The sequence below is a fragment of the Selaginella moellendorffii genome, unplaced genomic scaffold (assembly GCF_000143415.4).
Source record: "Selaginella moellendorffii unplaced genomic scaffold, v1.0 SELMOscaffold_115, whole genome shotgun sequence".
Lineage (NCBI taxonomy): Eukaryota > Viridiplantae > Streptophyta > Lycopodiopsida > Selaginellales > Selaginellaceae > Selaginella > Selaginella moellendorffii.
Genome location: NW_003314376.1, coordinates 418,288 through 531,270, shown reverse-complemented (window position 1 = coordinate 531,270; position 112,983 = coordinate 418,288). Strand labels below are relative to the sequence as shown.

At 43.1% G+C, this 112,983-nt stretch overlaps 20 protein-coding genes across 28 annotated transcripts; 10 read left to right on the top strand and 10 right to left on the bottom strand.

Annotated features, from left to right (window-relative positions):
• Positions 1 to 644: 644 nt before the first annotated feature.
• On the bottom strand, positions 645 to 1,851 carry LOC9635102 (proteasome subunit beta type-1). Its single transcript, XM_002991095.2, has 7 exons — positions 1,700 to 1,851; positions 1,533 to 1,640; positions 1,390 to 1,471; positions 1,192 to 1,321; positions 999 to 1,141; positions 856 to 942; positions 645 to 792 (listed from the first exon to the last, which is right to left on the bottom strand). Exons 1-7 carry the CDS (start codon positions 1,795 to 1,797, stop codon positions 718 to 720), a joined length of 723 nt encoding a protein of 240 aa, XP_002991141.2. The 5' UTR covers positions 1,798 to 1,851; the 3' UTR covers positions 645 to 717.
• Positions 1,852 to 1,939: 88 nt separating this feature from the next.
• LOC9635076 lies at positions 1,940 to 2,797 on the top strand. The gene is made up of 3 exons (XM_002991121.2): positions 1,940 to 2,205; positions 2,287 to 2,389; positions 2,449 to 2,797. Exons 1-3 carry the CDS (start codon positions 2,009 to 2,011, stop codon positions 2,650 to 2,652), a joined length of 504 nt encoding a protein of 167 aa, XP_002991167.1. The 5' UTR covers positions 1,940 to 2,008; the 3' UTR covers positions 2,653 to 2,797.
• On the bottom strand, positions 2,633 to 5,293 carry LOC9635101 (zinc finger CCCH domain-containing protein 32). The gene is made up of 3 exons (XM_002991094.2): positions 4,988 to 5,293; positions 4,746 to 4,856; positions 2,633 to 4,681 (listed from the first exon to the last, which is right to left on the bottom strand). Exons 1-3 carry the CDS (start codon positions 5,138 to 5,140, stop codon positions 2,795 to 2,797), a joined length of 2,151 nt encoding a protein of 716 aa, XP_002991140.1. The 5' UTR covers positions 5,141 to 5,293; the 3' UTR covers positions 2,633 to 2,794.
• Positions 5,294 to 5,643: 350 nt separating this feature from the next.
• On the top strand, positions 5,644 to 6,941 carry LOC9635100 (fasciclin-like arabinogalactan protein 3). Its single transcript, XM_024664893.1, has 2 exons — positions 5,644 to 5,758; positions 5,923 to 6,941. Exon 2 carries the CDS (start codon positions 5,934 to 5,936, stop codon positions 6,657 to 6,659), a length of 726 nt encoding a protein of 241 aa, XP_024520661.1. The 5' UTR covers positions 5,644 to 5,758; positions 5,923 to 5,933; the 3' UTR covers positions 6,660 to 6,941.
• Positions 6,942 to 22,245: 15,304 nt separating this feature from the next.
• On the top strand, positions 22,246 to 22,950 carry LOC9635075. 2 transcript variants are annotated; one of them, XM_002991118.2, is made up of 3 exons: positions 22,246 to 22,426; positions 22,482 to 22,600; positions 22,666 to 22,950. In XM_002991118.2, exons 1-3 carry the CDS (start codon positions 22,348 to 22,350, stop codon positions 22,939 to 22,941), a joined length of 474 nt encoding a protein of 157 aa, XP_002991164.1. In that variant the 5' UTR covers positions 22,246 to 22,347; the 3' UTR covers positions 22,942 to 22,950. The 2 variants fall into 2 exon arrangements, with proteins under 2 accessions (XP_002991164.1, XP_024520631.1); XM_024664863.1 differs by having other exon boundaries at positions 22,642 to 22,950.
• A 1,281-nt stretch (positions 22,951 to 24,231) lies between these two features.
• On the top strand, positions 24,232 to 24,985 carry LOC112342690. The gene is made up of 2 exons (XM_024664864.1): positions 24,232 to 24,580; positions 24,679 to 24,985. The coding sequence occupies exons 1-2, from the start codon at positions 24,493 to 24,495 to the stop codon at positions 24,930 to 24,932; spliced, it is 342 nt and encodes a 113-aa protein (XP_024520632.1). The 5' UTR covers positions 24,232 to 24,492; the 3' UTR covers positions 24,933 to 24,985.
• Positions 24,932 to 27,952, bottom strand: LOC9635074 (putative multidrug resistance protein). The gene is made up of 4 exons (XM_024664891.1): positions 27,454 to 27,952; positions 26,549 to 27,403; positions 25,506 to 26,488; positions 24,932 to 25,456 (listed from the first exon to the last, which is right to left on the bottom strand). Exons 1-4 carry the CDS (start codon positions 27,778 to 27,780, stop codon positions 25,093 to 25,095), a joined length of 2,529 nt encoding a protein of 842 aa, XP_024520659.1. The 5' UTR covers positions 27,781 to 27,952; the 3' UTR covers positions 24,932 to 25,092.
• A 3,677-nt stretch (positions 27,953 to 31,629) lies between these two features.
• Positions 31,630 to 34,012, top strand: LOC112342695 (pentatricopeptide repeat-containing protein At4g02750-like). Its single transcript, XM_024664890.1, has 3 exons — positions 31,630 to 31,757; positions 32,002 to 32,041; positions 32,312 to 34,012. Exons 1-3 carry the CDS (start codon positions 31,630 to 31,632, stop codon positions 34,010 to 34,012), a joined length of 1,869 nt encoding a protein of 622 aa, XP_024520658.1.
• Positions 34,013 to 49,416: 15,404 nt separating this feature from the next.
• On the bottom strand, positions 49,417 to 53,198 carry LOC9635072 (pentatricopeptide repeat-containing protein At2g13600). Its single transcript, XM_024664898.1, has 2 exons — positions 53,095 to 53,198; positions 49,417 to 53,046 (listed from the first exon to the last, which is right to left on the bottom strand). Exon 2 carries the CDS (start codon positions 52,689 to 52,691, stop codon positions 49,923 to 49,925), a length of 2,769 nt encoding a protein of 922 aa, XP_024520666.1. The 5' UTR covers positions 52,692 to 53,046; positions 53,095 to 53,198; the 3' UTR covers positions 49,417 to 49,922.
• A 14,802-nt stretch (positions 53,199 to 68,000) lies between these two features.
• On the bottom strand, positions 68,001 to 69,505 carry LOC9635069. Of its 2 annotated transcripts, none has more exons than XM_024664867.1 (8): positions 69,462 to 69,505; positions 69,115 to 69,388; positions 68,822 to 69,024; positions 68,649 to 68,757; positions 68,519 to 68,564; positions 68,373 to 68,449; positions 68,264 to 68,322; positions 68,001 to 68,199 (listed from the first exon to the last, which is right to left on the bottom strand). In XM_024664867.1, exons 2-8 carry the CDS (start codon positions 69,178 to 69,180, stop codon positions 68,088 to 68,090), a joined length of 672 nt encoding a protein of 223 aa, XP_024520635.1. In that variant the 5' UTR covers positions 69,181 to 69,388; positions 69,462 to 69,505; the 3' UTR covers positions 68,001 to 68,087. The 2 variants fall into 2 exon arrangements, with proteins under 2 accessions (XP_024520635.1, XP_024520636.1); XM_024664868.1 differs by having other exon boundaries at positions 68,822 to 69,018.
• A 1,107-nt stretch (positions 69,506 to 70,612) lies between these two features.
• Positions 70,613 to 72,874, bottom strand: LOC112342691 (pentatricopeptide repeat-containing protein At2g13600-like). The gene is made up of 3 exons (XM_024664866.1): positions 71,035 to 72,874; positions 70,878 to 70,962; positions 70,613 to 70,821 (listed from the first exon to the last, which is right to left on the bottom strand). The coding sequence occupies exon 1, from the start codon at positions 72,868 to 72,870 to the stop codon at positions 71,089 to 71,091; it is 1,782 nt and encodes a 593-aa protein (XP_024520634.1). The 5' UTR covers positions 72,871 to 72,874; the 3' UTR covers positions 70,613 to 70,821; positions 70,878 to 70,962; positions 71,035 to 71,088.
• Positions 72,875 to 72,950: 76 nt separating this feature from the next.
• On the top strand, positions 72,951 to 74,832 carry LOC112342687 (pentatricopeptide repeat-containing protein At4g02750-like). Of its 3 annotated transcripts, none has more exons than XM_024664853.1 (2): positions 72,951 to 73,063; positions 73,128 to 74,832. In XM_024664853.1, the coding sequence occupies exon 2, from the start codon at positions 73,128 to 73,130 to the stop codon at positions 74,808 to 74,810; it is 1,683 nt and encodes a 560-aa protein (XP_024520621.1). In that variant the 5' UTR covers positions 72,951 to 73,063; the 3' UTR covers positions 74,811 to 74,832. The 3 variants fall into 3 exon arrangements, with proteins under 3 accessions (XP_024520621.1, XP_024520619.1, XP_024520620.1); XM_024664851.1 differs by having other exon boundaries at positions 72,966 to 73,046; XM_024664852.1 differs by having other exon boundaries at positions 72,975 to 73,063; positions 73,148 to 74,832.
• Positions 74,833 to 79,816: 4,984 nt separating this feature from the next.
• Positions 79,817 to 81,910, top strand: LOC9635097 (kinetochore protein NDC80 homolog). 2 transcript variants are annotated; one of them, XM_024664895.1, is made up of 5 exons: positions 79,817 to 80,982; positions 81,043 to 81,313; positions 81,364 to 81,510; positions 81,585 to 81,768; positions 81,828 to 81,910. In XM_024664895.1, the coding sequence occupies exons 1-4, from the start codon at positions 79,823 to 79,825 to the stop codon at positions 81,762 to 81,764; spliced, it is 1,758 nt and encodes a 585-aa protein (XP_024520663.1). In that variant the 5' UTR covers positions 79,817 to 79,822; the 3' UTR covers positions 81,765 to 81,768; positions 81,828 to 81,910. The 2 variants fall into 2 exon arrangements, with proteins under 2 accessions (XP_024520663.1, XP_024520662.1); XM_024664894.1 differs by having other exon boundaries at positions 81,822 to 81,904.
• On the top strand, positions 81,840 to 83,111 carry LOC9635068 (GDSL esterase/lipase At4g16230). The gene is made up of 2 exons (XM_002991116.2): positions 81,840 to 81,949; positions 82,013 to 83,111. The coding sequence occupies exon 2, from the start codon at positions 82,046 to 82,048 to the stop codon at positions 83,000 to 83,002; it is 957 nt and encodes a 318-aa protein (XP_002991162.2). The 5' UTR covers positions 81,840 to 81,949; positions 82,013 to 82,045; the 3' UTR covers positions 83,003 to 83,111.
• A 14,888-nt stretch (positions 83,112 to 97,999) lies between these two features.
• Positions 98,000 to 100,245, bottom strand: LOC9635067 (proline--tRNA ligase, chloroplastic/mitochondrial). Its single transcript, XM_002991086.2, has 11 exons — positions 99,868 to 100,245; positions 99,738 to 99,794; positions 99,578 to 99,688; positions 99,434 to 99,520; positions 99,252 to 99,365; positions 98,985 to 99,191; positions 98,790 to 98,927; positions 98,576 to 98,737; positions 98,330 to 98,529; positions 98,195 to 98,278; positions 98,000 to 98,138 (listed from the first exon to the last, which is right to left on the bottom strand). Exons 1-11 carry the CDS (start codon positions 100,222 to 100,224, stop codon positions 98,000 to 98,002), a joined length of 1,656 nt encoding a protein of 551 aa, XP_002991132.2. The 5' UTR covers positions 100,225 to 100,245.
• Positions 100,242 to 102,945, bottom strand: LOC112342689 (pentatricopeptide repeat-containing protein At4g18520, chloroplastic-like). The gene is made up of 2 exons (XM_024664859.1): positions 102,842 to 102,945; positions 100,242 to 102,784 (listed from the first exon to the last, which is right to left on the bottom strand). The coding sequence occupies exons 1-2, from the start codon at positions 102,918 to 102,920 to the stop codon at positions 100,284 to 100,286; spliced, it is 2,580 nt and encodes an 859-aa protein (XP_024520627.1). The 5' UTR covers positions 102,921 to 102,945; the 3' UTR covers positions 100,242 to 100,283.
• Positions 102,946 to 102,991: 46 nt separating this feature from the next.
• Positions 102,992 to 105,482, bottom strand: LOC9635096 (pentatricopeptide repeat-containing protein At3g24000, mitochondrial). 2 transcript variants are annotated; one of them, XM_024664861.1, is made up of 3 exons: positions 105,412 to 105,482; positions 103,106 to 105,328; positions 102,992 to 103,056 (listed from the first exon to the last, which is right to left on the bottom strand). In XM_024664861.1, exons 1-2 carry the CDS (start codon positions 105,443 to 105,445, stop codon positions 103,116 to 103,118), a joined length of 2,247 nt encoding a protein of 748 aa, XP_024520629.1. In that variant the 5' UTR covers positions 105,446 to 105,482; the 3' UTR covers positions 102,992 to 103,056; positions 103,106 to 103,115. The 2 variants fall into 2 exon arrangements, with proteins under 2 accessions (XP_024520629.1, XP_024520628.1); XM_024664860.1 differs by having other exon boundaries at positions 102,993 to 105,328.
• Positions 105,483 to 107,031: 1,549 nt separating this feature from the next.
• Positions 107,032 to 109,118, top strand: LOC9635095 (protein HOTHEAD). 3 transcript variants are annotated; one of them, XM_024664871.1, is made up of 4 exons: positions 107,032 to 107,288; positions 107,350 to 108,006; positions 108,060 to 108,876; positions 108,938 to 109,047. In XM_024664871.1, the coding sequence occupies exons 1-4, from the start codon at positions 107,063 to 107,065 to the stop codon at positions 108,978 to 108,980; spliced, it is 1,743 nt and encodes a 580-aa protein (XP_024520639.1). In that variant the 5' UTR covers positions 107,032 to 107,062; the 3' UTR covers positions 108,981 to 109,047. The 3 variants fall into 3 exon arrangements, with proteins under 3 accessions (XP_024520639.1, XP_024520638.1, XP_024520637.1); XM_024664870.1 differs by having other exon boundaries at positions 107,353 to 108,006; positions 108,060 to 109,118; XM_024664869.1 differs by having other exon boundaries at positions 108,060 to 109,118.
• On the bottom strand, positions 109,045 to 110,283 carry LOC112342694 (pentatricopeptide repeat-containing protein At1g09410, mitochondrial-like). The gene has a single exon (XM_024664888.1). The coding sequence runs from the start codon at positions 110,281 to 110,283 to the stop codon at positions 109,045 to 109,047; it is 1,239 nt and encodes a 412-aa protein (XP_024520656.1).
• A 572-nt stretch (positions 110,284 to 110,855) lies between these two features.
• LOC9635094 (molybdenum cofactor sulfurase) lies at positions 110,856 to 112,977 on the top strand (the record flags this gene model as incomplete). The annotated part of the gene is made up of 1 exon (XM_024664887.1): positions 110,856 to 112,977. A coding segment is annotated over exon 1 (1,257 nt), but the record flags the coding sequence as incomplete, so codon positions are not given.
• Between the last annotated feature and the right edge of the window lie 6 nt (positions 112,978 to 112,983).

The following is a 112,983-nucleotide window of genomic DNA, read 5'->3' as shown; positions in this document are numbered from 1 at the left end:
ATAGACTGTACACGGATCCGGTCAAGCGTTTAGTATACTTTCTCATAACGAAGATGAAAATGGCTGATAAATTAATTTCCAGCTTAGCAAAAACTAATTTCAAAATAAACGCACTTTTATTGATTACCTTAAAGAATGCTCTAATTAACTGTGAAAGATTTTGTATATTTGATCTTTAGAATCGTAAAATGATATCGGATTTGCACAAGCGTTTCAAACTATGTTTCAAGGTTTCTTGACATTCAAGATGGGCAGCAAAATTCTATGCACTATATTTTATTGCTCTCAAAGGGAAGGTGGTCCACATTCATTCACAAAGTCGATAGAAAGATATCAAAGGTACTGAGAATTGGAACCGAGAAATGAAGTTCTCCAAAAGAAACCATGAGAAGTTCACACTCAGGAATTACGGTGGATTGACCAGTGCATGTGTCAACACTCCCGAGTGATCTTGTCGCATTCATAAAATAGTCTTGAAGAAGGCATTTATAAGATGAACAATGGACTTACTAAAATGATACGAAGTCTTAAGAGGCACGGGACACTTTAGGCACTAGTATAAACCACTACCAATTTTCTCAGCTGCCCAACATGGAGCTGCGATCATAAGATTTTACTTTTCTTTCAGTGTGATCAATCTGATGAGAGAGAACGAGAGGAAATGAAACAATTGTCCATAAGAATCGAAGTTATACATAGCTCCTGCAAAGAGAGTGCCTAGTCTTTCTTGAGGTCTAAATACTCCTTGTGTATTCCATCCTTGTTGATGACCACAATCTCGAGTCCATCTCCCTGCAACACCACACACGTTTGCGTTGAGTTTCAAGCTCGATACACAGAAAAAGCAATACGAACGGTGTAGATCTGGCGCTCGGTAGCCGAAGCGAAAGTGTCCTTGACAATTTCCAGAGCCTCTTGTTCCGTAAGGGGCGTTGCCGTTTCCTGTAAGCTCCCGGCAGTCAGCAACAGAGAAGAATGAATCGCAAAGGATTTGTCACCCTTGGAGGATAAAGGAGAGGACTGGCAGACTTGAGCTGGTTATCCAGAATCGGCATTATCAACTCTGCACCGCTTCCCTGGGTACTATATCCTGTCCGCTCGTAAGAACCAACAGCGTCATAAGTGTAGACGCATCCCTTGCCTACAAGCCTCCACAAAGATTTAGACTTTGATGCTCTCTTCCACACGTACCTTCGGTGTCTAGACCACCAAGAACGTTGAAACTGTAGTATGGAAAGAAGCGTTTGTAATAGAGGGTGTTCGACAGGAGCTGCGCCATCGCTGGGCAAGACATTGGTTTCCCGTGCTGATGGTAGTAACCCTGTTTCAAGAGAAGCAAATAAAAAACAGCGGTCTAAGGCGAAAATCCGGAAACAAAGAGGATCGAACCTTTTGCCGGGCTTCTAGATTCTTTTGCAGAGTTCTCACATCCGCCTGGAAGCCAGAGGAAGCCATGACCGCAGTGTCTGAGCTGCGAAAGACAGGAAAGAAAAATCACATTTTGTTTCCAAAGTCACTAAAGAAAAACTTACAGCTTAAACAGCTTAGAATGGCCTCTGGTCAGTATGCTGTAGCCAAGCGACAATCTCGTGTCAGCTGCGACGATGCAATAATCCGATCCAGCAATCGCGACGCAAGTCCTGCGAAAATCCGTGATAATCTCGCCACAGGAAGCAAAGCGCGATCCAAGATCACTCACCCGCCATTGTTCTCGTAGGGGCTCCATGTCGCATGCTCCTTGAAGCCGTGCGCCATCTCCACATCCGCGCTCGTCCTCTTCGCTACCAGCACCGCCATTTCTTCCCTTCTTCCCGCAAACCCTAATCCCTAGGACAACAAGGTCGCCGGTTCAAACCCCGGCAGCAGCAAGGAGATCACAATCTAGCAATGAGTCGGTAAGTGGACACGTGTCAGACACGTGGATCTCCGCCGCCACTTGTTATATCAACGTTGGGTTTCTCTCTGCCCGGAAGCGTACGCTCTTTTTGTTTCCCTTCATTCGTTTCCTATGATCCAAAACGCGAGCAGCGCCCATGGCGGCGGCGGCGCGGAATCGCTCCAGAATCCACAGCCGCTGCCGCTCTCCTCCGTGAATCATCTCTCGCGCAACTGCCGCGACATCCAAGAATCGCTCAAGTTCTACGTCGATGTATTAGGGTTCGTGCCCGTCAAGCGCCCGAACGCTCTCGAGGTCCGCGGCGCCTGGTAAGAGCATCCCTCCTCCCTCTTTTCCCACTCTGTATCGATTGCGCTATCGATTTTTTTCGCTACGGATTGATCGTCCAGGTTGTACAACTATGGTATTGGAATCCATTTGCTCCAGCAAGAAAATGCGGGGCCTCCGCAAGAACACTCAATCAATCCTCGCGACGATCACATCTCCTTCCAGGTACGCGAAAGAAAAAAAGAAAATCTCTTCTCTTGTAACAATCCATCCACATTGTCCAGTGCGAGGATCTAGCTCTCGTCCAGAAGAGGCTGGGAGACGCTGGGATCAAATACGAGAAACGCATCGTCCAGGAGCGAGGGATCGAAGTGGAGCAGATCTTCTTCCACGACCCCGATGGATTCATGATCGAGATATGCACTTGCGAGCGATTGCCAGTGGAGCCACTGTCATCAAGCACTGGTAAAACTCGGGAAGATTTCTAGCCGCCTGTTCATCGTCAAGGACGGGGTCCTGTCTAAACAGGAACTTGAGAAAACAGTGGCTAGCTTAGAGCCATTAGAGGAAGAGGATCGCATCGAAGTGTCAATCCAGACCTTTTTGTTCGATCGATCAGAGAAATCAGAGTTACGAGAAGTATCCGCCTAGCTTCTTCGCGAAATCGTCGTCGTCATCGTCTTCGTCATCGTCACTCTCCTCTCGAGCAGTCACGGTGGTAGTAGTGATCTTGTCAGCGTGTACATGATGGTTGGCCACTCCATTGGCGCGGCTGTCTCGCTCTTCTCGCTCATCGCTCGCCACGATCACGCTCTCGTCATGGCGCCGGAGCTGCGAGAATTCCTCCCTGCGCTTGTCCTTGAGAATCTCGTGGAGCGGCTTGGGACCTTCAAAGTGTTGATCACCATCGTCCCCGCCACCGTTGAGCTCGCCGCCATGGAACTTCGACTCCCTGGAGATGTAGCTGCGCTTGGAGGAGCTCACCATCGCCACCTCCTCCCCGTCGAGCTTCCTCTTCTCGGCCCGGATCTGAGCCAGGCTCTTCGGTGCCGCGAAGTCCGATGGCTCCTCCCCGCCTGTTCTTCGGCTGAAGCCCAGGCCAAAGTTCCTCGCCTCGTAGCCCGGAGGAGATGCATCCTTCACAGGCCTACGATCGATCTGACCACCACCCCTGTACATGAAAGCGTCGGGAGGAGGATGCCGGTGGTGGAAGCGCTCGTTACTTCTCTCCCTCGATGATCTCCTGCCGCTGCTGCTGTTAAGTCTAGCCTGGTGGAAGTAGTTCTGAGCCCTGTCGCGCTCCCGACCCCTGGAAAAGTCGTCGCGATGCCTCTCCCGGTCTGTAAACTCCCTGGGAAACCTGTCATCGCCTTCTCGACCCGGGTAAACATCCAGCCTCCGCCGCCGCTCGAGAACGTTTCGCAGATCACCATTGTCGAGAAACGGCCGTGGGTCTTGATGGTTGAACCGTAGCCTCTCCTTGATGGACTGTGTCCGAACTTGTCTTGTTTGTCGGAAATAATCACGCTCCGGGTTGTCCAGCAGCGGCGGACGATCGAAGTCCATCCGGTCGTAGGGAGCGTCGTAGTCAGTGTACTCCCCCTGCTCGAACCTCCCGTTCTCATGCCGGATGCGATCATAGCTTTCACGCTCGTATAGTGGAGGTCCCGACTCGAATCCGCCAGTCTGGTTGTACATCTCGGAGTACTGAAACTCGTAGTCGTCGTCGAAACGATCGCCTGTTTCGTCATTGTTCCCGTGGAGGAACTCCGACTCCTCTGGCCCGTCGTCTACGAGCACATCAAACCCAGGCGAAGACTCTTCCCAACGTTCTTCCGGGTCTCGAGTGCCATTCTCTGCTCTTGAAGTCGTCATGAGAAGATCATCGTCCTCGTGCGTACTCGACACAGGCTCCGCGCTCTCTTCCGGCTCAGCTGCAACGCTTCTCGATCTGCCTGCTACACCGTTGCCATTCTCTGCCGGAGTGTAACCAGTAGGCTCTCTCGTGTATCGATCAACATTCTCTGCCGGGGTATAGCCAGTGGACCGATCAACATGAGATGGTGCTGGCTTCGCAACTTGAGCTGGCGGTGATGGCTTCACAACCGGCTTCGCTATTTGCGGTGGTGGTGCTGGCTTCGCAACCTGAGAAGCTGCCGGCTTTGCAACCTGAGTAGCTGCTGCCGCTGGCTTTGCAAGCTGAAAAACTGCCGCTGGCTTTGCAACTTGAGAAGGTGGCGCTGGCCTCGCTTCCGGCACTGCTGCTATTGCCTGCAGTTGTATGTCCACCGATGGCTTTTGTGCTGTCAAAGACGGCTTAGATGGAATGGCAGCTTCCGACCTTGGAGGAACTTCGAGCTCTGGAGGAGCAGTCGTGGTCAGCTTAGGAACACCGTGCAAGAAGGGACATCGATCGCCTTTCGCACAGTATCCTTGGATGAAAAAGTAGCACGGCGTTCGTCCTTTGTTGCTCGCGGGCTGCTGCTGTCCAGGAGTCGGATTTCCAGCTTCCAAAGGCTGGAGAGAACAACAAGGACAAAATCACTTAAAGCTATGATGCCAAGAGCTCTACAGTTCTTACCGGATGCCTAAATGGACAATCCCGATTCAAGCAGCTCCCCGATACCCAGTACCAGCAGTCGCGGGGGTTGATCCTCGCAGTCTCACTGTGTCTAAACTCGCATTCTTCCCCCTGCAAAAACAAATCACGCGCTGCCTGTCAGCTCGAGCTCGGCAGATCTGGCTGCTGCCAGCCAGCAGCCAGAAAAACACTAAACCCTAACTGCAGAAAGCCTCTACTCTCGCCCCGATCGATCGCAATACCTTCTTGCAAGTGAGCGGCGATGCCAGGAAGTAGACGCAATCCGTGTTCTTCTTGAGCGCCACATCCTCGGCGCTGGCCGGGGCGATGGCGCCCGGGGCCGCCGCCGCCGCCGCCGCCGCTAGCGTCGACGCATCGCCATTCGCCGTCGCCATTCCCGAATAAATCAAACCCTAGAACCTCTCGTGTGCTCCGCCATAGTCTCTCCTCTACCTAGGCCTCCTCCCTCTCCCGCAGCTTGTCTCCACTCAGCATTGAGCAGTACGCGCGTGACCTGGCACACCACATCGCCGTCCGATTCCACCACCACATCCGCCCGTCGATTCTCGATCCGGTCACGGGCTCGATCCCCCGGCCAGGCAAAGAGGTCCGCGGTTCGATACCTTTCACCCCGGCGGCCGGTGGATGGAATGGACACTCCAAAGAATGTGAGGGCGCCATATAAGGGCCCCAGTCGAAATGGCGTGCGGATGTGTCACGACCAGCTAACATATGCCAGCCTGGCCCAGTGAGAAAAAATTCTCACCAGCGTTAGGTGGTTACAAAGTGGACGTCCCACCACACATTCGCGAATATTCGCTGACGTGCCAGGGCAAACGGCCTCCACGTCGGCAGCGTAATTGACACGTCGGCTTTACTTTATTATTTCTAGGGCGTGTGTTCTTGAGCTTGGGGGTTTTAATAGCCAGGAGCAGGGGTTGCACTATCGCTTCACTTGGATCTCTTCGGCTCCGCGGCGCGCATCGATCGATATTCCGGTCTCCTTGTATCTGGTAATCTCTCGCTGTTGGGAAATCCCTCCAAATCTCCTGCATTGCAAGCAATGCAGGTTAGATCTGGAGCCCTTCCAGCGTTCTAGCCAGAATGTAGCTTAGATTTCGTGATTCCCCGGCCAGATTTCGAGGATTTCTCACCCCCGCGCTCTTCTTTTTCCCAGATTTCGGCAAGATGAAGATCCCGCTAGCTATGGCGCTTCTCCTCGCCGTCGCGGCCACCGCCGCGGCATTCAACGTCACCGAGGAGCTCCAGAAAGAACCCGACTACTCCGAGTTCAACGATTTGCTCACGAAATCCGGCCTCGCCAGCGACGTCAACACCAGAAACTCCATCACCGTCGCTGTTATTCCCAACTCCAAGATCGATCAGCTCCGCGGCAGCCTGGGCCAGACCGCCACTGAGAAGCAGCTCATCGACATCATCCGCGTCCACATCTTCCTCACATACATCAATCCCGCCGTGAAGAACGAGGATCAGCAGATCACGTCGCTCTACCAGACCACCGGCAAGGCCCCCGGGCAGGACGGCACGGCCAATCTCACCAACACCAAGGCCGGCCTCGACATCGTCATGTCCGGATCCAACACCACCATCGTCAAGAGCGTCAAGCAGATCGGCTACAACCTCAGCATTGTGGAGGTGGACAAGCCACTCACTCCCAATGGAGTTCTTCCGCAAGCTCCCACCCCAGCTCCTCCGCCAGGCACGGTCCCAGCTCCAGCGCCAGTTCCAGTGGCTCCAGCACCGATCCTTGCCCCGGCTCCCGGTCTCGCGGCTGCCACTCCCGCATCCACCAGGTCGCCTGGATCTGCCTCGGACCAATCCAGCGCTCCTCGAATTCTTGCCTCGACACTGCTGCTAGGGAGCTCGATTGTGGGCTTTGCTCTTCTTTGGTAGTGTCCGATTCTTTTGGAGATTTTGGGGATGGATCACAGGGAGGAGATGGATGGAAATGGAAATTCTCTTTGGTGGTGATGGTGGTGGTACCACCTCTCAGGTATATCATTCAATTTTTGCTCTCTCCTCACGCACACTAGACACACATACACACTTGCACTTTTCTATGTTCTTGGTACATACTTAGCTGCATTGTGATTTGAGTGGACTTTGGGTAGCTCCATGATTGATTTGTACTCGGGAGAGAACTTTGATTTCATAATTCTATTGTATCCTTCTTTATATGGATCGTGTTCTGGTTGAGATATAACTTAGGATCCATTGGAAGTACATTTGTAAAGCGGTAGCATGCACGTTGATATCGCTGGAGCATTATCCACATGTCAGAACGCGCAATTGGACTGGACAACCCAGGCAGCATTCAGAACGCGCATTCAAGTCTGAACTCAAGAATTCTTTGTCAACTTTATGCTGATTTCTTAGGGCAAGATCCAAACCCCGAAGCAAACGGAGAGTATTTAATGTCGTGAATCCCTACAGTAATAGCAATTTGGACAACATTGCTCTAAGGATATGGCGACGGAGCTTCTGGCTGGAGCCTCATGAGGGAGAAATAGCATGTTGTTCATCAGATCTTGAGCTCTCCCAAACTATCCTGAGCGACTGAGATCAATCCATGGTCGAAGATAATCGACGTGAAGCACACACAAGTGGCTTTTCTCCAAGCAGCCATGCTAAACACCGCTTGCTAGAGAGATTTTTTTTCCTTCTCATTCTCTTTCTGATGATCATGGCCGGAGAAAGATGTTCACGATTGTCAGTATCGTCTCAATGCTGCTTCTGGGCGCTTCTATTGCGACCGCTTCCACTGCGACTGCATCGCTCGATCGCTCTCTTCTTGGTCCCAAGGCAAGGCTTTCAATGATAAATCTCTCTTTTCTGTCTTCTAACCAGGGAATGGCTCTGTGTTAAACGATTTTGCCTCCATCAGGAGCGAGGAGTGCCCAGAAAGTTGTTTCAAACCGGCGCTGAGCTTGTGAAGCATGAGCCAAGAGAAGTTCCAAGCGGCACCGTATCCGACCCAAAGCAGTACCAGGGCAGCATTGCGAAGGACGACGCGGGGCAAATCGGTGCGTCTCCGGCTCCACAAAGCATCGGTCCCATGTTTGATGATTACTGTGATCCCCATTACAATGGCTTCGCTGGTCCCACTCCTCCACCGCCTCAAGAGCTCTCCTCGTCTTTGGCCTGCCAGAAAGCGATGATCAGGAACGGGCATCCAGCTCCATCTTTGTTCCCGGATTCCCTCTCTGCTGGTGAGGGATCGGTATTTCCGCACACGCTCGCGATCAATCGTGGTGACAAGAACGAGATGATAAATGTTGAGCCGGAGAGAAACGCTCCGACTGGTCGCAAACCCATCCATCACAGGATTGACACAAGCTTTCCATGACAAGATCTTTGTATCTTTGTTACAAATTTTGTCACGATGAATAAATTTACGTGAAAGTTGGCACGAGATTAATATTAAACAAGAAGTTGAGATGGCCGAGTTGGTCTAAGGTCAATGTTGCCACATACAGATGTGATAAGCACCACCTATGTTGAGATGGGCTTTGAGTTTATCTTCACCTTTGCCAAGTTTGCAACTTTTCCCAAGTTGAGGATGTTTTCCATGTCCTTTGCAACTGTAGATAATATGACCACCTCTGATAACAACTTCCTACCATTCCTTGGGGAGATAGGGATTTGGTGCAATATGTTCATATGGCATGGACTACTGAGTTGGTAGTTGATGTCATAACATGGAGTTGTGCTCCTTGAAGATGTGGTGTGTGTGGCAATTGATGGTGATATTGCTGGTCAACTATAGTCAACAGAGTCAAAATTCATTGATTCATCACAATTGTGATGAATCATCATCAATTGCATCCTCAGATGCAGACTCTGTTGACTATAGTTGACCAGAAATATCAACTCTTAGAAACATGTTACTCATTGAAAATAATATTTAGCTTAAGAAATAATTTTTAATATCAAAACTATATCTCATTAAAATAGACTTTTGTATTTTTGAATCAAACTTGAGCCAAAGTTTACTAGCATAGGCAATACAACGAAATTGACAGAGAGGGTTGATCCTTTTACGGCAGTAGTAAGAACATAGTGTTGTAGAGTTTAGAAACTTTTAGGCAATCTAGCAACATAAGGCATAGTACATCTAGTCTCAATAAGTTCAATTCATATGCTCACCTACTTCATTGTACTGTGGAGTATAAACTATAGTGAATTAGTGTTTGATCTAATAATTCAGAAAAGCTTGTAACATATACTCTTCACAACCATCTGAGTGAAAATACTTGAAAGCTTTGGCACAATAAAGTTTAAACTCATACAAAGCCTCAGTTTTCCCTGTTAAAAATTTGACAACAGTTGTCTATGAAGGTGATAATATATGACTTCTAATGTCAACTTTATCTCAGCCTCACAAAGGCCAAAATGACCAAGACTTTCACCTTGATATGTTGCCACCTTTAGAAATGGAAGATATTGTTGCTTACTTTCAATAGTAGATGGCTTAAATATAAGGGGTGATGGAGTAGTATTTAAACCATCAACTAGCTGTTGAGTTGCCAACTTTTGAATAATTTTATAATTAAAATATGTGCCATATATCAATAAAATAGTTGACTTCCTAAATAATAGTTATTGAAAAAAAATGCTTTACCCTAAATTTATATTGTTGCCTAACAGCTATTAAAGTTTAGAGATTTTTATGCTTGACTATAAGTTGAAGTTTCCATCATCTTTTCTTTAACTTAAGGGGCTCACAATTGAGTGGTGGTGTGGTGGAGCTTTTGAGGTAACTTGGGGTGGTTGAGTGGTGAGGAACCTTAAAAAAAGGTATAACATAGTCTAGTTGACCTCTTTGCCTTTGTTATTTAGCACAAGATTATAACATTAGTATTAAAGGAGTTGGTTGCAATGGTTAACCAAGATGAATGTTGGAATTTTATTGTTGATAGTAGTGTTAATGGTGATGTTGATAGAGTTACAAAGGTTTAGACTATCTATGATGTTATTCATAAACTAGGAACCTTCAATAAAAATCAACAAAACATGCAAAAGGCAATGTATGGCATAATGGCTAACAAGTGTGTTGAGGGACTTGAAGCTAGTAGTGATGGTGATCCAAGTAAAACTTTCTTGGTGGATTAACTCAAGATTTCAACTTTTTCCAGTGATAATGGTGTGAACAAATGTTTAGCTTGGTTAGCTAATATGAAGAAGTTCTTGGTTGGTAGAGGAACTCCAGATGTTAATGGCTATTTTAAAGGTTTGTGTGATGCAAGTCTTTGATGGTGGAATTAACTTGAGGAGTTTCATATTGCAAACAAGAAATCAGTAGTGTCTACTATAGATGAGTTTAAGGTTGCTTATTATTTATGTTTTACCCCTCACTATAACATAAAGAATGCTCACAGGGAACTTTGACATTTTCAGCAAGGGAAAATAACACTATTAAGAACCTTACTTGCTTGATTAGATTTGCATTACTCCCAACCTATAAAAACTTTACAGGCGCTCTTTAATAGACTTGACAATGATAAGCATAGGTCTCACAAGCATTTGAGGAGTCCTTTAGTCAAGAATCATTATGATGATTGTTGTGAATACAAAGATAAGAACAAATATCATAAGTTGAAATTTGTGATGGCTACTTTGGATGTGAAGGGGTCAAAAAAACTAAAGTTCTTTGTAAAGAATTATACACTATTGTGGTGAGATTGAACACTACAAAGCTTATTATCCATAACTGAAGAACAAATAGTAGAGTAAGAAAAATTATTAATCTTCTAGTGATGGTAAGTTGGAGAGTTGCAAAACTTTGCAACATGAGGATGATAAAGAAGATTGTTCTAGTTGAATGAAGAGATTTTTAATCCTTACTTGTCTATATGGAATAAAATAGAGGTTAAACACACTTTTGCATTAACTTTAATGCTGAAGAGTGTGTTTTGTGGTGGTCTAGTGAAAGTTTATTAGATAGTAAGAGTGTTGACAACTTTGTTTTAGCAAAGTTTATTGAAGAGTATGCCTTAATGATAAAAGGTGCAACAACCTCTATTTAGCATTTCAATTACTTGAGTTTAGATTTATTTAGTTAAGTATATCTTTTTTTGGCACATTGGTTTTGCTTGTAAAGAAGGATGGCTCAATATATACTTTGAATAAAAAAATAGTGAAGGATAACATACTAATACCACATATGGATGATACTTTAGACAAGTTTGATGAAGCCCAAATGTTTATCAAGACTAATATAAAGAGTGGATATCATCAAATTGCAATAAATGACATATATATTTCCAAGATGGTATTCAATATGAGCTTTAAACATTTTAAATTCATAATTATGCCATTTGATTTGAGGAATGCACCAGCCATATTTACTTTGTTGATGATGGAGGTGTTTAGGTATTATCTTCACGAGTTTGTGGAGATTTTTTTGAATGATATTCTTATTTTAAGCAATTATATGGAGCATAAGTTATATTGTCACAAACCTTATATGAAGAAATGCAAATATAAATTTGCAAAGTTAAAGGTGGATGTAACCTCTTAAATTTGGACTTCTCAGAAAGTCACCCAGCTCAATACTATTCAAACCCAAGCACGCTTAACCCCAACTACCCCAAGACCCTTAACTAATTGTAAAAAAGGGTGCACTTTTATTTATGGACCCTTTCCCTCTATATTTGAACTTCATGGATCGCTTTTCAAGTTGTTCTCTTTGGTTGCTTATAGTGGAGTAGTATAACATTTAAGGGTGTTAAGACAAATTTAAGGAAGGTGGTTGTGATAGAAAGTTAGCATACACTAACTTTAGTGATCGAGTTACATAATATTTTTAGTATGGCTAGTTATTATTGACATTTCTAATGCAAGTTTGTAGCATAAAAATGTGTTATTTAAGTGGAAGAAGCCATAAAAGGATAGTTTTGTAGAATTGAAATAGTTATGGAGTAAGGCTCTAATGCATTGCTAATCCATCAAAACTTTATAAAATGACATGTGATGCAAATCATTATGCACTGTCAGGAATCCCCCAATTTTTGCCACATTCCTGACTCTCGCCGGATTCCTGACTTACAGACCACATTCCTGACTCTTGAGATACTTCTCTATTCCTGACTCTCGAGACACTTCCTTATTCCTGACTCTCGAGACACTTCCCTATTCCTCACTCTCTGATTTCCCGTACGATTCCTAAGTCTCGAGCCACATTCCTGATGATGATGTGGTGCCTCCTCGACCTTAGCTATATTTAGGCCGTCCTCGATCCAAAAGTGGTGGAGCTTCATCAACCTATAATATATATAGGTTAGCCTTGTACCATTTTTCCACAATCTGAATCAACGCCAGTCTAAGGCTTTTTCTTCGTTTCCACTAACTTTTCTCTTTGTCTTCTGCATTTTTCAGTTTTGATCTTGTTGAGGGTTTTGACAGTTTGATTCAGATTGTGTTTTTTTCATTTTTTACTTTAACTCGTTTTGATTGTTTGACTGCCTTTGTCTTTTTTCCCCCTTTTTCTTTCTTCTTTGCTGATGGAGTCTCCAAGCCATCCTGATTTCTTTGCCAAAGTCCTTGCAAAAATCCAGTCTGAGAATACTGAGCTGAAGGTGACCCTTCTTCGCATGCAGTAGGAGCTTGCTTCACTTTCGGCTCAAGGATCCAGCAAGGTTCTTGAACTGAAAGTGAGTTTCCCGGCAAAATTTTTAAGCAAGCATTCGGAGCTTCGCGGATTCCTGAACTAGATAGAGCTGATCTTCGCACTTCAACATCAGCGGTACCCCACTCTTGAGTCTCAAATCGGCGCAATTAGGACGTTGCTCAAAGGTGTAGCTTTGTCATAGTTTTCTCCTCTCTTGGAAAAGAGCATGAAAGGGGTCGTGGTTCCGGAGCTGATGGATCTTCAATTGTTCAAAGAGAAGCTTGAAGTATGTTTTGGCGACACAGATCGGGTTTGAGTTGCCACCACAAAGATGAGACGTCTCTCTTAAGGGTCTCATCCTGCATTGATCTATGCTGCAAAGTTCCAACTCCTTGCTTTGGACACTCAGTGGGATGAGTGGGCCTTGATTGATCAATTTCATTTTAGCCTCAATAATAGTGTCAAGGATTTGTTGCTCACCATAGAGGATCCCACGGATCTATCAGACGCCATCAACAAAGTTGTTCGATGTGACAATCGTCTCTTTGAATGTCATCAGGAAAGTCGCCGCGCTGCCATTTTCCCGTCCCAGACTCAAGAATCCTAGCTTGAGTCTTCGGGGCATACTCCTGAACCTACTGCTCCGGTCCTGATGGATATTTCTGGTACTCCCCGACTCATTAGAGGGAAATTGAGTCCTGCTGAGAAGCAACGTCGAATATCTCATAATCTTTGCCTCTACTGTGCTGATCCTAATCACAAAGCAACTGTGTGTCCCAAGAAGCTTCCCCGACTACTTGAGTTCACTCTGCCTCAAAGTCCACCTCTGTTACAATCGGGAAATGACACTGTCCAAATAGAGTAGGAGTTGTCTGTTTGGACTCCCCGAATAAAAATCACTTTTCTTCTTTATCAAGCTCCTCACCACCTTTTATCAAAGCCACCACCAATTCCTGCAACTTCCGCATCCTATGTCTCCTTTCTTTCATTGGACAATTAGGACTCAAGGCTCTGGCACTACTGGACTCGGGTGCAACTTCCTGCTTCATGGACACGGACTTTGCTACCCGACTTCACGTTCCTCTTTCTCCTACCATATGGGATCTGAGGGTTGAAGGCATTAGCGGGCATTTTGTGTCTCTATCTTCTGGAATTAGGGAAACGTTACCCGTTCGAGTACACATCGGGTCCACCATCATCGATATTGCCTTCAACGTCATCAACAGCAAGTCCTCCTTTGTGATGCTTGGCTTTCCTTGGTTCCAACTACATCAACTTCAGATCTATTGGAAGAAATTATGGCTCGTCTCAACCACATCACCATCTCCCACGGCTTCTTCTGCTGTTCATCGAGTCCGAATCAAGAAAAGTTCCCTAAACTCAAATCGGGGTTTTGTTCCTAACTCTATGAAGTTTTCACCCTCTTCTTTTTCCTCTCTTCCATCTTACACTGGATAGTATCCTCGTATCATCATTCCATTTAGTTGTACACCTCCTTCTATCTCCAGAATCACTATGAAAAAACTCCTTCATGAAGAATCTATTTTCCTTTTTGCTTTGCATGTTTCTCTTGTTAGTCTTCTTAAGAAGTATCATGATTTTGGGGATGTGTTTGACAAGAAAAAAGCTAGTGTACTACCTGTTCATCGGCCTTATGACTGTCCCATTGAGTTACAAGAAGGAACGTCACCTTTGTGGGGGCCTATCTACGGGTTATCCCCGTCCGAGCTTAAGGCCCTCAAAGAGTACATGGATGAGAACCTTGCCTCGGGGTATATTCAACATTTGGAGTCCCTGGCTGGAGCACTTGTCTTCTTTGTCAAGAAGAAGGATGGGAGTTTGTGGCTAATCATCAACTACCGAGATTTGAACAAGGTAACTGTTCAGAACCATTATCCACTACCCCTGATCTCGGACCTATTGGAACGCCTTGGCAATGCTCGCTTCTTCACCAAAATCGACCTCCGTGGAGCATACAATCTAATCTGGATCCAGCTTGGTGATGAATGGAAGACTGCGTTCCGAACCCACTATGGCCATTTTGAGTACACTGTCATGCCATTTGGCTTGACAAATGCTCTAGCAGTTTTCCAACACATGGCAAATGATGTCTTTCGGGAGTTTCTTGATCAGATAGTGATTGTCTACCTTGATGACATCCTCATCTACTCAAAAACTTAGGAGGAGCATGACGAGCATGTGTGCAAGGTGCTAGCGAAGCTGCGGGAACATAGCCTATATGCGAAGCTTGAGAAATGTTCCTTTGATCAGGAGTCTGTGGAGTTCCTTGGGTACATTGTCACTCCTGAGGGTATCACGATGGATCCTACCAAAGTCAAGACTATTCTTGAATGGGAGCCTCCACAATCAATGTCAGACGTTTAGGTTTTCCTTGGCTTTGCCAACTTCTACCGCAAATTCATTGATCACTACTTTGACATTGTCCTTCCTCTCGCACATCTCACTCGCAAAGATGTTCCCTTCTCTTGGTTTGCTATTGCCCAGCAAGCCTTCAACACACTCAAGGCGGCCTTCAGTTCTACTCTTGTTTTGATTCACGCTGATCCCTCACAACCTTTCTTCATCGAGGCTGACACCTCCGACTTTGCCATCGATGCTATGCTGTCTCAACTCGGAGCGGATCAAAAATTTCACCCAGTCACTTTCCATTCTCGGAAATTCCAACCTACGGAGATCAAATACGAAATCCACGACAAGGAGCTCCTTGCCATCGTGGATTCTGTTGGAGAGTGGCGTCGTTTCTTGGAGGGGGCGGGCCATCAAACAACGGTCTGGACAGATCACAAAAATCTCAAGTATTTTGCCATTATGAAGTGGCCTTTAGTCACTATAATGTCTTTAGGCCACTTCAGGCCACATGGAAGGAGGACATTATAGTGACTAAACCTAATGTGATACCTAAAGAATGGTTAGTTGTTAATAGGGCCACACTCATCTCAGATGATATTGAAAACTTTGAGAAATCTAATTTCAATCTTGAGAGGAAAGTTGAAGACATAAGTAACAAAACCAAGACTATTCCCACAAAGATACATAGAAAGTCAAGAAAAAAAAAGGTAAGGTAGTTAAATTTATTAATACTGTCTCCAAATAAAAGCATGGTAAAATAAACTTGGCTCAAATGCTTAAGTGTGAGATTCTCTCCATACAGTACATCATTACGCTTGCAAAGGAGTACATAATCAAAATAAAAGGTGAAGAGTATACAATCATCATTTAAGACTTTCTTTTTTGCACATGTTTAGATTTCATGAAGTGTGAGGAACATGAAAAAGCATATGCTCTTTGCAAGTATATGTATTACATCTTCATCAACATATTACACTAAGATCCTAAAGTGGATATTTATATATATTAAGCAAGCCTTACTTTCGCTAAGTTGCAGAAGACTTTTGGAGTTAACTAGATCTTCCAAGATTATTAATTTTTATTCTATTATACTCTATATAATTAATAAAAAACATTTTTTCATTTCACTTTTCATTTTATATACTTGCAAGTGTTCTTTTCACAATATTGCCCATAGTACTTATGTATCTCAATTTCTGTCTTTAGCATCTCAAAAAATATTTCATGGTAGTCTTTTGGGTGTGTTGTGAGAGCATATATACCATCATATTGATCATTGCCATTGTTTCCACTGAAAGCCAAAAAACATATAAGGCATTTCTTGAAAGTCACAAAATTGCAATTTCCTAAAATAAATATAAGAGCATTCTTTTTTACTCAATTTGATGCACCCTTTGTCATTATATTTATTTCCAACTCTTAATCACTATCTTCACTATCCTTTTTTTTTTTTCTTGTATGGTTTGATTGTGTTGTGCAATGGGACGACTATTGCAACTTTTAGCCCTTGAATTACCACTCTGGGAAGAAAGATTGCAAAAGTTAAAATTACCAATAGAACCTACTGATGTTTATATATATTTCCCTCTCTTAGAATAAAAGTGCAAGTGAAGATTTATAAATTCTAAATACTATACTATAGCAAACCCCTTAAAAATGTATTCAAGAGAAAAACTAAGTCTCTATTTTATATACAACAAGATTACATCAACAGTTGGTTTTTTCCTTTCAAATGGTTATATGGTCTTATATAATTTTTTTTTAAAATTTAATAATTTTTAAATTTTGACAAACTTGATATTTACTAGCCAGAAAGTATAGAGTATAGATTTAAGGAAGTGACAAGAATACTTTTTCTGCAAATATCTTATTTTATGTTCTAACAAACATCCCTATTATGGCATATAATTAATATTTAAATTGTTAGAACAAGAATATTTCTTTAGAACATTTTTATCTATATAATTTGTAGAGAGTTGTGAAATTATTAGGTTTGCCACAACCTTAATATTTAAGTTTATAATTTGTATTAAATTACAATTAAAATTTGAACTCAACTCGTGAGCTCAACTTCTTAGCTCATGAGCTCAAGAGTGGCCTGCACTCAAAGACTGTTGTGAATGAGACTGCGGGTATCAATATTACTTATTGGTGAGTCTTTTTTTATATTCTTTTATTGCTATGATGGCAAAATTGATATTGCTAGACTCTTTATCAAACCCTCTTATGTTAGTGGAGTTAATAAATATTTCAAGTGTACTTAGACTGTAGATTTGCAATCTAACATCATTCTATATTTAGTAAGTTTTTATAATTGTTCCAAAAACTAACTCCTAGTATGAAAGCCCAAAGCATGCTACATATAAGGGGTGGGTTCCAAATTTATAATAAGGTTGGATATGGCTGATCAACCTAAAGTATAGTCTACTTCCTACTTATGTGTTTACCTTTGTTTTATGTCTAACTTGAGTTTAAACCCAAGTTCCATACCATATAGTTGGTGATGTACTTATGTCCTCGCATTAAACTACTAGTATGCTGAAATGGTGTCAAACTCCATTTAACTCTATTTTACATGTTGGTTCTAACAATAGGATGTTAGATACTCTAGAACTATTCCAAAGTTACTTCATACTTTTATCTTTTTTCTCTTTAGGTTATATGCTCAAGAGTCGTTCCATGCTTCGATTAGCTACCCTTGGCCCACATGTCCAAACTTCCACTCTATGGTTATTCTATGGTAAAACATCATAAAGTAAAGGGTGAAAATTATATGTTAAAACACCATATTTCAATTGAGGAAGAAATATCTTATAGCATTCCCAAACACACTAGTAAAACTATTAAGTTAAGCAGTTAAAAATAATAATGGCATACTCATTGTTAATAGTCAACTATTGAAAAGATCAAACCCCACCATCTCAAATAAATGGAAAACTACAATTGACTTCAATTATTCTTCCGCAATACAAAGGAAAGTTTTACAAACTTAGCACTGAATGCAACTATGCACATATTAAATGATATTATATCATATTTCTAGCCTATAGAAAGACTTGCATAACTTTTCAGTCATATGACAATATCCTATATACCTACCTAAAATAGGAGTTATAGTAAATATGGAGGAAGTGTGGAATAAAGATTAAAAATATTACTAATTGTAAATGGTCATTAGAATTAATCTCCATAAAGTAAAAAAAAAAGTTGTTCTTAAGGAGATATTAAGAATGTAAATGCCAAAATGACAAGTTATTAAAAAGTGATGCAAAATTGTTAAACTCATTAAGAAGTTTTTGATCTATAGCTCATTCATTTAAAGAAGGTAAATCCAACTTTACATCTTATTGTTATTAGCATCAAATATGGTAACCATTAATGGTACAAAATTCTCATCCAAAAAATCTACTGATGGTGAAACAATAGGCCCTTTAGAAACAAGAGAAAAGAGAGAAGAAAAAAAAAGATCTTAAGAAAGAATATCAACATTATGTAAGTGATTAAATTTTTATTTTACCTTAGTCACTTAACTACATTTTCATCCATTTAGAGGAGTTTCACTTATAACCTTCATAAGTTCTCATTCTATCTTAAGGTACTTGCTAAGTCCCAAAGGCCACATTACATTTGCACTTGGTCGAAGTGTTTTATATGTCCAAATCTAGTTGCAAACACCCAAAGGTATTACTAATATCCCAACCTTTTATGCTAAAGCTTTATTTATTCTCATTATCTCATTAGTAATATAAAACCACCCATATAACAAACTTGTCTCTCCAGAACCAAACCATCCATTTTAGGTGTGGTCATTTTATAACCACTCTTATGATGTCCTAAGATATAGGTGAACACCATTCTTTAATACTTCTTTTTTGATCCCCACCAAGTCTTTCTTTATTCACAATAGTGTTTATATTGAGTTAGGGCTTAAAGGCCCATCCACTAAATTCCATTAATCACCAATACTTATTACCAAGTAAAAGGACCATCCTTCTTCTTTCCACTATCACTATACCCATTACCAAGTAAAAGGACCATTTTTTTTCTTTCCACTATTAAGGATTTTAAAATAACATTTCAAAACACAGCAACCAACACAAGTCTCATGACCTTCCATCACTAAAGTACCCTAGCCACATGATTAGAGTAAAGTTTCAATAAGTGATACAAAATATCTAAGTAGATAATGCCACTCATATTTGGATTTGAAGCATTAACCATTCCATCTCCTTTTGGATTAAAACAAACCCAAAAAAAATAATAGTATATATTCTTATATAAAAATAATTATAAAACATATTATAAAAAAAATTCAAAGGAGCCCATGTACAGCTTTGCACTCTAGAACTTCTATGGGTAGCAAGAAGAATAACCTTTTAGCATTTTTTTTATCTGCTACAGCGTTCTGGTGTCTGTGGAGTGAGCACTGACCACAGCAGCAACCCCAGCAGTGGCTCATGGCTTGACAGCAAAAGCATCGGTCCTCAAGATACTCAAGAAGAAAACTGCAGTTTTAGACATAGAAATGTCTGGAAACGAAGACATGTGAGGCGAGGTGGAGTTTTGCAACGTCAGCTTTGCGTATCTCTCGAGCATGGAAATGCGCTCAGGAAACAAATGGCACTGGTAAACCAGGAACCAGCTTTGTTTGCAATGAGCATGAGAGATCGTATGGAAGACAAGGCAAACGCACATTTATCAGGTAACAAAGAAAGAAGGATGCATGGCAGTGCTTTACCAGAGGGATACGAAACAAATGCTGGCGAAGGGGGCCATCCTTCTCTCGAGAGGATAAAAGCAAGCTCTTGAGCAGTGATAAAAAAAGCCACGATTCTTCTCAACAAGCTCTCGATGGTGAGTCCGAGTCCGCCGTCTCGCAAGCCCTGGACGACAATCGTTGTTGACGATCCGGCCGGAGATCTCATCGCAGTCACAAGAGCTACTGCCCAATGGCTGATACTTCGCTCCGATCCACTCTCAGCTCTAGCAATCGAGGAGGAAAACGTAACTAGGGTTGCTAGCGCCTTGCCGCAGTGCCGCCATAAATCCTAAATAACATTGTGATGGAGTCTAGGCCTAGAGATTGATATATATCGTTCTTCCTTGACGAATATGGCAGCCGATTCCATTTTCTAGAATATTCAGATGCAGATACCGACTCTGTGGGATATTTGGATTCTGATTCCATAGATGAAAGTTATCCATGCTCCACCGCGTGATTCAGTGTAGGCTGTGATCATCACGTCCTCACAAGAGGAAGAGAATTTTTCACGGTCAGAAAAAGTTTGCAAAAGGGAGTTCTGCCACATTTGAAAGTCTCCTGGAGTTCGCAGAAGCTGTATTCCTCTCAATATTGAGCTCGCCTTAGTACATACAGCTATATAGAAAGGTCAAAGATTGATGCTGTAAACAAAGGAAAGGCAGACTATATAGATGTTACAACCATATAAATACACACTTATATATACACGTCGTGTCGTGGAGGACGCTTCAGTGCGTGCTCAAAGAACACAAAATCGAGGGATTCGTCTATGTGATCGAGAACGCGTTTGCAAGCAGGGAATATGGTGAACTCCCCGGGGCGATCGCAAAGGAAGAAACACGAGCTTCGCCGGATCACTTCCACCCGGAACGAAAGCATTCTTGGTACCTCCAACGTAGGCCCATACTGCTGGTTCGTGGGGATAAATCCGTAATCCAGAGTCATGCCACCCTCTACATTCCTGGCGTGGCTGCAAGCATTCAGCACGGAAGCAAAGCTCGACTCAACAGGCTGCTGCATTATCTCCTAGAGTTTATGGTAGCCGTTACGAGCAAGCATCGAACATCTCGCTGCGGCATCGTACCCATATAGGGCATATGCTGCAACCAAGAAAGGTGTGTACGAGCAAACCCACAAAAAATAATTCCTCGGCCTCGCCAACACGTTCGTTATTTGAGTACGCTTCCAGCATTGCATTGCGTCCCTTCTCATGCAAAACATCAAAAATGATCTTTGCCACTTGAAGATGCCCAAACCGGGCATATGCTGTAAGCATTGGAGGCCACGCCATAGAATCTCGCATAGAATCTTTAAAAAAATTCATGGCTTTCAATCATCGCCCCCCAGGAAACAATGCTTCTGGCATGGAATCGACCCGTTCAAGTGGCGAAGATTAGGCAGACAGCATCGCATTCCCCGGCAAGAGCACGCCATGAGAGCATTGCAGTCCACGACACAAGATCATATGCCGGCATCAAGTGATAGAGCTCCATGGCCGATCTGAGATCGCGTTCCGTGCATCCAACCCAAAAGCGCCTACGATCTAGACTTGGCTTTCCGTAAGCCGATATCATGGAGTTCCATGACTGACCCGGCATTGAATTGAAGATCTCGCGAGTTTTGTCAATATGGCATACGCTGCGAGCATCGTCGTCCAGGAGATCACATTCCTTTCCGGGAAGCGATCAAAGAGAGTAGACGCCAAACAAGGTTTCCTAACCAGTATCGTGTTCCAGAAACTGTAAGTATTGATACTAATCCATCCTTAGCTGTTGAGCACACAGAAAGCTTAAACATTTGGAATATCTCTCTCTCTCTCTCTCTCTCACTCACATCTGTGATGATTTATATCCCTTCTTTATGGAAAGATTCGTGCTTTAGAGTTGATCATGCTTACGTCAAAGGGCAACTCACCGGACAATAGAGTGAAGTACTTTTGTTCAAGAACGCTACTCAATAAAGAACAACAATCAGATAAGTTTTCACCGTTCCAAAGAATCGACAGGTACGTATTTGTGCGCGCGAGAGAGACTCGAGAGCTTTTCTCTGAGAGAACTGATTGATTGGATTCTTTTATGCCTTGGCAGCTTTGTATCAGAGCAAGACTAACGAGAAATTCTCCGATTCTTCTTCCCGTGATCAAGGGTGATTATTCCAGGGACGGAAATGATGAGGCGTAATAGGATTGATATTTTCGGATATGGAAATTATTCCTTTACGGCCGGACACATATTCGCGGCCATCATATTAGCACCCAAGCTATTAAAGCCTGGAATGTGTGAACCTTGGACATAGTAAAAATACTCCATGTACCATGGAGTGTACAAATGATGCACCCGGGGGTTGCCACATTTGGAAATCAACTCTGGTGGCACGCACACCCCAAATGAGGGAATGTCTCGTCACCGCCACCATGCATGCACCGATTTAGGGCTCTTAAGTTGCCGCCACCCTGCAATTGGAAATACTAAAAACCCTTGGAATGATGGATTGGAGCGTGTGGTTGATAGGACTCGAACTAATCTAGACCAACTATATCGGTCGGTAATCAGTTCCTTCCTAATCTTACATTCAGTTTAAAGGAAAAAAAAAGGCTTTTAAAGTGAATTAGTTGGGGTATTTATTTTAATTATTTCCTTGTATTCGTCACGAGTTCCCAAATTCCAGTGTTTTACTATAAAGCCTGTTAGATTGCTCCATAGATTTGGTCATGCTTGTTAAGTCGAAGAAGAAGAAGGGAGAGTGGACTGGCCAAGACTGACTCAAAAGTACTGGAGCTTCTCTGTTTTTCTTGATCGATCATTCCTTTTCCTCTTCTGGTTTTTCTGGATCGATCGTCCATGTCGCGCGCTGCGATGATCCACAGCGCTCTGTTCTGGATGGCTTTCGTGTGTTGTTTCTACCTCTTGGTCACTACAGGTGTGCTCTTTTGGGTCATCTCGTGCTTGATTGATTGGTTTTTGGTGGTTTCTAGATTTCGATTCTCGGGGGATCTCGGCTCGGAAGCTGCTGGCGGTGACACGCCCCTGTCCCGGCTGCGTTTCTTTCCCAAGAAATGTGCCAAATTTCCGGACGCGATTCCGCCACCAGCAGGTTTGTGAAAGCATTTGAAAGTTTTCTTCCTTCTCTTGGAGACTCTAACGAGTTCTTCTTGCCAGAGGATCCCACCGCGACCACGCAGGGATCACCCGGAGAGCAATCAGCTTGTGGGAAGAAAGATGCTCGAGTACCAAGCAGCAGCAGCAGCAGCAGCAGCGGTAGCAATTGAGAATCACCACGGGGGTGATGATCGCAAACTTGTGAATGTGAATCGATCCAGTGAAGTTCGCGAAGTTCATCAAATCGACCACCCGGATCGATATGTTCCTGGGGGCCCTGATCCTTTACATCACAGGTCGACGCCTCCATCCATGCTCATTCCCGATTTGAACTGAAAAAAAAAACGAGCTTCATTCTCCGTTTTTTTCTCGTCCTTTACATTTTGGGAATATGCCAGGCAAAAGAAGATTCGAAAGAAAAAAAAGAAAAGAAAAAATCAATTTTGGAACTTCTGAAATATGTATATAATGACTTTTGAAAAATTACAATATAGCACCAGCTTATGTCACGACATTGTTGGTAGTTCTACAGTACCAAAAATCGACAAGAAAGATGCAAGAGAACTTTGGAATATGGAAGAAACTTTGGCTGTTGAACAGTCCAAGTGATAAAGACGGGTGGAACGTGAGCTCAATCATAGGGAATCCTTGGATTGTGCTTTCAAATTCCCCATTGTTTACTAGTGTTTCCACGAAAATCATAGAAACACCCATCAACAAGTCCGGGAGCAAAGGTTTGTTCTTCGCAAGAATTCACAGCGAGCAACGCCATGGATCTCGAGCATAATGCAAGCAACTCGACACAGAGAGACAGGCAGACAGACAGCACGCATCGATCTCCTCGCCCCAGAGATTCCATGCCATTGCCTCACAGAAAAACATTGCGGGGATTAAACAAGGAGTTTCCGCAGTAGAATCTACGAGAGACATTGATTCTCCAAAAGAAGCCACACGACACAACATTAGAAAAAAACAAGTTGGTTGTCTTGCTTTTGTAGGCTTTCCACAAGCCATGAAATGTTCTTCTTTGATCGTTACTGGTTTTTTTTTTGTTATAGTGGGATGCGAGTGGGATTTTTTGTATCCAAGCCAAGCAGGCTCGCAAGCTCCGGGCAGGAATCATTTGGAATCTGTGGAGGCTTGTCTCCTCTGCAGGAGCGAGCTTTTCTTTCCTGTAAGTTTTGTCTGCCTGGAAAGCTGCTACGTTGCTCGCCACCACCAAAACTTCGCCACCGCCACCGCCACCGCCGCCACCGCCACCACCGCCACCATTTTGTCTGTGACTCCTTCTATTCTTCCAACGATTCTGTGCTTTGATTGCCCAATTCGTTCCGTTAAATCCATCCCTCATGCGTTAAACGAGAGAGCTCTCAAATCAGGAATGAATGCAAAAGCTGTGTTCCATCTTTCTGTGTGTGTCTGTCTGGCCGTGTTGGAATTGGAAACAAAAGGCTTTGTGCGCTGTGTGTGTGTGTGTAAGTGTGTGTTAAAAAGATGGACAAGACAAGACACGAAAGAGGAAGAAACGAAGAAACCAAGCACGGATTAGTACCTCGAGCAAAGGTCTCATCGTCGCTCGGGTATTTATACGGCGTGTTCTTGCGGGATCTTTGTGGAGTGGGAGTGGCAAAGGGCCGTTTTGTTGAGGTCTGCTTGTGTTCTAGAGAGATCTTTGTCGATCGTTGGACGAGAGTTGAGTGGTTTTTAAGTGTAGAGTTGTATGATTCTGCTCCTCCATTTTCTGTGATTCTTTTTAACTTTTTTTTTTCTCTGTGACGCTGTGCTTGGAGGTGTGAATGATGCGTTGCTCTGTGTAACTTGTGCTGTGCTTCGAATCATTAAGCTAGCTCCTGTGCTGTTTCTTTGGCCATCATCACTGCCAAAGCCATGACTCCATCCGCCAAAAGCAGCCACCGTGTTGTGGCTATCATCCTCCTCCTGCTTTTTCCACTCATGACTCGCTGCCTTGGAGGAGGTTCGTTCGTTCCAGAGCAAAAAAAGAAGAAAAAAATTCGATTTTTTCTCGAGATGATCCGAGATACTAACGGGTGTGGCTGTTCTCTCTTGGTGCAGGACCAGTCCAGTCGAGGAAGATGGTTTCCAATCCCGAAAGAGAGACTCCATCCGGCCCTGACGATCCGGAGCAGTACCGGATGAAGCACAGGACGAGCGGCTGCGGCGGGAGAGACTTCCAGACCGCTCCATCATCGAATGATCCTCCGGCGGTGGTCGCCAAGCCAGATCGAGACGTTCCAAATGGTCCCGAGGATCCCTACTCGTCGCATGTCAAAGAGATGTCTTCGTGCTGGAAGCCTCACGCTCGATAGAATGGAAGAAGTATATAGCTCCCTAACGAGTAACGATGATATGTATCAATCTCTATCACAATGTAGCTACTTAGGGTTTATGGCGGCAAGGCGGCAAGGCGGCAAGGCGGCAAGGCGCTAGCATGTCTAGGTACGTCTGGATCGATCGTCTCCTCGATTGCTAGAGCTGAGAGTGGATCAGAGCGAAATATCGGCCATTCTTGGCCAGGAGCTCTTGATGCTTGCCCTGTTCCGAAACCCCGCCATTCTCCATCACTGCGATGAGATCTGCGTGTTGGATCGTCGAGAGCCTGTGAGCGACGACGATGATCGTCGTCTTTGCCGTGCTGCCGTGCACGATCTTGTCCAGGGCTTGCTGGACGGTGCGCTCGGACTCACCGTCGAGAGCGCTTGTTGCTTCGTCCAGGAGAAGAATCGCTGGCTTTTTTATCACGGCTCGAGCGATTGCTATGCGTTGCTTTTGTCCTCCGGAGAGAAGGACGCCTCCTTCGCCGGCATTTGTTTCGTATCCCTCCGGGAGAGCACTGCCATGCATCCATCTTTAGAGAGTTTTCTTGGAGAGTTCTTTGGTACCTGATGAATGTGTGTGCGTTTGCTACGCTTGCTGCTTCGATGATCTCCGCGTCCGTCGCGTTGTCTAGGCCATACGCTATGTTGTCTCTGATGCTCATCGCGAACAAAGCTGGCTCCTGGTTTACCAGTGCCATTTGTTTCCTGAGCGTGTGAACGTGGATGCTCCTGATGTCTTTGCCGTCTAGGAGAATTGTGCCTGCTATTGGTTCGTAGAATCTCTCCAGCAGAGCTATGACTGTCGATTTTCCCGTCCCGCTCCTTCCAACCAATGCTGCAGTCTGGCCTGCGTCCACTTTAATGCTGAAGTTCTTTAACACCAGTATTTCCATGCTCGAGGGATACGTAAAGCTGACGTCGCGAAACTCCACCTCGCCTCGCATGTTGTCTTCGTTTCCAGACATTTCTACGTCGGAAACTGTTGTTTTCTTGTTGAGTATCTCGAGGACCGATGCTTTTGCTGTCAAGCCATGAGCCACTGCTGGAGTTGCTGCTGCGGTCTCTGCTAGTGCTCGCCCGGCGGACACCAGAGCGCTGTAGCAGATCACAAAATTCTGGAAGGTTATTCTTCTTGCTACCAGTAGTGTTCCTCCATACCAGATGCAGAGGGCATAGAAGTTGTAGAGTGCAAAGAAGCAGAAGCCGTAGAGAAACCCTGCAACTTGAGATGCAGCCAGAGTTCTCGCTGAGGTGGCCTTGATTTCTTTTAAAACCGTGTCTTGCAAGCAGTAGGCCGTGATTGTTTTCTGTTGTGAGGCTGCATCATTGGCTAGATCACTAACTCTCTTGTGCTCTGCAGCAATGTGACGCATCAGTCCGATGAGGCTCCTGCTTCTGGCGTAGAAAGCACCGGCGATCAGAAGTTGAGGGACGGAGGCGACAACTGCTAGCTTCCACGACAGGCAAAAGCTGAAGCTCATGCAAAAGACAACTGTTGTGATCACCTGTACCAGCGACTGGCCACGGTCCCAAAAGAGTTCTCCGACCTGTCAACCAGGACAACAGTGAGAAAAGTTGCAAAGCAAGCAGGTCAGTCAGCCACTCACGATTTTCGCATCATTTCCTAGGCGGTTGTAGATTTGTCCGCTTGAGTTTCCATCCTTCTCAAACCATCCCACCTCCTGCTGAAATATCTTAGCTAGCATTGCACGTCGTATTCTCATCGTTAGTGCTGCTCCAGTGACTCCAGCTCGGTAATGCAGGTTGAAGTTTGCGATGAAAAGTGCCACAGAGGCCAAGATATATAATCCGCATGCGAATCTCACTGTGTGCTTCAGCTCCTGGGAGGTTTGGCTGTAGAAGGCTGCAACTGTGACTCCATTTAGTACGCCATTCGCTGGAGTAATGAATCCGGTCAGTGTCGCACTGACTACTATCATGCATCCATGTTTCCACTCTGGGCTATTCAAACTGAGTATCTGCAGGAAAGTCGAGCACCCTTGTTTTTGTGCTGGAGGAGTGCCTTTGACGCTTGAAGGTGCGGCTTTTTTTTCTTGCTCCGTACCTTCTGAAATGTTTTTTCCGTATGTCAGATGCTCGAACCCGTTATACAGCACGCCAAGGTCTGTATCGCTCCTGTTCACGTTTTTTACTATGCCTGCGTAGATCCCATCCCTTCTGGAAAGCAATTCCTGCTGTCTTCCTGCCTCGAGCACCTTCCCACCATCCATGACAGCGACGTAGTGTGCATTTTGGATTGACTTGAGCCTGTGCGAGATTGTTACTGTTGTGACGTCCTTGCATGCGTTGTCTAGAGCTTCCTGGACAACTCTCTCGGACTCGTTGTCGAGTGCGCTCGTAGCTTCGTCTAGCAGCATGATGCGTGGTTTCCTCACGATGGCTCGTGCGATTGCAATACGCTGTTTCTGACCCCCTGAGATTTGCATTCCCAGTTCACCAACCTGCAAGACGTCTTGCCTTGCATGTGAGGTGGATGTCGATCACAACATACCTGCGTGTCGTATCCATTAGGTAGTCTTTGGATGAAGTCGTGTGCATCGGCTAGCTTCGCAGCAGCAATAATGTCTGCCATACTGGCTCTCTCGTTTCCATATAGAATGTTTTGCCTGATGGAAGAGGATAACAGTGTAGGCTCCTGGCTTACCAGTCCAATCCGACACCTCCACCAGTTTAAGTCAAGACTTCTGATGCACACACCATCCAGAGTGATTTCACCTGCGGTTGGATGATAAAATCGCTCTAGGAGCGCAATGACTGTAGACTTTCCCGATCCGCTTCTTCCCACAAGAGCGGTAACCTTACCTGCAATGTTTTTCATGCAGATTGAAGATGAGGGAATTCCAGCCGCTTACCAGCTGGAATATCTAGCGTGAGGACTTCAAGCGCGAGCTGCGTGGGCCTGGATGGATATGAGAAGCTGACACTTTTGAAGGCTATGTGACCTTCAACAGTTCTAAGCTCCAGTCCCGCCCGTCCTTGGCATTGCTTGAAAGGTGAGCGTTCTATGGCTTGAAGAATGTCTTTCATCGCGTTTTGGCCCTCAATAAGTCCTTTGCTGTCGCTTATTGCAGTTTGAAGCTGCCTGCATCACGCTCAACGCGAACGTCATGGGAGAGAATAGACGTCAAAACTTACGCGGAGGAGATTATAAAACCAACCCCGACAACAAGAATTTGAGCTCCAGTACCATGGTTTTCAGCAACCAGCTTGCTCCCGTACCACATCAAAAGAGCCCAGATCATCAACGAGATACCGTTGAGGCCTACAGTCACTCCTTTTGCCAGGCTTTCTACTCTCTCGATCTCGGCCACTTTCTCCAGAGAGCTGGAATACATCTGCAGTGTTCTCTTCTCGCTGGTAAAAGCGTACGCCACTCTTATGTTGGAGATTGCCTGCTTGACTATTGTTCCACCTTCTTTCTGGGAAGATAATCTCTTCTGGGAGCACTTTCGCACAATCCTTGCATAGAGAACACTCGGTAATATGAGCAGCGGCGTGCAAGGCAGCAGAAGTAGAGAAATCCTCCATATCAACACTACTGCTACCAGGTAGCCTCCAAGAAAAAATGCAACGCTGTAGATAATGTTCCCGATCTGCAACAATTCCGTGAAGAAGAGAAAAGCGTAGAGATGTTACCTTCTCTCCGATTGCTTTCTGGACCAACACCAGATTGCTGGTAACGTTGTCTATCACGTTCGCAGTAGAGTTGTCAACATCGCCAACGCTTTGGCTAAGTAGCGAGCTCATATACATCAGTCGAAGCTTTCGAACTTGCCGGTCGGCAGTGCAACTCCAGCAGCTCACATCTGCCAAAAACTCAGGTAGATTGATCGTCTTTGAAGTATACGATACTGAGAAACTCACTGAGATACGCAGCAAGCATTGCGGCAGTGGCGATGGAGAGATACCTCTGAGCCTGTTGCCAAAGATCCAGCTCTAGCCTGGTCAGTATTCGAGCTTTGTCTTAAGGAAAGATTAAACTTACGAATTCCTTGGGATGCGTTTTCATAGGTGATGATTCTGATCGCCCGTATTGGTCGTAAACAAGGCTTGCGACAATGAGAATGGCCGGCAACGCGAGGCCATTAGCGGTAGCAGCAATGGTTCCAAGAATCATCAAGGTGGCGTCGAGAGTAGTTGCTGCGCGAAACAAGCTCGTGCCAGCCATGACTTCCGAGGTAAGACCAAATATCTCTTTTAAACCACTGAAAACTCATCACGATTCGATTCCCACTCACAGATACAATTTCTTTCGAGCAACAGAGAGCGAATTATCGTGCGGAACAAAATCCGTTTTGGAAATATCCGCTTGGAAATAGGCTGTGGACTGAGCTCATCCGGTCGTGCCAGGTTCGTGGAGAGGATTCCTCAAAGTTTGCTCGAGCAGCAGCAGCAGCAGCAGCGAGAAAAGTTAACTCCGGCAAAGGACGAGACCTTTGTTGTGAATCTCTTCGTCCAAATGTATGAGAAGCACAGCAAGCATTGCAGCAGTGGCGATGGAGAAACAAGTTGCAAAAGTTGCAGCTCTAGTCGAGCTTTTCTTTTCCAAAGATTAATGCGTTTTCATAGGCGAAGGTATTGGTCGTTGACAATGAAGCTACTGGAGCTTTTAAAGTTTCTTGGTTGTCACCAACAACCAACTCATTTGAATTTTACTCAACAGCAAACAAGGACGCTCATGCCACACTTTGTTTACCAATTTGCAAGAATATTCTTAGAAAAACCTTGAGGCTAGATGGTCATCGCTGCCCATGAGGATCCAGTGTTTTAAGAATGAGTCGCAGAGCTTGCTTCTCCAGCGCTTGCACACCCCTCTAGCTGCGCTGATTGAGTGGACTCAACACGCTAGATGCGATTCTACTGCCCGAAAAATGCCAATTATACATGTATATAGAGTCTTTGCTTCTAACGTCTACGTTTGCAATCCAACAGCAAAGCAATTGATATTGGCAACTTTGCTAATCAAAATCACTATTGCAGATTCTGACTCTGCCACATGTGGGATGTGGACTTTGCAGCACTTGAAAATGTTACTGGAGTTCCAGCTCATACATGGGCTCTTAGGCTCCACCTTTTATGCACTATGTTGGATTTAGGGTTGGGCTTTATTTCGAACTTGGGTTCAAGTTCTGACGTGGATACGTGGTGAAAGTCCAAAGCACTTGTTTACTTAAATGTGGTAAGCTATAAACTCAAGGATAATGGGGGATGAAGTGTTGGCAGCTAAAGTCAAACCTCAAGTGCACTCCTTGTTGGAATTTTGGCTCAGCTGGTCAAACTTGAGCTTGAAGTTGGGCTTGAACAGAAACTTTTGGGCTTTTACTCAGGCTTGTGCTCGGATTTGGGCTCTTACTCACAATTGAGGTCAAAATCAGACTTGGACAAATAGCTAAAAGGGACTTGGGCTCTTACTCACACTCAAGATCAGACTCGGACTTGTGTTATCTCAAAAACATGAGGGACTTTTTTACTTGATGATGGGTGGAAATGGAGGTTCTCAAGCAGTGCCTAACTCTGCTTCTCATGCAAACAAAAGTTGGCTCACTTACCAAGGTCCCATCATTAGTGCTTCAATGGCTTCTTTTGTGTGCCTCACCCTGTGGGCTTCTTGTGCCCACTACTTTAGTAGCAAGCACGTGTAGCATCTATCAAAGTGTTACTTGATCAGTGATTCAATTGTGAAACTCTTTGAGCAGTGTCCCATGTGTGAGTGCTTGTGGCCTTTGGGGGGTGGGGTTGTGTAAAGGTTCTTGGCCAATGAGGTGCCTTCAGTGTGGCTTCCCTGGCACCCGCTCCAGCATTCTACTGGGTGTTGCTCAATCCATGGGTAAGGAATTCAAAATGTTTCAGGCTTTTGATCCAGGCTACCTTTGTCTATGACTCATGAACTCAGAAATGGGAGAGTCGGAGTCAAATTGGTGACTATGGGCACCAGTGGGACAGATAGACTATGGATGTAGAGAAAGAGGAGTGGATTGTTCGTAATGAAGAACTGGGAAGATGGCTACCATCCTGGACGCATGAGGATGATCCATGCGTAGACAACGACACCTATTGAGCACTTAGTAAGTGGCAAAGATAATTAGTTACAGTGTCAGGTTGTGGTAGAATCTCCACTGGGAATCTTGTCAGAAGAGGATGGCCGCTGTTTTTTCGATAGATGGGTTGCTTTCGCACCAAGGCAGAATCAAGATTACTTATGATTCTAGCTTTAATAAGCTTGTCTCGTTATATTATTTTGTTTTTCTCCTTGGGGATAGCAGCCTCTTTCTTAAGCCCATTGCCTTTCTCGGCTTCCGGAGCAGGAACAGCGCCTGGCTCTTCTCCGCATCCAGGACATTTCGAGGAGGAGAAGGACTTGCTGTGCGCCGTGTCTCAACAAACACCTCTTTCTCGCACACAGGTGAGGAGGCTCTTCGTCTACCTGAGCTCTGGTGACATGCCAGGGTCCGCCTCATCGCCACTGGTTCTTCGTCCCCTCCCTGGGATTACAATCTTGTGGTGTGGTGCTCGGACGGCGTCGTTTGGAGCTTCATTCGCGACCAAGCGCAGTGTCACATTGTGACGCGGGCATTGCTTGATGGATCGCTGCTGCTGGCGACGTTCTCTGTCGAACGGGCCTGGAGGTGGGATTTTTATAGCATGGCGGCACTCGAGGATAGACAAAATGCCTGGCGACGAGGGTGCTCTAGTCCTCGAAGTCCCTGGCCACGGTCAGGGTGCCGCTCTGGGTGTCATAGGATGCTCCGCACAGGGATTTGAGACGGGCGATCGGAAACAACCGGGAATCCTGGGGTGAGGGATTTGGTCCTCGCACCAGATGCCCAAGTTGATTGTAGTGACACCCCAAGTGAAGCACGTCACTTGGATGAATGCATAACTCGTTGTGCCTAAGGGGCTGCATTTGCTGGCAACGTCAAGCATGGGAGGGACGGTGTCTGACTAGCTTTGCTAATTTGTGAAACATACTTGAAAATATCATTAAAATTTTTTAAAAAGAGAATATTCATGGCACGCTAATGGAGCAGTTAAATTTCAGTCAAACTAGGTCTATATCAGCTGAAAATGTAGAAGAAGTGGTACTTCCAACAATCCTCCCAAGCATTGTGTAGAAGAAATTTAAATGCTGTGACTGAAATACTCATCTTAACGAGCAGCTAGTTATTCAGTGCTTCCTTCTTGCACACTAGACTTGGTGGGTTTAAACTTCCTTGAGCCAAACAAAATTAAAGTTGTTAATCCGTTCCTTCACCTTTTGGCGAGCATGGTGTTTATAACACAAAACTTCATTGCATGTAGAATAGCCGCTTGGAATTATGCAATGGAGTGAGCTCATTCGATCGTGCCAGGCTCTCTGCGAAGTGGAGAAGATTCACCAAAGTTTCCTTGAGCAGCAGCTACAAAAGAGAATTCCTGCAAAGGACGAGACCTTTGTTGTGAATCTCTTCGTCCACATGTATGGGAAGCACGGCAGCGTGGAGGGCGCCCGTGCCGCCTTCGATTCGATCGTGCTCAAGGACGCCTTCTCGTGGAACCTGCTACTGGGGGCGTATGCCCGCAACGGGCATTTTGATCTGGCCATTGCCGTGTTTGATGCAATGCCTGACTGGGATCTGGCGCAGTGGAACACGATACTGGCGGCAGCCATACAAGTAGGAAACCTTGCTTTTGCCTCTTATTTCTTTGATCGCTTCCCGAAAAAAAATGTGATCTCCTGGACGACGATGCTTGCGGCGTATGCCCGGTCGGGGCATGTTGACCAAGCTCGCGAGATCTTCAATCGAATGCCGGGTCACAACCTCGTCTCATGGAACTCCATGCTCTCGGCTTACGGAAACTCGAGATCTGCTTCTTCACAGCTAAGTGTAGATCGCCGGTGGATCAACGAAGCAAAGGCGCTGTTTGATTGGATGCCTGCCAAGGATATGGTGTCATGGACCTCGATGATCAACGCATTTGCGAGTGGCGGCGATCTCAAATCAGCCATGGAGCTCTATCGCTTGATGCCGGCATATGATCTTGTGTCGTGGACTGCAATGCTCTCATGGGCTGCTCTTGCCGGCCACATCGAATTTGCGAGAGATCTTTTTTATTTTGAGATGGCTGCCTGGAATCTTGTTTCCTGGAATGCGATGGTGTCTGCCTATGCTTCATCTTCGTCACTGGAACGTGATTTGGCGGGGGAGGCAAAGGAGCTATTCGATTCCATGCCAGAGAGAGACATAGTTTCCTGGGGGGCGATACTTGATGTATATATACGCCACGAAAATTTGTGCAAAGCTCGAGAGCTTTTCGATTCTATGCCTAGGAGAGATTCTATGGCGTGGACTTCAATGCTTTCAGCATATGCCACCATTGGGCATCTGCAGGAGTCTAAGATTGTCTTTGATCTTTTGCGTGAGAACCGAGATTCCGCTACGTTCAATGCAATGCTGGAAGCGTACTCAAATAACGGGCGTGTTAGAGAGGCCGAAGAACTATTCTATTGTGGGTTTTCTCGTACACACGTTTCTTGGAACACCATGCTTGCAGCATATGCCCAAAATGGGCATGTGTTTTCAGCCATGAAAACTTTTGTGACGATGCCACAGCGAGATGCAAGCTCTTGGGCATCAGTTCTTTCGATGCATGCTCGTAACGGCTATCATGAAAGAGCCCAAAACCTATACGAGACAATGCAGCAGGAGGGACTTACTCCTGCCGAACCGAGCTTTGTTTCTGTGCTGATTGCTTGCAGCCATGCCGGGAATGTAGAGGCTGGCTGCTACTACTTCTGCTCCATAATTCTGGATTACGGATTTATCCCCACGAACCAGCAGTATGGATGCATGATCGATCTCCTGGGACGCTCGGGCTACATTGGAGGGGCTCGAGATCTTGTCACCAACATGCCTTTCGTTCCGGGTGTGGAAGTCTGGGCCTCTCTCATGAACTCGTTTCGAAGCCAGCGTGAAGACCACGAAGCTCGCGTTTCCTCCCTTGCGATCGAATCACACCCCGGGGAGTCTTCACCGTATTCCCTGCTCGCAAACGCGCTCTCGATCACATAGATGGCTTCGATCTTGTATTCTTTGAGCACGCACCGATCTTTGAGCAGCGTCACTAAATGTATATACATGTGTTATAAAGTCTGCCGTTCCTTTGTTTACCACCTTCCTATTATAAACAACTCTTTGAAAGGAGAAAATAGAGTGTACAAGAGAAATGGAAAAAAAGACCATAGCTTTGCTCCCTTCTCTTGTCTGTTGGAAAATTCGCAAGTACTTCAGACTTTGCAAACCTTTCTTGACCGTGAAGAATTCCAAATCTCCCTCATCGAAGTCTACGGCGAGTCGATGGAGCGAGGCCGGTGTTCAATCCGATCAGAAACTGAACATGGTCATGTGCAGAATCCGAATATCCCAAGAAATCATAAATCATAAACATCTGGAATATGCGGAATCCAGATCGCGACGTCCTGGAGATGGCGGTCGCTCATCAACGCCTGCGTCGAGAATGGCGAGTGCGATGCGGCCCTACGGTTCTTTTTCAGGATGATGAGCGAGCCTCCGTCGAGGCGTCTTCTTCGCTGTGCGATCTCGCCACCGGCCCGTGGACGCGGAGACTGTGGTGACCAACGCTATGTATGGAAAATGCGGCAGCCTGGAAGGTTCTCGACTCAAGCTCGTTGAGAGATGGGTGTCGTGGAATACGATGATGCCGGGTCACAAGAAGGTGCTAGATCGACTTGGCGATGCTGCTCGAGGGATACAGGCCCGTGGAGCTCGTGTCCGAGCACCGCGAAAGCTCTACGGAGCCATACATGTTGATGAGTGCCGAGTCGAGCAGCAGGGAGCCATCGAAGCCTGTGTGCGTGGATTGTTTTGCCTGGCAAGTTCTCCACCACGTTGGTGTTTACACAAATGCGGGAGCGAGACAGCCATCATCTGGACTGCCATGATCTCCTCGTATGCCCAGCACGGGCATAAGTAAGCACTCTACCTCTCCCTTCAGTTCCATGCTGCTGGACGGCATCCCCACCGATGTTATGGCGCTCCCCTTTGGCGAGCGGCCAACTTTCGAGCACTGTGTGGTGATCTCGGATACGCTCAGCCGAGCTGGGAGGCTCGAAGAGGCCGAGAATTTGCTAAGTATGCCGTTCCAGCCGAACTCGGTGTCGTTGCTCAGTGTGTGCTCGAATCACAACAATCCCCACGAGCTGCCCATCCTAGACCTCAGTCCCAGCAATCCTCCGGCATTAGCTTTGCTGTCCAGCATCTACTCGGCCGCGGGAATGAGTGATGAGGCCGAGAAGTTGATGGACGAACACAAGATCGCGGTTTGGGATTTGTGTATGTCATCAAAAGCATGTTTGCAAGCAGGGAATACGGTGCGGGAGTGATTCGAGCCTCATGATCTAGTCGCTCGGTTCGTCAGGAGGGAGCCTGTGGCACCCGCTTCGAGCAAGCATCTCGATGCCCAAGAGCTTGTATCTCGCTTCTAAACGTTTTAATATGCATATGCTGTCCAGATGCCCAACCCGGGCAAAGCATTGAAGTCCACGCGGATATAAAATCTCTCCAGGAAACGATGCTCTTTCTCTTTGCCTCCCTTTGAATGCGATTCTGATATGGTTGGTGCTTCCTCAAGCCCAAGATCTATATTGTGTCTTCGTTTACCACACCTATCCCCTTCTCATCTAAATAGTGTGGGAGTGCTTCGTTTACCTCACAAACATCAATCCCCTTTTGTTTGGCCTTCCTATCGTATACAGCTCTTTGAGCTGTATGTACTTTGAACTTCCTTTTCTTGCTCGACTGTGCAGAATTCCGTATGTAGTAAATGAACTCTTCCTTGCTCAAAGTGACCCACTGTAATATCGTCTTAGTTTTACAATCAGGACATGAAAACAAAATTACCTGTGGCATCTCATGAGTGTAGTCTTCATATGCGAAGTTGAGTGCTTTAGCCTTGCCAAAGAATCTAATAGCTGCTCGGTCATAGTTCCTGTCGAAACAATGTGTTATATTTAGTAATTAGCGATTGAGGTTTTAGTTTTTCTCGAACCTTGCTGCCTCCTCTTGTGTCTCATATGACCCTGGATATGCAAAAGAAAAAAAACACAAACAATAAAAAAAGAAATCAGCTCTTGGAAAACTCACCCAGTCGAATTGCACGAGAGTCCAGCCTGCATCAAAGATGAAAACCATAATGTTAGAATGGTGATGGCCGAAAGCTTGGGTGTTGGTCATGTTTCACACAAAGCATCGTTGTGTTTCACATCCAGATAGCTAGATGGTGTCTCAAAGAAAAGAAAGAGGTTTAGAGGGATGAGGCTACTTACGTTATGGAAGCCGTCCAAGGGACCTTTCGACCTTTGAGAAGATAGACTCCGCGATATTTTGATGCCCGAGGCCGAGCCTCCCTCGTGAATGGAGAGCCAGCGCCACTTTCAAGCAGCTCCGGTGCAAACCAGACCAACGACTCGCCACGACTCATGTTACGTAGCATGTTGATGAAGTCCTTGTCAGGCAGATTGATCCACTGCAGAGAAAATTTAAGCGTTAGATCTTTCCAAACTTTCGGTAGAAATGTTAATATGATCATGCCTGGGGTATCTCGTGCACGTAGTCCGAGTAGGGAAAGTTTGGGCAGCTTTTGCCACGGAACTTGATGTAAGCTCGGTCATAGATCCTGTGATTAACATCTTAAACTTCATAAGCGCCACAAAGAAAAGAAAAAAGAAGATGAAAACCTGGCTCCAGCTTCCTCGTTACTGCATGAACCGACGTATATCTGCTTGCTTTTCCTTGTACCCCTTCAAGAAAAATCAGCGTGGTTGCTTCCTTTTGAAGAAAAGAAGGAAAAGAATAACATACTCACCAAATGTGCGTCTCCCACCGTTTGATTCGCTTGTAGTACGAGACTCCAACGTAGCGGGACGTCTTTTTAGCATATCTCCTCGCGCACGTTGGTGGCTTCCTCTTCCTGCTCGTTTCTTCTTGCTTGGAAACCGTGGTCTTCTTCTTCTTCACACAATTGGACCGTTTGACCTTAGAGCTCGAGCAGCCACTTGGAGGTCGCTTGGTCTTCAAAGCTGCGGCCCGTGTGGCAATGGAGGTGGGCTTCTCCTCGGTCATTGGATGATCGTCAACACCCGGCACACCATCGCTTGAAGCACTCGAGCTCTCATCTTGATTTTTGAATACAGTAGCCGATGATGAAGGGATATCCGAAAATCCAGAGCTTTGCGAATCCATCGCTAGACGACGTCGCTTTGTTCTTGGCGCCCGGGACGCTGCTGAAGCCACCGGGGACATTGTCAATGTGGCTGCAAGATCAGCACCATCATCAAGAGAAGGAGCTGCTAGATCATGATCATCGATAGCTGCCAGATCAGGTGGAGAGAGGGGTGACGACGATGGAGATCTACCCTTGCGCGCCGAACGCCCGCGCCGCGTGTCCTTGATGTTGGGATCTTGATCCGGGGCCGTGAAATCTCCTGGAGCAAGCTGGAATCCCCTCGCAAGTACCTCCACTGCCAGTAGTTCATTCGACGAGGACTCGGCACGATGCATACGGACCGGCGGGCGGCGGCAACTGGGTTGCGGTGGCCGTGCTGCCCTGGACGATCGAACAGGATTGGAGCGAGGCATGACCGAGCAAAACAAATCGAAAGAGAAGGAACCAGAGAAACCAAGGGAGCGCTGTACAGTATAAGAGATTTTCTTCCCTTTCTTATACTCAGAGACCACGAACCACGGGATATTGTCTTCCTGGCTCTGATAGAGAGGTTATTTGTTTCTTCGAGCCCGCCAGCTCTCGTTTACGCTACCCGGCTACCGTATCGGGGCCGCCCACGACGACCGCCTTTGACATGCGGCCACGCAGCCCCATTAAAACGTACGCACCCTGGTTTTCAGGGCCGCTGGATTCGCATTCATACATATACGAAAATAGAGAGTAGTCCGTACGCGTGACCGCATACGTCTTGCGCAAGCGAGAGAAGATTTATCGCTGCTCTTCCCTCCCCTCGCCCGCCCGCCCCAACAAATGGTCATATGCCATCAAGAAATCTGGGCCTTGAGCATGTGACCATGCCCAACAAATCCGCAGCATGCATGAAAGACCTCAATCAGAATCGACCACCTGCCTCTGGGAAATATTGTGCTTGGCTGAACGGAGTTAACTGCGACATTTGATGTGTACATACAAACATCTGATTTTCACAGCTTAACTGGTACCTTCCAAAAGGAAGTTAGAGAGGGTGTGAAGGAGAGACCTTAAGAACACAAGTTCTTTACGTTCAAGGTTTGATATCACTCTTGCACTAGTAAGATTATTCTGAGTTTATACCACATCTGCCTACTAAGACCATGTTTGGAGTTTGGCATAGTTTTGGGCATGATTTGTTGACTAGACCATCATAATAAGCATTTAGAATTTGGAGTAGAGACTTAGATGAACCAGCCTTGAAAATAGATCATGATATACATGGTTCTTGTCTTGTGAACAAGCCCACAAACAAAACCAGCATACCAAACCCGCCATACCAGTCATCAGTAGTCTGGAGTCAAGAATACACAGTATTACTCCCGCCTGTGCCCTTCCATTGTGGAACAAACGATGTGAAAAGCTAAAGCCCCATTACATTGTGTATATCCGCAGTTTTGACCATTGATGCTAGGCATATTCCTGGATATAATTATTGGTCATAAGTTATGCTAAAAGCCTATCACTGCAGCTTTCATCCAAGGTTTGAAGCCAGTGTAAGGTGCAAAGCAGAAGTATGTTATTTGCCAACCGAGAAGGTTGAGTAGGACATGTTAGCATGACGGCTACTCCCAATGTCATTATGCCAGCTTAGACTCTCTTAGTGAAGCTTTGACCGGGTTAGCTCAGTAAAAGATGCAAGACAAGATCCTTGAGGATCTGAAGGCCTTACACTAAGATGCTGAGCCATCCTGTCCTTACCTGTTTTGCATTGGTCTATGTATCAAACATGGATCAAGGAAATATATCGATCTCCACATATATATATATATAGCACTCTCCACTGGGCCATCCCAATGCCACAAACCAGAATATGTCTAAAGATAACAAGATGACCACAAAGAGTGGATCAAGCATGCACCATCCGAAACTCCAAAACAAATACAAAGTCATAAACAAGCCATGACCTGAGAGTAAACTTATTCTCTGGCAGCTTCATTCTAGAAAATCACTTTGCAATTTTGTATCATTGTGTTTTTTTGTGGTATGGCAGTAATCACTTTTTTTTCTATACTGCAGAGCATTTTTAGATTATGTGAAATTTCTAAATGTATGCTAGAAAATTCTAATCATTTGATATCACTTTACAAGTATCATTTATCCATTCTAGGACTGGGTGTGAGCAAGAAATTCCAAAAGCACTTGAAGCTACTCATGGATGAAATATTTCTCAAAGAGCCATGTACAAGATGAATAAGCAAGAATAGGAAACATGCCAACTCCAAGGTTCTGCTCTTAACGTCAAGCAATGGACTATGCAATATTTAAATTCCAAACTTAACATACCTGGTGATCATCTAGTTATCAGTGGACACAAGTGTGACAACACAGTGCTAGGGTTCCATTAAAAAATTTGCCTAAGCTTAACACAACAATATTAGTAAAGAAAAAAGCACCAAAAAGAGGCATCAAAAGTAGTCATGCCTCAAGTGCAAGCCATTCCTTGAGGTTTGGAAATAGCTCGCCCACCATGGTCTAATAGGAGTTTTCACCCATGGCAGAATGGTCCAATCCATAGTGCCTCCAACTTGCCTCTTTAAAGAAGAGCCAAACTTTGTCTCACATTGCTTTGCAACACAAAGTTCCATATGCCTCTAACAGAGCTGGTTCATCACAGTAGCATCTTGGCAAAGTTCTTTGAGCTGGAGGAGCTGATCATGCCAATGCTGGAGTTGTGCCTTTGCAAGAGGAGCTGTCCTTGGATCAACCATAGTAGTCAAGAGAGAGATTGGTAGGTGCTCAATGTTGATCAGTATGTGGTTCTAAAATGCTATAGTGCTTGGAGATGAAATGGCTACAAGTGAGGATTCTCACCAACCATACTCTAGAGCATGGCTTTGAGAACCTTGTTGGTAGACTTTACTTGGCCATTGCATTATGGATAATATGCACTTGCTTTTATGTGTCTGATGCTGAGCTTCTCAAAAATATTCCCCATGAACTGTAGAGACAATGATGCAAGGCACTCCAAAGTTTACAACATAAGTCATAGATGAAGTTCATTATGGCTTTTTGATTGGCCGAGATCACTGAGACCACTTCATGCAATAATCCATGGCTGCGATGATATGAAGATGGTGGTTTTGCACTTGTGGAAATGGTCCCACAAAATCCAATCCTCATTAAGTGAATGGACCTTTTGGATTGATGGGAACCAATGGATAACAGCAATCACACCGATTTTGTTGGAACTTCTATCATGGCAGAAAATACTAGAAAAAAGGACTTGATATTGCAAAAAAGAGTAAATCAGAAATACCCTACTTGAAGGATGTGCTTTGCAAAGAGAAGTGATGAAAGATAGCCACTACATGAGTGGCAATTTGTGATAATTGCAGGGAACTCCTCTATTATAATGTATTGTAGTAGTATACTGTCACTATATCTCTTGTAAAGATGTCGGACAAGAAGAATATAACCAGCTGCCTTTTGAAGATGATGCTGATTTGATGCCAAATTGTTCTCAAACAATTGAGCTTTGAGTGTTGCAATGATGTCAGAATACCATGGTTATTCATGGCTAATGTAGTTGAGCACCTCATCTTGAAAAGGCTATTCAAGCTGCTAGTCATCAATTTACTTCATTCCAGGTAACACAAACACAAGATTTTTTGGATAAAAGACTTTTCCTTTCTCAACCAAGTCATACTCCAGCAACTGTGTTTACCTTGGATTGTGCAGCAAGTAAATCATTGGGTATGTAAATGCACATGAAGTGCCATATAATGAGTAAGCAAGTAGTGGAAAAGCCATTGGAAAGCATACACTACAAAGCCCACATGCTAATCCATCTCAATCCAAGGGAGTTCTAGTGTCTAGTGAAGTAAATGGCATAAAGTTTGTTATCATAATCCTATTGATACAATGCTATCCCACATGCTCTATCCAAGAGAGAGACTATAAAGATGGAAGTCTCTATCCCACTCTGATGGCCCCAATATGAAGAAGCTTTTGTAGAGATCAAACAAGAGAGATGTATATCCATTTAGGAATTGCCTAAAGAATATAAAGCCTCCCAAGAATTGGCAAACTTGCTAGACATTGGTTGGTATTGCCTTTGCCATGATCTATTGGACCTTAGAATGTGACATTGTGATTGTTTATTGAGAAATCACATGTCCAAGCAATCTACCTTCTAGAACCATGAACTAATAGTTTGCTGGAATGAGTTGGATTGAGTAGAGATGACAACACTCAAAGATTTACCAAAGATGAAGCAAGCTAGTGGCAATCAAATTTATTGATGTAAATCAGTATTGAATGCAACATTAAGTTGTGGAAGCAAAGTTGATGAGACCCTGGAAAGTGGAGAGAGCATTCACAAGTCCAAAAAGAAGAACTTTATATACAAAGGTTTTATATATAAAGTTTCTAGGGTGTCAACTAATTTAGAGGATGGTTTTGAATCCACTAAAACCCATTTATGAATTCCTATGATAACATCCAAGATTGTATCGATAAAAGGCATTTGAAAGTGAATCCAAATCATCATTTGATAAAAGTCTATACTAGGGTCTTTATTTTAAATTCAATAAAATTTAATTCATTCAAATTTAAGTTGTGAGGTCCAAGTGTATAAGTATGATGCTGTATATTAATAGTAGTGTAGTGGAATTTTGATAGCTCTCAAATTGGTTTCAAGCCTGACCACTTACTCATATATATAAGCTACTGTTTTTGGGCTAATTGATATACACATTTCTATATTCTATTTTTATATTCAATGCACTCACATTGGCGGAGGTGAGGGACAACTTTGATTATCTTTAAAGAGTGTTTAGATTTGGGATTTTAGTTTAGATTTAGCTTTTACATTGTTTAAATATCACTTTCCTTAGCTTTTTTCATTTTCTTTTTTCTTTTTTATTCATCTTCATGGTAGAGCAATAACCTCTTCCTCCTTTGATTTTGGAGTAGTACTTATTGCAATTGCTTGATGCTATATGGTTGTAGTTGAACAATTAAACTAAATTGATGGTGGCATTCATAGTGTGTGGTATAACTCCTTTTGTTATTACTATCAATTCTCGCATCTAACCAAAGTTCTTTTGTGGGAATCTCGAGGATTATGTATAATTAGTTTGATCACTTTATAATGATTATTACCTATCATTTTTGGGATGATACTCGGTGTTTACATGAGTTTCCCATATGTATATAAGGAATGGCATTGCAATGGTACAATGGTTTGAGCGTAGCCACTTGTGTAGATTGAAATATTCTCCTGATGTCTTCAAGTGTATATTTGGACATGTTAACAATTGAATCATCTTAGTCAAAGGCTATCTAAGTTAGTGATGCAATTTAGCATTTGCCTCTAGAGCCTTTTACTTTGTGTAGAGTAAAATATGTTAGAGTGAACTAAGTTGAGAATGTTATGCTAACACTTCATTAAGAAATTATAGGACTTGTATATACACTTACTTTAGTCACCTTAATGATATTTTTTGATTGACACAATGTTATAATATATTGCCTCTTCCACTTCAAAGACAAATGTGAGGATGTGGTTGTGGCCATGATATTCACTATTGAGCATATGATGAAATTAGCCACATGTATTGGCATTGTTGGTGTTTTTCGGATTTGTGTCCTCCATTTTTTAGGTGGAGGCTTTAACATCAACATTGTTTTATTGGTGTTATTGTAATTGAAGGTTTTAACACAAAGATTCTTCTAGGAAACAAGGAGTTACACAAGTAGTGGAAGGTCTTTTGATAAGTATTCTTTAATGAATATTAGCTTGGTGCTAAAGATGAAAATGGTAATCTATGGTGAGATTATTTGACAAAAAAGTTTATCGTTTGATGAGGATATCAAACTTTATTTATGGGTGGTGAAGTTATGAGAGACAAATCCCTAAGCCTCAAAATGGAGCCAAAAGGTTGCTATATGGTAGTGGTTGAAGTGGAAGTCCAATAAACATAACATGTTTGGACCAAAAACTCCAACTCAAAAAGTTAAGAGCAAAAGTGGAATTTCTAACGAAGTGCTCAAAGAATGAGCATAAAGTGATCAATAAACAAGTCACTAGAAAAAAACCCAAAATGGAGTCTAAGATAAAGTCCAAGATGGACCCAAGATGAACTTGAGAAGGAGTTTGAGAAGATGTTCGAGAAGGAGTCTGAGATGGATCTAAGATGAACCTAAGAAGGAGTCTAAGATGGGGATTGAGACCGAAACTAAGACTAGGGCCAAGTTTAAGTCTAAGTTCGAGGGTGAAAGCCCAAAATGATTGTCTCCCAAACCCTAGGGGGTTTGGTGAGCTCCAAAAGTATAGTAGGGGGGAAAACTCTAGTGGAGCCAATTTGGCTGGGAAAGGTTAGTTTGGCCAGGAAAGGATAGTGTGACCAAGGAAGGCTATACCCATGTGGTGGGTAATGATATAACCATTGAGGAGTCCTAGGCTAGAGTAAACACGGACAGTCAATTGGGGTAACTTGGTGAAGTGTTCAAGAGTTAGCTCTAGCTCCCCTGGGAGATAAAATGATTGATGCTCCCAATCAAAGTGTGGGTGGCATTATCTATTTGGATACCTAATATAGTTCATCAAAACCTTGCTTTAGCCACATGGTTAGGGCACCCAAAGGCAGAAGGTGGGGAGAGTACCATTTAGGGCCACAGTGTTTAAAAATATTATCCCAAAGTCCTAGACTTAAAGAGAAATAGGAGCAATTCTCTTGTGTAGTGTGACTAAGGATATGGTCACATGGTGAGGAAGTCTTAAAAGTCAATGGGACTTAGTGGTCAAGCCTTCAAGCCTTGACCCACTAGTGGTGTTGGCAAGTACGACTATAGATGGAGAGGGAGAAACAAATCCCTAAGACCTCAGAGTGGAGCTGAAAAAGTGCCATATGGTAGTGGTCAAAACAAAAGTCTAACAAGGGTAACATGTTTGGACCAAAAATTTTAACTTGGAAAGTCGAGAGTGGGAGTGGAACTCTGAACAAAATGCTCAAGGAATGAGCATGAAGAAATTGATGAATGAGTCTTTAGAAAGGGACACGAAAAGAACTAACACATAGTGAGTGTCATGATACATAAAAGTATCAGAACGAGTTCGAGATGGGACCCAAGGAGTCCGAGGTGGAGTCTAAAAAGAAGTTCAAAACGAAATCCGAGATGGAGTCTGAGAAGGAGTGTGAGATGGACCCGAGATAGACCTGAGATGGAGTCCGAGATAGACCCAAGATGGAAGTCTGAGATGGAGTCTAATATGGACCCGAGATAGACCCGAGATGGAGTCTAAGATGGACTTGAGATAGAGTCCGAAATGGACCTGAGATAGAGTTTGAGATCGACTCCAAGATTGAGACCGAAATTGAGACCGAGACCAAGACTAAGACTGAGTCCAAGACCGAGACTGAGTCTAAGTTCAAGTTCAAGTCCAAGTTCGAGTCCAAGTTTGAGTCCGAGGGTGAAAGCCCAAAACGATTGTCTTCTAGACCCTAGGGGGTTTTGTGAGCTCCAAAAGTATAATAAGGGGAGGACTCTAATGGAGCCAATTTGGGTAGGAAAAGCCAATGTGACCAAGGAATGCTATACCTATGTATTGAGTGATGATATAACTATTGAAGAGTTCAAAGCTAAAGTAAATACAGACAGACAAGCGAGGTAGTTTGATGAAGTGTTCAAGAGCCAACTTTAACTCCCTCGAGAGATCTAATGGTCATTGCTCTCAATCCAAATATAGGTAGCACTACCTACTTTGATACTTGGCATGGCTCATTAGAACCTCACTCTAGCCATATGGCTAAGGCACCTAAGGGCAAAAGGTGGGGAGAGTACCTATGAAGTTTGTATAGGGCCATGGTGTTTTAAAATATCATCCCAAAGTCCCAAACTATAGAAAGGAAAAGGAGTAGTCCTTTGGTGTAGTGACCAAGGATACAATTGGAAGTCCCAAAGGTTAATAGGACTTAGTGGTTGGGCATTTGGGCCTTGATCTAATGGTAGTGTTGACAAGCACATCTGTGGAAGGAAAGGGACTTGGGGGGAATGGAAGAAAGGATATTGGGGAAGGGTATTCTCTATATTTTTGGGCATCCTAAAGGTGCTAAGGTGTGGTTAGGGATGACCACTCATGAACAGATAGCTCAGTCTTTAAGAGACGGGACTGTGATGTAGGTAGTCTTGGATTACTGATGTGACAAGGATAAATGGACATAACTTTAGGGTAGGCCTGATATGTTGGTGGTACTTTTGGGTGTTAGTTATGAGATTAGACATATGGAGCACTTAGACCAAGTGCAAAGGCTGAATGGCATAGATGCCATTTATCGGGCTAGTATACCCCCAAGTCAGGAATAAGACTTATGGAGTTCATAAGTAAGACTCCTCTAAGTAGTCAAAGGCGTGGTTAAGAAGCTAAAGTAAAATAGAAAAATTTAATTGCTTACAAGGAGTTGGTGGGGACTAAAGAAGGGACATTGGGGAAGGATGTTCTCTATATCTCTAGGCATCTTAAGGGTGCTAAGGTGTGGTTAAAAGATGACCACTCAGGGACAGAGGGCCTAGTCTTTGAGAGACGGGACTGTGATATAGATGATCTTGGATTACCGATATAATAAGGGTGAATGGGCATGGCCTTAACATAATGGGTTGATATATTAGTGGTACTTTTAAATGTCAATCATGAGATTTGACATATGGAGCATTTGGACTAAGTGCAAAGGTTAAGTGGCATAGATGTCATTTATGGGAATATTATGTCCCCAAATCAGGAATAAGATTTATGAAGGTTGTGAATGAGACTTCTTCAAATGGTCAAAGGGTGCTAAGGTGTGGTTAAAAGATGACCACTCAAGGACGAAGGGCCTTCAAATGGTCAAAGGTGTGGTTAAGTGGTTAAAGTAAAATGGAAAAATTAGTTGTTTGTACAATTCATTCAGTGTTTACTTTTTGAGCTCATTTTTATTTCAAAATCACAGTTGGCATAATTGCACTACAACCAATCCATACTAAGGATGAGGTCAAAAGCTTGACTTAGCACCACCCGAAACAATTGAAATTCAAACTTGAGATCTCCCATATGCATAGCTAAGTTTGCCTCATTTTGTGTACATACATATGTATAATTGTTGCTATTAAGAATGAAAATTGCCTTTATTGTGTAACGCAACTATAGATGGCAATGTGTGGCAACAAGTTGAGCAATAGAAGATAAATTCAAGCTTATATTAACTAATATAGAGAGAATAATAAGAGATCTTGTCTCTCTCCCTCTTGTCTCATACTTCCTCATATTTATTAAGTTCTTAGATTTAGACATCTCGAAAGATCACCCAATCCAGTATTATTCAAACCCAGGGACGTTTAACCCTATGTATCCTAAGATCTTTAACCGATTGAAAAAAAGAATGCACTTTTATTCATAGGCCCTTTTCTTCTATATTTAAACCCATATAGATCATCTCTTGAGTTATTCCCTTTAGTTGCTTATAATCTATCACGCTTCCCTGCAAGTTCATACTTTCGTGAATGAAAACTAAGAGCCACAACTCTTCTGAGACCCTGCTCTCAACACCCTACCCCTTGGGTCGAGCCCAACTGAAGCAAACTAAACTTGCCAGATATCAATCAATATATGGTATGATTTCCTTAAGCCAACCGACAAAATTGGACCCGAAACCACTATAATACCAAATGTAAGTTTTTGGATTTGGACTTCACGAGAGGTCATCCAACCTAATATTATTTAAACCTATGGACACTTAACCCTAAATATCCCAAGACTTTTAATCAACTGGAAAAGGGGGTGCACTCTTATTCATAGGCTTTTTCCTTTTATATTTGAACTTTTATAAATTGTCTTTTGAGTTATTCTCTTTAGTTTTTTATACATTCCTCTCACTTCTATTCCTTTTTGTTCCTCTACTTCTACCTTTACTTCCATCACTTTTTTCTCTTTATTATTCTTACTGTGTTTCCATCTTGCTCTTTTATTCCCTCTCTAGATCTTTCCAATGGTCTTTATATCGCAGCGATGGATCAACTCAAGAAAGAGTATGTTAATCTCTTCAACTTTGACATGTTATTTGAGGCTAAGATTGCAACATGTCATTTTATCCCAACTAGGGATACTTCTCCAATCAAAACTTTTGTTTTGTCTTAGTCATCAAAGAAGATCAAGATTTTACACACAAACGTCAAAAAAATGTTAAGAAAGGGTGTTATCCATGGAGTCCTTAGATGTGTGAACCTCATCTTATAACAAAGCCTAATTGAAGCATTCACTTCTATATTAACTATTATTCATTAAACAAGGTGACTATCTTAAATATATACCCTCTTCTTCATATTGTTGATCTCCTAAATCATTTGGGGAGAAATCATTAGTTTATTAAGTTAGATTTTATTTTTAGATATTGGCAAATGCTAATGGCAAGAAAAGATGTTTCTAAAATTACTTTTAGTACACTATTTACTTTGTATGAGTTTTTAGTGATGCTATTTGGTTTAAATAAAGTGAGCTCTAAAATTTTAAATATATAATTTTGGAGTTGTTCATTACCCAAGAGTTTTATGGTTAATATTAATGCCTTTTCTTGAACTCATCTCCCTTCTTCGCTCTCTTCTCTTATTCCTAATGAACTTATTGTTTTATCATTAATGGACTGTTTGAACAAGGGTTTTGTGTCGTCAATGGTTGTTATACTTGATATTTAGTGTCCACAAGGTGTGGAGCAAAATTTACCTTTTCTTGAAAAAGTTCATGAAGCTCAAAAAGTTAAGTTGTGGATCCAAAAGTTTTATGATGGATTGGAGAATCCTGTATCATTTATTGATGACTTGCCATTTCGGCATTTATATTTTTCATATCGCCTTGAAGATAACCTTCTTTATTTTATAGGGATTGATCCTAATGATCATTTATGGTTGGGGGTGCCTTCAAACTTTATTCAACACTTTCTCTATGCCTATCATGATTCTTCTATTCTATGTGGGCATATAAAATATTGTCATGTGATTAAGAAATTATGTAGATCTTTTTATTAACCGGAGATGTAATATGATTTTATTTGGTATATGAATAACTGCATTTGGTGCCAAGTTTGTAATACTCCCCCTTATGTTGGGGAAGAACAGTTAAAGTTAATTGTAATTTTCCATCCGTTTGAGTTGGTGATCTTATGGGGCATTTTTCATGGTTGACTGCTGATAATGAATATGTCATTATTGTTTCTGATTACTTGACTCACTAGGTGGAAGTTAATGCTTTTACTAGTATTGTTCGATATTTCCTTCTCAATCAAATGGTGTTCTAACATTCTTGTTTAAGTGGATTCTCTTAAATAATGATTCTACATTTATGGCTGGGACATTTCATGTTTTAACCGAACTTTCAAAGAGATGATAACAAAGTATGTGAACCTTTAACATTTAGATTGGGATAGTTATTTGTTATCTCTTCAATATATGTATATCACAAGGGTATAGAGTTATGTTAATGCTTCACTATATAAACTCCTATATAGTCATGATCAAATACTGAGCTAAGTTTATCTTTGTGATTGCTATGAGCTAACGATATTAAGTCCTAAAATTTGTATTTGACAAATATTCTTCTACTTTTCCTAATGGAGTCTATTAAACACTTGGGTTGCATACAAATGGGACAACAACATCACTATAACTCTCATCATCATCCATTTGTAGAATACAAAATGGATGATTTAATGTTAATTTATTTTCCCAATCTTACAATATATGGTTTGTCTAAAGGTTTTTTGTTTAGTGGAAGAGACCATATCAAGTGTTATAGCAAGTTGGACTGCAATTTATAAAGTTTGGCATGACATTCAATAAGTTAATCCTCTAGAATTTACACATGTGCAACAGTTAAAACATTTGGGATAAAGAACAATTGATACCATTTACAAATCCATTGATGTCTCTTCTTAATGTTCCTCTAGATCCCAGCCCATTTACCAAAGAATCCTAATTGTTTTCCATCATTCTGATGATGTGAGGTCTAAATGTATAGTTATAATGCCATATAGTCTTAGATTGATTTTAATCTGAATTATTCCTTTCTATATATAAATTAGGGTTTTTGGGCATATTTTTGTATTCCATTTCCATATTTAACTCACAATATATATTTATATATTTCATAAGATTCAAAAATATATTTTCTTTTTAGAATATATAAGGATGAATGACCAAACCCTTAAAAAGGAAATCCTCAATCTAGATTAGATAACTCCAAAATAGATTTTTTTTCCATAAATTGCTAAGCTAATTTTTAAAGTCTAGTAATTAGAATGAATACAATCTACAATTGGAATCTACCACCTACTTTAAGTTGGTTGAATGGAGCTAATTTACCAATGCCACATTTGAAAGTCTGTATGCATGCAAACGGGATAGTCACAGTTGGCACAATGTGTGGGCATATGAAAACGTCTAAGGATGACACAGCGAAATGGGCATCGGTTCATTCGATGCTTGCTCCAAGAAGCTCCAACTCCCTCCTGACGAATTGTTTCTGTGCTGAACACTTCAAGTGTAGACCGCTGGCTACTCTGGATTTCGAATTTGTCCTCACAAACCAGCAGTATGGATAATGATCGATCTCCTGGGACGCGAGATCTCATCACCATTATTCTCGATCTGTTTTCGAAGCCAAGCGACAAGATCACGAAGCTCGTGTTTACTCCTTACGATCGCGGGGGAGTCTTCATTCCCTGCTCCGCAAACGCGCTTTTAATGACATTGACAAATCGAATTCCAAACCCCGATCTTGTGTTCTCGCCTCAACTTCTCGGCCTCATCACTCATCCCTGCGGCCGAGTATATGTTGGACAGCAAAACCAATGCTGCAGGATCGCTGGGACTCAGCTCTAGGATACGATCGGCGGCTCGTTTTCCAACGTGAGGATTGTTGTGATTCGAGCACGCACTGAGCAGCGTCCTCCACGACACCAAGTCCGGCTGGAACGGCATACTTCTCAGCAAATCTTCGGCCTCCTGGAGCCTCCCAGCTCGGCTGAGCATATCCGACATCACCACATAGTGCTCGAAAGTTGGCCGCTCGCCAAAGTCGCGCACACTCGACACGAAGTAGTCCCACCCGAGCTTCACGTCTCCCGAGTGGCTGCACGCCGAACTTACACAGGCGAGCGTCACAGCATCGGTGGCAATGCCGTCGAGCAGCATGGAACTAAAAAGTGAGAGTGCTTGCCTGCTATGCCCGTGCTGGGCGTACGATGAGATCATAGCAGTCCAAGTGATGGCGTCTCGCTCCCGCATTTGCGTAAACACCACCATGGCGGAGTCGAGGTTTCCGACCTTGCCATACATGTTGACGAGCGCCGAGTCGAGCAGCGGGGAGCCATCGAAGCCAGCGAGCCGTATGTGTGCGTGGATCGTTTTCCCTGCGTGAGAGCCTTTGCGGTGCTCGGACTCGACATCTCGGAGGCAGCAGCAGGCGTCGAGGAGTGGAAGAAAAGTGGCCTCCACGGGCCTGTATCCTTCGAGCAGCATTGCCCAGTATAGATCTAGTACCTCCTTGTGATGCCCATTCCGGGCATATGCTGCGATCATCGCATTCCACGACACTACATCTCTCGACGAGCTTGACTCGAGAACCTTTCTAGCATCGCTCAGGCTGCCGCATCTTCCATACATCGTTATCAGTGCGTTGGTCACCACGGTCTCGGCGTCCATCGCCAGATCGACGATTCTCTCGTGGATAGCTTTGCCGGTGGCCAGATCGCCCAGCGCCGAAGACGCCTCGAGCGCCGCCACGAAAGTGAGGCCATTGGGCTGGACGGAGGGCTCGCTCATCATCCTGAAAAACAGCCGCAAGGCCGCATCGCACTCGCCATTCTCGACGCAGGCGTTGATGAGCGCGTTCCACGACACGGCGTTCTTGGCGCCGCCCATCTCCAGGAAGACGCGCTCCGCCACATCCAGCCGCTGGCATCGCCCATACATGGTCAGCACCGCGGTCGCGACGATCACATCGGATTGGAGCCCGGACGCGACGATCCTCTCGTGGATCTGGGCGCCCAGCGCGAGGGAAAACCCACGAATCTTCCGCATATTCTGATTTCCTTGAATATTCAGATCCAGATTCTGATTCTCTGGGATATTCTGATTCTGATTCCATATGGAAGAAGGAGGGCATGCGCCTAGAACAGTGACGAAGGTGATCGCGTTGGGCATTGCCCCTTCCAAATCCATGCGATGGAACAGCTCTACTGCGGGATTGGTACGCCAATTGTGCGCGTAGGCTGCGATCATCGCGTTCCAGGAGACAACGTTCTTGATCGGGATGGAATCAAACACCGCCCTCGCTCCATCCACGTCCTCGCACTTGCCGTAGACATCAATGAGCGTGTTTGCCACCGAGAGATCCCTGGCCAATCCTCGCGACTCCGCCGTGGCATGGATCTCGCGCAGCCGATCGAGCCTTCCCACGCAGGCCTGGAGCACGCTCAAGAGCGTCACGCCATTGGGCGCCATGTCCATCCGCTGAAACAGCTCCAGCGCTTGATCGCTGTGCCCATTTTGCGCGTAGGCCGCGATCATGGATGTCCACGACACCACAGTTCTCGGGCGGAGAGCATCAAACACGGCCCTCGCATCGATCACCCTCCCGCATTTGCCGTAGAGATTGACGAGCGCATTCCCCATGCTCCCACCCAGCGTCAGCTCTGGCGACGATTCGATCAGCGCGTGGATCTTCCTGCCCTCCTCCAGCGCTGCCAGATCCGAGCACGCATCCAGTGCGCTTACCAGCGTGAGATTGTTGGGCTGGAGCTCACCCCGCGGGATCGCATGGAAGAAGTTTAGCGCGCGCTGCGGATGCCCGTTCTGGGCAAATGCCGCAATAATTGCGTTCCACACTACGATATCCTTGCGAAGAACGCAATCAAAGCACTCGTGAGCTTCCTCCAGGCATCCACACTTGGAGTACATGCTGATCAGTGCTGTGCCCAGAAAAGCGTCAATCTCGAGTTTGCTGGAGAGGATTCGTTCGTGGATGGATTTACCCGTTTCTAGATCGCCCAGCGCCGAGCAAGCGCTGAGCGCGCTCACGTACGTAGTGCTGTCTATTGCGTGGATGGATCGCTGGAGCATCTCCCGGTACACCGCAAGCGCAAAAGTGGGATGCCCGTTCTGGGCATATGCTGCGATCATGATGCTCCACGAGAAGAGGTTCCTCTCCGGGGTCTTGTCGAAGATGGATCTGGCCTCGTCGAGACAGCCGCATCTGCCATACATCTGGACGAGAAGATTGCAGAGGAGAGTGTGGCGATCGAGGCGGTGGCGGAGGATTTGCGCGTGGAGCCGCCTTCCCGAGTGGAGGGATCTTTGCTTGGAGCACTGGCGGAGGAGAGGGGCGTAGTCGGACACAATTGGGCAGCTCTCTTGGCTCGAGATTCGCTCCACTGCTCTCTCCAGATCAAAAACATGGTTCGAGGATGATGCCGAGAAATGCATAGCTCGGATGAAAGATCGCTTCATTCACACAGAGAATGCCCTCTATTTTAATTTTTTTGGTGGAACTCTTTCTTCCTTATTGGCTTGGCTCGGGCTCTTGCAAGCACCATTTCCTGTAAGCCATCGAAAAGCTGGTCCAGGAAAATGGGAGCTAGTGTGTCCAAATTCAACTCGTCCATTGCACAGCGTTCACTATATCCTCTTCACCAATATAGTGTGGCATTGCTTCGTTTACCACACAATCAGTAATCCTCCACTTCTTCACCTTCCTATCGTATACAGCTTTTAGAGCTGTATGTACCTCGAACTTCCTTTTCTTGCTCGACTGTGCAGAATTCTGTATCTACGAAATAAACTCTTCCTTGCTCAAAGTGGTCCACTGTAAAATCGTCTTAGTTTCTCGATCAGGACATGCAAACAAAAGAACCTGTGGTATCTCATCGGTGTAGTCTTCATATGCAAAGTCGAGTGCTTTAGCATTGCTGAAGAATCTGATCACCACTGGATCATAGCTCCTGTCGAAATAATGTCTTCTGTCATATATCACCCCAAATGAAATGCAAAACAAAAACAAAACAAACAAAAATGAAATATCAAAGTTCAGCTCTTGGAATAAATAATGAACGACTCACCCAGTCAAACTGTACGAGAGTCCAGCCTGCACCAAAGATGAAAACCACAATGTTAGAATTGAAGGTTTATTCTAGGACAATCTACCTTCCAATGACCTTCCTCACCACACTTGTGCCGTGTGGGTGTGGTCGTCCATCCATGTGTTGTTGGCTGCTGGATGGTCAATCATCTATTTCGTGCTCACTACTCTTGTGCAAGAGCGGCACCAAATTGAGGCAAACTCCAATAGTTATACATTTGCTTGGTAATCCAAGGCTTCTTTCCATTGCCTTGACCACTATTGCCACCACCACTTTCCACACAAGACTTCAAATGAATTTACCTTTCACTGCCGCCACTAGTCTCGTCTCAGGAGGGGCTCCTCCCATGTTTGGCACCCTTGTCCTAAGGATGTGTATCACCCTTATCCACTATGTTCTAAGTTTGTTCAAAAAACATTCTAAAGACTTTGTTAAGTTTTCAAATGATCTCACATCCCATTGTTGTGCAAGCTGTCCACAAAGTGATCTTTCTGAGCTCCTCAGTATAATTATTGGGTACATGATTCAATAACATTCCAAACTTCTCAAACCCTTAGTATAATCATTGGGCACATTACTCAACAACATCCCAAACTTCTCAATATACTTTTCCAGGCTTAAATTGTCTTGCTTCAAGTAGTGAAGATTACATTATGCATGAGAAGCATCATAGCAAATTCCTACTTAAACTCAAATTCATTTTATGACGCTAAAAGTCCCTTGCCAACAGTGGTGTGTTAGTTCAAAAGGCAAGTCCACTAAGCACCACCTCCACAAGGATCAATATCCTCTTCTAACAATTTTTGAACCTAGATCAATTACAAAAGTCTTCTGTAGCTAGCTGAATGCCTCATTTACAGGGACATCAGTGCCATATACTCAGGAATCTAAGCTTGATTTGTGATACAACTCTAGCCATCTCAAGAATTCTCCCATCTTCTTAATGCATCTATACATGTCTGCCAAAGGCATGTCAACCTTGATATTGTTGTTGAAGAATTCTAGTACTACCTTATCTATTGTCCAAGCCTCCGTAAATGATTGATTAGCAGCTTGCCCTGTAGAATCCATAGCAACAAACTCGCAAATTCTCAAACTCAATCCTCTAATATTAGAACTTAAGGAAGAATTACCACATTGATACAAAGCAGATCACCACCCAGCCACCCTCAAGCCCTCTGCGCCACTGCTCCACCAATTGACTAAACTTAACTTAGTCATCCTTTTAAGCCCATTCTAGGCAAAAAGGCTATACGATTATGGAGATATTCTTGAACTTAAATGGAGCATATGGGCATAAATCTGATCCTTGGGGTCATATCTAATAGGAAAGGTAAAACTAGAGCCAATACAGCAAAAGTGACATCATTCTTTGTACACTGGACCCAAACATTTTTCCTCTCCAGTGGATTTGGGCAAGTGCAAGGCAAATGATTCCACTGGGTTCTTTCATGTAAGAATGCACATTAATTGGCTGATTCTCAAATTTGGGCATGAGTACAGCCAGCACCACGTTGGCAAGCGGCCAACTTTCGAGCAAAATATAGTGATCTCAGATATGCTCAGCCGCTTGAGGAGGCCGAGGATGTATGCCGTTCCAGCCGGAATTGGCGTTGTGGAGGACGGTGTGCTCGAATCCAACAATCTGCACGTTGGAAAACGAGCCGCTCATCGCATCCTAGAGCTAACTCCCAGCCATTGCAGCATTAGTTCTGGTGTGAGGGAAGAACACAAGATCGAAGTCTGGGATTCATGGAGACCAAAGTCGCAAACTTGGGATTTATTCATGTCATAGAAAGTGCGACTGAGCGATATGGTGAAGACCCCCGGGGTGTGATTCGATTGGAAGGGAGGAAACGCGAGCTCCGTGATCTTGTCGCTGGCTTCAAAAACGACCAGACTTAACGAAAGTTATGATGGTGACGAGATCCCGCGTCCATACTGCTGGTTTTGGGACAAATCTGAAAATTCAGAGTAGCCAGCGTCTGAACTGAAAGTGTAAGCACAGATACAAAGATCGGTTCGTCAAAAAGGAGTTCCTCCTGTACAAGGCTCTCTTATGGCAGCCAAGCCGTTTTTTTTCTGGAACTCTCATTAGACGATTCTTTCTGCTTGGCTCGGGCTGGAGAACCACTTTCAAACACCATTTCCTGTAACCATCAAAAAGCTGGTCCAGGAAAATGGGAACACCTTTACCTGAAGAACTCTGGAAAAAGTCGTAAATTTAGTTTGGAATCTTTGCGTGAGAAGAGGATAGTTAACATGCTACCGGGAGTTCCCACGTGGAACAAGCAGCGTATACACCTGGTAGAAAGAAAAAAGAGAGAGTCAGATCATATCATCAACCACATCTCGAGAGACACGTTGAGTACTACGCAGATTTCCAAGCCACAAGTTCAATGGTTTAACATCGTCGCTGCAAAATGCTGCAAGTGTTGAAGTCTACGCGGATGTATTCTTGGGCGTCAAGCATCCCTCTCTTTGTGACATAGCCGCTTCTTGTAGACTTCTCATGCTAGGATTTATTCATGGACAATGACATATGAGAGTTTGGCAGTCTACGTGTCTTTCCAAAGTGTCTTTCTCCAAATTAAACTCCTACAGCGTTCATTCCTCTAATATGCTTGGTACTTCCTTAAGCCCAACCTTCATTCACCACAGAATCACCGATCCTCTTCTCATCTATGTAGTGTGGCATTGCTTCGTTTACCACACAATCATTAATCCTTCTCTCTTTCACCTTCCTATGGTATACAGCTCTTTGAGCTGTATGTACCTTTACCTTCCTTTTCTTGCTCAAGTGTGCAGTATGTAGGAAATAAAATCTTCCTTGCTCAAAGTGATCCACTGTAATATCGTTTTAGTTTCTCAATCAGGACATGCAAAAAAAATCACCTAAGGCATCTCATCCATGTAGTCTTCATATGCGAAGTTGAGTGCTTTAGCCTTCCCAAAGAATTTAATGACCGCTCAGTCATAGCTCTTGTGTTTTAGATTCTTAATAATTAGCGAGTGAGGTTTGAGTTTTTCTTGAACCTTGCTGCCTCCTCTTGTGTCTTACATGACCCTGGAAATGCAAAACAAAAACAATCAAACAAAAACGAAATATCAAACTTCAGCTCTTGGAACATATAATGAAAGACTCACCCAGTCGAAATGTACGAGAGTCCAGCCTACACCAAATATGAAAAACAAAGTGTTAGAATCGAAAGCTTGCGTTGGCTTTGAAAAGTGAAATCCAGGCAACGTTGTGTCTCACATCCAGGTAGTTACATGGTCAGGTTTAGAGGGATAAGGGTTACTTACGTGCCCAAGAGAATTCTTGACTTTCTGACTTTTTGAGACGGTAGACTCCGCGATAGATTGATGCTCGAGGCAGAGTCTCCGTCGTGCATGGAGAGCCAGCGTCACCTCCAAGAAGTTCGGGTGTAAATCAGAGCAATGACTCACCGCGATTCATGTTACGTAGCATGAAGATGAATTCTTTGTCAGACAGATTGATCCACTGCAGAAAACACCCAAGTGTTAGATCACTTTGATGGAAATGTTAATATGATCGTACGTGGGGGATCTCGTCCAAGTTTTGGCAGTTTTGGCCACGGAACTTGATGTAAGCTCGGTCACTGTCATTAAACATCTTATAAAGATAGAAAAAGAAGAAGATAAACAAATTAACCTGGCTCAGTGCTGCATGAACCAACATACATTTGCTTGTTTCCCCTGATCACCAAGAAAACGAGAAAATCAGCGTGACAAATCTAAAATCTTCTTTTGAAGAACATACTCACCAAAGGTGAATCTCCCACCGCTGGATTCGCTTGTAGAACGAGACTCCAACGTCTTTTTAGTGTATCTCCGTGCGCACGTCGGCGGCTAGCACTGTATGGTCAACTTCATCCATGGGTGCGGGATCTGCTGGAAAGACCAGAGCTTGGTGGCGAGCTGGTTCCGACCTTGGAGAAGCTGAAGGTTTACCCTTGCACACCGAACACCCACGCCGCATGTTCTTGATAGTGTGTTCTTGATTCGGGGCCGTGGGCGCTCACTAGAATCCGGATCAATCCGGACTCCCTTCGCAAGTACCTCCATAGCGAGCAACTCATTCGACTCGATGTGATGGATATGGGCCAACGGGCGGCGGCGATTGGGTACGGCGGCACCGCAATGCCAGAGGCAGGTGCAGGTGCAGGTGCTACCCTGGACGATCTAACAGAATTATTGACGCGAGGCATGATCGACCAAAACAAGACGAAAGAGAACCAGAGAAACCAAGGAACTTATAAGAGATTTCATGTACTGGAAACGGGGCCACGAACCACAAGTCGAAAAGAGAAGGAACTAAAGCCCACTGTATAAGAGATTTTTTTTCCTTCCTATACTGGAAACACGAGCTTGCGCACACCACGCCAAAGTTCTAGCTAGGGCGAAGGATCAAAGCAAAGCAAATCAGGAAAGCCGCCGGAAAGAAAGTGAAGAAGAAGACCATCTCTCACTCTCTTTCGTTCTCTCTCAATTTTGTTCTCGAGCGAGCTACAGATCTCTCTCACTCTCACAGGTGCAAGACTCTTATACAGGAAACGACCACGGGATATTTTTTTCCTGGCTCTGATAGAGAGGTCATGTTTTTCAGCACTCTCGTTTCACCATCGGGGCCTTTGACGTACACTCCCATTAAAACATACGCACCATGGCTTTCAGTGCCACTGGAATGTATGACAAATAGAATGTGAGCTCGGGGAGACACCACTAGTGTTTAGTACTGGCCTTAGTGTTCTGTCACAGATTGACAGTTAATTTTGTCTTGGGTCACCAAGTAGATTATTATAAAAGGAGAAGATAAAGAAGTTGAGTATGATTAACAATTGTATAACTTTTCTTCTCCAAAGAGTGTAAGTTTATCATCTTGCTCCCTCATTATTTCTTTCTTTATGCAAGATGATTAACTTATACTCTTCATGTTGCCTGAGAAGATAAGTTCCACAATTGCTGCTTCTCTTCTAATTTAATGTTGTAATCATTCTCAACCTTTCATATCTGTTCCGTCCAAGGTGTCCAAGCACACAAACTTCAGAGTTGTTTAATCACGGTAGCGCAGCGAGGCTCTAACCTCAGCGAACAGACGAACATCACAGTGCGAAGATCGGATCACTGCAGAAGCTCCTCCTCACCAGATCTCCATCGTAGTTACCGTCTCCAAAACACACAAACTTTTGAGTTGTTTAATTAGGTAAGCAACACACACAACTAAGGGAGCTTAATCTAACTCAAAATTAAGAATTTTACTATGCCAGCTACTTGCATTAAAATATAAGCTTGCTCATAGACATACTATGAGAGACAACACTTTGTTTCAGGTAGATCAGTTATCAATCCATCCTGTTTGTTAAAATTCTGCTATGGAGAGACCTTGTTTACCACCAGAGTATATAATGTTAGACTTGCAAGAGCCATGTTTTTCAGAGGTTGAAAATAGGTATGAAGAATTCTACGATGGCATCTACTTGCATCGAAAATGAGGCCTCGGAGAAGAATTCTAGAATAAGTTCTGCAATTGACTTTGAGTGCTGCATCTCTTCTAATGTGATGGTTCTCACTCCTGTTGTATCCGTTCCTCTTGTGAAAATCAATCACTTTGCTGTATATCTCTAATCAAATTCGTTTGTAAGTAGAAATATAATCTCTCTAAAAAATTCTTGCTTCTCAATAGTCACATTTGGAGTAACATTTTGACAAAACTCGTATGCTCAAAATGGTATATGGCGCCCTTCGGACGGAATCCTCAGGGGCGACACAGAGCTCGGTGCCGACGACAGCCTCTTCTTATAGTTGGCACAGCATAGTCTCACCTAGCATGCGGGAGTAAATAGTCTCACCGTGCACAAAACATGAATTATATATATATTGGGGTTTGTCGTTGAGCTACGGCAGTTGTGTAGCAGCGGTGGAGGATGTAAGGCCGACTTCTCCAGCCCGAATCCTCCAGTTCTCAGCTCGCTAACAGAAGATTTGGGGATTTTTGCAGTCTAAGAGTCGGTTCCTTGTGTGGTTACGAGCTTGACAAGTGCCCATTTCCTTCGCTGGAGCTGGCTGCTACTGTTAAGTAAGTGGCACACATTCACCTTTCTAATTTGAAGACTGTTTTTTTTTTTTTTTATCAAGGATGCAGTGGCGCAATCACTCCCGATTGGTTCAAGATATTCAGAGCTGGTGGGCGAGTTCTGTCTTTACACTTTTCATACATTGATAGCATTTTATCATGTATGCCAGAGTCTGTTTAATCCTTTCTAGGAATTGCACAATATGCTTCTTGACATAGAACCCTATTGTTCTAGCTATATTGTCCATAGCTCATCCTCTCAAACAGCTCCAAAGCCATAATTATGTTGATCTAGCCAGGAAAAACAAATCTTGAACTTGAAAGCAATATGCAAAACCATCACGGACCAGGTGAGGGGAGTTGCCATCATCTTGTGGCCAGCAACGTAGGTGGTCTTGCACTCCTCCATCACGGACCAATCGTCGAAAGAAGAGTTTCCAGCCCCAGTAAGTCATGGGTCTGGCCTCTATTGTTTCTCGCTAGATCTTGGCACTCCTTGATCATGGCCAGCAGCAGCAAGTCGAGGTCGCTGTAGAGCTTTCTCAATCAAAAGTTTGCTGGAAATGGACTGTACATGCTAAAATGAAACATGGAAATGAAAAAGATTTGATCCCCTTTTGCCTGGCAAATAGCGAGCTTAGAAAGCTGCTCTGGGATAGGTAGCAACTTGAGAAGCCTATGGTCATCCCTTTCCCATGAACTCGTTGCCAAAAGTGCCTCCTTGTTGAGGTGGAGTCAATGCTCAGCATACTCACTGACTTCTCTGTTGTTGAAGTAGTGGACTGGGACACAGGTGTTTAGATCGTCCAGAGCTTTGTCCTGCTGCTCGGGCCAGATCTCTTTGAAAAGTGCGTTGTCGAGTACTGTAAGAATGAGAGGCTGGTGGCCGGATTAGCAGTTCAGTTATGGCCTTCTGTTATCTTATGGAAGAAAAAACAAAATTATAAATTCTGGACGTTAGAAATGCCTTTGCTTTGAGGACGGGACTTGAGTAGACAAACTCTACTACAGCAACTATTGCCGAGACGTTCATTGCAAGAATAAACAACCTACAACAAAGAACATGTAGTTATAGACCAAGCTATATGGTTTAAGCAAGATTATTTCTCAGCACGCAACTAACTTAATCAGTTATCCAACACCATAAACAGACAAAACAATCGATAGAAAAAGTTCTGCAATTCATGACACATACTTCCAAACTAAAAAACTCAATTGTACCGACAAACATGATACTTCCTAGGATTTGTGAGCAAGTCCAAATCTAGATTGCACAATAGAGCCAAAGGGTTAGAAATTCACTGTAGATGTAAAAGCAAATCCACAAATGTTATGCACAAACAAAGCCATGAATGCTATATTATGTACTGTACGATTGCCAAGCCTTCGGCGTGAACCCAATGACAGTGTCTCACTGCTTCATCTCACCGGGTTTGCGAGGCAGAGTGATCCAGTTTCTGCAGCTGAACACCCTTCTTCACAGCTGCTTTACAGTCGACACTCAAATCTGCTGATGAGAAGCTTGAAGAAGTATGTATTCTTAGGTCAAGAGTGTGATTATGTTTTAAGGATACTTGTATACTGAAGTGGCATATACTCTCTTTGTTCTCATGCTAATTTTGAGGATTTATTCATAGACAATGACATATGAGAGTTTGGCATGCTAAATGTCTTCAAATTCGACTCATCCATTGCACCCCATTCCTCTTATATGCTTCAAGTTATTTCGTGTGGCATCCTTTCGTTTACTATACAGTCACCGATCGTCTTCTCATCTATGCAGTGTGGCATTGCTTCGTTTACCACACAATCATCAATCCTCCTCTCCTTCACCTTCCTATCGTATACAGCTCTTGGAGCTGTATGTACTTTGAACTTCCTTTTCCTGCTCGACTGCGTATGTAGGAAATAAAATCTACCTTGCTAAAAGTGATCCACTGCAATATCGTCTCAGTATCTCAATCAGGAAATACAAACAAATCACCTGAGGCATGTCTGCTTTAGCCTTGCCAAAGAATCTAATGACTGCTCTGTCATAGGTCCTGTTGAAACAATGTGTTAGATTCTTAGTAATTAGCGAGTGAGGTTTGAGTTTTTCTTGACCTCCTCTTGTGTCTTACATGACCCTGGAAATGCAAAACAAAAACAAAACAAGCAAGCGAAATATCGAAGTTCATCTCTTGGAACGTATAATGAAAGACTCACCGAGTCGAATCGTATGAGAGTCCAGAGGAAAAGAAAAACAAAACAATGATGGCAAAGAATCAACTGGCTCAAAGGTGGATGAAGGTATGAGTATGACATCTCTTTTTCTTGCTTGCCTTACTTCTCATCTTTTTTCTATATATCATGATGGCATTAGTCTGTTACATGACTGTGTCAATGCATGGTCTTCTCTAGGAGCTCTCTCTCTCTCTCTAGTCTAACAAGACGGTTTTTTTTTCCTGCTCTTTCCTTTTCTCCAGTTTTCTTCTTGCAGCAGCGCATCGTAGCGAGTAGCGTCCGAATAATTTAGGAGCAACGAGGGTGGAACTGTACCCATTCGAAACGACCAGACAGGGGAACGTCGTTGAAAACATCAAAATTGTACCTGCGTTGCGGAGAGCAAGCACGCACGTCAAGCACAACCGAACACGTAAACAGAAAAAAACCAAGTAAGCACCAGAGAAACAAACCAAGTAAGAGCGGCAGCCAGGCAACAGAAAAGGGGGAGCGTGCTTACTTGTCTACAAAACGCTTGCTGCTGTCATCCTTCTCCTCCACTCCCACGACGAACTCCTCGATCTCGTCGCGGGTCGGGGCGACACGGTGACGCCATACTGGGCCGCAATCAGCACCCGAGCGTGGCCTCCTCGCCGTAAGCCTGGAACTTTAATTCCACGGCACTAGCTGGTCCCGAAGCGCCATCTTGACAAGAGACACTCGAAGCAAACCAGCAGAGAAAAGACATAAAAACCAGAGTGTTGGAATTAAAAGCTTGAGTGTTGGCTCTGGATTATATTGTTGCCTTCAGATCAGGCAACGTTGTATTTCACATCCTAGATGGTCAGGTTTAGAGGGATAAGGCTTACTAGTTACCTTCAAAAGACTTTCTGACCTTTTGAGACGATAGAAGTTTGAACCTCGAGGCCAAGTCTGCCTCGTGCATGGAGAGCCAGCGTCATCTCCAAGAAGTTCGGGTGTAAACCAGAGGAATGACTCGCCGGGACTCATGTTACGTAGCATGTACTTTGTCAGACAGATTGAGCCACTGCAAAGAAAATGGAAGTGTTAGATCTTTCCAAAGAATTTTGGTGGAAATGTTTATATGGGGGATCTTATCAGTGTAGTCCGAGTAGGGGAAGTTTGGGCAGTTTTGGCCACGGAACTTGATATAATCTCAGTCATAGATCCTACACAGGATAAACATTTTAGAAAAGAAAAAGAAAAAAAAAAGAATAGCAAACTAACCTGGCTCCGGCTTCCTCGGTGCTGCATATATTTGCTTGTTTTCCATCACCAAGAAAACGGTGACAAATCTAAAATCTTCCTTTTGAAGAAAAGGTTAATCTCACACCGCTGGATTCGCTTATAGAACGAGATTCCAACGTGTCTTTTTAGTGTATCTGGCTTCCTCTTCCTGCTCGTTTCTTCTTGCCTGGACAACTAGAACTTTTGATGATGTTGGAGCTCGATCTGCCACTTGGAGGTCGCTTCGTCTTAGACCGAGTGGTCTCCACGGCGATCATTGGATGATCACCATCGCTCACCATCGCTTGAAGAGCCCGAGCTCCTCGGTTCCTCATCTTGATTCTTGGATACAAGCCGATGGTGAAGACGCATCTGTAAATTCAGGGCTTTGCGCTGCCATCGCTGGTGATGGCGGTGCCAGACGACGTCGCTTTGTTCTTAGCGCCCACGACGCTGCTGAAGCTATCGGGGGCAATGTCAATGCGGCCGGATCATCAGCTGCTGCGGGTAGCTCTGGATGGTCAACTCAATCCATGGGCGCGGGATCAGCTTGGGTGCCGTCCATGGAGAAGCTGAAGATTTGCCCTTGCGTGCCGAAGGCCCGCGTCGCACGTTCTTGATAGTGCGATTGATCCGGGGCCGTGGGCGCGTCGCAGATCAAAGAATCTGGATCAATCCGGAATCCCTTTGCAAGTACCTCCAGCAACTCATTCGACTTGATGCGATGCATATGGGCCGACGGGCGGCGGCGATTGGGTTGCGGCGGCGCGTCAATGCCAGATGCATGCAGGTGCTACCCTGGACGATCTAACAGGATTGACGCGAGGCATGATCGAGCAGTACAAGTACAGGAGCAGTAGCTAACTAAGGGAACAGATTTCTTTTGCTTCCTATACTGATGACGAACCAGGGGATACTTTCTTCCTGGCTCGCTCTGATCACTAGTTTCAGAGCCGTCCGCGACGACCGCCTGTGAGATTAAATCGACAATTAAACAGCCTGACCAATAGGATTTCAGATTCTGCTAGTACTACCAGCACGTGGAGTTATACAACTTCCAGTGTCTTTCTGGATAAATTCACATTGTCCACACAGAAGTTAATTGTCATCTTGACTCAAAGATCTGTCACTGCCATGGAGATTGCCATAAAACTGGATAAAAGAACCCTTAAATTGCATAGCCCCATGTCCCAAAGACAAATCAAAAGCCACTTCACCAAAAAACAGAGTAGAGGAGAGAACTAATTGGAGAGAGGAGCAATACAAGTTCTCACAGGCTTGTGGCTTTGGTTGTTAAACTCAACCAAGCACAATAACCTCGCATGATGGATTTAGTGCACTGCATGAATTCAAGAGAGTTCATGGGTCCAGACATAATTTTTGAAAGTTATGGTGGTCATAAGGTCTTGTGTCCTAAGAGACTGGTGTGCGAGCAAAAACTCCAGATGCCGCATATGCTACAGGCATTGAAGTCCACACATGTGTAGAAATTCTGTCTGCATAAAATCTTCAAGTTCTTGGGCTTTATACAAATTTCTATGGTGTATATAACCATCAAGCTTCCCAGGAAACAATGTCTCTTTGTGGTATGAAATCACATATCCTTTCTGTCTCCTCTGGCTTTGAATGCAATGCGTCAGGGGAAGGGAATACCTAGGGGCAAGTGGAAATAAAGCATTTACAGCAGAGTATAAAGCTGAATTTGGCTTCCATGTGGGTGAGGCAGGCAGCTTTGCTTCAGGGAGATTTTGTTTGCTTCACCAAATCACAAATTTGTTCATCAGTATTTTAAGGTGGTGGACAGTGATCTATATCAAACCAATGCATATCCAACATTGTCTGCTCCTAAACCGTCTGTCAGAGTAAGAAGAAGAAATTACTTCATGAATCTTTACAAGCAGGAAGGAGTGATGATCATTGATCTAGCTCAAACCATTAATGCAGTTGCTAATGCAGCCTTAGAGGGCACTTCCAGCACCCATACAGATGGAGTTAGAGAACTAAGAAGTAATTGTCTTTCTGGATAACTCTTGCTTTCACAACAGTTAATTGTTAAATCAAAATTTGTCATTCCCTCCAGATGGTCAAGCTGGTGTGGCCACTGAGATATGTGAGCCTTAAGGCAAAACAAAGATGTGTGGCATGTATGAAACTCAGAAGAGCTCAGTTAGGAATATGTGCAGGCTGCACGAGAGAGCTAAATCCAAATCCATTTCATACTTATGGATATCCAAGGACAAACCAGAAAAGGGAGCAGGAACACATTACTCCTATTAATACTTGTGCAGATGGAGTGCTCAACCAAGCACAATAATGCCTCATGTTAAAACTCGTTCTGATTTGCAACATAGAGGCTCATGTGGCAAAAAGGAATTGATGAACAGCATGGCCAAGCCAAAGAAATCTGTAAGTATGAAAACATGTTCTTTGTCTGCTCAATGCAAAGCCCTAGCTGTGTGCCTAAAATGAGGATGATTCAAGGCATCATCACTATATTGCTGTTTGGGATAGGATTGGGAAGTAGCCTCAATAGCATAAAAAATCAAAAGCAGCGCGGTAGTGGTGACCAAGGCAAAGATCTTTATCCCTGAGCAACGAGGAGATGATCTGGCTGTGCAGTGAGGCATGCTCAAGCTGGTAGCAAGGCTGAAGCAGATGGAGTACTATTTGCCAGCACTAGCAACCTCTACTAGGAGCTGGAGATCCTACAGAAGGTGGTGTGCCAGAGCCACGAGGACAATGAGGGATCATAGCAATATCATAGAGAGGCTTTTATACTTAGGAATTCTTTTTAGTTCATACTGTCTCCCCACATCATCCATTCCTTTTTCCCACGTGGGCCTCGATGTTGCAAATCAGAACTAAGTCAAGCAACCTTCCATGGTAGAGTTCTCTCATACACACCACATATTTTATCGCATTGTAATATACTGCTCATTTTGCATGATTATGATGTTTATAGAGTCTATGCTAAAACCTTTATGGAAATCCCTTATTTAAAGGAACATTTACCATGTTAGCATTCTCAATTATTATCATTTATACTTTTGGAGGATATGCTATTAAGCTCCAATTAGATCATGTAATTTAATCAAATGAGTTATTCAAGCTTAAACACTAAGTCTCTCCAAAGTTGGTCATGATATTATAAACTGAGATTTATAATGCTTCTTGCCACAAAAATATGAAAATCACTATAAGCAAATTGTAGCATATATGATTATGAAATGAGATTTAAATATAATCTCATTATAAGTTTTACAACCTTAAGGAATATATTATGATAAAATAGCCATTAAGAGCTTTTTCATCAAATAATGACCCCTTTTTCAATTGGCGTAATAGGAGAAAGATATAATGTATTAACATATAGTATTAGAGCAAATGGTATGAATCTAAATTAAAATCATACTTATTAAACATCCATAAGTGCATTCTTCATCCATAAATGCCTACAATCCACAATAGAATTGTGGTACAGATGAATGATTAATTACCCCATAGGGAATCTTCTCTTAATTGTGCTTGTAAATGGTGTATAAGTTGATTGCTTTTCATTACCAAATGGTGTTTTTCAGCACTAGGGCACTTTCAAATTGTGTTTAGGACCTTTGAAAAATTGTTACCATATATAGTGTTTGCCAAGAAAACAGCACTATTTTGAATTCAATAATTTTTGGATTATTGATCAAAATTAGGGTTGGGCCAATAATATATATTTTTTTAATGCACTATTGAAATTTTTCCTCAGAAAATAATGAATATTCTAAGAATATACACTGCCAGATAGACTGCATATATTTTCAATTGAGAGAGTTTTTTCTGAACTAAATGATCACCAGGTATGTTAAGTTTGTAATTTAAATGTTGCATAGTCCATTTCCTGACATTAAGAGCAGAACCCTGGAATTGGCATGTTTCCTATTCTTGCTTATTCATCTTGTACATGGCTCTTTGAGAAATATTTCATCCGTGAGTAGCTTCAGTGCTTTTGGAATTTCTTGCTCACACCTAGTCCTTAGAATGGATAAAAAGGCTCATATATCTCTCTTGGAGTCCAGAAAGACCAGTACTTCCCAATTGTCTAACTCCAAGTGTACAGATACTGCCTCCATCTCTGAAATACACCAACAATCAGAGTAACGAGGGCTGCATTAGCAAGTGCTAATGATTTGAGGTAGATCGATTGATGCCCAATCCAGCTTTATACCCAGCTACAAATGCTCTAATTTCCATTCGCTGCTAGGCATTCCCTTGCTCTGGTGCCTCGCATTCAAAGCCAGACAAGGGATGCTTATACACCATGCTGATTTGCAAGATTCTATAGTGTTATGAAAATCTCACGTCCCCGGTGTGCGATCTATGGTGTTATAGATCTCGCACACCGCATGAGACCTATAACTTTCGAACGTTACGTCTGGGCCCATGAAAGCAACAAGATCAGCTCCCTTGCGAATGAATTGCAGACCCAGGCATATTTCCCTGCTTACTTTGATGACTATAAGTTTGCGAGTTTGGTCTTGCACTAGTCCCTGTACGAGAAGATGCTGGAGAGAAAAACCAATGCTGGGGCTGATGCGATCCGCGGCTCTTTTTGGGGATTGCTGGGATTCGGGCACGCACTAAAGCAGCGTCCTCCACGGGGCCTCCAGGGCACCCATATCGGAGATCACCACAAAGTTGGCCGCTGGCCAAAGTTGTGCACACTCGACAGGAAGTGTGCTTCATGTGTCCCAAGTGGCTGCACGCCGAAAAGATATCGTCGTCGTCGTATGATCTCTTTTATGCCCAGCACGGGCATAGCAAGCAAGCACTCTCGCTCTTTAGTTCCACCGATGTTGTAACGCTTGCAACCCGCAAAGAAAGCACTCTTGAGCTTCTGACCAGAGATGGAGTACATGGTGATCCGCCCAGCGCCGAGCAGACGTGGTGCTGTCGATCGGCTGGATGGATCTGGGGAGCATCTCCCTGTACACCGCAAGCGCGAGACGAGAAGAGATTCCTCTCCGTCTTGTCGAAAACGGACCTGGCCTCGTCGAGGAGAGGGGCGTAATCGGACGCAATTGGGTAGCTCTCCTGGCTGGAGATTCGCACCACTGCTCTCTCCAGATCTAAGACATGATTCCCGAGAAATGCAGAGCTCAATGGAATATCACTACATTCGCCAAAGAGCATCACCTTTTATTTTTCTTTTGTTTTGGTGGAACGATTCTTTCTTTGTTATTGCCTTGGCTTGGGCTGGAGAACCTCTTGCAAGCACCATTTCCTGTAACCATCGAAAAGTTGGTCCAGGAAAATGGGAACAAGTCTGTCCACCATAGCCTGAAGAACTCTGGAAAAAATCACAAACACGTAGATTTAGTCTGAAATCTTTGCATGAGAAGAGGATAGTTTACATGCTACCGGGAGTTTCCACGGCTTGCAATGGAAGAAGCGTGAAGGGCAGCGTATACACCTGAAAGAAACACAGAGAGTTAGATCAATGGAGAATATCATCAAGCGCACCTCGAGAGACACATTAAGCTCTACGTTGACATTTAGCTGCTTTTCCAAGCCCCAAGTTAAATGGTTGATCATCGAAGCTGCAAAAACCCACACATAAAGACAAACTTTCCTTCAGTCCATAGGAGCTAGTAGCTACGCATACAAACCTGAGAAATGCTGGTTCTGCTTCTCAACAAGCTCCGAGCCTTCAAACTAGACAAAACAAATTCACAAATGTCAGGCCCAAACTTGCGAAGAGAAACGAAAAGAAAAAAGAAAAAAAACTTTGGCCTCAACTTTGCAAGAGAGAAGCTTAACCAAGCACTCGTCGTCCTTAACGTCGATGGACAAATCCACGATCGGAGCAACCTCGAACTTGAGAATGTCGAGCTTTGGCAAGCAGCATCTGATCGAGAAAAGAAAAAGAACAAAAACAACTTGAGAGCTATTCATGAATATGGATAGCAAACCTGTAGGTGGTGTCGTCGAGTTTCTGATAGCTTTGTAGAGCATTAGTGTTGATGAGTATTTGCATTCCAGCGGGCTCCGAGAGAAACTGATTGAGCCTGGACGAATCTTGAAACGGGACCGTCAAACACCGCTTCGCAGCAAGCTTTGCATTTCGAACCTTCCCATCGGCTGCTCGCATGATGAAGACATTTCTTCTCTGTCGCTAAAACACACAGTGAAAAGAGTAGAAAAAGATGAAACAGAAAAAGTCCACTCCATCCCTTGCCAGCAAAGAAGAAAGACGAAAACGTACCAGTGATGAGTAGAAGAATCCGAAAGCTGGAGCTGGAGCTGGAAGCCACAATTTGGTCGCCGCCATTGGTGTGGGTTGCTGCTCAATTAGCCTCTTTCTTCATAGATTCATCACTTTGGCACTCTCCTCGAACCTCAAGCTTTTAAGCGACGAAAGTATAGGGCGTGCCCGTTATGCTAATCCTTGTGTACTCCATTTGCTTCATAGTGGAGGATATGGAACTCATATTCTTCTTGGAACAGTCATCGGAAATCATAGCTTCCGAGGTTCTCCACTACAAAAAGGAAGAGGCAAACGCAATTTTTAGCGTTGCTTCACAAGTAGAAAGAGTACACCTGTTAGCATACCTCGAGTCGCGAGTGGAATGCGGACTTTTTAAGACAACTGGGAGCTGCCATGCCAAGGAACAAAGACGATAAGAAACAAAGAAGAGAAAAAAAACGTCAGTCAAGATTCCAGGCACGAAATATTCATTTTACCTCTTTGTTCCGTGGCAGCAACCACATGTCGACTTGAAATCAAGCCACATTTCTGTCAACTTGAAGCACCAAGTGTTGTCCACCACCATTTTCGAGCGTCGGAGATTCCGGTTCCACTCCAAAGTTCCTGGAAGGAATCGTCCCAGTGGAACTGCTGCCAGGCGGGATCACACTCCCCCGACAAACCGGACACGACTTGTGCGAGACGAGCCAAAGGTCGATGCAGTCGGGATGGAAGAAATGGTTGCACCAAGGAAGAAGTCGGACCTCCTCGCCGGTGATGGCTTTAAACTCGCACAAGCAGACGCTACACTTGTCCGCATTGCCCATCTTCCTCTCCGCCATCAACTTTTGGTAGTCCATCAGCACTGTAAACTTCTCGATCGAGTCGAGTCCCAAACCGAGATCTTCTTTCTTGAGACGACGATCACTTCCTTCGCGTAGATCCGTCGTCATTGTCTCCACAGCCTCCTGGCCATCCTCTACCGAAGTCTCAAAAGCGTTGTCCAGCTGATCGTTCGAGTTTGGCGACGAGCCAGTGCAGTGGCGGCATACCGAGAGACGAAACGCCATAAAAACCATGACCGAGGAAGCCGTGACGAGCATAGCTGCTAGCACATTGACGCCACCACTGCCCCTGGAAGCCAGACTAGTTGCATTTGATCTCTTGGACGAAGAATCATCGAGCTCGGGAGCCACCGGAGATCCATCAAACTTGACGTGTGGTTTCTCGTCGCCTCCAAGGTGCTGGAACTCACCATGGCTGTGATAAGTAGCAGCTAGAACCAGAAAAATCAGCCACGAAGAAACCATCACCGCAGATCCCATATCCCTGTGTCCATACGAGGAAGAAGAAGAGCTACTTCTCCTTCCGGAAGATAAAAAAGGAGAGTCCTCTTCTCCTCAGTCCTGTGTACTTGCTTCTCAAGACTACGGCTGTCTTAGAGCACCGATCACCGCACCTCCTCGGCTAAATACCCACCAGGATGATTGATTGGTTGATTTTTCTCCTTTCCTTCTTTTCCGCTGGTGGAAGATCTTCCTTCAAGTCCACGGCCGCTGCTGATGAAAAGCGAAAATCCCACCAAAATCCATGCCTTGATCTTTCCAGAAGAATTTTCTTGCCGGACGGGTCCCTCTCCTTCTCGGAATTTCTAAGCACACGCCGCTGGAGCCAATTTTTGTGACTGCGTGTATGAGCACCAGATCTTCCATTCGGGACCCATGTCTGATCGAGCAGTGCGCACCTCAGATAAAAAGGACGATTTGAAACCATTATCGTACCATGTCTTTGTGCTTGTTGACTGCGTCTTTCCAAAATATCCTGTCCGGCGCGCCAGCGAAATTGCTACACGTCTTTCATGATCGCCTGAAAAACAATAAAGAATGTTTAAAAGCGTGAGCAGAAACAAGATGCAAACTCTAACGAGGAAAAACTTACCTGGAAACCATCATCCAAATCCAAACGAATGAATGATCCATCCCCGGTAAGCTGCTAACTCACGGTTCTCCGTTCTAGTGGAACTTTGTCACGATTTTCATAGAGCGAATTGGCCATCAGCATGTAGCTTGCAGCGTCGCTCTCGTCTATCTCCACGATGGCATCAAACGCAAGCCTTGCCACTGCCTCGTTCTTCCACTTGTGACACGCGCTCATCACTGTTCTCCAAGTTACTGCATTGGGCTTGTGAGGCATGCACGTCACCATCGCCACTGCCTCTTCCAGCAGGTTTGCTCGGCCCAGAATATCGATCACGGAGTGGTAATGCTCAATCCCGGGAGAAATCCCAAACCTGGAGCTCGACATGGTGTCAAAGTATCTCCTTCCTTTGCTGACGAGCCCACCATGGTTGCAAGCCGTAAGAACAGCGAGGAAAGTCACGGAGTTTGGTTGCAAGCCTTCTTCCAGCATCTGAGAAAAGAGCTCGAAAACCTGGGTGGTGAATCCCTGGCGGCTATATCCCGTCGAGAGAGCGTTCCAGCAAACCAAGTCTCTCTCCGCGATGCCGTCAAAAACTCGCTGAGCGTCGTCCATGCTTCCACACTTGCTGTATAAGTCGATGAGTGAGGTGGTGACGAGCGAGTCCTGCTCGAGACCGCCTTTGCAAATGCTTCCATGGATCGTTCTCCCGAGCTCCAACGTTACTCCACAGCAGGCCTTGAGCGCTGCCACGAAAACTAGTGCCGAAGGTGTAAATCCCTCGTCTTGCATGCGTGACAACGTTTTGAGAGCCAGCGTCGCGTTGCCAGTCTCGACGTATCCCAGAACCAGTGCCCCCCAAGAAACCACACTCCGGCTCGTCATCCTGTCGAAAACATCCCGAGCATCACTCGTGCTCCCACACTTGGCATACAAATCCACCAGAGTGTTTGCGAGATAAATGTCCGACTCGTAGCCAAGCTTTGCTGCTCGAGCGTGGAGTTCCCGACTCTTCTCTAGGCACGCCATCTTTTCCTTGCCAACTTGCTTCGCAGCTATCGAACTCATGGCTTTGAGCGCAGCAACAAAACTTCGAGCGTTCACCAGAGAGCCCGGCATTGCCGAGAAAACTTCCAGAGCTAGCTCGGCTTCCCCGTTCTCCGCCAGCCCGAGAACCAATGCATTCCACAGCACCGCGTTGTGACACCGTGTTCTATCCAAGACCATCCTGGAATCCAGCACGCTTCCACAGTTTGCGTAGAAATCCACCAGCGCTCCAGCTACAAAGATATCGTCTTGGACGTAGCCCCTTCTCGCGGCTCGCGAATGGACTTCCATGCCTCTTTTCAGCGACTCGATCTTCACAGGCCTCCTGGTGACAAGCTTGCCGGATTCTTTGAATGCCAGATTCGAGCACGCCTTGACAGCAGCTACAAAAGTCTGAGAGTTGGGCGTCCACTCCTCCATTTGCGAGAAAAGATCCAGCGCTTGTTCTTCCTCGCCATTCTCGGCAAAACCCAATACCAGAGCCGACCAGGAAACCACGTCTGGACGATCCATGCCTTGGAACACCCTGTAAGCATCGGCCATACTCCCGCATTTCCCATACATGCTGATCAAAGTGTTCGCCAGGAAAACGTTGGAATCATCGCCGGCTTGCACGGCATCAGCGTGGATCTTCCTTCCAGAATCCAAATCCCTGGCTCCGCCACAGCCTCGCAAAGCACTGAGATAGATCGTGAGAGCGTCCTGGTGCTGGGAAGGGGCGGAAATCCCTTGAATCTGGGCAAAGCGGAAGCCCACTGCGGCACTAACCTGGCAGCCCGACCTTGCGCAGAGCGCGCATCTCCTTCTCATTCACATTTCCAAGACCTCGCGAAGAACCCTAAAAATAAACCCTATTAATTTGAAATTCCCGCGCTTGATTTATGAATTCTTGAAAGAGGGCTCCATTAGAACAATGTTGCAAGATGCTAGTAGCCACTCGAGATCAATGTGTTGAGGTCATACGATCGAGCAAGAACCTCTCGGATGTAAGATTTTCTCATAGGTGCGCCTCTTTCTTGTCGCTTGATCTAGGATCGGATGTGTTTCTGTGCAATCTTCTTATCCAGATGTATGGGAAATTCGGCAGTGTGGAGTGCTCAAGGCAGGTGTTTGACAGCATCGATCGAAAGGATTTCTACTCGTGGAATCTACTACTGGGAGCTTATGCCAGAAACTGCTGCGTTGCAGAAGCCAAGGCCATCTTCGATGCGATGCCCAAGAGGAATTTGGTGTCGTGGACAACGTTGCTGGATTTGTTTGCGGAGAATGGTCTTTTGGAGGAGGCGAAGATCGTATTTGAAAAAATCCCTGCTTGGGATGTTGTGGCCTGGACTTCGATGCTTGTGGCTTATGCCCAAAATGGGCATTTAGAAGAGACTGAATCTCTGTTTTCATCAATGAAAGAAAAGAATTTGGTTTCCTGGAATGCAATGCTAACATCTTATAGTGCATACGGAAATATTCAAAGAGTTAAAGATATTTTTGATATGGCTCCTGAGTGGGATCTCGTGTCATGGACTGCAATATTAAGTGCATATGCCCAAAATGGGCATGTTGACAGCGCTTTGAAGATCTTCGATACAATGCCTGTTAAAGATACCATTTCTTTTACAGCCATGCTGGCTGCGTACGCAAGCAGCGGCATGGTCGATCAAATGGTTTCTATGTTCAAGGAAATGCCGTATTGGAACATTGTTGCTTGGAATGTCATGCTTTCTGCCTATGCCCAACATGGGCATATGAAACATGCCGAGCAAATTTTCAGTCTCATGCCAGAGCGAGACATTATCTCTCTTAATGGGCTCTTGTGTGGCTACGCGAGAGAGAGAAACTTCGTCAAAGCAAAATCTTTGTTTGATAGTATTCCAAGCAAAGACTTGGTTTCATGGAATGCGATGCTGGCTGCTTATTGTTATGGCAGCCAGCTGAAATTTGCCACAATGTTCTTTGCTTCAATGCCGGACAGGGATGTTGTCTCGTGGAACGTTTTGCTCACTGCCTTCTCTCAGCATGGCTTGCTTGAGGACGCAAGAACAGTGCTAGATTTTGTGCCAGATCAAGACTTAGCTTCCTCATCAGTGATGCTTGCTGCATATGGAAACAGTGGAAAGTTGGAATTTGCCAAGCAATATTTTCACGAAATGCCACTAAGAGATGCTGCATGCTGGAACTCCCTTCTTGCAGCATACACTCACTCTGGTGATTTGGTAAATGCGAAAACTGTGTTTGATCGGCTGCCTCACAGAAATCTAATCTCCTGGAATGCTATGCTTTCTGCTTGCTCTTCTTATGAGGAGCTAAAGCGGTTAAGAAAACCATCAAAGTCTTCTGCTACTCATACCTCTTCAAGATACATTGTTTGGCTCTTTCAAAAGATGATCATGGATGGATTGATGCCAGATGATATCTCCTTTGTCTCCATTCTAAATGGATATGGACATGAAGGCAATGTTAAAATAGGATGGTGGTACTTCCAGAGGATGTTGCCTGATTTTTTCTTGGAGCCAACAAAGCAGCACTACACTTGTGTAATTGACCTTCTGGGACGGGCAGGCCACTTGGTAGATGCCCACAATCTAATTTACAGCATGCCTTTTGATCCAGATACCATAGACTGGACCTCACTCCTTGGATCCTGTTCAAGCCACAAAAAGAATGAGCAATTTGGGGCAAATGTTGCAGAGCTAGCTTTAGAGCTAGATCCTACAAGAGCTTCTCCATACTCTCTACTTGCCAACTTCTACTCATAAAGAATAAAATTTGTAGTTCAAACTGGTCAGAATATATAGTGTATTTAAAATTTAGGACGTGAAAATGTTCTTAATTTTTTTTCATTATTATTACAAATTTCAAAGGTTATAAGAAAAAATTATAATTAATAAATGTTTGATAAGGTGTTCTCTTAATATATTATCTTCTATTATTATATTATATATTTGTTTAAAAAATTATTAATTACTTTTTAACTCATAAAGTTAAAATATAAAAATCTCTGATTATTCTTGTATAAGCTTAAATAAAATATGGTGATGCTTAAAATTCATAGCATATTTGAGTTATTGTAGCAAATGTAAACTCTTATTAAGTGGGAAGATTAAATACAAATAATTATTATAATATTTGTGAGTGCTCTGGATATAGGAATAAGTATATTAATTGGGGTTTACACCCTTTCTTATATACTATGCTATAGTATTATAATTAATGTATTACCTAGTTAGGGTAATACATATATATACAAAAGCTAGGTACCTAGCTAGGTAATATATATATAAAAGCTATACTATTCTTATGATGACAATAAGTTAGATAGAACATTTAAAGCTTCTGGTGGGTGATTATAAACTATCATAAAAATCTAAAACTCCTATAAAACCACTAATTAAATTGTTGACAACTATGATTAAAATAGCCATGGCACAAGCATCAATTGATTATAGAATTCTAATGAACCAATTACAACTCCATATACAACTGTTAAATGATTAAATCAATCACAAAGTTATAACTTTGAACCTAAGTAAGGGACTTTAAAAGCTATTGCAATCTATAAAACACCATTGCAATAAACAACATGTTACATCTCTAAGTTTTCCTATTATATGATCTTCCAAAACCACCATTAATTCAAACTCACGACCATAAGTACAAAAATCTTTTATATGTTTCCTTTGGTCAATATTTGAAACCCATGTTAACTTAGATTCATAATTATCGTTTTCATCCAATCCTGCATATAGGAAGTTAGATTTATTTCATTCGTCTTCCATATCCTCTTTATCCCCTACTTGAGGGAAATACAATTCTGAAACATTAACTCTATTTAAACTTGTTACACTCATCTTCACTTTATTATCTATATTTAACCTCACTCCATTATTACATCCATTCAACTTCATTATGTTGAAGCTAAATATTTTGTTTGGACTAATTTATCTCGTCCTCACTCCACAATTTATGTTATTTGTCCTTGCTTCATTATTGTATCTACTTGTCTTTATTCTGTTAATGGGATTGGAATTCCATTCATTCCCTCCACACCCTCCTCCAAAAAAAAAAAGTTTGAAGTATCAAGGGAAAAAAAAGAAAACAAGAAAAAGAGAGGAAGAAACATTGTGGAAGAACAAGTGGATAAAGAAATATTTGAAAAGGAATTTTTAACAATTGTCAAAGTAAAAATGGAGAGAAAAAAAAGAAACATATTCAAAGCTTAAAAAACAAAGGATTTATTATGATAAAATATTTTGGTTAGCAAAAGATAAACAAAAGGTTCCCACCGCTCAACCTCCTCAATACATAATTCAACATTTGAAATAAAAAAATCAATAGAAAAATTTATACTCTCAAAAGAACATATAATTTCAATAACAATGATAAAACAAAAGCTCTTAATAGCACTCACAACTAAGAATACATACTCAACTTGAAACTCTAGCCAAAGTGAATCAACCTTTGGAATAGGAGAATACTTAATATTAAAATTAATTAAAGACTCTACCAAAGAAAAGCAAGGTTCTTAGCTTCATGTATATACTTAACATCTAAATTAGTATAAGAAAGATAGAAAACATCCAACTCAACAAAAAATTAAGAATGAGAATTATAAGAATCAGAAATGATGTGCTAAGGGAAGAAATATTGCAAACAAAGAAGAAACATTAAAAACTTGAGAATATGGCTCAGGCCAAAAAATAAAAAAAGATTAAGAAAGAGCAAAAGGTAAGGAGAAAAGATCAAATGGCAGATTAAAGGATTAAAATCTACCCTGCAAAATTTCTAACTCATCTCCAAAGCTATCTTTATGATAATCAAATTCCTTATCACAATCTAGAATTCATTTGATCTCGTAAATATTATCTTCCTATAAATTCAATCTTTAAACATTCTCTAAAAATCAGATTAAATCATCCATAACTCACCAATCAATATCACAATCATATTTCACATCAATGAGAAATGATAGAACATTGAGAACAAAACAAATTGTATAATTACATTCTATAGAATTTAGAGATGGCAACACACCAAAGATAGGTATATCACCAATATGATCACACCCCACAACACCAAAAACTTAATTCAACAAAGTAACATTAATGGCCTCAAGTAACATATTCCTTAATCTATAATGGCATAGTATGGTAGAGGAAGAGAATGCAATGAAAATAAGAAAAAAGAGTAAATATAAACATAGCATAACTAAAATTCTAAAAGCTAATACAAATATAGATCTAAAAGGGAATAAAGAAATAAGAAACAAAAAGCATGATCCCAAACACTAGAGTAAAGCATTGCCAAAAAATTTTGCCCTCCAAGGATAAATTGTAGTGCTCATTAACTCCACTAATGTGTGTCTTAAAGAAAATAAAACTTTAGGAAAATAAGGCCCTAGGAAATTAAAAGCGCAATTATGAGTAATTGCACCCCATTGATGTTGCACCTTTGAACTTTGTATGGGTGCGCTTGAGCTTAGTATAATCTTTTTGGATCCAAATGCAATAAATTTAAAATCAAGTTAAAATTTAAGTTTCTTGTGTTTTTGAAATTTTGAGGAAATTCTTCTTCTTTAGCATTTTTCTCAATTAAGAATTCATATATTTTCTTAAGCTAGAGTGTTGACAATGCCATGGTGAGTTTATGCAGTCAAGTTAAATTTTATTTTTAATAAGAAAACTCAAAGTATTAAAAGTTATGGAAAACTCCTCATAAATAAATATTTGAAATTTATGATTGTAATTTTAGAAGTAAGTATTTTGTAGTTTATACAATAATCACTCCTAACAAGTTATTACTACTACCAAGACGTTTGTTGAATAAGCAATATGAGGTTTAGTTTGAAGTTTGTAGTTATGCATCACTTATTTTCCTTTTATATTTCAATTGACTTTGGTTCTTTTATTATCAATAACAACTTCTCAATAGTAGAGGCTCTTTCTATAAGCCATGTCAATATGTTAACTTTGAAACTCTTAAATCTATATTAGTATTTCAAGAGGAAAAAATCAAAGTTAGGAAGGGGAGGATATAAATTATTGCTTACCATAGACACTTAAAAGGAGGTAATCACTCTTAACTACATAAATAATCAAAAGTATCAAAAGGGTAATATTATAGAAGAGTGCAAGGGGATTCAACAATACTATTACAAGCATAAGTTTTAACATAACTATATCCAAGGGTGATGTTATAGAAAAGTGCAAGAGGATACAAAGTTGCTATTATGAACATAAGTTTTACCATAACTATCTCCATGTGCAAGAAGAAATAAGAGGATATGAAGAATGATTATATTAAGAATTTGGATATTCTAAGTTTTAAAACTACTTAAAGCCACAAAATAGGATTCTAAATTACAAGTTCACATACCTCCATCACAATTTGGAATTGGCAAAAATCTAAGATTATTATGAATCTCACTAAGTTCACTATCCAACCTGACCACATCATCTTCTATTCCACAAACCACTAAATTTAATTGGCCATATTGTTTTAGAGTTTAGAGATATGACACTAAATTTGGAAACTAATTAGTGACCTTGAAATGGAATTCTTAAGGAGGTATAGAGAGGTTATGTAGACCTCAACTCAAGTCATTGTTGATGATCATAACATTAGTATAAATTAGTCTTAGCTAACATGTAAAAGGAGGGCAACATTCTTTAGTTTTGTTTATGTACATACATGTGAAGATAGTTAAAAAAAAAGACATAAATGTAAATTAGTTTGCAATAATAAGTTAAATAACAAAATATTTATTATTAAATAGTTTAATATTATTTAAACTTATATATTTTTAATAGTTTTAATTTTTTTTCTTGTAAAGAAAAGGAATCAAATTCATAATTTATATTAAAGATAAGTAAATAATTTAGTAAATAATTTAATAATATTCTATTATTAAATTATTCTCACTGCATTGTTGTTTCTTAAATATGTGTTGCATCAGGTTTTTCAATTAAGTTTCTTAATTTTTAAAATTTTTTAATTTGTATTTTAGAATAGATAATAATTAATAAGTTTAAGACTCAATTACTTACATGTGAAAAACTTTTATTATAGCATTTGCAAAATGTTTGATTGTAGTAATATTAAAATATTAATTAAATGAAAATTTCAGATTTTAAATTATTTCTATCATGGAAATAAAAACCATTGAATGTAATTATATACCAAAGTATAATAAAATTTATTTATAAGTTGAAATTTTATAAAATTTATTACCTCACTTATTCAAATTTGGTATTTTTTACCACCATAAAATTATTTACAATTTCTCCATTTCTAAGTTCATACTTATATAGTAATAAAATTATAAATAAAATAATGTCCAATATTTATTTTTTAATTATTTAAAGATACAAATCTTAAAGTTAAATTATATACTGATTTTCATCATTTCACAAAAAATTAAAATATAAACCTCATTCAGTGAATATATTTATATTTAATATTTGGTAATTAAATTTACACAATCGTTATAAATAATAGTAAATTACTTGAAAAAATTATAACTAAGAAAACTTAAATGTAGATATGAAGTCGAACTTCTATGCACTCATATATAATGTTTTATTGATAATGTTTCAATAGTTTTAATAAAATTATTATCTAAAGACTTTTTTAACTTACTAATAAATTAAGAAAATGAACTATTCCAAAATATTTGCAAATAACATTATAGAAATTATTTTATTTTATTTTGAATTTCCCGCGATTTTTCCATTTTGCTAGGGCTCTTCTAGGGCTTGGAGTGGCTCTTGCCATGAGTTCCAGGGGATCCAACAGCCGGATGTCATCGATCCCAGCCAAGCTGCCGCGGAGTAGCGGTGTCTACATGAAGCGCCCCAGCTTGGGAGGCCCCCCGATGCCTCCCGGAGGCCATCACCGCCCCAGCTTGAGCCGCCAATCCATGGCCTTCTCCTCCTCCAAAGGTGCGTCGGCACAGGATCCCAGGAACATCAACGACAAGAGCTTCCAGAAAGAGGCCACGGCGGAGCTCATCGAGTACCTCACGACCCATGGATTCAACTCGCCCATTTCCTCCAAGCTGCCCTCCGGTAAGGAGATCAAAGATATCATAGAGTTTCTTTTCCGCCAAGTGGATCCACACATCGTCTTTGGCAAGCTCGAAGATGATGTCCCGGGCTTCTTCAGGAGTCTCAACTATCCTTTCCAGATCAGCAAGAGTGCCCTCTATGCCGCCGGGAGCCCGCATTCTTGGCCTGGATTGCTGGCCGCTCTAGCCTGGCTCGTCAATCTCTTGACTTACGAGGAGAAGGCTCGGGAGATCAAAGAAGGGAATGGTGGTGGATTTGGCTACGAGGGAAGCGGGGATTTGATTTTTTTCGAGTACCTCAGCCAAGCTTACAACGAGTTTCTTTGCGGCAACGATGAGGCGTGCGCTAAGCTCGACGCGGACTTTCGGGTCCAGTTTGAGGAAGAAAAGGCCCAGCTGGTGCAGCAGGCAGAAGAGCTCGAGAAGACCGTGAATGATTTGCAAGCTAAGCTCCACACCTTTACAAGTGAGCCATCGCCTTTGGCTGTTTTGGAGTCGAAGAAGGCGGACTTTCTAAACGACGTCGCAAAGTTTACGACCATCATCAGCAACTTTCAGTCGCACAAGGAGGCGTCGCTCAAGAAAATGGAGGAGAAGAGGGAGGATCTGCTGGCTTTGAAGACGGAGGCTTCCAACATAGCGGAGGAGAACGAGGCTTTGCGGCAACGGATCGGGGCTCAGCAGCTCAGCGTCGCTGGCGTCGAGAAGATGGACAAAGAAAGCCAAATTCTCGAGACGCGATTGCATGCAGTCTCTAAAGCAGCACAGGAGTTGCAAAAGGAAGCATGGGACAAGGAAGTTCAGTCTGCGAACATGCTGAGGGAGGTGGAGGACGTCGTCATCACCTACAACACTGGCAGCGCGAGGTAAAGAAATTTTTTGTTATGTCTCTTGGTGATTTGTTTTTTTTTTTTTTTTTTTGGCAGGCTCAAAAATATGTATCCAGAATTGGAAGCTCGGCAAGTTCAACTCGAGATGAAAGTTAACTCGAGGGAGGAGAAACCCGAAGATATACTTGGTTTTAACGTCAAGGGTGTGTTCAAGCCGCTGGTTGCCAGTCTCATGGAAAGCATTGAGAAGGCAACAAGGGATGCGAGGGAAGAAGTCCTTGTCATGCAGAAGAAACTGTATGCGGATGAGGTTTCCTTCCAAGAAAAATCTGACGAGGTTTCCACACTCGTCACTCAGAATAAGAAGGTGAGTGAGGCAATCGTATTTTCTTCCTAAAACGATGTCCCGTTATGCAGCTTGAGGCACAATATAAAGGGAGGAAGGAGAGACTGGATAACTACATTGCCTCGAAAGCCGCTCAAAGAGCTCAATTCGAGAAGAGCTTGGCAGAAAAACAAACAACGTTAAGACAGGTATATAATGACGCGGAATCACTACTAAAGGTGAGAGTTTCTTATCTATCACTGAGCAATTTTTTTTTTTTCTGAAAAAATGAAACACGCTGTGTGTGCTCCAGAAACTAAACGCGGATTACGAGATAAAGCTCAAGGCTTATAAAGAGGAAATGGAGCAGGAGCAAGCTGAAGCCTTGGAGGCGCTGCAAATGTATGCCGAGCACAACGAATATATCCAGCAAGCTTTGAGCAGACTGGAGGACAGGGCAGGCCAAGTCTTGAAAATGGCGAGAAGAGATTGATCAGGCATGTCGTTACATTGAGAATCCTTGTTTTTTCACTAACAAGCGGTAATATAGGTACAGCGGATGGAATGCATGACTGCATGCTGTTACATAGTACGTAGACGGTCTTTTGGTGTGGCTTGCTGCAAATCAAGAGCATGGTGGAGCAGCGGATGAGATGGCCTGTATAAATTTGCTACCAGGTTCTCTCCGCTAACAATTTCCAATCCAAAATGGCTCACCTGAAAGCTTTGGTTTTCCTCCAGGTCCTCACACTCGCCTCCGCCAGTCAAGTGCAAATGCTCTTCCTGTTTGGCGACTCAATCTTCGACACCGGTAACAACAACTTCCTGCCTGGCTCGCTGGCGGTGGCCAACGTCACGCCTTACGGGACGACGTCCTTCGGAGTGCCAACAGGAAGGTTTAGCGATGGCAGGCTGATAGCGGACTTCATCGCCGAGTTCCTGGGACTACCATACATTCCACCCTTCATGCAGCCGGGGGCGAGCTTCATCCACGGTGCAAACTTTGCGTCGGCGGGCAGCGGCCTGCTCAACGCCACCGACGCACCGCTCGGGGTCCTCTCGCTCGACGCACAGATGGACCAGTTCCAGTACCTCTCGACCGTCGTGCGGCAGCAAAACGGCGACTACCACGCCTCCATCATGTTCCGGAACTCGCTCTTCATGATCACCGCCGGGAGCAACGACATCTTCGCGAACTTGTTCCAGGCAGCGGCCAACCGGCGACACTTCTTGTCCACGCTGATGAGCATCTACCGCAAGAACTTGATCCAGCTCTACCGGAACGGCGCTCGCCGGATCGTGGTCTTCAACTTGGGCCCGCTGGGATGCACTCCCATGGTGCGCCGGATCCTCCACGGCTCCTGCTTCAACCTCTTCAACGAGATCGCGGGCGCTTTCAACTTGGCGCTCAAGATGCTGGTTCGCGAGCTGGTGATGAGGCTTCCAGGGGTGCGAATCTCCTACGCTAAAGGCTTCAACGCCATGACCGAGATCATGTCCAACGCCTCCGCCTACGGCCTCTACGACACGGCTCACGCGTGCTGTGGAAAGTGTGGCGGCTGGCTCGCCACTCATGACCCGCAAGGGGTGTGCGATAATCCCAGCCAGTATCTCTTCTGGGATTTCACTCATCCCACCGAGTTTGCATACTCCATCCTGGCCAAGAACTTCTGGGAGGGCGACTGGAACTACATCGAGCCGTGGAACATCAAGACCTTAGGCCAAATGTGACACCATTATATCTTGTTTGCTTTTTAAATGCCGATTGTTTTACATGCTCTTAAACTGTATTTACTTTTACAGATCATAATTAATTAATATAAGTAACATATCTTGACTATGTATTTTATAAAAAATTATGGATGCTGGAGGTGGTTTTATTGGCCAAACAAAGTGGGGTCTTCTTACTGAGTTGAAGAGGGAGTATAACAGGAAGAAATATCATGGTACATGGTGATACTCTTATGCTTATATGGTTGGTTGGAGCCCAGTGCAGGTTTGGGGGATAGCTTGTGGGGTTTTGCACCATGATACCTCTACCTCTAACTACATCATAAGAAATTGAGCAGTGAGATCTATACAATAATTATATACAAATCCTTTCATAGTATGTTTTTTTAATTATTTTTTTGACACCTGGTTTCAATTAGCATTCCCTTGTTTATAATGTGTGTGTGTGTGTGTCTATATATATATATATAGACACACACACACACACACACACACACACACATTATAAACAAGGAAAAGGCTAAGGGAATGCTAACTAGCATTATAAGAAAAACAAGAAATTATAAAAGAAATTTCCCATATATTTAGATTTTATCATGTGGCATCTATAACAACAACACAATTTATCCCTTCTCAATGTATTCTTAGATCATATTCATATAGTGTAAGTAAATCTATTAGGAGCTTGTTGTCAAGGAGCAAGAGACTAAAGAAACAAAGATAAAAGAAAAGAAATAATGGATGGATTGTGTTGAACACTGTATAGAGTTCTATAAGGTGTTAAGAATCTAACTGTAATGTAAATATAGATCCAAAATCGGATCTTGATAGATATTGAATTTAATTAGAAGTCTAATGTTTGAATCCCACTGAAAGAATATATCACTTTTCAAATTCATTCTAAATGTTCACCATGAGCTTAATTAAATTGTTTCTTATGCTTGTGTTGGCTAAATAATATCAAAATAATTCTTGTGTGATTAGAGAACATACCATATGTAATTGGTAACTATGTTCTCCATAACTTAGTTGATTCAAAAAGAGAGAAAAAGATATCAAAAAGGAAACCAAATGAAAAACAACTTGAACTTGGCTACTATATATAATTAAAAACTAAGTTCACCAAAACTTGGCTGTAAGTACTTTTGCTAGCTATAGTCTTATGTATAAAATAGCTTAATCCAACGGAGGCAAGTTTAAATGTAATTAAGTTTATTAAGATTAGAAACTTGCTTAGTCACTCACAACTAACTAGTATATCTATAGAACATGAAAACCTTGAAGTAAATATATAGTAAAATGTAACTAATTTTTATTTTACTTCTTTAGTAATTCTTGTGTCATATGCAGCAAAAACTATTCACAAGTACCCCAAGAAGTGTGCTCTCCAGACCAAAAAGGAGTTTAGAATAATCATGATGGAATAGTTTGATTCATTCATAGAGTACCAAATATTCCAAAATGCTCATGAGATCCAAACAAAAGGAACAGATAATGGAGAAATTTAAGAAGTATATATTTAAAGTATAGGCTATGATAACCTTGGGTATTTAATATATTTTAATATAGATATAGATATAGATATAGATATATGATAGTTAGAAAAATATTAATTACAAATCAAGTTTATACCTCCTTTTAGGTAAAGACCAATCATATGTATAATGTTTGTGAGTTTCAAAAATTGCATAGGCAAATATATAATATTCTATATATTCAGCTTCTTCATAATCACTATTACTTCCTTGAACATAAACAGAGAATTCCCTTAAATTTCCTTTAAGAGGTCCATCATTAATTACAAATTTACACCAAAATTGAGTTCGACAAAAACCCCAACATGTTCCAAACTTAAATGAAAATTTATTTCTATCATTCTGAATAATTGGGATTATTTTATCATTTTTTGATTCACATGATGCATCAATAGAATAGCCTAATCTATTTATAATAAAAATTTCTATTGAAAAACAATGAATAAATAGTATAAATAAAATAGAAAGATAAATATTTAGCTTCAGTTTTGAAAACATGATATAGAAAATAGAACTCTAAATGATAAGATATTATTATTTATAGTATAAGTTTTAAATAAGAAAAAGAATATTGATATTATACATGTTTAAAGAATATTCTAAATTCTTACAAAAGTACATATAGATTAAACTGTAATCAAGATCCTGATTCTATGAGAAAAAATTCTATATATGGAATATCGAGCATTTATGAGTCATATGAAAATAAAATTATATATTATTTACTATATTATTAATTTTATCAACTCATATTTTAAAATAATATGAATTATGAGGAATTTATTTTAAGCAAATCAAGAGATATCTAAATATAATAGCCATATAATTTAATAAACAGCTCAAAGAATAATAGGATGACCAAAAGTAGAACCAAGTAGTTTAAATGAGTTTTTTTTTAAGTGAGTTGAAAATCAAACTTAGTGTTAACACTAAGCCAACTTCTGATCAGTAGCCATTATCAATTGATAGTTATATCAAACAATTTATTATTGATTTATAAATGTTCACTTTAGAAAATTTCTGAAAATAACTTGGCACTATTTTTGGATAAATAATATAATTTGTTCTTCATAATTAGAAATAAAAGAGCATAGTTCAAATTTAAAAATAAAGTGGTTTTCCAATTAGATAAAAGTTTTAGTTTAAACATCCAAAATTATGCTTTGAATTAAACTTGATTATGGGATGAAAATATTTAATTGACTATAGTTGAATAACATTTTACCTTATAAGTGATATAGCAACAATCTTGAATCATTATACTAATATAAAACTGAATGAACAATATATATTACACTTAGACTTGTCAAAGGAATATGCATTAGCAGATGTAACAAACTCAAAGACTATATTACAACAACACTACCTATAGTGACTTTAGTCTTTAAAAGAGCTCTTGAGAAGTTATACATGGCCATTCTCCATCTAGCATAGTTTTAGTTTTTCCCCATTTCAAATTGTATTTAGTTGAATTCTAAATTCTCCACCAATATATCAAATTATATTAATTTTACTTCAAGAAAAATAGGAAAAAAAATTATAACAGACCATGACTACATTTCTAGCTCAACATAACATATATAATACTTTATCAATCTTGGCAAGCATAAAGTATGGATTGAATTACATACCTTCAATAATTTTTCCAAACACAAGTCATAGAAGCTAACAATCTAATATGAAGTTCAGCATATATACTAAGAGGTAGTATATATAAGATTTTTATTACAAAACTTTATTTATTGATTTCATACTATTCAAGTCACTTTTGTTTTGCAAAATATAGACTTCACCACTAATAATGGAACTACTAGCAAAGCACTATTCATAAAAGCTCTCTTCATAGAGCTGACCTCCACGAGCATGACTAAATATGACTAAAATATTTATGACTAAGTTTACAACTGAGTTATAACATATTTTATCTTTTTGATACCAAATGTAGTACACTATTGTTGCGAATGTGACTTCGGGTATTGAAAGTTACTTATCAGCCAGTCTTTACGGATACTCTTACTTTACTGCCACGATGGCAGGAAGTCGGTATTGCTGGTTCCCTTTATCAACCCCTCTTGTTCAAGTGTTAATTTATTGGGCTTAGCATCTGTACTTAGCCAGATGGACATAAGGTAGGAACTCCTATGTGTTTTTAGCTGAGCATACTTAGCCTGACTCTTAGTTCTCTTTTGCTCTGTCTTGCACTGGCTTGACAAGAACCCTCGCGTATTGAGATTGGTCCCTCAATATCACTGGATGATAACTTACTGTGTCTGCCAAACACCCTCACTATCATGCCCTTAGCATTAGTCTCAATTCAGTCCCAAATGTTATTTATGGAAAGTGTCTAGATTTGCTTATTTGGCATATTTACAGAATGTAGAAATCGGCCTAAACACAATGGTGTTCGTCCTGTGTCCAAATACACAATCTAGTGCCATTCCATATTTAGTAAGTTTCAAACTTATCCCAGAGACTAACTCCTGATACTAAGGGAGGCTTGGGGTGAAAGCCTAAAGCATGTGTTCCTAAAAGGGGGGGGAAGGGGGGGAAGGGGCGGGGGGGGCGCTATAGAGGGTTCCAAATGTATAATAGGGATAGTGGGTAGGTCGGGCATGGCCAACCAACTTGAGGCATAGTCTAGCTCCTGCTTGCATGCTTGTCCTTGTTTTGCATTCTGTTTGGGTCTAAGCCCAAGTTCCATTCCATGCTAGCTAGTGCAGTACCCATGTCCTCACATTAGGCCACCGATATGTCGAAATAGCGCCAAACTCCATTTAGCTCCGTTTAGCATGCTGGTCCTGGCATTGGGATGCTGATTGCTCCAGGACTGTTCCAAGTCGCTCCGAGCTCCTGTCCCTTCGCTCCTTGGGCTGTATGCTCGGGAGTTGCTCCATGGACCGGTTCCGTCATTCTTTGGCTTTATGCTTGGGAGTTTGGCACTGTTCCTTCGTTCAGTGGCCCAAGTCCCTGAACCTCAGGTTCCGCATAACTGTCCTTTGGACACGTGGCATATAACATGTGGCATGTGTCACGTGGCATAAAGAGGGTTTAAGTTCTGCTTTGTGGTGTTATCCTATGGTAAATCACCATAGGATAAAGGGTTAAAACCACGTGCGCTACAACTATATTCTATAGTAAATTACTATAGAACAACCATAGAAGTTTTGTATATCCCTTTAAGCTAATTAGAAAAGGGGTAACTAAGAGCTTTTAATGGCTATTTTATCCCTATTTATCCCCATTAAGATTTATAATAATAAAATATTTAAATCTCATTCTATTATCATATTTATAAGCTCTTAAATTTGATCTTCCCAAGAAATCACTAAGCCTAATATTATAAATATACTTAACTCCATATATCCTAAAACCCTTAACCAATTAGAAAATGGAGTGTATTTCTTGTAAACCATGCTTCCTTACAAATTCACATATGCATTATTCATAGGCTAAATAGACTATTTCTTAAAGTATTCTTTTTAGTTATTTACACCTTTTATTGGCCCATAGGCTTTTTCCCTCTATATTTAAACTTAAATGGACCATTTCTTAAATTATCCTTTTTAGTTATTTACATATTTTAACCATCCACTATAAAAGCCAATGGGATCATCTTTTTCTTTGCCACCCAACCAAGAAGGCAAAGGAGAGCCAACTATATTAAAATTATTTTATCCCATTACTATTTATTTTTTATTATCTACTTGTGTATTGTAAAGGATTGAGTTTGAACTTCCCGAGAGGTCACCCAGCCCAGTACTATTCAAACCCTAAGACACTTAACCCGAAGTATCCTAACACTCTTAATTAATTAAAAAATGAGAAGCATTATTATTCATAAGCTTTTTCCCTTTATATTTAAACTCTTATGAATTGTTTCTTAAGTCATTCCCTTTAGTTGCCTTTACCTGGGTTGAACCTAGCTGGAGGTAAATTAGACTTGCCAGATATTAGTCTCAACATGTTGGTATGATTCCTCTAGCCAATCAACAAAGGTCAAGGATAACCCCTCAGGTCAAGCCTAACTTTTATGGATTGCTTCTCGAGTTATTCCTTTTAATTGCTCTTACCCCTCAGATCAAGGCTAATTAGAGGTAAACTAGATTGCCTCTAATACTAATGTTATGATATGGCATGAAAAGATAAAGATCTAGTCTCCCTAGATTATATTATGCCCTCTTTTGAAGTTCTTCACCACCCAACCACCCTCGAGCTACCTAAAAAACTCCACTGTGCCACTGCTCCATTATGAAGGTTAAGTTCCTTACCCTAATATGCTTTAATATACCCTTGAGCTTTCTTTTGAATGACGTTGACCACATGATCAAAGCTAGCACTTTTACCCTTCAAGTCAAGCCCAGTTGGAGGTAAACTAGACTTACCAAATATCAATCTCAACATGTTAGTGTGATTCCCTTACCCAATTAACAAAAGTTGGACCAAGACCCCTTTGATATTAAATGTAAGCACCTAAGTTTGGACTAAGGTCACTTAGTGTAATATTATTTAAACATAAAGACATTTAACCTTAAATATCTCAAAACCTCGGGATGAACACCATTGTGTTCAGGACAATCTCTACATTCCGTAGATATGCTAAATGAGCAAATCTAGACACTTTCCATAAATAGCATTTGGGACCAAAACGAGACTAACACAAAGGGCATGATAGCAAGGGTGTTTGGCATACATGGTAAGTTATCATGTAGCGAATATTGAGGGACCAATCTCAATATCGCAAGGGTTTTTGATACTAGCAAGTGCAAGTTAATGACAGGAGTTTTTCAAACCAAGCCGTGCTCAACAAGAAACACATAGGGTTCCTACCTTATGTTTATTCAATTTAAGTACACGGTCATTGACAAGTTTTTCAACTAGCCCAAGTGGGAACTGATAATAAGCCCAACAATACTGACCTCCTGCCGTCATGGCAGTAAGGAAAGAATATCCGAAAGGACTAGCCGACAGGTAACTTTCGATACCCAAAGTCACATTTGTGACACTCTCCCCCCCTAGGGAAGATCGACGTCCTCATCAATGCATACTCAAGTCTAGAATACTGCCAAGGAAATAACTCCAAAAAAAGTTTACAGTATTCACACTATATGAAAAATGCACCAACTTAAATGAGTTAGGGAAACTTCTTTATCTAATGTGGTTGCGCTACTAACTCAGACACCTTCCGGCCGTCACCGACAAGGAAATGACCAACGGAGTCAATCACCCTTACTGCTCTGGGTGTCACCCAACTTACAAAAATGTGATATGCCCCTGCCTACAGGAATATAGAGAGAGAAGCCAGAGGCCCCAACCCTCCTGAGCAAAGAAACTAAACCCATCAGTAAGGTTTAGATAAACTACTGTAAACAGGTAGTTAAAGTTGTTTACACAATTACGCCCTTTGAATGGAATAAGGAACATCGACAAAGAGGCGGGTTATGTGATCAGTGGACAGTAATTACCCCATTGCTAGAGATTTCACCATGCATACGAAGTGCCGAAGCCAGTCTGTCTATCAGTGAATAAATCTTAGATTAGAACACAAATGTTCCAAGTAAGTTATCATATGATAAACTAGTATTATAGTATAGGAACCACCAAGAGGATCATAATTGGTAAACATAAGAATCACCATCCAACAAAAGTCAATAGTAAGTGTATCATTAAGAACACTTAATAACAAAACTTAACTATCAAAGATTGCAAATAGCATGTGAAACAACTTACAAAAGACAACTAAAAGAACACAAAGTATCATTGACTGGCAAGCACAATACTTACGAATGTATCACCCGAAGAAAATACATCCTAATCTAACAGAACTAACTCGAACAGTAATCAACAGAATAGAATGAATGTGGGAAGATCAACAAACACTGATTCATGCCAACTACCGCACTAGCCAATCTGACTAGATCCTGGTCAACAATACATAAAAACTAGAGTTGTTTAAGCAAGTGTCAGCAACATCCTCCTGGTGTCTCAAACCTAAGAAACCAATCCAAAGCAAACCACAAAGAACATATGGTATTGTAAAAAGCTATAAGTCATTAAAGAGAGCAATTAACTATCATGAAAGAACATCAATCATTCCATCAATGAAGAGATACATAATCATTATCGAAGAAAGAATTTACCATCCTGAAGAACGGCAAATGATTCTATACCAACAATAATCAAGCAAAACCCTTGACAAGGATAATCAACTATCCTAACTGATAGTCAATCATCACCAATGATTGCTAGATGCAGAAGCCAACTTCAACATCGAAGCTAATGAGCAAAAATGCCTTCCCCAACAACTTTTAACAAATGGACCACAAGCATGAAAGCTCAAGGAACCAAAAGCTCAAAGAAGCCCATAGCTAAGTCTTGTTTAATAATGATCACAAGCTTTGCATGAACTAACTTCAATATTAAAAAAGAAATCATGGTATAACCCACAATATCTTCCTCAACACATTTAGAAGTTAAACTTCATAATGCAAAACTAATGAAGAGCATATTTGCATTAGTCCAAAAGCCAAGCATAATAAAGCTATGCTTAACAAGTGATCATCTAATCGATCCTCGATGAATCCATCTATAGCAAGATGTGACTCACTTCATAACAAGCACAAGAAGAATCATCAATGATTGGTATATCCTAACTGAAATTCAATAAAGATTCAATCACTTTAATACTAATCACTAACTCTTCATCTCGTAAAGTTAGTGTTGTCCATAACTAAATGAAAAGCCAAAGCTCAACCCCTACTAAATAATCTCGTCTAAAACACAACTAACTCAAACTTGCCACTTAGCTCATTTGAACATCAATATAGTTGTTAATTAGTAAATGCATGAATGCCAATAACACAAAGCTATAGCTCAAGCATCAACACTAATTGCATTGAGACTAATGAGACTCAATATCAATCCTACGAAGAGACATCTCATCTCATTTGAATCTTAACATCAATAATGTCAACAACAAGGCATCACTTTAATGCCATCAACACTAAAACAAAGCTAAAAGAAAGCAAGAGTAAATCACCACCTAAAACTCTCTAACAACTATGCTAACCGAAATCGAAGATACCTTAATTAGTATCTGAGACCAATTCTTCAACATTACTCAGCAACAAATAACACTTCATCAAGGAGTGATTCACCATGCCATTGAGTTATATACTTATCCAACATGAATGTAATACCTCAACCGAGATAAAGGTTCATGGACAAGCATGAACTAAATGACCACTTGAATCCAACTCAACCGCAATAAGGTCATTTTTGCGTTTAGTCAAATGAGCTTTAAGCATGCCTTAAAGAGGCTAGCTATGCATGATTAACATTTAGTCGAAACTAAAGTGAAGACTATGAGATGGACTCATAGTGGTACACAACCTCCTTATAACCAAAGCTATAATATAGGTACCAACATCTTAACTTTAAACAATTAAGTTGGACATCACTATCCTCAGCTAAGATGTACGGCCACCAATACCAAGTCTAGATCAGTGAGAGCTTACTACTCTCATAGAGTTTAAAAAAATGCAAGGTGCAACCTGCCACTAAGTACAATACTATAAAAGAAAGGCATAAAGGTCACTTTTTTGGGAAAAGTGCAACGGCCACTTCCCTACACTAACTTTAGACTCTATTCAACTCAATTGCCTTAGCCTCAAAAGTCAGCATCTTTTTCGGGCCACATCATACAAACTACTTACTAAGGCCTAAGCTAGCTAAAGTCAACTCCAACCCTTTCACTAGTTTGTATTGGTTTACAAAAATGGAATGGTTTTCGGACAAAATGATTAACAAATTAGCCATTGGAAAAGTCTAAGAAAATTTGTAGAAAAATTTTCCATCCTAGAAAAAAAATGACTTTCAGTTTAGAAACACAAACTTTCAAGACTCAACTAACTTCCTCCTACCTACAACTTCACATAGATTCACCTCAACACAAATTCTCATGACCCATAGTATGTTTTAGCCTTGAACATCTTTGCCCATATATCTGACATTCAACACCGATATTTACAAAATGCAAAATGAACATCCAAGGCTTGATCACAAAGACCACCATTTTTGGATATCCATATTGCACTAACACTGTTCTTCAACCACCTTCAAGATCCAATGTGAAGCAAAAACACTAACAAAAAAAATGATATAGAAAATCAAACTCCAAGGAAATTCCTTATCACTCGACATAACAATGTTATCTCCACTAGCATAAGTGCTAGTGATGTTAATGCCTCAATTACACACTTTTTCCATCCAATAATTTACTCCAAATGTTAACAGATCAACCTACAAGCTATAGCAAATGAATGCTATAACCTTTTCTAACACCTTATGGGCAAACCCTAGGAAACAAGGTACAAACTTAAGCTTAGCATAATGGACCATCATCGAGAATCTAGTCAAAGCTACTACACTGCTATTTTGTGCAAGTAAACTAGCTTCATCATCAACCACTTTGGGATTGATCATCGTTTAACCAAATAACTTGGTAAACACATTGCTTATTATCACATGGATATGATATAAGTATCACAATGACTTAATCATTAATTAAGCAACACCAAGAGCAATGCCAATGTCATTACCTCAAAGGTTTATGTGAGTATCAAGTGCTAACTCAATTCAACAAAATACAACATAAATGCCACATTCCACTGATAAAGATTTACAACACCCAACACCACTAACTTTTGTTCACAACACGGACAAGCTCATGCCACTCTCTTTCCGACCAAACTCAAAACTAATCCAACACTAAGCTACTCAAAGAGCAATAGCAAAGTTCCCCGAAAAAGAATTGAGCATTGCAACCCAAGTCTTCAATAACAAGTCTAAACAAAATGGTATAGTGCTTCACCGCTATCCATCCCATAACTCACCACTTGTAAGACTATCATTTTCAACATGCATCAAGGTAGGGGCTCTCGATTGCATAATGTGAACACAAGTAATGAGTCACACTTCGTTGCAAATCATATCTCCAAGGAGAGAAAATGATTTATGTGTTTGATCCTTCGTCCCTGACAATTCTTTTTTCGGTTTTATCTTTTTGACTAAACCTCAAGCTTGCTTTCGCATTACCTTTAGTCCAATCCAAAAAAAGTTTATGAGAGAGCACGGCAATGGTTACTTGAATCAATAGACTCATCCCTATAGTCTTGATTGATTCACTTATAATCATGCTTAGGAAGGATCCACTAGTGCCATGCTAAATAGTTACGGATTAGCCTATTTGCCACTTATAGTAAACCCAAAGTTTACTTTCACCCATAGTACATGGAACAATTCATGGAACTACTAGAACAACTCATGGAACCACTGACAGGCTAACATTAATCCTGCCAACTCAAAATGTAACCTTAAGTTGCTAATGTGCCTCACTCACGAGCCCAAGTGCAAACTCATGCAAACGAAACATCTCAATCCCTCTTATAAGCCCAAGAGCAAGCTCACATAATGCGGTACAAAAGGTAACCAAAATCTATACCCAAGGAACAATTACAAAGTTTTTGCACCCAAACATGTACCCACTTGCATCATTGTTTTCATCTCTGCATATGCAACGAGACTAGTTGCCCAATCTTATTGGATAATACTCGCTGAGATGTATCCTCTTATACCAAATGTAGCGCACGTGGTTTTGACCCCTTATCCTATGGTGATTTACCATAGGATAACACCACGTAGCAGAACCTAAACCCTCTTTATGCCACATGACACATGCCATGTGTCCAAAGGACAGTGGTGTGGAACCCAAGGTTCAAGGCCTTGGGCCACTGAACGGTACCAAACTCCCAAGCATGGAGCCAAGGAATGACGAAACTGAACCACAGATCAACTCTTGAGCATATAGCCCAAGGAGCGAAGGGATAGGAGCCTGGAATGACTTGGAACAGTCCTAGAGCAACCAGCATCCTATTGCCAAGACCAGCACGCAAAACGGAGCCAAACAGAGTGTAGTGCTATTTCGGCATACCGGTTTCAAATGTATAGTAGGGAAAGGAGGTAGGTTGGGCATGGCCGACCAATCTGAGGCATAATCTAACTCCCACTTGCATGCCTGTCCTTGTTCTGCGTTTGGCTTGGGTTTAAACCCAAGTTCCACACCATGCTAGCTAGTGGAGTACTCATGTCCTCGCGTTAGGCAACTAGTATGCTGAAATAGCACTAGACTCTGTTTGGCTCCATTTTATGTGCTGGTCCTAACATTGGGATGCTAGTTGCTCTAGGATTGTTCCAAGTTGCTCCGTGCTCCTATTCCTTCACTCCTTGGGCTAAATGCTCGGGAGTCGTTCTGTGCTCTAGTGCTATTGCTCATTGGCTCCATGCTCGGGAGTTTAGCACTATTTCTTCGTTTAGTGGCCTAAGGCCTTGAAACTTGGGTTTCGCACCACTGTCTTCTGGACACGTGGCATGTGGCACATGGTATATGACATATGGCACATGGAGGGTTTAGGTTCCACTTCGTGGTGTTATCCTATAGTAAATCATCATAGGATAAAGGGTAAAAACCACGTGCGCTACATTGAAGGTTAGTACAACTTATCATCCTTAAACTGATGGGTAGACCAAACACATGAATACTCAAGTTGAAGATTATCTACAGTACTATTTCATGGAGGATTAACATGACTAGGTTGAGCATTTGGACACAACATAAATCTATTATAACAACATATTTCAAAGCACTATTGGTTGCTCTTCATAGGAGATGTTGCAAAGGAATGCTTGTGGGGTTCCTTAGTAAATTGTTGTACCAAAACAGATGTCCAAAGTGTTGGTCCCAACCATTAAGATTTATATTAGTAGCTATGCCAAAGTTGGTCTAGGGTAATTGAGGTGATGGACAAAGCTTGAAATAGATATACGAACCTCATCTTGTGATGAAGCCTGATGAGAGTATTAGTTTCTGCATCAACTATCATCTGTTAAACGAAGTAACGAGAGGGCCAAGTGTATGGCTATGATGCCGTATACTAATATTAGTGTAATGGGATTTTGGTAGCTATCGGATTAATTTCAATCCAGACCACTTGCTCTTGTATATAAGCTAGGGTTTTTGGGCTAATTGATATGCACATTTCTATATTCCTTTTCCATATTCCATGCACTCACAATATCATGTTATAATAAACCAAAAAGTTCAAATAAAACACTTTAAGAATTATCAACGTGATAAGGATCACTATCATAGGGATATAACCTATCAAGTGGGAAACCAAGTTTTATTATCCTCACAAAACTTGAATGTTAAAGGGTCTTTGTCTTGGAAGTTAATGTTGAGATATGTTAGGCCCTATCAAGTGTTAAAGGTGGTGATATATTTTATAAGTTAGATCTTCTAGATGCATTTATCCTACATATATGATATATTTTATGTCAATTTGTTAGCATTATATCATGCTTTTATAGACTATTCTATGGATTATTCTCCCCTTTTGGAGGTTGTAAATGGTGCCCTTGAGTATAAGGTTGAGGCAATTTTTTGTCCTACAAAGCCCATAATGTTGTTCCAAGGAATATCTAATCAAATGGAAAGGTTATCCAACTTGAGAATCAATTTGGGAGCCTCTTAGTAATTTTACCCATACCCATAAGCTTATCACAAAGTATGATAATCATAATAAAAGGTAACTTTTATAATCCTTCTTGCACATTAATAAAGTAATATGTTTTTTACCATCCAAAATTTCTTCATTTATATTGGGTCAATTTTGGTAGGCTGACTTTGGCACCTTGGTGCATAAGTTCAATCCATAACCATGGGGATAACTATTATAAATTGATCACAAGTCCTTACCTCTTTTTTGTTGACCCATTTTCATAAACAACTTATTCTACTAGTTTATAAAAGTTGTTTAAAACTTCTTAACAGAGTTAAATTTTTCTCAAGGGAGTTATGCCTTTGGCTCTCTCTCTATATCCTTACAGGCAAGGGTGTATAATTCCTTTATAAACTGAGTGGTCTTTAGAGTAGCAAAAGTGGTTAACTTTGTTATTCATTTCCTTATTGGTGACAGTAATAGAATGTTTAAGTCTTAGCATCTTTGGACATAAAGTAGAAGTAATTTCCCAACTCATTTACATTGGTATATTTGTTATAAAGTGTGCTTTCTATTAACTTTTGGAGTTGTTTCCTTAGTAGTTAGTTAGACTTGGGTAAGTATTAACAAGGACATTGATTTTCCATAAGGGGGGTAAAGTATTATAAATGTGACTTCAGGTGTCGAAAGATATTTATTAGTCAATCCTTATAAACACACCTTTTTCATTGCTATAACAGCATATTGGCTCTCTTTATCAGCCCTTTTTGTCATATTAGTAAATTGGACTTAGCTTTGTACTTGGCTAAATAAACATAGAGAAGGAATTCTTAAGTGTCTATTTAGCTAAACATACTTAGCCTAGCTTATTAGTTTTCTTTTGTTTTGTCTTGTACTAGCTTGGCAAAAACCCTTATGTATTGAGTTTACTTTCTTAATATCGCTACATGATAATTTACTATGTCCACTAAACACTTTCACTATCATACCCCATGTGTTATTCTTATTCCAAATCTATATGCTATTTATAATAAATGTCTAGATATACTTTTAAAAGTGGGGTGAAAGCCCAAAACATGCATTCCTTAAAGAAGGGGGCAAGGAGCTAGAGGGAGAGTTATTGTGGAGGGTTAATAAGAATAGTGGTTGGAAGCATGGTTAACCATTTAAAACATTAGTTTAGCTTCCACTAGATTAAATCACTTTTTGTTTTATTGAGTCTAAGCTCAAATTTATATTGCTTTAGTCAGTAGGGTACCTTAAGCCACCAGTATACTAAGATTGTGTTAGACTCAATCTAACATTATTTTGCATGTAAGAGTTAGTGCTTATAAAAGATATTGAGTGCACACCAAACTCTTGTTTCATAGTGTAATGGGTTTAAAGTTTAACTCTTAATTCATATGTGCTATTCTTGATCCTTTATTAAACTAAATTTTGGTTTTGTAGATATAGAAAAAATCTCTATATTTAGCAGATCTTGGAAAAAATCCTTCAATTTGCTAAAAAAGAAAAGATTGTAAAAGATTATATTAGTGGTACAAACTGTTTTTCAATCTCAATAAATTACAGTATATAACATGAAATTTTAAGCCATAGAATTTTATGCATTACTTTTACAATTATTACATAGCTATTTACAATTGAAATTGCTCTCTCAAACTCCTCAGCCCTTGTTGAAATTTGAAAATGCAAAGAAGATTTTTCAATTGGAATTAGAAGAGGGGCTCTTAATTATAGAGACCTAAAGTCAATGAATTTTAGAAATTCTAGGCTGGTCATATAATTTCAAGAAATCCCAAATCTCACATAGAGGATGTCCAATATCATAGACTACCATATGTATGGACTTTTTTTCACGCAACACCATTTTCGCCATAGTATCTTACAGGGATGATACTCTCTCGTTAATAGGACTTCGCAAAAATGGCCACCTCATGGGTAGTTTTGTTTGTGAAAATGCACGTCTTTGCCTCTGGCTGGTCGAATGGGAAGCATCGAATGGTGGCTCCAGTTTCTTCTTTCACAGTGGTCTCGTTGTCATCACTGTTTGAAACCATTCATCAAAGATCGCGCGAAAGGAATTTCACGAGAAAGTTTACCTCCCACACCATGGGCCCCTCGCCCATTTTCCCTCGGCAATCACAGCCTTGAGCTCCTCGTAAGAATTGACATCCACTATGTTACTGCACAGCACGATAAGTTATGCTTCAAGCAAGAATGAAAGACAAAAGAACCTGTCTCGGAATTCAGTCGCTCTGGCCAACAAACTTGACTGAATGTCGTCCAGCTTGGCTCGCAAGTGATCAATCAAAACGCTTCTCTCCATAAATATGCCAAATTCTTTCCCTGCCTTGCCGGGAACATCTCTTCTAGCAACTACAACTGAGTTGTTTGCAACGTCTTTGGGCCCGATTTCAATTCGAATCGGTACTCCCTGCACTCCACAAATGAGTAGAAAATAAATGGACAATCCACACTACCTTCAGTTCCCAGTGGTTGAACTTCCATCCCGGAGTTCTTTGATCAAATGTGTCCAGTTTGACCCGAATGCCGGCGGCCCTCACAAGACTCTCGACCTTATGAGCCGCTTGTAAAACAGATTCTTGTTCGTCACCCTTCTTCCAAATTGGCACGATCACAACCTGGAAACACTCAACCCCTTATCAACTAGAGCATTGAGTGCACTGATTTTACCTGGATGGGAGCAAGCTTTGGAGGAAGCATCAATCCTTTATCGTCGCCGTGTGTCATGATAATGCCTCCTACCATGCGGGTGCTCATTCCCCAGGACGTCTGCCAGATATGTTGCAAATCACCATTTACATCCGTAAACTGCCAGGATGAAAACATCAGAGACAGAAACATATAGGTACACAATTTGTGTGATACCTGAGTCTCAAAAGCTCGGGCAAAATTTTGGCCAAGGTTGTGACTTGTACCAGCTTGCAACGCCCTTCGATCTCCCATCATGGCTTCAATAGTATACGTACAGGTAGCGCCCGCAAATCTTTCAAGTCTCGACTTACGGCCTACGATCACTGGCATCGCAGCTTGTTCGACAGCAAAAGTCCGATAGACCTCTATCATTCGAAGAGCCTAGCACAGGAAAATGTTTTCAGCTACAAAACACATACACACATAAAACCGACACCATACCTCCTCTTCAGCTTCTTGCGCTGTTGCATGGGCCGTGTGGCCTTCTTGCCACAAAAACTCTAGTGTTCTGATAAAAGGCTTCGTTCTTCTTTCCCATCTCGTCACGTTTGCCCACTGATATCAACCATCTGTCAGAAAACTATCACATCTAAGTTAACACTCGAGCTGTAAGAAGCAGTTACCTGATTGACCAGCAGTGGAAGATCCCGATGACTTCGAATCCACTGAGCAAACATGTGATTCACCATGGTTTCGCTCGTTGGTCTCACCTGGAAAGCATCTGTACATCTCACCTGATCAAGGAGGATAAGTTTCAAAGAACTCACCACAAGCTTCTCTTCTAGCTCTTTCCCTCCGCCTATAGTCACCAGTGCAAGCTCGGGGCTAAATCCTTCGACATGGCTTGTTTCTTTCTCGATGAACGAGTATGGAATGAGCTGCCAGAACGTAGCTGTGAAGACTCGTTTAACTCAAAGCGCGTAGTACCTGTGGGAAGTACATGTTGGAATGTCCAGTCTCCTTGAATTTTGCGTCGAGCCATGACTGCCAAGAACATAAAATGGATTAGAAGAAAGAGAAGAACCTCAAGGAAAAAGGAGTAGAGAATGAAGAAAACCTGGACAAACTCCCAAATCGCATAGCCGTAAGGTCGAATCACCATAGTTCCTCGCACAGGCCCATAATCCGCGAGCTCGGCAGCGTCAATCACATCCAGGTACCATCGACTGAAATCCTGGCTCCTCGGCGTCACGGCCTCGTCCACCGGCTTCTTTGCGGGACGGATTTCGGCATCCTCCACGGCGGTGGCGCTCGCATTGCTACCTGCATTCGCGTGAATCGAACAAAAACACCTCTTTCGGGAGCTCCAGATGAGGGCGCCAGCAGCAATCCCCCTGGCGCCCATCGCAGCTCGCACGGACGATCCACCGACGCATCCCAGCACTGGCAAGGCGCACAAAGCCCTCGACACCATAGCATAAAGCCCTAAAATTTTGACTAAATTCCAGCATCTATATTCAAAAAGAGGATATGCTATAGAGAATTGGCGCTCTCCATACTTCCTAGCTTGATATACATGCCTCGAAGAGAAGCTACGACCGTCTTCTCGGCTCCAAGCTTGGATTGGAGAGCGCGAAGATGGAGCTCTCTTCCCAGCTCGAGCTCGCCAAGAGCGCTCACTGCCGCCGCGACGATGGAAACCGTGACTTTGTCCATTTCCAGCTCCATCTCTCGAAAGATTTCCACCGCTTCCTCGTGGTGTCCAAGGTGGGAGTAAGCTCTCAGGAGTGAATTCCAGCAGCCAACGTCCTTGCGATGGATGCCATCGAAGATATCCTGAGCTTCTTCCAGGCCGATGCACCGGGCGACCATGGCGGTAAGAGCTGCTCCAACGGTGGAGTCCGAGCAAAGTCCGAGCTCTCCAGCGAGTCCCTGGATTCTCTCGCAGTCCGGAACTGACTCGAGCTCCGCCACTGCTGTCATGGCGATGGCGAGGCAGCTTCTACCAGGATTTCCACCCTCCTGGAGCATGTCGCGGAAGAGATCGAGAGCCTCCAGGTTGTAGCCACTCTGGGAGAACGTCTCCATGATCAGCGTCCACGAGCAATCGTCCACACTTGGCATTGCCTCGAAGGTCTTGCTAGCGAGTTTCAAGAGCTTGAGCTTGGCAAACATTCGCAGGAGTGAGTTCCCGACTTCCAGGCTGCTGTTATATCCGCTCTCGAGGATCCACCGGTGAATAAACTTTCCCTGCGCCACTGTCGTCACCCCGCCGAGAGCCGCGGTGAAAGTTGCAGAATCTGGAGGGCCTCCTTCTAGCTGCATCCGTTGAAAGAACTCGATCGCCCGAGACGATTCGCCAGTAGTCCCAGCGAACGCAGAGATGACGGAGTTCCAAGATGCCGCCCTTGCTCGGTTCATCCTGCTAAATGTTGTCACCATGTCCTCCACACTGCCATAGCTGCTGTAAAGTTCCAAGAGGGAGATCCCCACGAGAACTTCCAGCTCCAGCTCGCTGCCTTGGATCGCCGCGTGAATTCTTTTCCCAGCTTCTAGCGCTCCCAGCTCCTTGCAGGCTCTGAAGAAACCCGAGTAGCTCCCACCATCGCCTCGAACACCTTCCAGGTGCATCGTCCACACAAAGATCAGAGCCTCTCTGCTGCACAGCGCGTGGACGTGCCCGTGAATCACCGCATTCCACACCAAAGCGTTCCCCCGGTTTAACTTCCGAAACACCCTCCTTGCGTCTCGCAAGCTCCCACAAACGCAGTACATCTTGACGAGAGCAGCGGCAGTCTTGATATCAGCTTCCCAGCCGTCCCGAAGAATTTGAGAGTGTACCAGCCTGCCTTTCTCGAGCCACTGGGGAGAGTGACAAGCGTTCAAGAGCGCGATGTACGTCATCCTGTTGGAACGAACTCGACTGATTTGCATTACGTCGTGAGTCGTGAAAGCCTGCCGCGAGAGGCCCCGGCAAACGTATGCCTCGATCAGGTTCGTCCACCCGGCCACGTCTCTGTTGATAATCTCGTCGAAAGCCGCCTGTGCATCCTGGAGTCGTCCACAGCTCGAATACATCCTGATGATCGAGGCCCCGGTCACTGTGTTAGTCTCGATTCCCAGTTGTTGGCAGCAGTCGCGGATAAGTCTTCCTTCCTTGAGATAGGCCGGACCAGCACAGGCACTGAGAAGAGCCGAGAACGTCCCTTGGTTCCCCGAGTATCCTTCCACGTTGAACTGGTAAAACTTGTCGAAGACGTCATCATAGAAGCCGTGACGAACATAAGCTCCCATCAGAGCATTCAACGAGGCAACGCTGGGTGACTCGATAGTGTCGAATATCAGCTGAGCGATGTGTAGCCTCCCACACCTTCCATACACGCTGATGAGAGCATTTGATACCAACAGGTCGGAGCCTAGTCCCCAGGACACCACATCCCAGTGAACCTGTTTGGCAAGCTCTAAATCCGCTAGCTTCGCACAGACGTAGATGAGTGCCAGCAAAACCCGCTTCTCCCTGACAATTCCCTCCTGCTGGACAGTCCTGTGAACTTTCATCACCCCCGGTATATCACCATACTGAGCACAGCCCTCGATCATTTCCCTCCAGATCACTGGCTCCAGCCTTGGCATCCTGTAGAAAACTTCTTTTGCCTCCTCTAAGCTTCCACAGTCGAGGTACATCTTCACAATGAGGTGACCAAGTGATTCTTCTCGAGCACGGCCACTTTTGCGGATGTGTTGGTGGAGACGCTTTGCTTCGGTGAGATTTTTCAAATGGCCAGCATACCTGAGATAGTGCGCGTAGTAAGGTCCTTCCACTCGGGTAGGCAGTTTATCCACCACTTCTTTCAGTCGCTGGTTCTTCTTTGCCGGGAGAATATCTACAGTCTGGCCCTTGTGATCCCAACCGTAGTGCTTGATCGGGTGAATCACTAGCCTTTGCATCTTCTCCCTGACGAACGTAAAGTATACATTGTCGTAAGTTGTGGTTCCCGATTCGTTGTGAAACGTTCTGGAACTCACTTGAGAACCTGGAGTGAACGAGTGAGAAAAGACCACTACATTCTAAATGGGTCTCGCTAACTTACCAGGTAAATGTTTCAAGTCGCTTGTCTTTACAAACAGCTTCGCCGTGCTGGTCGTCTTCCTCTGCAGCACTTGCAGCATTTCGCATTGTGCGTGTGCTCCTTTAAACCCTAAACCCAAGAACAACACGAACACATCAAAGTCACCAGAACTTATAAAAAAAGTCTTGCCTCAAAAAAATGGACACGAGTTGTCAAAAGGAAAATCTCAAACGGACCTGCAAAGTCAGTCCAGCCCGACTAAAGCTTAGAAGTAAAAGTCCATACCTGAGTAGAATCACCAATAATCTCGGCACGCACAGTGACCATCCACGAAACGATGAAGCTGGCTGCTTCCATCTCTCAAGATGATTGTTCTGCCCATCGCCTTGGACATAAACTTGATGGCCGTGTGACAGTCAGCGCACATCCTGAAGTTCCTGATAATCCTGAGAGGACAATCTCCCCGAATTTTGATGGCTCCCAAGCCAACAGCAAGTCTCTCGCTATGATAAAACAGCGATTCCTGTCTCTGTTCTTCAGCTCTCTCGTGCATAAGCAGCTTGCTCGCATCGGGAGCATAGCCATCCTTTGCTATTCTCTGCCCCAGGTCCTCTAGCTCGGCATGTATCCCCTGTATCCTCTTGTGTCTTGTGTCAGCAGTGATGAACTCGTGACAAGTGGTATTCCCGACCAAAATTGAGCTTGTCACGCGTTCTTCTGTCAAGCCTTTGCTGGTCATTGTTTCTCGGACTCTGGCAGCATCATCCGATCTTGCGAGAGCATTGTAAAGGCCAGCGACAACAGCATAAGATCTAGCCGCGTGTGGACTACACTCCAGTAAGCTTTCAGCAGCAGATCTTCCTCGATCCAAATCTCCGTGTATCCTGCACGCCGTAACTAGAGCGTCCCAGACGGGAGCCTCGGCATCTGGCAGCTTCTTGACATACTCCTCGGCTTCTTTCACCCAGCCAGATCGTCCGAGGAGGCCGACTGCGCAGGCATAGTGCTCGGCTATCGGAACCACGTCGTAGTCACTGCTCATGTAGACAAGATGGAGAATCCCTTCTCGTATGAAACCAGCATGCCCGCATGCAACCAAGACACTCGTAAATGTCTTGGCGTTTGGCTTCACACCTTCCTGTAGCATCTGTAAGAACACCTGTATAGCCTCGGTGCTGTAGCCTGAAGAGCAGTACGCTTCCACCATGAAGTTCCACGAGAACCAGTTCTTCTCCTTCATATTGTCAAACACCGCCCAGGCTTCCTCAACACTGCCACACTTTCCATACATGTCCACGAGTGCGTTGCCCACGAAAACATCTTGCTCAAGGCCTTTCATTGTTATCCAGCCATGAACCTCTTGCCCCGCTTCCAGAGCCAGGAGACTCCCGCAAGCTTGCAGAAATGCCACGCAGCTACTAGCATCAGCCACCATCTTTGCGGACTCCATCTCTTTCAGCAAGACAAAGGCTTCGCTGCAATGGCCGTGCTCGCTGTACGCGGCTATCATCTTGCTCCAAACCACCGGACCCCTGTGAGCCATCCCGTCGAACACTCTCCGAGCATCATCCAAGCTTCCACACTTGCCATACATATGTACCAGCGAAGAGTTGACGAGATCGTTGCTCTGGAGGCCATAAACGGTGACGAGCTCGGCCACCACCCTGCCTTCGTGCAAATTCCCACTCGCAGCACAGGTATCTAAAGCAGTAGCCAAAGTCAAGCTATCCGGCCTCACTCCCTGCCTTCGCATCTTCCAAAAGAGTTCCAGCGACCCCTTGAGCTGACCATTCTGGAAGGAAGCTGAGATGATAGCGTTCCACACCAAAACGCTGTGAGGACCTCCATCACCAGCCACACTGCTACTGAAGATGCTCCAAGCCTCTTCCAAGCTGCCACACCTCCCATACATTTCTATCAGCGCCGCACGGACAAGATCATCGTTCTCAGCCCCAAGCTCGACTATCCTGCTGTGAACAAGCCTGGCACCCGCCAGAGACTCGGCACTGGCGAAGGATTTCATCACCGCGAAGTAAGTCGCCTTTGCCGGACCCGTCCTACTTTCCATTGTCTCGAAGAGTTTGATCGCTTCCTGCCATCTCCCATACTTGGCATAGGCCGCTATCACCGCGGTCCACATACCAACATCCTTGGAAGGCAGCAAATCGAAGAGATTGCGCGCCTCATCGAGGCTCCCACAGCTGAGATACATCTGGACGATGAATTTGGCGAGCGGGAGCTGCTCGGCAATCCCCATCTGGACGAGCTGCTCGTGGATTCTCCTCCCAGCCACCAGCGCCTTGAGCCGGGTACACAGGCGGACAATGTAGAGGAAGTAATCCCTCTCGCCCCTCCCACGAATCACATTCCTGTCCAATCCCTCGAGTACCTTGTTGAGCCATTCCAGATTGTACTGCGCCCCCTCCTCGGCAGCGGTGATCTTGCGCAGCGCGCTCTTGGCGCCGATCGAGGACCCGAAATGCAAGTATCGCGAGAAGACAGCAGAACCTGATCAAAATCTAGCGCACCTGAGAGAAAGATCCAACCACAATGCGATCGATCGCAGAGAGCGAGAGAAAGAGAAATCCTACCTGGGATCGCGCACGCCTTCTTGCCACAAACCATAAACCCTAATGGCCGTGGTGTCAAAATCTAGATTTTCTTCTTGACGTCAATAAACGATTACAAAAGCATTTTGGGGCATGAGCTCGATCGTATTCTTGTAGCATTACACTTCTTTTCCAGGAACACCATCATATCCACGAGTTGAACGTATTTAACTATCACAAATTACTATAAAAGAGGGTTTTAGATCATTCTTAAGAATTTAAACCTTAGAGCTATACATAACTTGCAATTAATTTCAAAATAATTATAAAAAGAAACGACAATTTAATTCTTTAGTATTTTAAAAGTGATAATTTGAAATATTTAATAGAGACAAAAAACCATAATTACTTGGTATAGTTTTTAATAGTGACAATTTCAAAATAATGCAGCAATGCTTGGTTTGTTTTATAGTAGGAAGTGTTTAGGAAATTTTATTAATTATAAATATGTTTATAAATTAATCTAAATGAATAACAATTGTTAGATAGTAGAATATCCTTCGATATCTTCATTACCACCCCTTACAGATTTGTTTAAGGAAACCAATAATTAACAAAACAAAGAAAAATTTATATCATGTTATGAATTATTATAGTTAAGTTCAAAAGGTGGGAAGGGTTTAAGCGTTTGACTTTATGATTAATAATAATTTACTTTAATTAAATAAATAGTGATATAATAAATTCTCAAAGTTATTTTACTCCAAAAGATTTATGTTTCTGACAATTATATCCACTGGGCATAGGTGAGTTAATTTTGGTCCACACACTTTACAGAAGTGCTAAAATAGATAAATAGAGCTTAGTGATTATTATAGTGACATATAAAATTAACATAAAAAATATAGATAATTCCTAAAAAAGAGTTTAAACTTTCAAGTTTATAAAAAAAATTAATCATTGAAAAAGAGTTTAAACTTTCAAATTCATAGTTATATGCTATAACCAGCTAAACTATTTTATTTTAGCTATAGTAACAAATTGTTTCCAAAATAAATAGTTCTTAGCAATACTATAGTAACATGATTAAAATTATATAGATAAAATAAGAAATCCCAAAAACAATTATTGTTAAATAAATAATTCTATATATACTTTGAAAATAAGAATAGAATAAAATAAATAATAGTTCTATTTTTAATATTAACCTTAATTATGGATCTTGATCAAAAAGCATTTCCAAGGATAGAAGAGGATTGTTTTAATTTCAAACTACCAAAAAAGGCAAAATCAAGTCTTTATTTTATTTGTAAAAAAACTACTAAAAACTTTAAATTGATTTAATATATGGATTTATAAACAATGGGTGGGAAGCAAATGTTCTTTATTTCTAATAAAGCACTAATTATTGAATATTTATACTCGATTTACTTTTAAACTTAATTCTGAAAACTTATTTTGTAAAACTTATATCTTATTTTTGTTGTTTCTGGTTATGTCCAAAATAAATATAAATTTTCAGATAATAATTGATAAAAATATATACTATAGAAAATATATTACAATAAATAATTTTTAAATAGATAAGCAAAGCTGCAACGAAACATGCAGCAATATTATTCTGATTTATCAATTCAATAACATTCAAATAGCCTATTAATTTAAAAGGGAACGTGTAAAATGTGAGGTGGTCATGCATAGTTATGCTCATGATCCTAATTTTTCAAAGAAAACGAGGAAGTCAAAGAAAAAAATTCATATGTTCGACCAGCGTAGGAATATGATCAGAAAGAGATTGAATTCTCCAATTCATTCACCTCACTGTTCTAGAAATTTTCTGAGACTTTTGAGCTGTGAACAGAAGATGATCATAGTTCTTTCCTTTGTGGCGCTTGTCTTTTGGAGCTCTTCATCATCAGGTATTCCAGAAAACGTTTTAGTACAGCGTTTCTTAAAATCTTTCGTTTCCATGTGCAACAGTAGCTTCCAATCCCCCTTTTAGTTTCATACAAGAAGCCACCACTGTCTCGAGCTCCGATTTGCTTGGCTATGACTACATAATCGTGGGCGGCGGAACCACTGGCTCGCCCCTCGCGGCAACGCTCTCGACTAAATACAAAGTTCTCGTGCTCGAGAGAGGAGCATCACCATACGGCAATCCAAACATCTCTAGGATCGAGAACTTTGGAGCGATTCTCGCCGACGTTGGGCCACAATCGCCACTCCAAGTCTTCTTCTCCAGCGAAGGGGTAAGAAACAGGAGAGCTCGAGTTCTTGGAGGAGGATCTAGCGTAAATGCCGGGATCTATTCTCACGCCGAGCAATCTTTCATCTCCGCTCTGGGTTTGAATCCTTGCCTGGTGGACCAGTCCTATCGCTGGGTCGAGAGTGTTGTGGCTTCCATTCCAAATCAACTCGGGCCTTACCAGAGAGCGTTCCGGGCATCGCTGCTCCAAGCTGGGATCACACCGGACAACAATGCAACGTATGATCACTTGGTTGGAACTAAAACTTTTGGAAGTATTTTTGATCAATCCGGCTCCCGGAGGCCAGCTTCAAACCTCTTTGTCTATGCAAATCCAAGCAATATCAAGGTCCTCCTTCATGCAACAGTACTACGAGTTCTCTTCTCTCAAGGTTTGTGATCAAGTTCACATTGTATAGTTGACAAGAACCTTGAGCACGATCAGGTTTGTCGCCAAGAACGTATGGAGTCGAGTTTAAAGACGAGCTTGGCCGGATCCGGAAGGCTTTCCTTTCTCATCCTGGAAAAGAATCTAGCGAAGTCATTCTTTGTGCTGGTGCGATCGCAAGTCCGCAGCTTCTAATGCTAAGTGGAATCGGGCCTGGAAACCATCTTCGATCCAAAGGCATCAAGGTGATCAAGGATTTTCCAGAGGTTGGAAAACATATGGCAGACAATCCAGCCATTTCCCTGGTCGTGCCATCGCCATCTTACGTCGAGGTCTCCACGAGCTTGAGCGTCGGGATCACGTCCTTTGGAAGCTATATCGAAGCTGGCAGCGGCGGAGTGCGAGGGCCAAATGCTACCTTCGTTTCTGAGAAGGTCAATGGCCCAGCTTCCACGGGAGAACTCTACTTGGCCACAACGAATGTGGATGATGATCCGGTTGTAAGTTTCAACTATTTCCAAGAGCCAAGGGATTTGCAAGTTTGCATTGGAGGAGTGGACGCAATCGAGAAAGCATTGCTCTCAAACGCTTACAAACCTTTCCGATATGACAATCAGTCACTCCCATCCGGAGGAACGGTGAGTTTTCCCAGCAGGAGGAATTCAAGCGCGTTGGCTATCAACAACACTCTTGCGGATTATTGCAAGAGAAAGGTCGTGACTTTGTATCACTTCCATGGTGGCTGCCTGGTAAACAAGGTGGTGGATTCCAGCTTCAAGGTAATTGGCATACGAAACTTACGCGTTCTTGATGGTAGCGTTTTCCATGTCTCGCCTGGAACCAATCCACAAGCCACCTTGATGATGCTTGGAAGGTATGCTATCATTTTTTCACTTCCCTCCACCGAGATTTTTGACAGAGTATCAACCACACAGATATGTTGGAAAAGCCATAATCGATCACGATCAAAGAGAGTAAAAGTTTCTTCCCACCATGCCACCATTCAAGAATAAAATTCCAATCCAACAACGAACTTTTCAAGTCACTGGGAAATGTCCAGGCTCCTGAGAAGCGAGTAAGTTGCCGAGCTCTCTGGCTCTAGCATCGCTGCTCGATCCGCCGCTATCTCGGCGTAGTGAGCATCGCCATGAGTGCTGCAAGATCGCAGCAAAGTCGTCCAAGCGCGTCCATCGAGCGAGATCGCTGCTGCTTCGGCCACTTCTCGAGCTCGCTCCAGCAAACCAGCCCCTCCAAGCAGATCGATCAAGGAGCCATGGTGTGGGAGAATCGGTGCCAGGCCAAAGTCTCCAGGCATGGATTGGAAGAAATGCTGCGCTTTCTCGACCCGTCCCGCATAAGTGCACGACGAGAGAATTCCAGTGAATGTGATCTCGTCCGGAGAAATCCCCTCGAGCTGCATCATCTGGAAGAGGGCGATGGAGTCGCCACTTGTTTGCGTCGCGTTGGCCATGATAATGGTGTTCCAAGACGATAAATCGTGCTCGGGCATGCGATTGAAGATGGATCTTCCATGGCGGAGCTGACCATTTTGGACGTGGCACTGGAGGAGACAGTTCCATGCCGGCAAGTTCCACTGCGGCATCTTGTCGAAGATTTTCGTGGCTTTGGCGGCATTCCAATCGCGAGTTACTGCTGATAGCAGCGTCGCCCATGACAGAGAGTTCCTCTCTGGCATCCTCGCAAACATAGATTCTACTTCCTCGAGGCTGCTGGAACTTGTAGCGTTGCTCTGATGATCATGGCTCGCAAGAGCTGCCAGCATTGCATTCCAGGAGATCAAGCTCCGCTGGGGCGCTCGATTAAACACCAACTTTGCCTGATCCAGATCTCCATTCGTGGCAAATGCATGAATCATCGACGTCCATGTCACGACGTCTCGCTCGGGAATCTCTATAAACAGCAGCTCTGCTTGGATCAAACACCTGTTTTGGATGAAAGCCGATATCATGTTGTTCCACACCACAGAGCTGAGACCTGGGATCTTCCAAAACACGTCTTTCACTCGATCAAGATCGCCCATCTTGGCAAATGCTTGAATCATCGCGTTCCAAGCAAAGTGGTCGCGCTCCGGCATCGAATCAAACAACATTTTTGCTTCGATCACATCGCCAGCGTTCACTAGACACCACACCATGGCGGTCCAGGTGACGCGATTTCTTTGCGGCATCTTTTCAAAGACGCTCCTCGCAGACAAAACATACCCCGACTGGGCATTTGCTGTGATCAGCCCAGTCCAGCACACAACGTTCTTCCCGGGCATGTTCTCAAAGCACTGGCGAGCCTCGCGGAGATGGCCATTCTGGGTATACGCCACCACGAGCAAATTCCACGAGAAGATGTTGGGCGAGTGAATGGAATCGAAGACGCGCCGCGCGTCGTGGAGGCTGCCACACTTGCCATACATCTCCACCAGGAGATTGGCGAGGAAGCGGTAGTTCCCGAGATTGGCATCGGCGATGTGGGCGTGGATGCGCTTCCCCGCGATGAGATCCCTGGAACTGCCGCATGCCCTCACGATCGAGGCCAGGTGCTCGTAGACGCGATCCAAATGCCCCGGCAATGGCATCCATTACTTAGTAGTAAAATTTAAATTTCTCTCAAGAACCCTAATTCCAGGGACTGTTACGGTGTTGAATGCTCAGCGCGAGGAGCATTAAATTCACCGCAGAATGGGCAGTAACAACACGCAAGGAAGAAAAGGGTCCTGCCCTTTCACCTTTGCATTGAATTGCCGCGAGAGCGATGGCTCCAAGCTCGAATTTTTAACGAAAAACTCTGGGTGTTGGATCATCTAGGCCTAGATCATCACCACTCACGCAAAGAATGGTTTTCTTTTTTCCCGATTTCTTCCGGGTGGGTGTTGGGCGTGCGTCCGATCGCTGTACAGTCCTGGAACTGTTTGGATAGTTAGCAATTAAACAACGACATTGTCTCGCGAGGCTGTGAAAGTGATGAGAAACAGAGGAGCCACTTTCAGCCAGCCAACGCTTGCATCGCTCCTTGCTTGCTCCTGGAGGAGAGGATAGGTTTTGACAAAAAAATTTGGCTTTGGTTGATGCTAGGCTAGAGGAGAGCTACCATAGCCAGGATGAATCCAAGCTAAAAGCCCAACAAGGGATAGCTCCTTCTTTCTTCTTGCTCGCTCGCATAGCCGCCAAAAAAGAGTGAGATTGAGCAGAGCGGTGATTTGATTTTATGGGATATATGATCATCACTAGCAGCATCATCATCCACTAAGGAACTATGCACAGCAGTCGCAAGAAATGGATGGGATTTCTGGGAATCGAAGAGCTCCTCCCAAATGACTGACTAGAACAGCGCATCGCCCAATTCGCTGTAGACGCGTACGTCGCCAAGCATCTGGAAAGAGTCAACCCTTTTTTCTTCTTCTTCCCTCTTGGTACTGTCTGGATCACGCGACACACACGACACAAGCGAGCAAAAGAGAGATTTCTACTGCGCATTGGGATTTCTTCTTCCCGGAGGAAGATGGAGGCTGTAGATGAAATGATGCTGGGACAGCGACTGGTGGGCTACGGCATTGCGAGCGTGGTGCTCGGTCTATGGCTCCGGGACGCCTTTTGGTAAGTGCCCACATCCAGATCGATCGATCTTGGTCTTGGGTCTAGCTCCTTGCGCATGATTATCATCGATCCAGATCCCAGGAAGAAGAGAAGGAAGAAGAAGAGAGCTCACCATGCCCTCTCTCCTCTGGCAGCTCCACCACTCGGATGATGGGTCCAATCTAGAGATCTCTCCAGGAGCCTCATCATCCAAGAATCATGGCAGCGATGATTTGCGAACGATCAAAGAAGAAGAGGAGGATGAACAGGAGGAAGGAGAGAGTAGTAGTGTCCCACCGGCACGACCGCCGCCACCATCATCGCGAAGAACACCCAAGTCGGTGTTCACCCGCGCGGAGGATTTGCCGGGCTTGGAATCGGCGCTGGCGTCCTTCCTGGCCGAGCACCCGAGCTTCGAATCCACCAGCGCCGTGGACGAGACCCGCGAGTCCGACTACCCCCACCTCCGCGCCGCCAACCGGGCGTGCTTCGATTACTGCGGCTTCGGCCTCTTCTCCTTCACGCAGCGATTCACCGCCGGGCGCCAGAGATCCAGCTTCTCGCTCGTCTCCGCGGGCTCCTCGGGCAGCCTCGCGGCGCAGGCCGCCTTCGCCACCACCGAGCCCAACACGCTGCAGTCGGAGCTCCGATCCAGGGTCCTCGACTACCTCAACGTGGGCGACGGCTCGTACAGCGCGGTATTCACCGCCAGCAAGCGCGCGGCATTCGCCCTCGTCGCGGATTGCTACGACTTCCGTGCCAGATCCAAGCTCGTCACGGTCTACGACCACGAGAGCGAGTCGGTCAAGGCGTTGACTACTGCGGCGGTACGCTCAGGGGGCCGGACGTGTGCCGCGCGGTTCCGGTGGCCGACGCTGCGGCTGTGCGGCGAGCAGCTGGCGGCGGAGCTCAAGACGCGCGGTAAGGGGAGTCGGCTGCTCAAGAAGAAGACCGGTACCGCGGGCGGTACCGCGGGCGGTAGGCGGCGGGGGCTCTTTGTCTTTCCCACGCAGAGCCGAATCACTGGGACCAAGTACTCGTACCAATGGATGACTATGGCGGAGAAGCACCGCTGGGATGTGCTGCTCGATGTCTCCGCCATGGGTCCTCGCGATATGGGATCGTTGGGACTCTCGCTTTTCCGCCCGGATTTCATCATCTGCTCGTTTTACAAGATCTTTGGGTCGGATCCCACCGGGTTTGGGTGCTTGCTGATCAAGGACTCGTCCATGGCGAGCCTGCGATCGTCCAGCTCCAGCCCCGGGATTGGGATGGTGAGAGTGGTGCCGGATCTTGGCGATGACGAGGAGCTAGCCGAGGACCTGGATGAGAATGTGCTCGGAGGTCGTCCTTCTTCTTCCGCGGCTGCGGCTAGGCCGGATCTTATCGCGTTCTCT

Excerpts from the sequence above, each read along its gene's own strand:
- LOC9635102 (XM_002991095.2), bottom strand. The coding sequence starts at position 1,797 with ATGGCGGTGCTGGTAGCGAAGAGGACGAGCGCGGATGTGGAGATGGCG. Across the intron at positions 1,641-1,699 it reads CCCTACGAGAACAATGGCGG|GACTTGCGTCGCGATTGCTG; the intron begins GTGAGTGATCTT and ends GGATTTTCGCAG. Across the intron at positions 943-998 it reads CTCTCCTTTATCCTCCAAGG|GAAACGGCAACGCCCCTTAC; the intron begins GTGACAAATCCT and ends GGGAGCTTACAG.
- LOC9635076 (XM_002991121.2), top strand. The coding sequence starts at position 2,009 with ATGATCCAAAACGCGAGCAGCGCCCATGGCGGCGGCGGCGCGGAATCG. Across the intron at positions 2,206-2,286 it reads CTCGAGGTCCGCGGCGCCTG|GTTGTACAACTATGGTATTG; the intron begins GTAAGAGCATCC and ends TTGATCGTCCAG. Across the intron at positions 2,390-2,448 it reads ACGATCACATCTCCTTCCAG|TGCGAGGATCTAGCTCTCGT; the intron begins GTACGCGAAAGA and ends CACATTGTCCAG.
- LOC9635101 (XM_002991094.2), bottom strand. The coding sequence starts at position 5,140 with ATGGCGACGGCGAATGGCGATGCGTCGACGCTAGCGGCGGCGGCGGCG. Across the intron at positions 4,857-4,987 it reads CGCCGCTCACTTGCAAGAAG|GGGGAAGAATGCGAGTTTAG; the intron begins GTATTGCGATCG and ends TTGTTTTTGCAG. Across the intron at positions 4,682-4,745 it reads ATTGTCCATTTAGGCATCCG|CCTTTGGAAGCTGGAAATCC; the intron begins GTAAGAACTGTA and ends TGTTCTCTCCAG.
- LOC9635100 (XM_024664893.1), top strand. The coding sequence starts at position 5,934 with ATGAAGATCCCGCTAGCTATGGCGCTTCTCCTCGCCGTCGCGGCCACC.
- LOC9635075 (XM_024664863.1), top strand. The coding sequence starts at position 22,348 with ATGTCGCGCGCTGCGATGATCCACAGCGCTCTGTTCTGGATGGCTTTC. Across the intron at positions 22,427-22,481 it reads CTACCTCTTGGTCACTACAG|ATTTCGATTCTCGGGGGATC; the intron begins GTGTGCTCTTTT and ends GGTGGTTTCTAG. Across the intron at positions 22,601-22,641 it reads CGCGATTCCGCCACCAGCAG|ACTCTAACGAGTTCTTCTTG; the intron begins GTTTGTGAAAGC and ends CTTCTCTTGGAG.
- LOC112342690 (XM_024664864.1), top strand. The coding sequence starts at position 24,493 with ATGACTCCATCCGCCAAAAGCAGCCACCGTGTTGTGGCTATCATCCTC. Across the intron at positions 24,581-24,678 it reads GACTCGCTGCCTTGGAGGAG|GACCAGTCCAGTCGAGGAAG; the intron begins GTTCGTTCGTTC and ends CTCTTGGTGCAG.
- LOC9635074 (XM_024664891.1), bottom strand. The coding sequence starts at position 27,780 with ATGAAAAACATTGCAGGTAAGGTTACCGCTCTTGTGGGAAGAAGCGGA. Across the intron at positions 26,489-26,548 it reads TAGGAAATGATGCGAAAATC|GTCGGAGAACTCTTTTGGGA; the intron begins GTGAGTGGCTGA and ends CCTGGTTGACAG. Across the intron at positions 25,457-25,505 it reads AACGCACACACATTCATCAG|TGCTCTCCCGGAGGGATACG; the intron begins GTACCAAAGAAC and ends GATGCATGGCAG.
- LOC112342695 (XM_024664890.1), top strand. The coding sequence starts at position 31,630 with ATGCCTGGCGACGAGGGTGCTCTAGTCCTCGAAGTCCCTGGCCACGGT. Across the intron at positions 31,758-32,001 it reads AAACAACCGGGAATCCTGGG|TCAAACTAGGTCTATATCAG; the intron begins GTGAGGGATTTG and ends GTTAAATTTCAG. Across the intron at positions 32,042-32,311 it reads CTGAAAATGTAGAAGAAGTG|GCTCTCTGCGAAGTGGAGAA; the intron begins GTACTTCCAACA and ends CGATCGTGCCAG.
- LOC9635072 (XM_024664898.1), bottom strand. The coding sequence starts at position 52,691 with ATGAAGCGATCTTTCATCCGAGCTATGCATTTCTCGGCATCATCCTCG.
- LOC9635069 (XM_024664867.1), bottom strand. The coding sequence starts at position 69,180 with ATGGCGGCGACCAAATTGTGGCTTCCAGCTCCAGCTCCAGCTTTCGGA. Across the intron at positions 68,450-68,518 it reads GCAGAACCAGCATTTCTCAG|CTTCGATGATCAACCATTTA; the intron begins GTTTGTATGCGT and ends GGGTTTTTGCAG. Across the intron at positions 68,200-68,263 it reads GTGGAAACTCCCGGTAGCAT|AGTTCTTCAGGCTATGGTGG; the intron begins GTAAACTATCCT and ends GATTTTTTCCAG.
- LOC112342691 (XM_024664866.1), bottom strand. The coding sequence starts at position 72,870 with ATGAGAAGGAGATGCGCGCTCTGCGCAAGGTCGGGCTGCCAGGTTAGT.
- LOC112342687 (XM_024664851.1), top strand. The coding sequence starts at position 72,984 with ATGCTAGTAGCCACTCGAGATCAATGTGTTGAGGTCATACGATCGAGC. Across the intron at positions 73,047-73,127 it reads CGAGCAAGAACCTCTCGGAT|ATGTATGGGAAATTCGGCAG; the intron begins GTAAGATTTTCT and ends CTTCTTATCCAG.
- LOC9635097 (XM_024664895.1), top strand. The coding sequence starts at position 79,823 with ATGAGTTCCAGGGGATCCAACAGCCGGATGTCATCGATCCCAGCCAAG. Across the intron at positions 80,983-81,042 it reads TACAACACTGGCAGCGCGAG|GCTCAAAAATATGTATCCAG; the intron begins GTAAAGAAATTT and ends TTTTTTTGGCAG. Across the intron at positions 81,314-81,363 it reads TCGTCACTCAGAATAAGAAG|CTTGAGGCACAATATAAAGG; the intron begins GTGAGTGAGGCA and ends CCCGTTATGCAG.
- LOC9635068 (XM_002991116.2), top strand. The coding sequence starts at position 82,046 with ATGCTCTTCCTGTTTGGCGACTCAATCTTCGACACCGGTAACAACAAC.
- LOC9635067 (XM_002991086.2), bottom strand. The coding sequence starts at position 100,224 with ATGGTGTCGAGGGCTTTGTGCGCCTTGCCAGTGCTGGGATGCGTCGGT. Across the intron at positions 99,366-99,433 it reads TTCCACTGCTGGTCAATCAG|TGGGCAAACGTGACGAGATG; the intron begins GTAACTGCTTCT and ends GGTTGATATCAG. Across the intron at positions 98,738-98,789 it reads CAAAGCTTGCTCCCATCCAG|GTTGTGATCGTGCCAATTTG; the intron begins GTAAAATCAGTG and ends GAGTGTTTCCAG.
- LOC112342689 (XM_024664859.1), bottom strand. The coding sequence starts at position 102,920 with ATGCTGCAAGTGCTGCAGAGGAAGACGACCAGCACGGCGAAGCTGTTT. Across the intron at positions 102,785-102,841 it reads CGACTTGAAACATTTACCTG|GTTCTCAAGTGAGTTCCAGA; the intron begins GTAAGTTAGCGA and ends CGTTCACTCCAG.
- LOC9635096 (XM_024664861.1), bottom strand. The coding sequence starts at position 105,445 with ATGGTTTGTGGCAAGAAGGCGTGCGCGATCCCAG. Across the intron at positions 105,329-105,411 it reads GAAGGCGTGCGCGATCCCAG|GTTCTGCTGTCTTCTCGCGA; the intron begins GTAGGATTTCTC and ends GATTTTGATCAG.
- LOC9635095 (XM_024664869.1), top strand. The coding sequence starts at position 107,063 with ATGCATAGTTATGCTCATGATCCTAATTTTTCAAAGAAAACGAGGAAG. Across the intron at positions 107,289-107,349 it reads TTGGAGCTCTTCATCATCAG|TAGCTTCCAATCCCCCTTTT; the intron begins GTATTCCAGAAA and ends CATGTGCAACAG. Across the intron at positions 108,007-108,059 it reads ACGAGTTCTCTTCTCTCAAG|GTTTGTCGCCAAGAACGTAT; the intron begins GTTTGTGATCAA and ends GAGCACGATCAG.
- LOC112342694 (XM_024664888.1), bottom strand. The coding sequence starts at position 110,283 with ATGCCCGGGAAGAACGTTGTGTGCTGGACTGGGCTGATCACAGCAAAT.